This window comes from Mesoplodon densirostris, chromosome 5, assembly GCF_025265405.1.
Source record: "Mesoplodon densirostris isolate mMesDen1 chromosome 5, mMesDen1 primary haplotype, whole genome shotgun sequence".
Lineage (NCBI taxonomy): Eukaryota > Metazoa > Chordata > Mammalia > Artiodactyla > Ziphiidae > Mesoplodon > Mesoplodon densirostris.
This window is the reverse complement of record NC_082665.1, coordinates 56,322,646-56,439,874: the sequence shown is the minus strand read 5'-3', so window position 1 is coordinate 56,439,874 and position 117,229 is coordinate 56,322,646. Positions and strand designations below refer to the sequence as shown.

General features: G+C 38.0%; 1 protein-coding gene across 1 annotated transcript; it reads right to left on the bottom strand.

Moving 5' to 3' along the window:
• Positions 1 to 48,054: 48,054 nt before the first annotated feature.
• Positions 48,055 to 116,872, bottom strand: LOC132490450 (T-cell receptor-associated transmembrane adapter 1). Its single transcript, XM_060098805.1, has 9 exons — positions 116,704 to 116,872; positions 116,066 to 116,195; positions 86,548 to 86,650; positions 75,604 to 75,652; positions 70,924 to 71,034; positions 63,265 to 63,301; positions 56,553 to 56,614; positions 54,374 to 54,462; positions 48,055 to 48,309 (listed from the first exon to the last, which is right to left on the bottom strand). Exons 1-9 carry the CDS (start codon positions 116,870 to 116,872, stop codon positions 48,055 to 48,057), a joined length of 1,005 nt encoding a protein of 334 aa, XP_059954788.1.
• Between the last annotated feature and the right edge of the window lie 357 nt (positions 116,873 to 117,229).

Sequence of the window (117,229 nt, the reverse complement as noted above, 5' to 3'; positions counted from 1 at the left end):
CCATTAGTACCTCTGTCAATGCCTGCCTTCTTATGGAAGCACAGTGGAGATTGAAGAGAAGATGTAAGCTGTCTTTATGTTAAAAGCTTCCTAATTACACTTTCAACTTTGGGTTAAAAACACACAACTTAAACTACAAAGACAGGAGTGGACTGTCCTTTTCTCCCCCATCGTTACAGATTTGGATAAACTGTAGATAGAGTTATAGATGAGACATACATGGCAGCAGAAATGAAGTGTAAGTGGAGGCAGGAACGTTATAGGCAAATGTATCGATGAAGATACAGGTGAAGGTCATGTAGATGGAAGTGGAAATATTCTAGGAGCTTCCAGTAGGCTTTGAGGAGATTTACAAAGTACATAATGTAATGTAAAATGTATTGAAATAAAATGATCACAGATAAAGTAAGGCGAGAAAAATCATTGCAGCCCTAATGCCACAAAGTCCTGCTCATTTGGTGAAGGTGGGCTACCCACTGGACTCTGAGCTCCCTAGCAGTAGAGGTGAAAAGGAAAACATCATTACAGTCTTACCCCAGCATCAGCCCCATCCTGCAGTAGTGGTTGATTTCATTTTATTTTTCACCCACATTCCTCTGAGGCACCCAATATCCTTTCCACATAAACATGGGTCCCAGTTCCCACTTCCAGGCTTCTGTGTGCTAATAACCTCAACCCCTTCCTTTTGTTTTCCCAGTCTAGGGTGGAAGCTGCTCCCTGCCATTTCTGTGTTACTTTAGTGTCTTCCCTGTGCTTTTCCAGTCCTCCAATGTCTTTTGAACCATTTTTTTTTTGTATTAAATTCTCTCTGGTAAAATAACTGGTGTGTTTCCTGTTTCCCTGACGGGATCCTGACTGATCCTGGGCCCTGACCGATTGAAGGGTCAGTCCTCTTTAGGGTGGGAAACTCACCCCTTCCTTTCCCTCTATGTACTGAGTCCTTACTCTGGAATTGTGCTGAGTGGGCTTGTTTAATACTAATAGCCCAGTGACGTGGCTGTTATCCCCACTTTATGTCTGGTAGCTGAGACTCAAAGAAGTGATCATTTTCCCAGATTATTGCCTGATAGTATCACATATTATAGGTTGAGCATAACAGGGAAACTGCTGGCAACAGAGCAATGTAGTCAGCAGGACCCCAGCCCAGCACCACAGAGAGGAATATGGAAGGATGGGTTTGGAGCTGAGGGTTTATAGCTTAATTACCAGCACAGATGGAATAGGTGGGGCAAGCCCAGTAGACAACTTAAGGACACCTCCCCACCCATAGATACCATAGTAAGAGCATCCAAGCTCTGCTTTATCCCAGGTCCCATCTACCACTTTATGCTTTGAACCCTGTAGTTCTCAGGTGGCTTCCCCAGGCTCCAGTCACCCTGTTGCCTCCTTGGATTCTCCTCCTCCATTCATCACCCCGTTTGGAATCATGACTGGTTTGTCTAATTTACCAGGTTTGGTTTCAGTTTTTTCTTGGTTGCTGCCTCTTAGATTTCTAAGCTCTGTTCCATCACTATACCCAGCTCTCACTCCAGATATACCTCTTCTCAAGTTGACCCAAGGCTTATGGAGGAGAGGTGAGAACAGTACTCCCTTCCCTTTCCAAAGAATAGCTTTGCTCATCTGTGAGAAGGGTAGGTAAGCCCACAGGGCATACACTTGTCAGCTTCTTAGGAAAATGGGTTTGTGGGTATAGTTGAAGGCTGTGAAGATACTAGTTGTCTGTTATTAGAAAACAAATCATAAATTGATGTCTACTACGTAGTTTTGCTGAGGATGGTCCTAAGAAGGAGATAAGCTGAAATTCAGGTACAAAAGAATTTCGATTAAATCATGGATTGGTGAGGTAGAAAAAAAACTGGAAAAACAGAACCGTATTCTTTCCTTCCAGTCTCCATCTCTTAAGACCATATCTCCCCAAAGTCATGTTCTTCTCTATGGTTTCTTCTGTAACTTAGCATTGTGACGCTGAGTCCAAGGAAATAGTCCTAATTGAAATATGAGGTCATGTTACTTTAATGAACTGAATATTTTAAAGTAAATTTAAATTCATCCTTTAGATGATATGCTTTAATCAGAGCCTCTGCCCAGTGGTTTTTTTTTTTTGAATTTTGAATTTTTATTGTATTTATCAGAATTCCTTGTGTTTCCCCACTAATGGTTTTAAAGTAAAATTTCAGGCAAGGGATTCCATGACAAGTAGGGACTGGTGTGTGAAGAACCTCAACAACTTTAATTTCTGAGACAGTCGCTCCCATTTATCAAAGGGCAGTAGAATTATAGCATCTAACGAGATCCTAGATCTTCCAATGTATTTTCCTCTTTTTTAAAAATAATTCCTTGATGTTTTGAAGGAAAGTGAGTCTTTTAAGAAGGGAGAAAGATGAAAGGGAAGGTATTAAAGGAGCTAATAATCTTTACCTTTATAAAAATAACCCCCCCCCCCCTTTAAAAAGGAGGCTGAAATCCTATCACTCACAGCTCTCTACATAAAGATGCAGCAGAAGGAATATGGCCTGATTCTTTGGCCCAACTATCAACAAAGAAAGGAAATAAGGGAAAAGAGATGAGTGGCAGCTGGTCCAGGATGAGAATGAGCTCTCTATGCAATTTCTCTTCTTTCTCCTCAAGTCAGAGACTGGCGTGCAGTTGTTGCTTGCCTTGGTTCTTTCTGGCACAGAGAGAGGACACTCCCCCTAGAGAAGAGTCTACTGACATAGAATTGCGGTTTAAAGCAGAAGAGTATGCTTGTGGGGACAGCAGAATGGTTTAGGTGGGGCAAATATTTCCTTCATTTTTCTTTCCAAAATGTATTGGCATAAGTGTAATGGGAAAAGAAATGAGAAAATATGGTTTGTTTAAAATTAAATATATGTCTGAGAGGCAAATGAAGAGGCCTAAAGGAAGGGTTACTGCATTAAAGAAACAAGATGAGTGCTGGAGAGAGCCTGCCTGCTCCGCTCCCTCCCTCACCCACCAAATTTATATTAGAGTAACCTTTAAAATGAAAATGAAATACAGAAAATTCCTGACATTTAAAACCAAGCTAGGGTCTTATGCTTGCTGAAGAAACCTAATCGTTAAAACAGTGTGGACAGGGAGTAGCTTTTTCAGTATTCAGAGTCTGTGGGGACAGCTGTAGGTAGGCAAAATTGGACATCCAAACTAAACCCAGGGAATACCAAGTTTTATCAGTAGGATGACTGACAAGATTGAGAAAAATACCTGGGGAGGCAGAATTGCTTGGTGGAAAGAGCAGTGGACTAAGACCCAGGCCCGGATTCTTGTGACCTTTGACAAGCCATTTACCCCTCTGAGTCTTGGTCTGCTCAGCTCACAAAGCAGTGTGGGTGTGGGGAAAATCTCTGAGGTCCCTTCCACCTTTAGTTTTCTATGATTCCGTGACACATTCATAATGCAGGGAATGACACCTCAGTACCTCAAAAAGATTAGTAGCTTAGAAATAAAATTTAAGAGAAAACTTGTTTGATACAAATTGCATGAAGCCCAGATTTCTTTAGACTCATGGCCAGTGAGTTTCGGGTTGCTACCTGTGGGCTCTGTGTTTCCGTTTGTTACTTCTGGGCCTAACCCCTCATTCTGAGTTGCTCCCCGTCCTGAATGGAAGGGAAGATAATTGACAGGCTGCCTACAGAGAAGTCACCTGAAAATCTTTTTCAAAATAAATGTTTTTATATCCCCGATATCCCTGGTGATTCTAATGCATGACCAGGTGTTGAAACCACAACTGCTCACATCTCCTCTCTGAGATACCCACCCCCGCGGTCATCCATCCACTGTCTCCTAGCATTGATCTTTTTAAGTTCTTTGGAGCCATGGAGTCCTTCATACTTCATTTATAAGATACAACAAAAAGATCAGTCTTGCATGTAGGCAGGCAGACTAATTTAAATCCTACCTCCCTCACTCACTAACTGCATTACACTTTAAGTCACTTTCCCTCAATGTGTCTGAGTTTCCACACTCATGAAATGAGATGAAAAATACTCCAATGAATTGTTATGAAGATGGCAGGAGAGAACATATATAAACACCTACCACAGAGCTTGGCCTAGTATACGCTTAGTACATGCTGTTTCTCTAACTTTTAGAATATTTAAGGCCTTAGATACATGGAGCTAAGGCTACTTCTTAGGGAATAGATTCCATTCCGGCCTAGAGGGAGACTATATGCTTGTCCCAGACACTTTAATCCCTAGCTTCTCAAGCCATATTTAATTGGCTCTTCTAATGAAATCTGAGAAAAGAGTCATCGATAAACTATTATCTCTAGGTGGGCAAAACTTTTAACATGTCCACAGGGAATGGGTCATCTAACTGTCAGCTGCAGACTTTTACTATTTTGCCCATGTTCTTCAAATGACAATGAACCCTCATATGCATTTACAGACAAGAGTCTTACAATCAGACTGTACACTTGGTCCCTGCTCCAGCAGAGACGATCATTCCTTCTGATCACACACTTTACATTTCTATAACATTTTATACTTATTTTACATCTTTATTGGAGTATAATTTCTTTACAATGGTGTGTTAGTTTCTGCTTTATAACAAAATGAATCAGTTATACATATACATATATCCCCATATCTCTTCCCTCTGCATCTCCCTCCCTCCCACCCTCCCTATCCCACCCCTCTATGTGGTCACAAACCACCGAGCTGATCTCCCTGTGCTATGCGGCTGCTTCCCACTAGCTATCTATTTTACGTTTGGTAGTGTATATATGTCCATACCTCTCTCTCTCTTTGTCACAGATTACCCTTCCCCCTCCCCATATCCTCAAGTCCATTCTCTAGTAGGTCTGTTTCTTTATTCCTGTCTTACCCCTAGGCTCTTTGTGACATTTTTTTTCTTAAATTCCATTTATATGTGTTAGCATACAGTATTTATCTTTCTCTTTCTGACTTACTTCACTCTGTATGACAGACTCTTGGTCCATCCACCTCATTACAAATAGCTCAATTTCGTTTCTTTTTATGGCTGAGTAATATTCCATTGTATATATCCATTCATCCGATGATGGACACTTAGGTTGTTTCCATCTCCTGGCTATTGTAAATAGAGCTGCAATGAACATTTTGGTACATAACTCTTTCTGAATTATGGTTTTCTCAGGGTGTATGCCCAGTAGTGGGATTGCTGGGTCATATGGTAGTTCTATTTGTAGTTTTTTAAGGAACCTCCATACTGTTCTCCATAGCGGCTGTACCAATTCACATTCCCACCAGTAGTGCAAGAGTGTTCCCTTTTCTCCACACCCTCTCCAGCATTTATTAACATTTTATACTTTTTTTTTTTTTTTTTTTTGCTGTACGCAGGCCTCTCACTGTTGTGGCCTCTCCCGCTGCGGAGCACAGGCTCTGGATGCGCAGGCTCAGCGGCCACGGCTCACGGGCCCAGCCGCTCCACGGCACGCGGGATCCTCCCGGACCAGGGCACGAACCCGTGCCCCCTGCATCGGCAGGCGGACTCTCAACCACTGCGCCACCAGGGAAGCCCAACATTTTATACTTTTATGAGCATCTTAAGAAACATAATATCAAAACTATTCACAATTTATTAAGATAATTTAGATATTACGATTATCATATTATGAGCAATTCATATGAGAATATTGAATAAAAAATATATCCAGAGCTTGACCCCATTCTCTACCAAGCTACCACCTCCCACACAACCAGAAGCTCTAGGCTGCCATCGTCCCTCACCTGGATTATCATAGCAACCTCCTGACTAGAGTCCCTGCTCCCACCCTCTCCCTCCACAACCTGTTCTCAGCAGAGTGCCATAGTGCTCCAGCTAAAGCGAAAGGCAGATCACGTCAATCCAAACGTTGTGTGGCTCCTAGTTTCTCTCAAAATAAAAGCCAGAGTTCTTGGACTGATCTGCCCTCCCCTCTCCCCATATCTTTCTCAGCTCCTCTGCTGCAACTCTTCCCCTCATTCACCTCACCTCAGCCATAGTAGCCGCTTTTTCTTCCTAAAATATCCCCGGCACCAGTCCTCCTCAGGGAGTTTCTTCTCCTCTCTGCCTGGGATGCTTCTCCCCAGATAGCAACCTGGCTTTTTCTCTCACCTCCTTCAAGCTGTATGCTTAACTCCTCATCTTCTCAATGAGGTCTTCCCTGACCACCTACTTAAAATTGCAAATGTCCCTTCTCTCCATCCCCCTACTCCCTGTGGCCCTTCTCTACTTAACTAGTGCTATGGAATAAATTTGGAATAAATTTATCTTCTAACCTACTATTTCACTACTTGTTTTGTTTATTCTTTGCCACTCCCCATTAGAATACAAATTCTACAAGGCAAAGTTGTTGGCTGTTTGGTTTATTAACATATCTCCAGTGGTTAAGACAGAGCCCAGCATGCAGTAAGCACTCAACAAGTATTTGGTTTTTTTGTTTTGTTTTCTTTACTTTTTAAATTGGTAATTAATTTATTTATTTTATGTTTATTTTTATTTATTTATTTTTTCTTATTAGTCATCCATTTTATACACATCAGTGTATACATGTCAACACCAGTCTCCCAATTAATCCCACCACCACCCCACCCGCCGCCACTTTCCCCCCTTGGTGTCCAAACGTTTTTTCTCTACTTCTGTGCCTCAATTTCTGCTCTGCAAACCGGTTCATCTGTACCATTTTCTAGGTTCCTCATATATGCATTAATAAACAATATTTTTTTTTCTCTTTCTGACTTACTTCACTCTGTATGACAGTCCCTAGATGCATCCACGTCTCTACAACTGACCGAATTTCATTCCCTTTTATGGCTAAGTAATATTCCATTGTATATATGTACCACATCTTCTTTATCCATTCATCTGTTGATGTGCATTTAGGTTTCTTCCATGACCTGGCTAGTGTAAATAGTACTGCAATGAACATTGGGGTGCATGTGTCTTTTTGAATTATGGTTTTCTCTGCATATATGCCCAGTAGTGGGATTGCTGGATCATATGGTAATTCTATATTTAGTTCTTTAAGGAGCCTCCATACTGTTCTCCATAGTGGCTGATCAATTTATATTCCCACCAACAGTGCAAGAGGGTTCCCTTTTCTCCACACCCTCTCCAGCATTTGTTGTTTGTAGATTTTCTGATGATGCCCATTCTAACTGGTGTGAGGTGATACCTCATTGTAGTTTTGATTTGCATTCCTCTAATAATTAGTAATGTTGAGAGCATTTCATGTGCTTCGTGGCCATCTGTATGTCTTCTTTGGAGAAATGTCTATTTAGGTTTTCTGCCCATTTTTGGATTGGGTTGTTTGTTTTTTTAATATTGAGCTGCATGAGTCATGTATATATCTTGGAGATTAATCCTTTGTCCAATGATTTATTTGCAAATATTTTCTCCCATTCTAAGGGTTGTCTTTTCATCTTGTTTATGGTTTCCTTTGCTGTGCAAAAGCTTTTAAGTTTCATTAGGTCCCATTTGTTTATTTTTGTTTTTATTTCCATTACTCTAGGAGGTGGATCAAAAAAGATCTTGCTGTGATTTATGTCAGAGTGTTCTTCCTGTGTTTTCCTCTAAGAGTTTTATAGTGTCCAGTCTTACGTTTAGGTCTCTACTCCATTTTGAATTTATTTTTGTGTATGGTGTTAGGGAGTGTTCTCATTTCATTCTTTTACATGTAGCTGTCCAGTTTTCCCAGAACTACTTATTGAAGAGACTGTCTTTTCTCCATTGTATGTCCTTGCCTCCTTTGTCATAGATTAGTTGGCCGTAGGTGCATGGGTTTATCTCTGGGCTTCCATTCCTCTTCCATTGATCTATGTTTCTGTTTTTGTGCCAGTACCACACTGTCTTGATTACTGTAGCTTTGTAGTATAGTCGAAGTCAGGGAGTCTGAGTCCTCTGCTCCATTTTTCTCCCTCAGGACTGCTTTGACTATTCGGGGTCTTTTGTGTCTACATACAGATTTTAAGATTTTTTGTTCTAGTTCTGTGAAAAATGCCATTGGTAATTTGATAGGGATTGCATTGAATCTGTAGATTGCTTTGGGTAGTATGGTCATTTTCACAATGTTGATTCTTCCAGCCAGCTGAAGAACATAGTATATCTCTCCATCTGTTTGTATCATCTTTAATTTTGTTCATCAGTGTCTTATAGTTTTCTGCATACAGGTTTTTTGTCTCCCTAGGTAGGTTTATTCCTAGGTATTTTATTCTTTTTGTTGCAATGGTAAATAGGAGTGTTTCCTTAATTTCTCTTTCAGGTTTTTCATCATTAGTGTATAGGAATGAAAGAGATTTCTGTGCATAAATTTTGTATCCTGCAACTTTACCAAATTCATTGATTAGCTCTAGTAGTTTTCTGACATCTTTAGGATTCTTTATGTATAGTATCATGTCATCTGCAAACAGTGACAGTTTTACTTCTTTTCAAATTTGTATTCCTTTTATTTCTTTTTCTTCTCTGATTGACGTGGCTAGGACTTCCAAAACTATGTTGAATAATAGTGGTGAGAGTGGACATCCTCGTCTTGTTCCTGATCTTAGAGCAAATGCTTTCCGTTTTTTCACCATTGAGAATGATGTTTGCTGTGGGTTTGTCATATATGGCCTTTATTATGTTGAGGTAGGTTCCCTCTGTGCCCACTTTCTGGAGAGTTTTTATCATAAATAGGTGTTGAGTTTGGTCAAAAGCTTTTCTACATCTATTGAGATGATCCTATGGTTTTTATTCTTCAATCTGTTAATATGGTGTATCATATTTATTGATTTGCATATATTGAAGAATCATTGCAACCCTGGGATAAATCCCACTTGATCATGGTGTATGATCCTTTTAATGTGTTGTTGGGTTCTGTCTGCTAGTATTTTGTTGAGGATTTTTGCATCTATATTCATCAGTGATATTGGTCTGTAATTTTCCTTTTTTGTAGTATCTTTGTCTGGTTTTGGTATCAGGGTGATGGTGGCCTCATAGAATGAGTTTGGGAGTGTTCCTTCCTCTGCAATTTTTTATAATAGTTGGAGAAGGATGGGTGTTAGTTCTTCTCTAAATGTTTGATAGAATTCACGTGTGAAGCCATCTGGTCCTGGACTTCTGTTTGTTGGAAGATTTTTAATCACAGTTTCAATTTCATTACTTATGATTGGTCTGTTCATATTTTCTATTTCTTCCTGGTTCAGTATTGGAAGGTTATACCTTTCTAAGGATTTGTCCATTTCTTCCAGGTTGTCCGTTTTATTGACAGAGTTGCTTGTAGTAGTCTCTTAGGATGCTTTGTATTTCTGTGGTGTCTGTGGTTACTTCTCCTTTTTCATTTCTACTTTTATTGATTTGAGTCCTCTCCCTCTTTTTCTTGATCAGTCTGGCTCATGATTTATCAATTTTGTTTGTCTTCTCAAAGAACCAGCTTTTAGTTGTATTGATCTTTGCTATTGTTTTCTTTGTTTCTACTTCATTTATTTCTGCTCTGATCTTCATCATTTCTTTCCTTCTGTTAACTTTGGGGTTTGTTTGTTCTTCTCTCTCTAGTTCCTTTAGGTGTAACATTAGATTGTTTATTTGAGATCTTCCTTGTTTCTTGAGGTAGGCTTGTATAGCTATAAATTTCCCTCTTAGAACTGCTTTTGCTGCATCCCATAGGTTTTGGATTGTTGTGTTTTCACTGTCATTTGTCTCTAGGTATTTTTTGGTTTCCTCTTTGATTTCTTCAGTGATCTCTTGGTTATTTAGTAATGTATTGTTTAGCTGCCATGTGTTGTGTTTTTCACATTTTTTTCCTTGTAATTAATTCCTAATCTCATAGCGTTGTGGTCAGAAAAGATGGTTGATATGATTTCAATTTTCTTAAATTTACTGAGGCTTGATTTGGGACCCAAGATGTGATCTATCCTGCAGAGTGTTCTGTGAGCACTTGAGAAGAAAGTGTAATCTGCATTTTTTGGATTGAATGTCCTCTAAATATCAGTTATATCTATCTGGTCTATTGTGTCATTTAAAGCTTGTATTTCCTTATTAATTTTCTGTTTAGATGATCTGTCCATTGGTTAAAGTCCCACTATTATTGAGGTGTTAGAGTGAAGTGTTAAAGTCCCCCACTATTATTGTGTTACTGTTGATTTCCTCTTTTATAGCTGTTAGCAGTTGCCTTATGTATTGAGGTGCTCCTATGTTGGGTGCATATATATTTATAATTGTTATATCTTCTTCTTGGATTGATCCCTTGATCCTTATGTAGTGTCCTTCCTTATCTCTTGTAACATTCTTTATTTTAAAGTCTATTTTATCTGATATGAGTATTGCTACTCCAGCTTTCTTTTGATTTCCATTTGCATGGATTATCCTTTTCGATCCCCTCACTTTCAGTCTGTATGTGTCCCTAGGTCTGAAATGGGTCTCTTATAGACAGCATATATATGGGTCTTGTTTTGTATCCATTCAGCAAGCCTGTGTCTTTTGGTTGGCGCGTTTAATCCATTCACGTTTAAGGTAATTATTGATATGTTTGTTCCTATTACCGTTTTCTTAATTGATTTGGGTTTGTTTTTGTAGGTCCTTTTCTTCTCTTCTGTTTCCCACTTAGAGAAGTTCTTGTAGCATTTGTTTTAGAGCTGGTTTGGTGGTGCTGAATTCTCTTAGCTTTTGCTTGTCTGTAAAGCTTTTGATTTGTCCATCAAATCTGAATGAGATCCTTGCTGGCTAGAGTAATCTTGGTTGTACGTTCTTCCCTTTCATCACTTTAAGTATATCATGCCACTGCCTTCTGGCTTGTAGAGTTTCTGCTGAGAAATTAGCTGTCATTGCGAGTTCCCTTGTATGTTATTTGTCGTTTTTCTCTTGCTTTCAATAATTTTTCTTTGTGTTTAATTTTTGCCAGTTTGATTACTTTGTGTCTCAGTGTGTTTCTCCTTGGGTTTATCCTGTATGGGACTCTCTGCACTTCCTGGACTTGGGTGGGTATTTCCTTTCCCATGTTAAGGAAATTTTTGGCTATACTCTCTTCAGATATTTTCTTGGGTCCTTTCTGTCTCTCTTCTCCTTCCTGGACCCATATAATGCGAATGTTTTTGCATTTAATGTTGTCCCAGATGTCTCTTAAGCTGTCTCCATTTCTTTTCATTCTTTTTTCTTTATTTTGTTCTGTGGCAGTGAATTCCACCATTCTGTCTTCCAGGCCACTTATCCGTTCTTCTGCCTCAGTTATTCTGCTATTGATTCCTTCTAGTGTAGTTTTCATTTCAGTTATTGTATTGTTCATCTCTGTTTGTTTGTTCTTTAATTCTTCTAGATCTTCGTTAAACATTTCTTGCATCTTCTCGATCTTTGCCTCCATTCTTTTTCCGAGGTCCTGGATCATCTTCACTATCATTATTCTGAATTCTTTTTCTGGAAGGTTGCCTATGTCCATTTCATTTAGTTGTTTTTCTGGGGTTTTATGTTGTTCCTTCATCGGGTACATAGCCCTCTGCCTTATCTTGTCTATCTTTCTGTGAATGTGGTTTTTGTTCCACAGGTGACAGGATTGTAGTTCTCTTGCTTCTGCTCAACAAGTATTTGTTGAATGAATAGAGGAATTGTGACACTTGCCAATGATTATACATCTTAACAGTGACTGGAGTTAACAGAGCTCCTCTGAGTCTCTCTGCAGAGCCTTTCTTCCACTCCATGTGTCCCTTCATTATGTCACAAAAGTCAGAATGGCGAAATAATTTTTTCCATTATCCTTCACATTAACTTCCATAAGATCTCATATAATCCATCTGATGCTGCCATTTAAAAAATGCTTTAGAAATTTGCTTTTAAGCAGTTTCTTAATCACACAAGGAAATCATAATGTTATCATCATATTATCATCACAGCTGGCTGATGGTTTTGTTTTCCAGTTTGTTCATTTTTTTACCAAAATGATATTTGTGTATCTGTACTCTGGTTACCTGAACCAGCTATGAATGGTTCCTGGCTCTTTTCAGAATTCAAAATATTTCTCAAAGAGTAAAATGACATGTCACCATTGAGAGCAAAATAGCTCTCAAAATGTGAATAGATTTTTAAAAAGATGTTTAAGTATTAGATTTTTTACTAAACTATTGGATCAAAAAATTAAAAGATAAATAATATGTTGAATTTATTTGTACCAGTGTGACAACACATTTAAAATATAAAAATTCAGACAAATTTACAGGAAAAACACTAAGACTCCAAAGATTGGGAAGTCATCAGGAAGGAAAATTTGCACAGGAGAAAATACAACTGAAAACGTTTCTTTGTGTTTGTTAATCACAGATAATAGGAAGGTCACAGATAGTAGGAAAAACACCACAAATTTAAACAAAAGAAACAGTTTCACATGTCAAATATACACTACCATGTGTAAAATAAATAGCTAGTGGGAACCTGCTGTATAGCACCCGGAGCTCATCTTGATGACCTAGTTGGGTGGAATGGCTTGGGGTGGGGGAGGAAGGTCGAAGAGGGAGGGGATATATATATACATATACCTGATTCACTTTGTTGTACAGCAGAAACTAACACAACGTTGTAAAGCAATTATACTCCAATAAAAAATAGCTTATTTTAAAAGTCAGTCATAAGATGGTAATATTAGGGGTTGTGGGGTACTGGATATAAGATAATTATTTTGTACTATTTTTGCAACTTTTCTGTAAGTTTAAAATTTGTTCAAAAAGTTTAGGAAAATAATAGGTGCTCTGTTCTATCTCTATCTCTGCAGTGATTTATACTCAATCACTACGACATTATAAGTCTTGATATCTGATATCTGCTTTCTTCTTTGCAATTGTCTCAACAATTCTTGACCCTTGGCATTCCCATATAAAGTGTAAACTCAGCTTGTCAATTTCCACAAAAATCACTAGAATTACTTTGAATTTATAAGTCAGTTTAGGGAGAATGAACTGAAAGATATGGGATGTGTATGTCTTCCTCTGTTAGTGCTCCCTGAGCTCCTCTCTCAGGTCCTGTATATGGAATAAAACTGGACCTGATCAGAGCTTAGGTCTCTGCAGATTTACTGGCTGGTATAATGGGTATATTTTTCCACTTGGATTATTCCCTTCTGATAAAATTTTAATCTGGTGTAGAAAAGAAAGCTCATTCTTCCTGTCTTCTGAACTAAGTCCCATTTTAGCAGCTGTGTGTATCATGGTTTAGAGTAAATTGATGACCCTACTCAACACCAGTTTAGGAGTTGAGGATGCAGATTAATTCCAATGCAGTCGTCAACAGCAGAAACCTAGCTTAAAATAGCTTAGGTAGAAAAGGGAATCTACTCACATAACAAACATTCAGACAGCTGGATACGGGGCTCAAAGAATGTATCAGCTCTTTGGATCTCTCATGTCTGATTGTCTCTGTACCTGGCCTCATTCTTTTCAATGTCCTCCCTGAGGCTGAGATGGATGGCTGCAAATGAACCTAACCTAAATTATTTTTACAATGCTCCATTCCAAAGAAAGAGAGCCTCCCTGCCCCCATCTCTCTATCCCTCTCTATTTCTTTCTTTATCTCTATAGCTCCAACTCTATCAGTATCTGTCTTTTCCCCCTTTCCTCCCCAAAAGCACCCAGATATCAAATCTTAGGGAAGACTGACTCTCTCAGGTCATTGCCTGCATCAGTCACTGGCCAGGAGGATGGAGGGCTTCGCTAACCTTGCTCACATGCTCACCCTGTTTGAATTGGTGTATATTGAGGTGCTGGGAGTGGGAGCAAACATCAGCCTCCCCTGAATCTAAAGAATGGTTTTCCCACAGCAGAGAAGAGCTCTGTTTCCAGAGGGTGGGGGGAAAGCTGGATAAATGAGAAAAGCATATGTCACTGAAGTTCCAAAAGTACTCGGCCTCATTTCATACCACCTGTGGCAGTGTTCAACTACCTCTCCTTCAGAGAACTAAGTGCATGACAAAGTAAGGCAAAACACCTTTCATGAAATATTGTAGAAACACAAACTTTGCAGAGTCTATGCAAATTTTAATTGTGGTCTGAAACATTAAACATGGTCTAAAAATTCTGTATAAATCCTTTCCTGTTTAGGATTTTAATGTCAGTGCTCAAAACTATTTCCTTTTCTGATATGGATCCCCATAAGGCTTCAGCACTTTCCCGCTTCTGTCCGAATGTACTAACAACCACTACTCTAGGTGTTGGGCAAACTCTTCACTTCCCTTTATCACTTTGGTGACAACAACTGGGCTGCACATTAGAATCTCTTGGGAAATTTTACAAAATTCCCATGCTTGGGATGTAACCCAGGTCAGGTGAATTGGAATCTCTGGGATTGGGACCTAGGCATCAGCATTTTTGAAAGCTCTTCAGATGATTACAATGTGCAACCAAAGTTGCCACCACTGACCCGCTGATGTCAGTCTGCTTGCTCACTCCTCCCTAGACAGGTCTTGCTTCTAAAACACAAAGGACTGTGATGTAATCGGAACCTCAGAGGGAATAGACAAGGAAGTAGCTCTGCCTGTGTTGATTATAGTCCATGAATCCCAAGTAAGAAGTTCATGGGCCAGATCCAACCATTTTTTGCTGCCCACGGTATATTTTGAAAATTGGAAAATAAATTCCATAAAAATCTAGATTTTTATCTTCTCTTAAAGTTGGAAGATTGGGGAAATAGTGGGCAGCTGTTGAGTAGCAGCTGTGGCCTCTAGACAAAAAAGTTCTTCCCAGTTTCCACCACTTTGTATTAATATGACCAGTTAGGGTCACTAATTAAAATGATTTGCTTTGCCTTTCTGGGCATTTCAGTTTACAGACACTTCTAGGTGCTAAGCCTCCCTGTAACCTAGGCAAAAGCAATTCTTTATGTAATAGAATGTAACTCATTAGAATTGGGTTCCCCATTGGGATAAAGGCCTCACAGTAACAAGGTATGTTTATTACCTTGAACTTTTCCCCTGGACACAAATCTCTCTTGAGTAACTGTGTCAGAATAAGTCATAGAGATGCTAGGTTCCATATGGATACAGAGATATATTGACGCATATGTCCTTGTAGATATAGATATATCACACCTTTAACAAGACTTCCCATGACTAGCAACAGGCCGTAAAAGATGTGGAGACAGATCTCAATGCTTCTCTTCTCCACCAAGGCAAAATTAATACTATCTTCAAAGGGAATCAGCTGAATTCAATTTAATTTAGCAACAACAAATAATAGCATCTGTACAGAACTTTCCAATTTACAAAGAACTTTCACACTCATTCGTTATCTATTTGATCCTCATAGAAGCTATTTGAGGGAGTCTTTATTACGATTCCTAATTTATAGATAAAGAAATTAAAGCTCAGATCATCTTAAGAGATCTTAGGTCATTAAGTCCCCAAATCAGGACTTAAATATATGCTTTTTATCCTAAATCTTATACTCTAAGTCATAACACTGTACTCCCCCCCAGATAATAACAGTTGGAGAGGAATGTTGAGAAGCTGTGATGGGCAATGGAGCTAGAAAATTTCACTGTCTTATGAATGCTAAGTCTGTTTCAAACCATTCCAGGCACTAGCTGAGACCAACTACAGTTCCCTGGCCTCCACAGAGCAGAGGTTCAAAGTCAGGTTTAATTTGGTTAAGGGCCAAATGAGCAGCCTAGGTATGGTTAATGTTAATTTGGACTCTACTTATCCAGAATTTATGAAATATTTAATCCTTGCTAAACTGCTGTTCACTTTCAAACTTATATGATCCAGGGAATTCCCTGGCACTCCAGTGATTAGGACTCCCTGCTCTCACTGCTGAGGGCCTGGGTTCAATCCCTGGTCCGGAAGCTAAGATCCCACAAACCATGCAGTGCAAGTTTGTTATATGATCCCAAATTATTTACTAAGTGTATAGTAAAATGGAATTTTCTGGGGATTTAGAGAGGAAATTATCAAGGTATTTTAATTATTTGACTCAAATTTCATATTGAGGATTTTGTGATCACCTACCTCAAGGATATGTACCTATCTTTTATTTATTTATTTGTTTGTTTGTTTGTTTATTATTTTATTTTTGGCTGCTTTGGGTCTTCACTGCTGCACAGGGGCTTTCTCCAGCTGCAGCGAGTGGGAGCCACTCTTCGTTTGGGTGCGTGGGCCTCTCATTGTGGTGGCCTCTCCCATTGCAGAGCACGGGCTCTAGGCACATGGGCCTCAGTAGTTGCGGCACACGAGTCCAGCAGCCGTGGCTTGCGGGCTCTAGGCATGCGGGCCTCAGTAGCTGTGGGTCACGGGCCTAGCTGCTCTGCGGCATGTGGGATCCTCCCGGACCAGGGCTCGAACCCGTGTCCCCTGCGTTGGCAGGCGATTCTTAACCACTGCACCACCAGGGAAGCCCAACGTACCTATCTTTATCGACAATTTGTGATTTACAACTACTTATTTCTTCTTACTGAAACTAACTTAGCATTGTATTTAGATATATATTGTAAGTGCACAATAAAATTTAGGTCTTATAATTATTACAGCAATCCTTCTAATCTATTTGTTACTCACTTTTTATATTCTGTGCCCTTGCCATGGTCCCTTTTTCCCCAGCTTTACTGAGATATAATTGACATATAACATTGTGTTAAAGGTGTACACTGTGATGATTTGATATACACGTATATTACAAAATGATTACCATAATAAGTTAATTAATGCCTCCATTACCTCATATAATTACCGTGTGTGTATGTGTATATGATGATCTACACTCTTAAAAACTTTCAAGTATATAATACAGTATTGTTAACTAAAGTCACCATTCTGTATATTATCCCCAGAACTTATTCATCTTATAATTGGATGTTTTTACCCTTTGACCAATAACTCCCTCTTACCCCCAACCCCCAGCTCCTGGCAACCACCATTCTACTCTCTGTTCCTCTGAATTAGGCTTTTTCAGATTCCACATATAAGTGAGATCATGCAGTATTTGTCTTCTTCTGTCTGATTTATTTCACTTACACGTAATGCCCTCAAGGTCCACCCATGTTGTTACAAATCTTGCCATGGTCCCTTGCACTTAGTATATATTCAATAAATGTCTGTTACATTAAACTAAACTGAATAATTTTATAAATTTTCAGGTATAAATTTCCAAAAAATACCCCCTGGTGGTGGTTTTGAAAAATTCTGGAACACATAAAATACAAAATATTTCCAAAATGATATAGCAATAGCTATTAGAAGTTGAACAATTTGCATGTTAATTTCAAATATTTTTTTAATAGTGAAGGACTATACCAAACACTTCTTTGTTAATACAATTTAATAACCACTGGTTTATATTCATCTATAAATTGGGTTTTCCTTCCAATTCAATCTAGTTTGTCTTAATTGCTCCAAGGCAGTAAAGTTTTATGGAAAAATTACCTTTATAATTTTAATTATTATAGAAACCAAATTCTAAAGTATTATCAACTAACATTAAACTTAAATTGATAAAATTCCAGAATTTAATTTTTTATCATAGGTTTAAAATATGATATAAAGAGAAAGTTAAATGTCAAGTGAAAAATTCCTAAAAATCAGTAAGAAAAAGATAAGCAACCAAATGGAAAAATGTACATATTTTGGCAACACAGTTATTCACCAAACATATGAAAAGAAGTTTACCACTAATAATCCAGAAAATGCAAAATAAAACAATGTTGTAGTCATCAATTGGGGAAAAGTAGAGGTAATAATATCAAGGTTGAAATTGATGGTGGATAAAAACAGAGGAGTGGAGGAGAGGTTGAAACTGGGGGTAATTATTAGTCAAATCCACTTCCCCTGCCTTCACTAATCAAGGTTGTTTTAAGACTTGTAAGTCCTCCAAGCTGCACGTAGCCTAAACAATAAGATGTCTGCCCAAGCTGTTTTCCAGGAACTTGGAGTCAGCTGCATCTATTTTGAGCTGCAGGTTAGGACTACCTGGGACTTCCGACCCTCCAGATGGGCATGCGAGAGTGTGACCTTTTAACATCAGAGGGCTGAAAACTCCACCCTCAGAATGTGCAGAGCCCAGAAGCCAAATTACACTGTACAGAATGATTACCGCACCTTTATCCAGTCACCTTTCCCCATGTTCCCCATGCTCCCCACAGCTCAGACCGCCCTGTTTTTTTATTCTTTATTTCATAAATACCCTGAGCCCCTTGCCTTCGGGTAGGAGGACTTGAGATTTGTTCTTCCAGCTTCTTGCTTGGCTGCTTGCAAAGAAACTCTTTGCTGCTAACCTCGGGGTCTCAGTGTTTTGGCTTGCTGTGCCTCGGGCCAAATGAACCTGGTTCTGTAATGATATCATTGTCTTTAGAGTCACTCTGGTTAAAACTGAACATGCTCTTGCCCTATCAGCCTGGAATTCCTCTTTTCTGAATCTACTCTAGAGAAACATTCATACACACACACAAGGAGATTTATACAAGGATGTTTATTGCGGCTTTGTAAAGTTGAAAACAAACTATCTATCAACTTGGAATTGGTAAACTGTAGTATACTTGCATTAGTTAGGGATTGGTTCCTGGTGCACATAATAGATAGAGTGCCTTGGCCAAATAGATGATTTTTTTCTCACACTGAAGAATTTGGAGATAGTTGGTTCAGGGCTGGTGAAACAGATCCACAATACCATCAACAGACCAGGTCCCTTCTACCTTTCCTCCCTGCTGTCCTTAAGTCTTGCTCCCATCCAGCTGATCTCAGGTAGGTTCCTGACACTCTCCTCAGGCATCACAACTATGCTCTAAATAGAAGGGAGGAGGGAGAGTACATGACAGCTGAGTCAGCAACATTTGAAGAGCTTTCCTAGAAGCCTCACATAGTGACCTCCACTTCTACATCTTGGCCAGAACTACGTACAAAGGCGCCTGGAAAATGTACTGCCTTATCTGGGCACATTGTCACCCTAAATAAAATCAGAAGGAAAGAGGAAGGGTAGAATGGATGCTGGATTGGCAAATATCAGTTCTTAACAATATTCATATAAGTGGTATATTTTTAGGGACGTGCTAATCCAAAAGAATCAAGGTAGATCTCTAAGTCCTATTGGTGAATGAAAAAGTTATGGATCGAAACCTATGGTCTAATACCACTTACATGCTCACATACACACACACAGACACAGAGAAAACAGTACAGTGATACATAGGAAAAGGTCTGTTGGAACACATCAAAAATCCCAAAAATGATTAATTGTGAGGGTTGTGGGTGAGAGTCTCTAGTTTTATTTATAGTTCAGGATGTGGTGGACATGATGATGTTGCCCAGATCCTGCTTCAAGGGAGGACTTGTTGCCCCAGCTGCTGAATGTGTTATCAGCAGACAACCCCCAGATGCAGCTCCTTCTGGAATTGCTCCAACTGCAGAGAGCTGTCTCATTCAAGGTCACACCCTTGGTGGTAGAAGGGGGTGTCCCACATGGAATAACTGATCAAAGGGAGGGTAGAAAACCCCAGCTATTTTAGACCAATTATAAGCACTCTAAGGACCACTCTACCTCCACAGCTACCCAGTTGAGTCAGATGAGGCTGTTCAGCTTGCATCCCTGCTGACTTCCTTCCACAGGTGGTGTTCACGGGTCGTCCATAATAAACATTCTGCACAGTGAATACTCTGTCTCGGAGTCTGCTTTCCAGAGAACCCAACCTGCAACGGCGGTCTTTCTGTTATAAAGTGACATGTGTACTCTTGAAAAGCCACATGTTCTGCAAAATTGTACATGAAAAATAATTGGGCTTATGGAAAAAGTAGAGTTAGAGGGAAACTATTCAAAAACAATGCAGTTGTGTAAGTAGAACACGCACACAAAAACTAATAAAAATTGTATCAAAAATACTAAACAGTTAAATCTCCAACCATAGTCAGTAGATCCCCATGGCCTTAAACCCTGACTCAGGCCTTCTCCATCAGAATGTGCACCCCTGACAGCATTTGCTTCTGGTAGAGGCCAAGCTCATCAGAATTAAAATGAAAGGGTAGCCTTCTCCATCAATCACTTTTTTTTAACCAAGGGAAATTATATCCTTCATAGATTCTTTATCTCTACTCGCAGCCTCACCAGATAGCTTAAAGGTGTGGAAATTGAGGCAGTTCAGCCAGTACTTGGGATGAAGGAAGATACTCTTGCAAGATTTTCATTTGTTTCTTTTTTTCTCTAAGGTTTCATATGTTGTTAAAGTTTTCTCTTGAATTGTGAAAAAGCTTGTCCTGATCACTTCAAAATACTAATAAGATAGAAATTTTCATGTAGGAACCAAAGCATCTTCTGTGTTATACTGACATCAATCCCTGACTCTCATTTCCAATTCAAGACCAGAAAGAGATAAGACTGTGTCAGATTTTGAAAAAGGAGACTCTATTTACATATTATCTCTATTAAAAATCTTTAAGTGTATCTATATGAAGGAGGGATACTGGAGAAAGGGAAACTAAGTATGAGAATGATACTTCGGTACAAAATGAGAGTAATGGAGATACAGTATGATTTTTTTTCAAGTTCCCTGGCCTCTTTGGACATTAATCCCTGTAATCAGAATTGTTCTTCGCTGTCCATTTCTTATTATTTGTCTGCCATCAGCTGAGTTAGTCTTACCCACTGTTCTTTTATTTTCAGTTCATTTGGCAAAACACGGTACCAGGCAGAGTGAGGGTTCCATACTATTGGACTTCCCAAAATTGCTCCCGCATCCCACATTGCAGAATATGATTAAAAGCAGTTTGGTGCAATAGAAATAACCTTGATTTGAAGTTAAAAGGCTTGGATTCTATTCCTAACTCTGCCCCAACATTGTGGCTTCAAGGGTGAAATAAGTAATGAATTTAAAATTAGTAAGATTGATGAATGCAACTTTCTGTGCCCCCCTGACCACCAACCACCCTATACTCCTAAAATGCCAACCTCACCAAAGAGCTTCCTATTTTAACCCCTACAGCTTCTTCCCATACTTATTTCCCTAGCACTTAAAAACAATAAATATTAAAGACTGTGGAAGTATGCATCAGGGACCAGCCAGATGTGGACAGAAAGAGATGTGAGTACCTGCTTTGGTGATGTGCTTTAGTTGAAATGGTTCTGACAGCCAGGCTCAGAGGCAGGGAACAGCTTGCCAATGTTCCCTGACTTAAAGCGACTACAGCCAATTTTAAAAAGGATGGTGTTTAGGCTGTTCTCCTCTAGTGAGCAGTTCATTAGGTTTGAGATGCCTGTGAGAATTGGGCTATGGGTGGAAAGTTTGTATAAAACAAACAACATCCTTGATGAGTCTTGACACCTAGATGATATTTACTGGGAGAATTCTTAAGTTGACTGGGTTCAGTGTTTTTATTGTCACTTACTTTGATATGTTTATATTTCTATTTATTTCTTTATTTTGTTCTCAGGGAAGTAAATTTTCCTCTCCTAAAGAGGAAGAGGTTTTTGTTTTAGATGGTAAACAGAGTGCTGAATTAGCACTGCCTGTCTCATATTGATAGATGTCACAGAAAGTGAATCTACACAAAAAGCCACTAATGAAATAGCAACATGACATTGCTACAAACTCTGGGGACTCTGTGTGTGTGTGTGTGTAAAATGTTCATGTATTCATGAACTCTTAGTCCACAGAGTCAGATGTGTGGGGAGTGTAATGTATTTTCTTTAATTGAACTGAAAAACTATTTTAAGATTACATTTCTATTACCAAGAAGAACGCTAATCTCAGTTTAGAAACTCTTTTCCATTCTCTCTTTCGCCTGTAGTAAGGTGAACTTATTGAATACTAAACGTTACCAACCCTTTCAAGTCGTTCCCCAGTGAGGGTCCCTCTGCCCAATGTCGTTCAAACCAGTGGAACAAGGAGTTTGGTTCAGAAGCAAAGGAGAGCTTTATTCTTCGATCAAAGACTGGAGAGGTGCGAGCTCGAGCTCCAGAGTACACGCCCTCCCTGAGAAAGGCCCTTGGGGGCTGCTTTATAAAGCAGGGATCCCATCGGGTGGGAAGGAAAGAGTTCTCGTGAGGCTGGCACAGCTGTGCTGCTCACGCTCCAGATCTCAGTGTGGGAGCTGCATCCCTGCATGCAGCCTGCAGCCGCCATCTTGAATTCTGCCCTCGCCCGTGGAGCTGAGCTGTCAGGAGCAGCCATTTTGCATGAGGAACTCTGGTCTGAAGGGCGAGGTGCAGGGCCTCTGCTCGTGGAACCCTATGTGCAAGTGAAACTAGACTAGGCACAAAGGGAAGAAGGTTAGACTTCATTTTATCACCCAGATTCTAGGGAATTGTTAAGGGGCTTTGCTGGTGACACCAATGTATGAAAGGGTGGGATCTAGTGTGTGTTGCCATATATCCAGTTGACTTCCATAGTGATCAAGAATAATCATCCAAATATATTAGAAATATTCAAAAATCAAAACGGCACAGGCACAGACAATCAAAACGGATGCCTGTAGTAACTAATTAGTACAAATGAACAACACCTACTGATGACCTTGCCCTTCTGGTCTTCAGCTATTGGTTCACCCAAGCCACAGCTACACTTTTGTCCCCATAGAAGTTTCTATGCCATATCCAAGTGCTTCACAGGAATATTAAATGCATTATACTGCACCTATCCCACTTTGGGCCATAGGAATTGTGTCTTCTTTACTACTCCTTGGGACATAGGGGAAATTATGGGCCTCACATCTTCCTCTTCTGCGCAAGAATTGGAGGAAGGGGCTTGGTGTCAGAGGGCTACCCTGCTCTTGATTTCCCCTTCCTTAAGGTTTGAGTTGGGTTTGGGTTAGAGGCAGGGATCAGGTACCTGAAATAAGGCACAGATAATTTTCAGAAATCTCAGCTCCTAACTCTATTATTTCATATTAAACACTCTCCTTCTAAAGAGTCTTTATTTAAGAGGGGACACTGTAGCCTGGCTTTTCATATATATTTCCAAATATTCCCAAAATTTTGTTTAGGACAAAAATTTTATTGTCTGGGTCCTTCAAGGCTCTTTGCCTTGGCTTCTGACAAACAAGGGTCATTTTTCTACTGTTGTGTTTCCCACCCACTGAAGCAACAAATGTTGCCCATTAAACACTGTAATGTTCACAGCATAATAAAAAATATCAAGAATGGTAAACTGATTGGCTACTGCATATCGATCCACCATATCTGCTTCAGGCATCTGACCCATCTGTAGTCTCTACATGAACATCTCAAACATGGCAACAGTCTTCCTCCTTGAAAGTCTACCCAGTCTTTGGGTCACTCTATTAGGAAGTTATTTGTTGTCAGGGTCTGAAATCTGTCTCTGTATAAATTTCCAAAAAATATTAAAATAGAAAACAATGAGTCACTTTTGTATTACCACTTCTCTCCTGGTCTCCCTTCAGATACCCTGTTCTGTTCACCACTTTAATGACCCAAGGGCAGACCCTCACACCAGCAGGCAGATGGAAAATTGACTTTCTGGAACCACAGTGTTTTGTGTGGCTCTTCTGCCATCCAACTTTCTGCTCCAGATCCCTGCTGCCTGATTAGCAGTGTGGGCAACCAGCTCTTGATCAGTATGCCTATCTTCCAATGAAGGGATTTCAAGCCCAGGTGGCCTGTGTTTAAGGGAGTTAATTCATCGATCATTGGAATTCAAACCCTCCACAGGTCATTAATATGAGTCTCTATAAGGCTCTACCTTGTCTGGCTTTTTCTGTGAGCCTCAGCTCACACTGTGCTTCCATTGTGCTTACTCCATACTGGGTGCTTCAGTCATCTTTCAATTTCTCTTCATCATGCTTCCTCTTGACATAGGGCCTTTGTTTTACCGTAATGACTCTCAGAAAAGATTTTTCTTTCTCATTTATCCAGTACTACCTTCCTTCAGAGTTTAGCTCAAATGATATGCCCTTGGGTAAATGATCCCAAATTCCCTAACAAGATCCTTTTTTTTTTTCCCAGAGTCATTGATTTACACTTCTTTGTATAATTATTTATTTCCCTCATTCTATCCTTAGGGCTATCATCCAGCTGGCAAATGGCAGGGGCTGCAAAATAGTTTTTGAATGAATAAATGAAGCTAGACCTCAGCCTACTGACTCAGCATGGCTTCCTCCACTCTTTCCTACTTTTTTTTTTTTATCTCTACATGTTTCCTTTCCCTCTAATTGCAGTGCCTGTGTCCAGCAAGCAGTAGAATGAAATAGATGGGTAAATGTCTGTAGTTTTCTTTTTTTTTTCCTTAAGGAGAATTACAGGCTGTGGTGATGATTATCCTACGAAGTCACCCAGATCTCATTTAATGAGCAACATGAATCTATAGGGAAATACGCTTTCCCAGGGCTGGAGTCAAAGTTTGCAGAGAGAGATTGAAAAAAAAAAATGGTGAAAAAAAATTTTCCAAGTGTCATTTACATTGCTTTATATTATTTACAGTATATCTTAAGAATTCCACTAATTAAAGGGGGAAATGGCAGAATGCTCTCAAAAAGTTTATATAACAAACTCTGCTTTTGTTCATATTTTCTATCCAAAGTGTAACGTATCTTTAAGTTAGATGTCATTATAAATCCTTTGACATATAATTTCCCTTCAGATGTAGCCCACTAGGTTACATAAAATATTACTGAAATATATCTTTATTTTTCAGAAATCGGATATGTTCATTTGAACATTTGAAGCAGGCTTAAACAAGTTCTTGATTACATTTTTATAACTAGTGATGTTTTCTCAGTCTAATTTCTTTCCAACAACACTTTTAGAAACCTACCAGGCACTAATATTCAGCGAATATTTATTCTGACCATTTGCCTCTTTAGAAAGGTGGTATTAGACATTGTGTCGGCATAATTTTATTTTATTTTTTTAAAATTTATTTATTTATGGCTGTGTTGGGTCTTCGTTTCTGTGCGAGGGCTTTGTCTAGTTGCAGCAAGTGGGGGCCACTCCTCATTGCGGTGCGCGGGCCTCTCACTATCGCGGCCTCTATTGTTGCGGAGCACAGGCTCCAGACGCGCAGGCTCAGTAATTGTGGCTCACGGGTCCGCGGCATGTGGGATCTTCCCAGACCAGGGCTCGAACCCGTGTCCCCTGCATTGGCAGGCAGATTCTCAACCACTGCGCCACCAGGGAAGCCCTGTGTCGGCATAATTTTAAATGACAATCTTGTACATCGGTCACAAAAAAGAAATAAAACAGAACAAAAAACTTTGAGGCTGAAAAATGATGGCAATTTGAATATGAACAGTTTACTATCAAACCAATCCAAACTTCATTTTCCACAGCTATATTTAAAGCTGGTAAAGGAATAAGATGTCCATTTATAGGAAAATTACTTCAAGTAAGTTTTAAAAAAGCTTATTTGAAACTGAATAATAACAAAAAATGAGACAGATATTTTATGTATGATGCAGACATTTTGTTCATGATAACAGCTGCATTACCAAAAAGCCACATACAAGGTTAGATGTGGAAAACTGTTCTGCAAATAATTCATTTACACAGAAAAGGCTGAAAAGATGTAAAATGACCATCTGAAGCACTGGTCACTTTAATTTTTTTCCAATACTGTTCATTTGCGGGAGAGACTTTTTTGGTGGTTTACACTTAGCTTAGCAAAAAATATATGAAAAATTACATAAAGAAGATATGGCAATTTGTTCAGTGGTTTTGTTCAGTGATAATTTAAGAAGACACTGTTGAAAGCAAAACAGTTTGATTTCAAAATATTATTTGTTACTTGGATTTTTCCCAAAATAGTCTATAAAGGTAGTTTGTGATCCAACCATGAATTTTGAGGCCTTAAACGCACAGCATCCTTTTAAAATTTAACCTCCAATTTAATATGAGGTTGGCTAGGACAGGTGAGCAAAGTTAAGACCAGCAGTAGGAAAGTGTGTTTTTGGAAGTAGGGGAAAATGGGGAGTTGGAGGGGAGACTGATAATCAAGACAGTTGCATTAGAAACGTAATTCCTACACAAAAAAACTCTAAATTGCTGTTCTCTCCGGGCAAGAGTCCCTCCAGAGTCCCTGTTGTGAGAAAATGTGAAATTTGTGCAGTAGCACTGAATACCCAACGTAATTAACATATAACAGATAGTTCAATGATCTTGCAGTGTAAAATAATTGGTGTCTATACAAAAGAGAATAAGTAGCTTTCTGTGTTGCCCTCTGTTCTGATTAAAGTTAGGAAATGTATTATTTTTTTCTGTATAGGCTAAGATTGTCCATTAAAACACACACTCTCTGCTTGTTTTCAATTTTGAAAATTATTCAGTATTTTCAGCTACATTCTTTTAGGCAGAAATACATTGCAACAAAGCTCGTGTGGTCACAGCTAGTATACCTCATATACTGACTGAATAGCAATTTAAAACGCTAAGGTCATATCAGATGAGAAAAATAGAATGTGTGACCTGTTTGGGATCATGAAACATTAAAATGCAGGTACTATAGTTATTATAGTAGAAGATCAATTATTTTTCTCTGAAAAAAGTCATGAGAAAAACCAGACTAATGGCCTTGTAGCTCAAAGAAAAGAAAGTCCCTAACCAAATCTACATTACACAAACTAGGACACAAAGTGATTTTGCACAACTGCATTATTCTCAACTGAGTGGATACCAAGTGTTTTCTTTTTTATTGAATAAATGTTGCATTTTCTTCATATATTGAGATCTTTAATGTGGTAAAGCGCTATCTTTTGTCAAGCTGTATTTAATAAATTGCAGGGTTTGTTTTGCTAATTTTTTATTTAGAGTTTTTTGTATCTGTATTCTTAAGTGGGGTGGACTTATACCATTGTTATCTGTTTCTGCTATCAAGATTATCATAACCTCATAAAATAGATTAAGGACTATTTTTTCTTTTTCTGTTCTCTGGGTGAGAAGTCACACTCCCAACCTTCTCCATGTTCACTCCATTTCTTGATTTTTTTGTGTGTATATTGATTTTTCTTTATACAAATAAAAGTAAATGCAAATATATGTATATTCTTATTCCTCCACCCCGACTTTCTTATGCAAAAGACAGCTTACATTATACACTGTTACAGACTGTGCTTTTAAAAAATTTTTAATCCATATCCTGAGAGCTTTTCACATTAATGCACAGTATGTCTTCATTCTTCTTTATAGCTGCATAGTATTCCATTTAGTGACTTTATCAGAGTTCATTTAACAAGATTCCTATTGCTTTGCTGTTGCAAATAATGCTGCAGTAAATGCTGTGTAAAAATATCATTTCAAATATATCCTAATGTATCCATAGAATGAATTCTTTAAAATGGGAATGCTGTGTCAGAGAGCAAATGGATTTGTAATTTTTATAAGTATTGCCAAATTGCCCTCCATTGTGCACTGTATTGTATTCTTTACCAGCAGAGTAGGAGAGTACCTGTGTTCAGTAGGAAGAATGTAAACTATTGAGTCAACTTCTGTAACAGTTATAGAACATTTTAGTTTTTCTGTCTTTTCTTTAGTTCTGGTAATTTGTATTTTCCTAGGAATTTATGCATTTTGTCTAAATGTCTACCCATTTTTGCATACATACATTTGGTAATAATATAATTATCTTTCTTAATATTTTTCTGTACTTGTGGACATGAGCCCCTTTTCTTTCCTAAGACTGTGTACTAATGGCTTCTCCCTATTCTTAATCCATCTAATTAGGCAGGGTTTTTCAACTTTGACATTCTGGGATCAGATAATTCTGTTACTGGGGGCTGTCCTGTGCTTTGCAGGAGTTTTAGCATCTACCTACATGCCAGTAGCACTCCCCATCCCAGGTTGTATTTCCAATCACACTTTGTCGACAGACACTGCCAAGAGTGTCCTCTGGGAAAGGTTGTGAGAGGGGAGAGCAAAATTGCTCTCAGTCTCAGACCACTGATCTAGAAGTTTGAAAGTATTATGCCTTATCAAAGAATGAACTTTGGCTTTGTTAATTCTGTTTTTGTTTTCCTTTTTCTAATTAATTGTTGCTCTTACCTTTGTTTATTTCTCTATTTAGACTTATTGATGTTTATTTTTATTTCCAGCTTTTTACAGTTGATTTTTTTTTCTTTTTCTTTTCTTTTTTTTTTTTTTTTTTTTTTTTTTTTTTTTTGCGGTACGTGGGCCTCTCACTGCTGTGGCCTCTCCCATTGTGGAGCACAGGCTCCAGATGCGCAGGCTCAGCGGCCATGGCTCACGGGCCCAGCCGCTCCGCGACATGTGGGATCCTCCCAGACCGGGACACGAACCCATGCCCCCTGCATTGGCAGGCGGACTCTCAACCACTGCGCCACCAGGGAAGCCCTACAGTTGATATTTAATGCTTCAGTTTTCACATTTTTTTTCTAACATGAGCATTTAAGACTATGCATTTTCTTCTAAGTATCACTTAAAAACAATCCACAAGTAGGTGGAATTAGAGTTTAGTTTTAACTTTCAGTTTTAACTTTCATTATTCTTTTATCTATGGTCTATTTAAAAATGTTTTTATAATTTCCAAATTTATGATTTTTTTACTTATTTTAAAAAAAATCAATTTCTATCTTAATTGTCAAAGAATGTATCTGTATAATTCTGCTTCTTTGATGTATATTGAGGCTTAGTTTATGGCTTAGAATGTGGTCAATAATTTTCATAAATGTTCCATGTGTTCCTGAAAAGAATGTCTAGTTACTGAATACAGTTTTCTATACAAGTCCATTGTCTCAGTTCTCAAACATTTTCATATCACGTCTTACTAGGGTAAATGAATGAGGCTACTTGAGGTCAGACGAGACTGATCTGTGAGGCTCAAGACACCCACTGTCTGCACTCCCTAGGACAGAGGGAATCAAGTTCTAGGCCAACTTGTAACCCTTTCACAGTATAACAGTTTGCCAGAGCACAGCAGCTTATACGTTTTGCATTGGGTCAATATTAACTATATTTTCTGCATCTTCCAAATCCTTATTGATTTCTTTGTGTATTAATCCATAAATTACAGAGAAACTTGTGTTTAAGTTGTTGTGGCTCAGGGCAGGCCATAACAAAATACGCCAAAGTGGCATATTGATTATTTTAAAGTTATTTAAGAAACAGCCAGTGCCAGAAGGACGCTCTGACCCTCCTTTGTCCCCCTGAAAGCAGGAAATAAATCTCCCATATGAAAGGTAGCTTCCCTGCACCAGGAGGTAAAGAGACATCCTTATCACCAAAGATAGGGAATTAGGGCTGAGAAGGTTATGTAAACAAATTCTGCTTAGATTCTTCACTAATTAGTACTCAGACCTAAGCTTCTTTGTCTTGTCAGTTCTTCACAAATTTATTGGTTCTTTGTCTAAAAGGTATAAAAGCTTCCTGCTTTGGTCCCTTCTCTGAGTTTCAGGTTTTTGGGGACCCCCTACATACAAAACTAAGTTGGTTTTTCTTCTGTTAATCTGTCTTATTTTAATTTAATTATTATACCAGCCAGAAGAACCAGTAAGGGTAGAGGAAAATTTTCCTCCTCAACAAAGTCTCTTATTTTTATACTTTCTCCTTTTAGTTCTGTAAATTTTGGCTTTAGATATGATATTAGGTACATACAAATTAGAATCACTACATATTCTTAGTAAATGTTAACTTTATGAATTGCAATGATCCTCTTTATTATTGCTTTCTGTTTTCATGTCTATTTTGCCTGACATCATTATAGCTATGTCAGCTTTCTTTTGTTACTTGCTTATTATATCTTTTTTCATCTTTTAAATTTTTTGTATCCTTATGTTTTAGATATATTACTTGTAGGCTGCCTATAGGTGGATTATTCCTCCATTTTCAAATATTTGTGACATGTTATTCCTGATAAGTTAGTAGACAATCTCCTTGTTAAAATAAGAAAAATTGCAGTTATTGGCTTTAAGTTGTTCGATCATGATTGTCAGAGAACTGGAAAATGCCAGTGATTATTTCCTGTTATGACTTACGAGTACAACAAGTACTTATATTGGTTAAAAACACTGAGATGACAATTACAGTAACACTACCGGTTCAGGTAAGATAACTAATCAGAACTGCAAGTTTCTTTTGGTTGTTATTACAGGGCATGGCAACAATCTCTAAAGTCTTCAAAGTCTTACAAGAATCTTTTCTTCAGGTGCTGCTTCCAAGGACAAATTTATATTAATAGAACAGTACAATTTGGTAATGGTTATGAATATTCACAAAATCTTTTTTGCGCGAGAGATGAGATTGATATTCTTGTGAATGTTCTCAATTTAATATCTTATCAAATCAGAACTTTTGAATTTGTTTTATGATGCAGAAAGCTTTCTATCTCTGTAACTTAAGGAGAGAGGGGACATCATTTCTTTTAGACTCCTCTTGTTAATTGTGAAGACTGGTGCTTTTTTTTAAGACGAGACTTTGTAAACCTCATTACTTAACATAAAAAGTAAAAAGCAGGCTTGCAACTTCATTTTTATTTGCAGAAATGGACTAAGAGATGAATGGGATTTTACTGATTAGCAGTGAAAGAAGGTATATATAGCATTAATCTTCCACATTCTGATTCTGCAAATGAGGTATGTGTTATTCCTCATTGAATGCAAAGAATGCAAGAATGGCAAAATTGACAAAAAGATGTCAACAGTCCCAGGCAAAGGTTTTCTTTTTCTTTGCAGTACGTGGGCCTCTCACTGTTGTGGCCTCTTCCGTTGTGGAGCACACGCAGGCTCTGGCCGCGGCTCACGGGCCCAGCCGCTCAGCAGCATGTGGGATCTTCCTGGACTGGGTCACGAACCCGCATCCCCCGCATCGGCAGGCGGACTCTCAACCACTGCGCCACCAGGGAAGCCCCAAAGGTATTCCATTTTTAAGGTAATCAAAGGTTTAAAAACTTATAGAGCAGGGGACACTGCGGCACTCCTGGCTAGAGGAACAAGGAAACTTGCTTGCCTAAGTACTCTACAGCAAGAGGCTGCACACCTGCCTCCTGGTTAGAATCTGATCTTACTTCTCTATTGCTTTCTTCTGACCTATATCAGGGTTGAACTCTGCAGGCCACTTGATTTACATCTTTGCTGGAACCTTGTCTTCCAGGGCCAGATGGGCTGACTGAATTGGGTCAAACTGATAACAATTTGGTAATTAAAAGTACAGCAAGTGTTAATGTCCCTAACAATTTGATAGCAAGATTTAGAGTGGCAAACTAGTTGTTTAATATTTATTTAAAATATTTAAAATATCTTGCCAAATAGTTTCTTTTCAGTGATCTCTTAAGGCACAATTTTATTCTTTTGATTGTATTTCCTCTGAACTTGTAAATAATCAATAATGGTATGCAAATTTAGTTTTCAAAATCATATATAAAACAGTCTAAATTTTAAAAAAAGGTCCAAATTCTAATGTAGAGGAAACAAGTTTATGCATATGTGAGGAATTTCAGTATGTGTTTATCTTCCTGAAAACTGGCTTTTCTTTTATCGCTAAGATTATTCTGACTGGTATGAACAGGTACTGTGTATGGATATATACCAATGGATCTCATTCTGCCAACCCCCCGCACCCCAGACAACACTATTTTAGCACTCCTTATTTCCTGCTGGAGAAAAGTTAGCTAAAGAATGAAACCAAGATATTTGTGGATGCATTACTTAGATGAGGCCCTCCTGGAAGTAACAGAAACATCAAAATAACAATGGCTTAAATAAAACAGAAATTTCTCTCTCACATTAAAGAAGCTGGATATAGTTGGTCCAAGATCGGAATGATGTTGCTTGTGTTAGGGGCTTAGGCTCTTCCTGTTGTTTCTCTTCCATCTTTAGCCTGTGGCTTCCATCCTGTGATCTAACATGGCTGCTCAAATTCAGCCATCACATCTTGTTTTTTTTTTAATTGAAGTATAGTTGATTTATAATATTGTGTTAGTTTCTGGTATACAGTAAAGTGATTCAGATATATATATATATATATATATATATATATATATATATACTTTTTTATATTCTTTTCCATTATGGTTTATTACAGGATGTTGAATATAATTCACTGTACTATATGGTGGGACCTTGTTGTTTCTCTATTTTATATATAGTAGTTTGTATCTGCTAATCCCAAATGCCTAATTATCCCTCCCCACCTCATTTCCCCTTTGGTAATAAGTTTTTCTATGTCTGTGATTATGTTTCTGTTTTGTAAATAAGTTTATTTGTATCATATTTTAGATTCCACATATAAATGATATCATGCGGTGTATGTCTTTCTCTTTCTGATTTACTTCACTTAGTATGATAATCTCTAGGTCCATCTATGTTGCTGCAAAAGGCATCATTTCATTCTTTTTATGGCTGAGTAGTATTCCATTGTCTATGTATACCACATTTTCTTTATCCATTCATCTGTTGATGAACACTTAAGTTGCTTCCATATCTTGGCAATTATAAATAATGCTGCTATGAACGTTGGGGTGCATGTACTTTTTCAAATTAGAGTTTTCTCCAGATATGTGCCCAAGACTGGGATTGTTGAATCATATGTCAGCCATCTCATCTTTATTCCAGCTAGAGAAAAAGACTACCAAAGTAGGCCACACCCAGTTTCAGGGGGGAAAGTTGTTCCAGCAGCTATGCACCCAGCGTCAATTGCACAGGACAAAGTTAAACAGGCAAGGAAGACTGTATTCAAGACTTTTGCAATAGAAGGGGGAGACTGAACTCAACTCCACTGAAACAAAGGACTGGAAAAATTTTAGGAGCTGGGGTGCGGGTACACTTAGGCCACCTGTTTGCTAATTGGCCTTACCCAAAGGAAATGTAAATTTTCTCCTATCTCCATGACAGGAGGTAGTTTTACAACTTGGAGCAAGGTACCCACTAGAGTTAGGCCTCTACCCTCCCAAGGAGACTGAGAAATAAGGGCACTATCATCCTTGATATTTACATTTCAAAGAAATGGATCCCAGGACCTTGAGAAAGACATCCTCTGGGTCCTCAAACTGCCAAGAGGCTCCTAAGGAAATTTATATACATTTCAAAGGGGACAAAGATGTAATTTGTAATTACAAGTATTTTAAATTGAATACTCCAGGAGAAGGGAGGTCGGGGACTTATAGTCAGGAAGAGATCTGTCTAAATTTTTTCAAGCTGGGGAAATATTAAGGCCTGCTTGGTCACCAGTTAAAAAATCAAGTTTCTATACTGAGAAAGAATAAATGGGAGAATAAAAATTGGAGAACTACTGACAGTTTGCTCCTGCTGGCTCAATAGTTTTCTCTCTCTGTTCTTTGAAGAAAGACTACAAAAACACAATAATGCTTAATTCAAAAATTAATCTTTCTATTGGTAGAATTTCAGCTACTACTATTGCTTGTATGGTAAAGGCCAGTAGATAAGACTCTTATAGCCTGCTGAATTTCTTCCACCACCAGGGTTGTATACTTCCCCAGAGTCCGCGGTGTTATCTCTAAACTTGCTAGCTATACTTGTTATCGTAATTACATAAGATAATTATTATGTGTCCTAATGAAATATGGGTGTGGATAGAACTTCCTGTATGATAATTAAGTTCACTGTTTTGCCAAGAAAAAAATAAATGTGACTTGCTTAAAAATTGCTGCCAAATTAGATGTGGGTAAAGTTCCCATAAAAGTCTTGGAAGAAAAGGTCTAGAGGGATTCTGCACTTACATTTCATCACAAATGTTTTTAAGTTCTAATTTCACTTTAAAGAAACTAAAACTCGGACTATAGACAGTGTTTTATGGGCAGTGAGAATTATACAAGATGGCATGGAACTCCTATCATAGGCTGTCTTAAGAAATGGTCTTGCCCTACATCAAAAGTTTAATAAAAAATATTTATATATTGTAAGTTAAAATGCTAATGGTGCCTTTTTATTACTCAACACTTGGACCAATTTTAAAATTAATCTACCAACTACTGTCTCAATCAATTTAGATGAAAATAAAACCAAACCAAATATCTACTAACTCTCAAGGTTGGTGACGGATACTGATGTGTTAAGAGAGTTCTTTATTATATCAAAGGCAGCCAAAGACAGTACTCATTGAAACTCTTATTCCATTCTTTCCATTTTGATTAAAATAAAATTTTCTCTGATTCTAAATGAGATAACGTTCAACTCTGTGTTCAAAATTAGACAAAATTGAGCACAAAACAAGGTTTTAGCTTTAACATTGGAATTTTTTTTGCAAGTTTGTTTTGGATTTTGTCTTTTATGGGAGTTAACTTGACTTAGCATCCAAAGTCACTGAAGCAATGAAATCTATTTCTTTCCCCTAAAATTGGGATACAAGACTGATAAAGAAATGCCTAGGTATTTAAAGGCAAGTGGCATTAATAAAATACTAGCTTGTAAAAAACACTTTAATAGGAACATTTTGTGGTAGAAGTCTTGGTGCTTATTGAAAGCCACAGACTGTCAGTTAAGTGGACTTATATTTAGATTTGTCCTAAACTAGAGAGGTTCTTAGTATTGTGAAAACTACCATAAATTTCATTATTTTTCAACATTTTTAAGAAATACTTTTTTTCAATTTGTTTTAGTTAGCCTCTTTTGATTTTAAATACTAGAAATAGAGAGAGATCATTATGATTAAATAGGTAGGGTGTAAGGACAATCCAAAACTAGGGCCCAAGGTGCTTTTAACCAACTGAAGGTGTCAGCTTCTCAACAGATCCAGCTCTGGACTTGGACTGCTTGTTCAAACCCTGAATCTATATTTGTGCAATATTGGGCAAGTTAATCTTTATCAGTCTTGGTTTTCTCATCTGTAAGATTATGATTATAATAGCATCCATCTTTTAGGGTGCTACATAATTAAATTATGTATGCAGGTAAGTACTTAGACCAGTGTCTTACAGTTAGTAAGTTCTTAATAAATAATAGTTGTTATACTGATTTTCTAATTAATCTGACCACTTGTAGAGTCTTGAATTCCATTCTCTACCAACTATCTCCTTGTGTTTACTCTTAGTTGCTGTCCCCTTGCAGTTGTGCCTTGTTTCCCAAGGCCCCAATTCTGTTTAATAGCATCCTTTTGGCTCAGCCCCGACTGATAACTGTCCAATCTATAGATTGCTTTAGAGGATGCACTGTCTTGCCGTGACGTCTTAGGTGGTAGAAGCTATGAGTAGGTAAGGCAGCTTCTTCAGAAGAGGTTAAAGGAACAACAAGCATCATTACTAGAGCACCTGTCAAATTTGTATTCTTTCTTGTTATCTTCTCTAAATTTTGTTTAGTGTCTTAATATAAATTATCAATTCTGTTTATCAAGTGAAGGCAAAACCTCAGAGAGGTTTAAGCATATTTCAAAACTAATCATCCTGCCTTTACTCTGCTAGAAATAAGTCCTTTAATACCAAAGGAAAATGAGTAATTGTTCCTATTCTTGAGATTTAAGTTGAACTTTTTGGGACCTTAAGATATTTTCAGTGAAAATCTTAAGACTTTGGAATTCATCTGTTTTTCTAGTCAGAAATGTTCTCTATATTTCCTTCTGTACATTTTCTTTTTCAGTTGAAATGTGAAAGTTTATAATGATACTCCTCCTGGGACATAATCTCTGAGAACTGTCACAGGTGAAGTGTGTGTGTATGTATATATATATATATATATATATATATATATATATATATATATATATATATTTGTTTGTTTATTTATTTATTATTTTTTGCGGTACGCGGGCTTCTCACTGTTGTGGCCTCTCCCGTTGTGGAGCACAGGCTCCGGACGCGCAGGCTCAGCGGCCATGGCTCATAGGCCTAGCCGCTCCGCGGCATGTGGGATCTTCCCAGACTGGGGCGCAAACCTGTGTCCCCTGCATCGGCAGGCAGACTCTCAACCACTGTGCCACCAAGGAAGCCCTATATTTTTAATGATTGCATGATGATCAGTAATACATGGCTTATTAATTAACAATTCAAAGAGTCCTGATTACGTTATAGAATTACACAAAATTACACTAAAAATATATTGTAAAATTACACTAAAGTGAAATGAGGTGCTTGGGGTTCTGCTTCTCATCAAGATAGAATAACATCTTGGATTTATCCTCTCACTTGAATATATTCCCTCCCACTTTAAACAACTAAAATCCAGACAAAGTATGAGACAATGATACTCAAGACTTTGAACATCAGGCAATGAAGAAAAATGATCCCTGAAAGATGTGAAATAAATGAGGTGAACCCTACTATTGCCCTATCTTATTGCCTGGAGAAAGTTTTCAGGCCCTAGAGCAGGTAGAGGGAGTGAAAGTATTGACCACTGATCTCCTGAACTGAGGAGATGAAGCTGCAGGTCAAGAGAAACCAAGAAGGCAGAGTACTGAATAGGAAAAAGCTGCATATAGAGAGAACTCTGGAGATGTGTAAAGAGTCCGCACTGAGGATTCAGCTGAATACTGATCAGTGCATGCATGTAAGAAAACTAGCAAAGCTTGGGGAAAGACCTAGAAAAAAGAGTAGAGAAAACAGTGCCTATGGCTCATAAAAGGCTGGGAATAGTACTTGTTTTCAACAGCCTGGGGTGAAAAACCTCATAATTCATGAGGGTCAGAGTAGCTTTTTACCTAAGTTAAATTCAGCCTATTACTGAGGCAAGACCCTACTCTGGTCCTGCTTAACAGAGTTTAAAAAGCAAGACTCTAAGGAATCAATTTGTGTCCAAGTAACTTGACCATTTCCAGAACAAAACTCAAGAATATCATAGGATTACAAAAATATCTATCACCAAACAAAGTAAAATTCACAGTATTTTCTGCCTAATGAAAAATTACCAAGAATTTTTAAAAGTAGGAAAATACAACCCATAATGAGAAAAATCAATCAGTTGAATCTCTGAATGACAGATGATAGAATTAGATAAAAACATTAAAACAGTTGTTATAACTGTATTCAATATGTTTAAGAAGTTAGAAGATTAAACATGTTTGATAGAGACATGAAAGATGCAAGAAGAAAATACCCAAACTGAATTTATAGAGATAAAAACTGAATTGTCTGAGATTAAAAGTATCTCTCAGGGATTACTGACAGATAGACATTTTAGAATTAGTGACCTTGAAGACACAGCAAGAGAAATTATCCAAAATAAAACACAGAAAAAAAAGAAAAAGACTGAAATAAACATAAGTAAAATGTGGGATAATTTGCAAGTAGTTGAAGAACCTGGAAATGGGGAATGGGATAAAAAATATATTTAAAGAAATATTACATATTTTTAAAAACCAGTGATAAAAAAAATCTTAAAACAATCAGAGAAGAATAAGAACATAGAGGGACAAAGACAAGTATGACACCAGATTTTTCTTCAGAAACAATGCAACTAAGAAGTCCATAGAACAGTATCTTTAAATCACTGAAAGAAACACATAGTCAACTCAACCTTGAAATTTTTTACCCAATGAAAATATCTTTCAAAAATGAAGGCAGATAAAGACTTTCTCAGATACATAAATGCTGAGGGAATTCATCACCAGCTGGCTTGAAAAATAAATGTTAAAGGAAGTCCTTTAAGCTGAAGAATAGTGATACTAGATGGAAGCCTGGATCTATACAAAGCATTGAGGGGTTTTAGAAATGTTAACTACAGGGATAAACATGAAGACTTTTTTTTTTAATTATTTAAGCCGTTTAAAAAGATAATTGGCCTTTTAAAGTAAAAAATAATAACAATGCGTAAAATGTATAAAACCCAGAGCACAAAAGTCAGAGGAGGGAAGTAAAAGTTCACTGTTTTAAGATTTAAAGAGGTATTATATCATCTGAATGTAGACTGTAATGAGTTAGAGATGTTTATTAATAACTAAGAAATTACTAAAATAATACAACATAGATTTGTAACTAATTATCCAACAAGGAAGATAAAATGGAATCATTAAAAAATCATAAAAAAATACTGATGTAATCTAGAAGAAGTCATAAAAAGAAAAAATAAAGAACAGATGGGACGAATAAAAAACGGATATCAAGAGTGTTGCTTTTAACCCAACCATATCAATAATTGCATTCAATGAAAATAGGTTAAACAACCCAATTAAATGAGAGATTTTCAGACTGGATTTTTTTAAAAAGTAAAACAAACTATATGTCACCTACAAAAAATGCATTTTAAATATAATGATGTAACTAGGTTGAAAAAGATATTTCATGCTAACATTAATCAAAAGCTAGAATAACAATATTAATATTAGACAAAGTAGATTTCAGAGAAAACAATACTACCAAGGATAAAGAGGGTCATTTCATAGTGATAAAGATTAAATTCATCAAAAAAAGAGTGCATTTGAACATGTGTGCCCCTAATAATAGAGCTTAAAAAAACATGAAGCAACAACCGACAGAATAGTATGGAGAAATAGGCAAATGTACAATTATAGTCAGAGATTTTAACATTCCCCTCTCAATAATTGATAGAACAAGTAGGCAAAATCAGTGAGGTTATAGAAGACTTGAAAAGCTCTATCAACCAAATTGGCCTAATTGACATTTATAGAACACTCTACCAACAACAATAGAATATACATCTTTTTTTTTCAAGTGTACACCAACATCCGTCAACATAGACTATATTCTGACAATAAAGAAAGGCTCAATAAATATAAAAAGATTTAAGTCATATGTTCTATGACCACAGTAGAATTAAATAAGAAGTCAACAACAGAGATCTGGAAAATCCTCAAATATTTGGAAACTATACATTTATAAATAACCCATGGGTCAAAGAAGAAATCAAAAGGGAAATTGAAAGTGCTTGAAATGAATGAATATGAAAGCACATATCAAAATTTGTGGGATGCAGCTAAAGCAAAACAATATTTTTAAAAAGGGAAATTTATGAGACTAAATCCCTATTTTAGACAGGAAAAGTTTTATATTAGTGACCTCAGTTTCCACCTTAAAATGCTAAAAAAAAAAAAGAACAGAGACTTCCGGGTAAGATGGCGGAAGAGTAAGACGCGGAGATCACCTTCCTCCCCACGGATACACCAGAAATACAGCTACACGTGGAACAACTCCTACAGAACACCTACTGAACGCTGGCAGAAGACCCCAGACCTCCCAAAAGGCAAGAAACCCCCCACATACCTGGGTAGGGCAAAGCGGAGAGATCCCCACACAAAGGATCAGTGCCGAGCAGCACTCACCAGCCCGAGAGGCTTGTCTGCTCGCCCGCCGGGGCGCGCAGCGCTGGAAGCTGAGGCTCGGGCTTCGGTCAGAGCGCAGGGAGAGGACTGGGGCTGGCGGCGAGAACTCAGCCTGAAGGGGACTAATGTGCCACAGCTAGCCGGGAGGGAGTCCGGGAAAACTCTGGAGCTGCCAAAGAGGCAAGAGACTTTTTCTTCCCTCTTGGTTTCCTGGTGCGCAAGGAGAGGGGATTAAGAGCGCTGCTTAAAGGGGCTCCACAGACGGGCGCGAGTCGCGACTGAAAGCGCGGAGCCCAGTGACGGGCGTGGGACGCTGGGGCTGCTGCTGCCGCCGCCAAGAAGCCTGTGTGCGAGCGCAGGTCACTGTCCACACCGCCCTTCTGGGAGCCTGTGCAGCCCGCCACTGCCGGGGTCCCGGGATCCAGGGGCGGCTTCCCTGGGAGAACGCACGGCGCACCTCGGACTGGTGCAACGTCACGCCGACCTTTGCCGCTGCAGGCTCGCCCCGCACTCCGTGCCCCTCCCTCCCGCCCGGCCTGAGTGAGCCAGAGTCCCCGAAGAGGCTGCTCCTTTAACCCTGTCCTGTCTGAGCGAGGAACAGACGCCCTCCGGCGACCTACACGCAGAGGCGGGGCCAAATCCAAAGCTGAGACCCAGGAGCTGTGAGAACAAAGAAGAGAAAGGGACACCTCTCCCAGCAGCCTCAGAAGCAGCAGATTAAAGCTCCACAATCAACTTGATGTACCCTGCATCTGTGGAATACATGAATAGACAACAAATCATCCCAAATTGAGGAGCCAGGAGTCAGTGCTGTGCCTCTGAGGTGGGAGAGCCAACTTCAGGACACTGGTCCACAAGAGACCTCCAAGCTCCACGTAATATCAAACGGCGAAAACCTTCCAGAGATCTCCATCTCAACACCAGCACCCAGCTTCACTCAACGACCAGCAAGCTACAGTGCTGGACACCCTATTCCAAACAACTAGCAAGACAGGAACACAACGCCACCCATTAGCAGAGAGGTGGCCTAAAATCATAAAAAGTCCGCAGACACCCCAAAACACACCACCAGACGTGGACCTGCCCACCAGAAAGACAAGATCCAGCCTCATCCAAGAGAACACAGGCAGTAGTCCCCTCCACCAAGAAGCCTACACAACCCACTAAACCAACCTTAGCCACTGGGGACAGACACCAAAAACAATGGGAACTACGAACCTGCAGCCTGCAAAAAGGAGACCCCAAACACAGTAACATAAGCAAAATGAGAAGACAGAAAAACACACAGCAGGAGAAGGAGCAAGATAAAAACCCACCAGACCTAACAAATGAAGAGGTAATAGGCAGTCTACCTGAAAAAGAATTCAGAATAATGTTGGTAAAGATGATCCAAAATCTTGGAAATAGAATAGACAAAATGCAAGAAACAGTTAACAAGGACCTAGAAGAACTAAAGATGAATCAAGCATCGATTAAAAACACAATACATGAAATAAAAAATACTCTAGATGGGATCAATAGCAGAATAACTGAGGCAGAAGAACGGATAAGTGAGGTGGAAGATAAAATAGTGGAAATAACTGCTGCAGAGCAAAATAAAGAAAAAAGAATGAAAAGAACAGAGGACAGTCTCAGAGACCTCTGGGACAACATTAAACGCACCAACATTCGAATTATAGGGGTTCCAGAAGAAGAAGAGAAAAAGAAAGGGACTGAGAAAATATTTGAAGAGATTCTAGTTGAAAACTTCCCTAATATGGGAAAGGAAATAGTTAATCAAGTCCAGGAGGCACAGAGAGTCCCATACAGAATAAATCCAAGGAGAAATACGCCAAGACAAATATTAATCAAACTGTCAAAAATTAAACACAAAGAAATCCTATTAAAAGCAGCAAGGCAAAAACAACAAATAACACACAAGGGAATCCCCATCAGGATAACAGCTGATCTCTCAGCAGAAACTCTACAAGCCAGAAGGGAGTGGCAGGACATAATTAAAGTGATGAAGGAGAAAAACCTGCAACCAAGATTACTCTACCCAGCAAGGATCTCATTCAGATTTGATGGAGAAATTAAAACGTTTACAGACAAGCAAAAGCTGAGAGAGTTCAGCACCACCAAACCAGCTTTACAACAAATGCTAAAGGAACTTCTCTAGGCAAGAAACACAACAGAAGGAAAAGAACTACAATAACGAACCCAAAACAATTAAGAAAATGGGAATAGGAACATACATATCAATAATTACCTTAAATGTAAATGGACTAAATGCTCCCACCAAAAGACACAGACTGGCTGAATGGATACAAAAACAAGGCCCATATATATGCTGTCTACAAGAGACCCACTTCAGACCTAGAGACACATACAGACTGAAAGTAAGGGGATGGAAAAAGATATTCCATGCAAATGGAAACCAAAAGAAAGCTGGAGTAGCAATTCTCATATCAGACAAAATAGACTTTAAAATAAAGACTACTAGAAGAGACAAAGAAGGACACTACATAATGATCAAGGGATCAATCCAAGAAGAAGATATAACAATTGTAAATATTTACGCACCAAACATAGGAGCACCTCAATACATAAGGCAAATACTAACAGCCATAAAAGGAGAAATCGACAGTAACACACTCATAGTAGGGGACTTTAACACCCCACTTTCACCAATGGACAGGTCATCCAAAATGAAAATAAATAAGGAAACACAAGCTTTAAATGATACATTAAACAAGATGGACTTAATTGATATTTATAGGACATTCCATCCAAAAACAACAGAATACACATTTTTCTCAAGTGCTCATGGAACATTCTCCAGGATAGATCATATCTTGGGTCACAAATAAAGCCTTGGTAAATTTAAGAAAGTTGAAATCATATCAAGTATCTTTTCCGACAACAATGCTATGAGACTAGATATCAATTACAGGAAAAGAGCTGTAAAACATACAAACACATGGAGGCTAAACAATACACTACTTAATAACGAAGTGATCACTGAAGAAATCAAAGGGGAAATTAAAAAATACCTAGAAACAAATGACAATGGAGACACGACGACCCAAAACCTATGGGACGCAGCAAAAGCAGTTCTAAGAGGGAAGTTTATGGCAATACAATCCCACCTTAAGAAACAGGAAACATCTCGAATAAACAACCTAACCTTGCACCTAAAGCAATTAGAGAAAGAAGAACAAAAATATCCCAAAGTTAGCAGAAGGAAAGAAATCATAAAAATCAGATCAGAAATAAATGAAAAAGAAATGAAGGAAACGATAGCAAAGATCAATAAAACTAAAAGCTGGTTCTTTGAGAAGATAAACAAAATTGATAAACCATTAGCCAGACTCATCAAGAAAAAAAGGGGAGAAGACTCAAATCAATAGAATTAGAAATGAAAAAGGAGAAGTAACAACTGACACTGCAGAAATACAAAAGATCATGAGAGATTACTACAAGCTACTCTATGCCAATAAAATGGACAACCTGGAAGAAATGGACAAATTCTTAGAAGTGCACAACCTGCCAAGACTGAATCAGGAAGAAATAGAAAATATGAACAGACCAATCACAAGCACTGAAATTGAAACTGTGATAAAAAATCTTCCAACAAACAAAAGCCCAGGACCAGATGGCTTCACAGGCAAATTCTATCAAGCATTTAGAGAAGAGCTAACACCTATCCTTCTCAAACTCTTCCAAAATATAGCAGAGGGAGGAACACTCCCAAACTCATTCTATGAGGCCACCATCACCTTGATACCAAAACCAGACAAGGATGTCACAAAGAAAGAAAACTACAGGCCAATATCACTGATGAACATAGATGCAAAAATCCTCAACAAAATACTAGCAAACAGAATCCAACAGCACATTAAAAGGATCATACACCATGATCAAGTGGGGTTTATTCCAGGAATGCAAGGATTCTTCAATATACGCAAATCAATCAACGTGATACACCATATTAACAAACTGAAGGAAAAAAGACATATGATCATCTCAATAGATGCAGAGAAAGCTTTTGACAAAATTCAACACCCATTTATGATAAAAACCCTGCAGAAAGTAGGCATAGAGGGAACTTTCCTCAACATAATAAAGGCCATATATGACAAACCCACAGCCAGCATCGTCCTCAATGGTGAAAAACTGAAACCATTTCCACTAAGATCAGGAACAAGACAAGGTTGCCCACTCTCACCACTCTTATTCAACATAGTTTTGGAAGTTTTAGCCACAGCAATCAGAGAAGAAAAGGAAACAAAAGGAATCCAAATGGGAAAAGAAGAAGTAAAGCTGTCACTGTTTGCAGATGACATGATACTATACATAGAGAATCCTAAAGATGCTACCAGAAAACTACTAGAGCTAATCAATGAATTTGGTAAAGTAGCAGGATACAAAATTAATGCACAGAAATCTCTGGCATTCCTATATACTAATGATGAAAAATCTGAAAGTGAAATCAAGGAAACACTCCCATTTACCATTGCAACAAAAAGAATAAAATATCTAGGAATAAACCTACCTAAGGAGACAAAAGACCTGTATGCAGAAAGTTATAAGACACTGATGAAAGAAATTAAAGATGATACAAATAGATGGAGAGATGTACCATGTTCTTGGATTGGAAGAATCAACATTGTGAAAATGACTCTACTACCCAAAGCAATCTACAGATTCAATGCAATCCCTATCAAACTACCAATGGCATTTTTCACAGAACTAGAACAAAAAATTTCACAATTTGTATGGAAACACAAAAGACCCCGAATAGCCAAAACAATCTTGAGAACGAAAAATGGAGCTGGAGGAATCAGGCTCCCTGACTTCAGACTATACTACAAGGCTACAGTAATCAAGACAGTATGGTACTAGCACAAAAACCGAAAGATAGATCAATGGAACAGGATAGAAAGCCCAGAGATAAACCCACGGACATATGGTCACCTTATCTTTGATAAAGGAGGCAGGAATGTACAGTGGAGAAAGGACAGTCTCTTCAATAAGTGGTGCTGGGAAAACTGGATAGGGACATGTAAAAGTATGAGATTAGATCACTCCCTAACACCATACACAAAAATAAGCTCAAAATGGATTAAAGACCTAAATGTAAGGCCAGACACTATCAAACTCCTAGAGGAAAACATAGGCAAAACACTCTATGACATAAATCACAGCAAGATCCTTTTTGACCCACCTCCTAGAGACATGGAAATAAAGACAAAAATAAACACATGGGACCTAATGAAACTCCAAAGCTTTTGCACAGCAAAGGAAACCATAAACAAGACGAAAAGACAACCCTCAGAATGGGAGAAAATATTTGCAAATGAAGCAACTGACAAAGGATTAATCTCCAAAATTTATAAGCAGCTCATGCAGCTCAATAGCAAAAAAACAAACAACCCAATCCAAAAATGGGCAGAAGACCTAAATAGACATTTCTCCACAGAAGATATACAGACTGCCAACAAACACATGAAAGGATGCTCAACATCTTTACTCATTAGAGAAATGCAAATCAAAACTACAATGAGATATCATCTCACACCAGTCAGAATGGGCATCATCAAAAAATCTAGAAACAATAAATGCTGGAGAGGGTGTGGAAAAAAGGGAACACTCTTGCACTGCTGGTGGGAATGTGAATTAGTACAGCCGCTATGGAGAACGGTATGGAGGTTCCTTAAAAAACTACAAATAGAACTACCATATGACCCAGCAATCCCACTACTGGGCATATACCTTGAGAAAACCATAATTCAAAAAGAGACATGTATCAAAATGTTCATAGCAGCCCTATTTACAATAGCCCAGAGATGGAAACAACCTAAGTGTCCATCATCGGATGAATGGGTAAAGAAGATGTGGCACATATATACAATGGAATATTACTCAGCCATAAAAAGAAATGAAATTGAGCTATTTGTAATGAGGTGGATGGACCTAGAGTCTGTCATACAGAGTGAAGTTAGTCAGAAAGAGAAAGACAAATACTGTATGCTGACACATATATATGGAATTTAAGAAAAAAAAATGTCATGAAGAACATAGGGGTAAGACAGGAATAAAGACACAGACCTACTAGAGCATGGACTTGAGGATATGGGGAGGGGGAAGGGTAAGCTGTGACAAAGTGAAAGAGTGGCATGGACATATATACCCTACCAAACGTAAGAGATAGCTAGTGGGAAGCAGCCGCATAGCACAGGGAGATCAGCTCGGTGCTTTGTGACCGCCTGGAGGGGTGGGATAGGGAGGGTGGGAGGGAGACGCAAAAGGGAGGGGATATGGAAACATATGTATATGTATAACTGATTAAATTTGAAAAAAAAAAAAAGAACAAATGAAACACAAAACAGGTAGAAGAAAGGATATAATATAGATCAGAGGGTAAATCAATGAAACAGAAAATGTAAAAACAATAGAAAAATTATGTGAACAATAACTTGTTCTCCAGGAAATCAATAAAATTGATAAATCTCTAGATGGGGAAAAAAGAAGAAAATTATCAGTATCAAAGAGAAGTGAAATCACTAAAAATTCTACAGATATTAAAAGAATAATATGAGAATATTTTGAACAACTTTATGCCAATAAATTTAACAACTTAGATGAGAGGGACAAATTCCTCAAAAGACACAAATTTACAAAGTTCACTCAACAAGAAATAGGTAACTTGAAAAGCTTTATATCTATTAAATAATTTAAATTTGTAGCTAAAAACCTTCCTGACTGGGCCTCCCTGGTGGCGCAGTGTTTGAGAGTCCGCCTGCCGATGCAGGGGATACGGGTTCGTGCCCCGATCTGGGAGGATCCCATATGCCGCGGAGCGGCTGGGCCCGTGAGCCATGGCCGCTGGGCCTGCGCATCCGGAGCCTGTGCTCCGCAACGGGAGAGGCCACGACAGTGAGAGGCCTGCATACCGCAAAAAAAAAAAAAAAAAAAAAAAAAACCTTCCTGACTAATGGGTATCAGATATATCTGGTACAAAAAACTTTAAAATATTTTGGAATTCAAATGATATAAACCAGAGGCAAAAAATTCAAAGATTTCCAGGTGCCAGGTAAATAATGTAAGTGAATGATGTGGAATAATTACAGGAGAAAACAACTGCCAAAAATACAATCTAACTTTATTTTTACTGAACCATGGTATATACAGAAATGCAACAACATAAACATATGATAGCAAAGATTTTATTTTAAATTAAACATAAAAACTTAAAGTCAGTATGTAATTATTAACTTTATTTCTTGTGGATTTTTCTTGGCTCTTCTCTGGAATCAGAAACCTGATTCCTTTTCTTCTTCCCTTAAATATTAGCATTTTTTGTCTTTCCTATGGCATTGTGGACAACTTAAAATATTTTACTTTGTCATCAGCATTTAATTTTCTATAGATTCATAATGGAAAATAATTATTGACAGAAGTAGGCACTTCCAAATATGGATAGACTTCTTCCACAAAATGTGCTCTTCCTTCCTCTCTTTACTTGGGTGGCTTCTTCTCATTGTTCAGTTCTCAGAATTAAAATTTCTTCTTCAGAGATGCCCTCTTTCCATTATCTCTTCTGTTTTCTTAATAGTATTTTTCTTACTAGTAGCTACACTTTTCTTTGTTAACCTGATACTCATCTTTTCTCCTAGCCTGTAGTTCAACGGGTGCAGAGTCTCAGTTTCCCTCATCATTGTATAACTTAGTACATAAACTGCCTCAGGAGTTCCACAAACAACTGAAGAAAGAGTGACTAAGCTCTGGTCAGAGGGCAGGACTGATAGCTGTCATGGACAATTTTCTTGGTCAGTGATGATTTGAGACCAAGTTAAATGCCTACTCCAAATGGAGAGACATAGAAAGTTTTTAAAAAAAATTTTTTTGGAGGGCAATTTAAGAGCACTTATGAGATTAAATAGGACATGCACTTTGACCGAACTCTTGGTCTTTCAGAAATATATTCTGTAGAGACTTACAGAATGCACACCTTTTAAAGCAGCAATTCTTTTCCTAGACATTTAGCCTCAAGGAGAAGTCAGACAAGTACCAAATATGTGCTGAGATGCATTCTCATTACGATGTTATTTGTAAAAGCGAAAAAACAGAGATTGGAAATGAGCTAAATGTACTTCAAAATTATTTAAATAAGTTTTGGTATAATCATCAATGAAATGCTATGCAGGCATTAAAATTATAACTCTAGTTAGTTACAGTTAAAAATAACAGTAGAAATAAATCTATAATATATTATTGTTAAGTGAAAAAGTTTAAATCATATGTATAAAATAATCATTCCCCCCCTTTTTTTTTGGTTAAAAAAGCAACTAGTGGTCATACATTTGGGTATATATATGGTCATGCCCAGAAGAACATCTAGGAGAATATATAGAAAGTTGATCACAGTAATTATCTCTGGCTAGTAGAATATCTAAATTCTTTTTGATACTGTTTATTGTTACAAGGAATATGCATTAATTTTATAATAATTTTTAGAACTAATAAAGATATTTCCATTTGTGAAAAATATTTCTTAAGAAGATTATCCCTCTTCTCTTAGAAATAAGTTTTAATGTCTCCCATGCCTTTCAGTCAGAAATTTCTTCCAATTATGGGGTGTTTCACATTGATGAGAAATGAGAACTTTAAAAAAAAAAAACTTTGACTTTTATTTTTCTTTCAACATGATGCAGAACATATTTATGCTTAAAACTTTTTTTTTGGTTTATTTCGCTGAGTATTAATAATTGTTTTGAAGTTATGATTTTGTTATCAGGATCAGTTTGCAAACTTGATTTCATTTACATTTGACTACATCAGTATTTTTTAAGTGAATTCAAATAACTAATTTGTATGGTATTCCATTTGCTGTGTATAACATAAGCTCTGTATAAAAGGTAAGCCACCATCGCACCAACGGACGATCAGCTCATCACCCTGACAAATCATGTTGTGTCATTTGGGGTTTTCATTTCTTTAACAGCCACTTCCAGTAAGAGCTGGATCACTGAACTAGATCATAGTCCAGCTAGTTTACAGTTTCTTTCTGTGCACGGATCAATCCAAACAGCCTGATGGGATCATCATGAATGTTTTCCTCTATTGCCTGGCTTTCTGGTGGGAAACTGTCCACCAAAGTGGTCTTAGAAAGGTTGATATCCATTGCATGTACCTGCCCATCTTCATCCTTGTCTGACAAATAAGTTTTCTGTTTCTTGGGCTTTCTGCGCTTCCCCTCACAGCTGTGATCTAGTGAGGCATAGAACATCTTTGCTTCAGTTTCCTAGAAAGAAAGGTATGTTAATTCTTCATTGTTAGCCATTCTTTAAGTTTGATGACCTCTGGGTATTTCTAAGGCCTATAAAAAACACACAGCTTGTTTTCTGGGCTTCAGCTACCTTATTTGCCAAATTTGTCAATTAGGATGATAAGACTTTGGGGTGGGAAATGCTTAAGTGAACTTTTTGTGTGTATAGTTTTATTTCTTTTTATACTCAAAATATACATAATCTTTTAGATGGATTTTTACCTGCCTCTCCCCCTGCCTTCACCTCAGGGAGTGCCTGCCCTATGTTTCACCTATCAAGTAATAATACTGATTTGTTAAACTGGGAACAAAGCATGGCAGGAAGGAATTTAACCAATCAAAAATCTGCTTTACGTATGTTTAATACTTGCTCATTTGATGGTACCCGCAAAACTCCCAAATTTTTCTACATTTTTGAGACTCAGAAGTATAATGTTAGGGACTTCCCTGGTGGCACAGTGGTTAAGAATCCTCCTGCCAATTCAGGGGACACGGGTTCGATTCCTGGTCCAGAAAGATCTCACATGCCACAGAGCAACTAAGCCCGTGTGCCACAACTACTGAGCCTGTGCTCTAGAGTACGCACGCCACAGCTACTGAGCCCATGTGCCACAACTACTGAAGCCCACATGCCTAGAGCCTGTGCTCTGCAACAAGAGAAGCCACTGCAGTGAGAAGCCCGTGCACTGCAACAAAGAGTAGCTCCCACTCGCCGCAACTGGAGAAAGCCCACGTACAGCAACAAAGACCCAATGCAGCAATAAATAAATATTAAAATCATGTAAAAAGAAAAAGAACTATATGTATTTGCTACATTATAAAAAAAGTATAAGTTTAACTGTCCACTTATATGACTGGCATTTGGCAAGAATTGCCTTTCCCATTTTCCCATTTTTTCCTTTTTTTCCCTTTTTTTTTTTTTAACTTCCTTCTTGCCTACCTGTCCCCAGATCCTGTTTGAGCTCCTTTAGGTTGGTCTTGGAGATACTCATTTGCATCCAAGAAAGCCTGGTAGTCCTCTCTGGCCTAGGGCTGCATCAGTACTAGAATAAGAAGGGCAGGAGACTAGAGAAACTTGGGGAAAGCAATAGGCCTGAAGACAAGACCTTGAAAGTGGTGTTTGAAAGTTTAGGATTGAATTCCAGCTCTGTAATATACTGGTCATGGGACCTTGGGCAATTTTTTGTTGTTTGTTTGTTTTAACTATTTTGAGCCTCTTGCTATAAAATGAGAGTACCTATCTTACAACATTATTAGCAAATAGAGATAATATACAGTTGACCCTTGAACAACATGGGGGTTAGGGATGCCAACCCCTTGAGCAGGTAAAAATTCACATATAATTTTACAGTCAGCCCTCCATTTCTGCAGTTCCGCATCCACAAATTCAACTAACCCCTCACCGTGTAGCACTGTAATATGCATCTGGTGAAAACAATCAGTGTTTAAGCAGCCCTGTGCAGTTCAAACCTGGTTTTTCAAGGTTATCAGAGCTGTAGGCTAAATTATCAGAGTTGTAGGCTAAACCTTTAGGATAGCTATTGAATAAACCAAAATATTCTGTATTAAGGATTTACCATTCAGAGTAAGCCAAAGATATATCAATTTGTGGAGTCTAGGGTAAAAAAGCAACATTTGGATTAACAAAACCCCTATGCATGGATAAGCTTCTCCCTGTAGGCACTTGTTTTCATGCTAAAAGTTAAATGTCTTTTTTGGGGGGGAGGGGTACGCGGGCCTCTCACTGTTGTGGCCTCTCCCGCTGCGGAGCACAGGCTCCGGACGCGCAGGCTCAGCAGCCACGGCTCACGGGCCCAGCCGCTCCGCGGCATGTGGGGATCTTCCCGGACCGGGGCACAAACCCGTGTCCCCTGCATCAGCAGGCGGACTCTCAACCATTGCACCACCAGGGAAGCCCTAAAAGTTAAATGTCTTAAATCTTCTCTACCAGGCAGGGGGATGGCTCTATTTACAACCTCTCTTGTATGTTTGTCTGACTTTTTATTTGTAAAATAATCATTTCTGGAAAATTGTATAGAAGATAGGTAACTTGTTTCTTTGCTTGAGTCTCTACACTCTGCCAGTTAGCCCATATACTGTCTTCAAGTTATCTTCCTGAGGCATAACTTCAATATTTTACCATTCTGTCTCAAAAATTTTAGCCTAGAATCTGAATTTTATAGCATGGCAATCAAGGTTTTCTATGCTTATACTTCCACACTTTCTATTTTGATTCCCAGTACTCCCCTACATAAACTCTATTTCAAGCAAACTGGACATTTCACTGCTTCCTGAATACACCTCATGCTTTTCAGACCCGCTTTGCCTTTGACTAGATAGATAGAGAAGATGTCAGTGAAGTTAGAAAAATAACCAAAAGGCACTCGGTAATACAAAGGGGTGGATATCGTTTTTGACTGTCCAGCACTTTGTTCTATTCTCTTTCTTTGATAAATTCTCCATTTTCCTTTAGGAAATTTCCCTCTTCTATCTGGTCCTGGAGAGCCTATCAATCACCATGCTGTACTCCAAGCTTAGCACAGGGTTAAGCATGCAACCCAGGCTGGAACCAATTACACTACCTATGCTCCTGCCAACAGAAGTTGGCCCAAGGGTGGACATGTGACTTCAGTAGAGCCAATTACATGGCATCTTTGGGATTGAGGTACAGATGCAGAAAGAGAAAAGATATCTTTTTCTGGATTTGGGAGGAAGAAAATCTGAGTCTCCATTGGCTTTCCCAGCCTCAATGGAAGAGTCTGTTGGTAATAGAAGAGAATGAAGTCAGTAACAGAGAAGCAGGGAGAAGAAATGGAGAGAGCTCTCATATTCAATCATTTCAAAAACAAAAGACACCCTTTCATCTCCCAGTTACATGAGCCAGTGATTTACCTTTTATGCTGAAGTGGTTTGAATTGGGTTTTTGCACTTATAACTGAAAACAAGTAATGTATGTCTGGTCAACAACTGGTCCACTTTATCAAGTCCTGCAGAGTTCAAAGAACAAGAGTCCTGAGAAAGGACCACAATGTGTACATGTAATACTCATTTGTGACTTCCAGAGTGTTGTTTTACTTGAATAAATGGATGGAAAATATAGACAGGGAAAAAAGAATTTGTATCTATGAAAAAAAATGGAAACCATGGAGGAAAGTAAAAACCAGTTTAGGAATTAGAGAGAAAAACAGGTTGAAGTAGAGCTTTGTTGTTTTATTTGTTTTTAAATATTGCAGAGATTTGTGTATATTGGTAGGTCAATAGTAATTCATTTAAAGAAAGAAATGGAGACAAATTAAATAATTGAATGTGCAAGATCTTGAAGGAAATAGGAGAAATACTCAAGAGCACAAGTAGGAGTATTGGCTTTGGAAAGAGGAGAGGTTGCTTCTGACATAGGAGGGAAAGGAGGGATAGGTGAGAGGTTTTAACACGAGGATAAGAGAAGAGAAACAAGTTCACACTTGCATCCTTCAAATTTTTTTAAGACATGGGAACTCTCAAGAACTCATTTTATCGTTAGGTTTCCTGATCATCTCTTCCTAGTTAATAGTAGACTTAGATACTGAAATTACAACTTCTGAACTGTACACATCATTTTCAAAGGGCAAGAAGCTTATTCCCTTTTCCAAGGAACACTTTATCCATCAGGCTTTATTGCATTATATTATAGATTCTTTTTTTTTTTTTTGCGGTATGCGGGCCTCTCACTGTTGTGGCCTCTCGTTGCGGAGCACAGGCTCCGGACGCGCAGGCTCAGCGGCCATGGCTCACAGGCCCAGCCGCTCCGCAGCATGTGGGATCTTCCCGGACCGGGGCACGAGCCCGTGTCCCCTGCATCGGCAGGCGGACTCTCAACCACTCGCCACCAGGGAAGCCCTATTATAGATTCTTTATGCTTTTGTAATTGACCAAAGTAACTATGTATCATAGTAGCTAGCTGGGTAGTGTTTTTGATGATAATGGTCATTCTAATAAAATGGAATTGAGCAAATATGAAGAGATGACTTCTGGGTGGGATAAACTGGGAGATTGGGATTGACATATACACACTACTATATGTAAAATAGGTAACTAATAACCTACTGTATAGCACAGGGAACTCTACGCAATACTCTGTAATGACCTATCTGGGAATAGAATCTGAAAAAGAGTGGATATATGTATATGTATAACTGATTTACTTTGCTGAACACCTGAAACTAACACAACATTGTAAATCAACTATACTCCAATAAAAATTAATTTAAAAAACCAAAGAGATTACTTCTAATTTTTGAAATTGGGTTTCCCTGGTGGCACAGTGGTTGGGAGTCCGCCTGCCAATGCAGAGGACATGGGTTCGTGCCCTGGTCCGGGAAGATCCCACATGCCGCAGAGCGGCTGGGCCCGTGAGCCATGGCCGCTGAGCCTACGTGTCCGGAGCCTGTGCTCCCCAACGAGAGAGGCCACAACAGTGAGAGGCCCGCATACCGCAAAAAAAAAAAGAAAGAAAGAATTTTTGAAATTAAATTTGTCAGAAGGGTGAAATAGAATAAAGACTAATCTCCTTAGAAGTGTCTTTAAATATATAATTTATAAAATAGCAGACTTTGAGAGATATTTTAAGGCTTTGCACAATTTCCAGTTGAGTAAAAAACCAGACGCAGCACAAATAAAACTAGCCTGTTTAATTTATATGTTTTAAACAGCAACTTCTACTCAGAATTCTCAGTTCTTTCATAACTAAGGTGCTGTGAATCTCTGCATTTCAGGTGGTGTAGTTACATTTTAACCTCTTGAGAGGTTTTCTCTTTATTATCATGAATATTACCATGAATTTTGCAGATCATATTATAACATGCAGTTTTTCATATCTTTTATCTAAGAAATACATTTACAATTAATTGAACATCACATGACAGATTTGCCCATGAGAGGACGACCTTACATTTTACTTAAACCTCACCACATCTTGGTTTCTTAATTAAAATGTCAAGAATTTAATTTTTTAGGAGATTCATATAAAGAAAATAGAAATTCTATCTTAATGGGAAGTTTCCAAGTTCTGACCCATCTTTGGGAGGAGAGTGTTTTCTATTAGGCAGGACTAAGTTTGGATTCTGTCTCCCCACTTAGTTTCTGAGTCTCTAGGTTAAGTTTTTCATCTTTTGCAAGGCTCTGTCAAATGGGAATAATCATGCTGTCTCCCTTACAGGAATCTAAAAAGATATGCCTATAAAGCACATAATACAAGCCTGACATGTAAAAACTGCACAGGAAATGCTGACCCTATGACTGTTTCTAGGGAATAGCACAAGAGCACATAATAAAAGGGACAAGATTCGGGAGAAGAAAGAACCATTATAAATGAAATTTATAATATTTCAGCCTCACGTATGCTAAGAATCATGAATGGCAGTGCTATGTCTGAGGATGCTGAACTGATTGTGGTAGTAAAAAGATAAACTACCCATTTCTTCTTGGGTTTTTCTGTTTCTACTTAGGCTTTAGTCCTGCCTATCTCCACACAAGCCACGTGTAAATCTCTTGTCATAAGACCATAGCCATAGGACTTGTATTAAATTTACACTCATTTTTAAAATAAAACAGAAATATGGTCTTTTGTAGTTAGTTAATTTATCTTTTCACTAAAGGTCTCTTTCTCCCCATCCGCCATAAATTCCCAACATCTAGGTCTTCTGAGAATTCTGCATGTGTCAACTTTTATATTTATTTCTATGATACATGTAATTTTTTTCACTCTGAAAGGAAAAGCTTAACTAATTCTTTAGGAAGAGAATCCACTTTTCCCTTGAAATCTACTGCCTTTGTAGTTGTACGTAATTTTGACTCTTTAAGTGTAGCCCTGAGTACTATTTATTTGCCTTTGAGCTTTTCATTAGAGCTCAGGCTCCAGAATTTGACACCGATTCAGAATGCAAAATTTCTAAAAGGCTGCTTCTGATGTTTATCAGAACATGCTGCTTTTATGCTCTTGAAACATGCAGCTGTGCTATGACCTAGGCTGAACTTGGCCCTTGATATGGAAAACAAGACTTACCTGTGAAGGTGGGGCGTCTTCTTGCAGTTTGTTCACAGATCTCTCTGGCCGGGCTTTCATTTGTTCATAGTAGTTTTCATCCACTGGTTCTTGGGAGTGGAAAAGAGATTTATAATGGAAAAATAAAAAATGCTGGCATGAATAAAAATACATGACCCAAACAATATTTAGCTATAACTGTGAAACCTTCAGGGATCATTTGACTAGGCTTTTTTTGTGAAGAAACAAAGAAGTAAGGAAGCACAAACTGCTCTGCAGATCAGACTGTGAAGTCTGTTGCCCTACAGCATTAATTAACAGTTAGACCAAAGAAGGTCACTTGGGATAAGGACTAGATCATATTAATTTTTTATACCATTGTAGGACATGACAGTCTCAACTTAAACTACCATTTAGATGTTATTGAGATCCTTTCAGTTAAAGGATTGTCTGTGTTCTCTTTAAGCGTGATGGTGCAGATGGCATAAAGCACAGAGCACATATATTGATGATTACGATTTGGTAATTTTTTCCATAAGAAGACATTTTACTAAGAGGCCTTCTTAACCTTACATACCATTTTTGAAAAAGAGGGTTTAGATTATGTTTGTCGTCCCATAAATCAGTGACAGGACAGTTCAGCCAGGCTGTTTTGAGGGTCTGGGGTGTATAATGATGGTACTGAGTACTTGAGGGGTTTTGTACCATGTCCACCAGCCAGCAGACCTGCACTTATTTCATCCTGTGGGGATGCTTACTGAATCATCCGTACCTTTCTTTCCCCAGATACTCCTATTTAAAAGGGAGAAGAAGGAGAGTTAATGACTTGTAGGACAGCTAGTAACCTGGCAGAGATGTGGATTGCACCAGTTTGACCCCATAGATAAAAATATATGTTTACTATAATACAAGGTACTTCAAAATCATTCAACCCTTTCTGAAAAGCAATGCAGAGAACTGGCCCATAGGGTGATGTTTCTCAAAGCATGGATCATGGAAAACATGCATTAGAATCACCTGGAAGGCTTGTTAAATAGCAGGTTCCTGAGCTCTATCATGGAACTACTAAATCAGAAGTTGTAGGAGTGACATCTATGCTCATTAGACATGGAGACTGCAGATATAGTGGGCTTTGAGCCACCAGAATACATAAGAAATTAAGTCCTCAGATATTACAGGTAGGCACCAAAATTCTGCAAGGGGAAATGGGAAGGAAAATTATTTTTAATAGTCTATTCCTGAAAAATAGTTTCTGATTCCTCAGAGTGCAGAGCTTAGAGGACACTTTACAATGGGGGGAAAGACAAAAATTAAATAAATTCTTGACTCCTATAAAATTCTCATGTGTGTAACTTTAGGAGATTCCATACTGTTTTGATATATAGAGATTCAGATGAATTTAGCCCATTACTGGAAATCTCTGTGTTCAAGACTCAGAGATCAACAGGAATTAACCCCCAAGTCTCCTATCATGAATTAAGTGAACTTCTTACAGGGCAAGGATAGCGTTAAATGCTAGTGTTACTCTCAACAGCTCTCATCAGAGCGCTGGAATTAGATCACAGCTGTTTGTTTTGAGGCATTTAGGGGCATTTTATTTTTGGGGTGATTGGGATATTTCAAGTAATAAGGGATGCTGGGAATTGAAGAGTACTTGTTACAAAAGAACAAAAAAAAATGTATAACCCACTCAGTGATGGTTTGGCGCTTCTCTTTCCCTGCTTGTCATCAGTGTAAACCTAGGTTCTCTACTTTAAAAGAACCAGTTAAAACAAGGGAAACCAGAGAACGTGTTCTTTGTTCCAAATTATTCATTGTAGATTTGCTTTTATATACAGAGCATAAAGCACTGTTTTCCTGGGTCATTTACTGTTCTAGAAATAGCTTTATTTCATAGAATTCTGTGTGTGTCAAAATTCATGGTAATAGAGTCTTCCGGTATTCTCATTACTACTAGAGTAAAATAAAGAGAATATAGAAAAACAGGATGTTGATTTACACTGAATGTTGCAATATGATTTATGATATGCAGCTTTGGAAATATATGCTAAATGATATGCTAAAAATACTGAATTTATGGTTACCATTGGAACATTTAAATGAGACTGTGACAAAAAATAAGCTACCTCAAATTCTTTGTGGAATTAAGTGGGGTAATTGATTTATAAATAAATTTAATTTCTGGAAAAATAAAACTTACCTGGGACCACATTATCTAAGTTACCATAAATTGGTGTGTCTTCAAGGTCATACTCATTTTCCCTATAATAAGGAAATAATTTGCCTTGTTAGAATCTACTTTACACATAGTTCAAAACTAATCTCTCAGCTAAAATCAATGTTGGGTAAATTATTGCATGCTTTTATTCAGCCTTGACCAGCCAAGGTAGATAGGCAAGTAAGTGAGTAAATGCAAGTGTGTATGCGTATGTGTGTATGAATTTGAAAAGATGTGTTTTGGACCCTCTTTTGGGGAACAAAAATAGCAAATACTTATTTATCACTTGTTGTGTGTCAGATACTACTTGAAGTGCATTATATATATTCATTCATTTAATTCTCACAACAATTCGACCAGATAGGCACTACAGCATTCCCACTTTATGGATAAGGAATCTGAGGCACAGACTGGTTATATAATTTGCTGAAGGTCACAAGACTAGTAAATGGCAGAGCTGGGATTAGAACCTAGATTATCTGTGCTCTAATCTATACATTGTACTTCCTGTTTATTTGCCAAGAATATCACTCTGAACATACCCCTAACACTCTGTTTACTAAATAAATATTAATTGACAGTGATGATTAAAAAATAAGAGGCCAGAGAATATCGTAGACTCAGCTTGGCAGATGCAATACAATGATTGATCACCTATTACATCCAAATACTGTGCTGTTTTACATGCATTATATCAAAAACCAAGGGAAATTCTGCAGAAATATTATTATTTTCCACTTTACAGATAAGTCTGAAATTCAGATAGATGAAAGTATTTTCCCTAACCTTATGTGTAATATCAGCAATAAATAACAATTGTGAAAGCTTTTCTTTATGCCAATACTCATTCAACCCTCAGGACAACCCTATGAGATGCATTTTTTTTTTTTTTTTTTTTTTTTTTTGTGGTACGTGGGCCTCTCACTGTTGTGGCCTCTCCTGTTGCGGAGTGCAGGCTCCGGACGCGCAGGCTCAGCGGCCATGGCTCACGGGCCCAGCCGCTCTGCGGCATGCGGGATCCTACAGGACCGGGGCACGAACCCGTGTCCCCTGCATCGGCAGACGGACTCTTAACCATTGCGCCACCAGGGAAGCCCTGAGATGCATTTTTTAAAAGCCCCATTGTGCACATAAGGAATTTGCAAGCTAGAGAGGTAAACTGTCAAAAGACACATAGACAGTAACTGTCAGTGCTAGGATTGTAATGCAAGTCTGGTCCTAAAGCTCTGAATACTATTTGCTCTTGATGTTTGATTAGCTTTCCTTATAGCCTCATCTGAATAATCCTATTAGGATTACAGTAGACAACCTACCATTGTCACCAAACAGTGACAATGGCCCTGGTGACCAGCTTTCACAACAGCAGGTTGGGGACAGAAGAACATTTCAGGCAGTGAGAGTGGCATTTCATTAAACAGCAGCAAATGTTTTAACTTTGAGATTACATATCACTGAGAGCTGGAGGGAATTGCATCAAAGAGAAAAGAACTCTTATCTCAAGGCAAGCACCTATATTACTCCCATGCTTCTGAAAGAAGACAGTGTATGTAAATAGTAAGTAGGTATCATTAAAAAAAAACCAGATCAAATGATACCTGTATGAAATGATTTGAAAATCCAGATGCTGGCATGTATTTAGCTTATCTGATAACAAAGAAACTCATCCATAACCTTTCTATCCATTGGTAATTCACTACAGCTTAATATTGGGATATGGAATAGTCCCTGCTCATGGTTTTTCTCTGGCTGTACAGAGAATATAATAGCAAAAGGTGAAGAATTTTTAATAAGACAATCCATCCATTTTTCCTAGCCCACACAGATAGCAGATACAACCTGCAAATGATAAATCATGTCCCAAAAATGAACATCATTTCATTCTCTATGAATGAAAATAAGACGTGATTTATAATGCAGTGCCTTGTGTCTACAGGCAGGTCTCAAATGATTAATCATCGCAAATAAACTATTATAAAGAAGCAGTTGCCTAACCAACAAATTAAAATGTATGTCTTTACTTGGCAATGCCAAATAGCTCCAGCCTATTGCAAATATCTAATAAACTTCAAGCACAAACGTTTGGCAGTGTTTTATGTTGAAGATTATGTTGAAGATTGATTACTATTTAAAATATATTAATAAATATGCCCAGAGGCTAGTGCACCTCTGAGTTTTGAGCCAGATCATATTCTCCATTGTTCTCAACATGTCTGAAATGATCTTCTAACTAATCAGCACATCTACTGACATTCCAAGATTTAAAATAATATTAATTGCATCTTTTACTAGGGTTCAAATTTTCTACTTTCATATAAATTTTCTCTAGTCTCTATTTTTAAAGTTTGTATTTATATTTTATTATTATTTTATTGTAAAGTCCTTTAAAGAAAATGCCTCAAATACTTTATTATCTAAGTAGATTAAATAAGTAAATTCAATTTTTAAAAAATCATTACTTCTGCGTGGGTGATTTTGGACATACATTCTCTGAATTTCAATTTCCTTATTTATGAACAAGGATATTAAATTGTTTAATCCCCATTGTTCTTTTCAGCTCCCAAAATCTATGACATAAATGTAGGGTTCCAATATCCAAATAAAAATGAAAGATTTCTGTAAAACTAAATAAAACTATTTTAAAGGGCTGGGAAGTTGTAAGATTGATAAAAAAGAGTAAGCTTAGGGTCTATCAGAAGTTGTTTTTGCTAAGTGTTAACCTGACTTGCTTAGTAGACATTTCTTTGAATAGGCAGATATATGTTTGGGCTTCACCTGTGTTTAAAGGTTACTGAAAGCCATGAGAGAGGATGAAATTACTAATGGAATGAGTGTAGATAGAGAAGAGGCTCACTAGACTGAGCCCTGGGCACTCTGTTGTCGAAGGTTCAGGAACCAGCAAAGGAGAAGAAGCTGCTACTAATTGAGAAAAATCAAAAAGGGGGTGGCCCAGAGTCTGGAGAAACAAGTGTCTCAAGAAGTAGAGTGTCAATGTGTCAAATGCTACAGATGGACCACATATAATGAGACTAAGATTTGCCATGTAGATTTCATTGGTGATCTTGACAAAAGCCGAGTCAGTGGATTATTGAGGACAGAAGATCGAATAGAGTAGGTTCAAGAAAGAAGAGAAGAGGAAGAGAAGTCAGCACATATGGACAGAATGTAGATGGCACTTCCAAGTTTTGCTATAAAGGGTTCAGAGCAATGGAGAGGTAACTATAGGTAATAGGCAATCTAATATCAAGGGAACTTTTTTTTTTTAAAAAAAGATGTCAGACAGTACTGTCTGTTTATATACTGATGGGAATGAGACAATAAGGAAAGAAAAAGCAATAATGAAGGAGGAGAGAAAAGGGAAAGTTGTTGCAACAATGTGTTCCTGAGTATATGCTCATTAAATTTTTACTCTCTCTGGCAGGGATTGTGCCATGGGTGTAGGTTTCTTGAATTTGGGGTGAGTGGATATCAAAGATAGACCCTTGGTCCAGGAGAAAAGTGTAAACCCCAGCAATTTTTGTATAACTAGGGTTAGTCTGGCTAGGGTTAGCTAAGAACCAGTAGTATTTCCTATGAGGGGGGAAGTTAATGGACTCTCAGGCAATGATATCTAACATTAAATTTTTATCATCTTGATCAGTGTTCATATGTCCTTCTAATGATGTCTACTTTTTTGTAAAGTCAGTTAAACACAGGAGCTTATATTGCCAGTGCTTTGGAGCCCTTGAAAAGAAGAGTCTTTTCTCAAAGTTTGGGGGAAAGGAGACTGGAAAGATCTGCCAGCATGAAGAATTCTAAACAAGATGGGGAAAGAAAACTAGAGCAGTGACACAGAGCTAGGGGTGCCCAAGAGGCAACCAAGAATAAGGTTTTTGGAACCTATAAGCACATTCTGGGGGATTCCCCAAAATACTTAGGTTAGGGACTGGACTTCTTGCATTCGCACAGGGTTGGAGCTTGGATTATGGTTACTTGTACATTAAAACAAACAGAAGGCTTGAAAACATGGAGATACTTTGGTTCCAAGTGTGGCAGTGGTCACGGTGAGGCCCTCATCTGAATATCTACCTGGAAGTCTGAGGCACCAGGGAAGGCTACCCAGGAGTTCTATTGTCATCAGGATACTCACCCCTGAGAACAGGTGGAGAGGACAGCTGAGACTAAAGGTCTATTCCAGGGCACCAGCTCAGTATATTTAGCAAAGAGGGGAAGTGAAGTGGGGTGGTTCTCAGCCTGCCAAACTAGAAATCCAAGAAATCATCTTAAGGTAGAAGAATAGCTGTGATGAGATATGTTTCGTGATAAAGCACCTTTCAGTGCCACCCAGGAGAAGACCATGCAAAAGTTGCTGGGGATTTGTTCTAAGTCCTTGAGAGAGACTCTGAACGCTGAGGAGGTACAATAAGCTTAGTGTAAATCTGAACTGCTTTCCTAAATTAAGGGGTAAATATAATTCAAATGGGTGGAAATTTTCTTAGACCTTAATTTTCACCTAATAAAGCATTCAGCCTTTTTTTTTTTGTTTTTAAATCAGTCAGCTACCCTTGTAAGTACAGTATTATATTATAATCCATACTTTTCAGATGATAAAATTCCACTTCAGCAATGCTCATTTTCCCAAAATTACAAACCTGGTAATTGCAAGAGTGATTAACATCCAGAACTGTTTGTATCTCAAACCGATGATATTCTTACTGCATTATCCTCTTAACACAGATCAAAAGACAAGAATTGTGTAGAATTACGTTTAAAGGACAAATAAAGTAACCCAGGGGTAAATACCAGGAAGTGTATATTTAACTTTCTATTAGATATAGATGCTTTGCTGTCCTTAAAGTGGTCATGTTCCTGACTTACTAATGTAGGAAGGCAGGGATTTGGGGAAGCAGGAAGATAAGACCAGAGAAGCAAATTTCTTTCCCCTCCAGCATAGCTTCCCACCTAAACCAATGCTGAGTAGGAGCAGGGGGACAGTGCAGCAGGGAACCCATTATGAGGGAAGCTTGCCTCCCTTCTACCCATCCTTGAACCATCTAAGGACTGAGGAAGCATCCACAATTCTAGCCCTACCTAAGAAAGATAGTCCTGTTTCCACCTGCTGTTTTTAATGTTTATTTCTTAATGGCTGGAGATAGTTCATTTGTTTTTTTCTGAAGCCTCCATGCTCTCCTATAAAGGTGACTTTGGCTCCCAAACTACATAATCAGAGAAATAGACAAACTGTGAAGTACATACATAAACTTGTGAATTAATATGCCAGCCTCTTTTTAATAGATACAATCTGCATTGTATATTCAAATTTTGCCTAGATGGAGATTTATTACAATAGATAACAGATTATTAAATCCTCGAGGGAAGGATCTCATCTTTTCATCTTTGTATCTCTGTTGTTTAAACAAATGCTTATTTGTTGAATGAATATTTATTGAAGAAACAGATGTTATAAAAGAACAAGCCTCCTTTCTGAATTTTCCCTGCAGCTAAGAGCCTGCTTGCTTTGAGATGGGTGTTTTACCAATTTTTCTTTCTGATTCTTCCCATCCTAATCCAAAAACCACCAACCCAGTCTTTGGAAGAACGATAGTATCACAAACTACACACTGCATCTTAACTGCCTTTCAAATGACAAATATCAAATCAATCATCAGATTAACTTCTACATGGTTATGTAGGATTCTTTTTGTCATATTTTTTGTTGTAACCAAATCAGCAAATCACTCTTGAAATGAACTAATGACTTAAATTATCTCATGTTATAGAATCCAATGTTAAAAACAGTCATAAAATATAGATTGTCTTTTTTGTATGGGTCTGCCTGTAGCCCAGATCTGAATCTTCCAGAGACATTTCCACACGGAGAAGAATTCTTTTTTAAAAAAGGACATTTTAGAGACCAATAGAAAGCTTGCAGTCTTACCCTGTACAGTGAGAAAGCTCTGTGTTTTTGAAAGACCTTTTCAGCCTTTCAGTTTACCATTTCAAAAAGGTCTTGAAGAATCCTCTAGGAAATTTTCTATATTTAGATTTTTTTAATCCTAAAAGAGAAATTTCCAATCTAATGACACATTTGGGTCAGAACGTATTGTCCAAGAAAATGAAACTTCTTTACTATGCTTTATATTATAAACCCTTCTTTAAAAAAAGTACTATACCACACAAATTTATCTGCAACATGCTTAATAAGTATAAGCGATTAAGTTATATCTATAACTGCATATTATTTTAGAGTTATTTATTGGCAATACCCTTAAAAATGGCACAGCACAAATCATCCTTGTTTATGTATGTGTGCATACATATCTTAAATTGTATTACTATTGCCAGATTTCTTTCTACCTTGAATTCTTAAGAGCCACACAATTCTATATTTAATTAGATGACATTTTTACAACCTGAACTGAATCCTAATCTAGGATATCTTCTTCCAGAATTAATGAGGATTCTGTAGATACCAGGTTAGAGTTTCATTTTGTCCTTTATCCAGCTCTCTCACTGACTCAGGATGAGTAAGTAACTAGGGCAGATAATAATATTATAAGTATTATTCTTCAGGTGGAAGCAACAGTAATTAAAACTCACTTTACATTTTATTTTAACCCAAGTGAAACATTCCTGAGCCAAACCTATAAGCAATATAACATTAGTTACTTCTCCTTATTCCTTGGGAATCATAATCTATGACTCATTTTCTACATACCTGGGAAAGTAGTCATCGGAGTACATGTATATTTTATCTGAAAGATATTCAAAATAGACACATTAAAAGAAATTTTGACGTACATTTCTTAAACCTTCTAGAGCATGCTCTGAGGGGAGCTTAGCCTCAATGTCAGTTAACATCTTTAATCAAGCCACTTGACCACCACCGTTTGAACTAGGGATAAGGATATTCTCTGATTTGGGCCAATCAGGTTCCCGCTTGGTAATCTGGAATGAAAACATGGTGCAGCTTGGCAGTAATGCAGAGCCCAGCTGTGTGACCATTTCATGCAGGGAAACACCAAGCGGAGTACACTGGAAACCTGTCCCTGCCTTTTCTGTGGTTCCAGTCTGTTGTGGGGCCTGGCTGTACTCTCTGCCTTCAGGTTCCACGAAACACCTCTGCTTCCTTCTGACAGATTTCCCTCTTTGCCCTTGCTGGTTTGGATAGGCTTTTCTTCCTTATCAAGAAAAAAAAAAAAAAAGTCCCTAGAAGACACTTCTATTTATTTACTTATTTATCTAATCTTGGAGTGTCCATTATCATTTCTTGGTATGTGACAACAACATCATAAAAATGATGCTCAGGAAGTTCCTCTGGTCATGATTACATTTCACCCACATGGTAAAAATAGAGAGGTAAGGAGAGATAAGGGTTCTAGAGAGAAGAAATTCAGAAAAGGTTGGCAACACAGTCTCTAAAAGTAATCAAAACAGTAGAATGGCTTTTAAGGGAAACAGTATGCTGGTCTGCAAAAACCAGACTGACCAGAGATTTGATGTAAGATTGTAAAATCATGAAAAAATAGGGGTCAAATCTCAAAGTATCCACTGTTGAACCTTGGAGGTGGTGGTTCAAAGGCAACTGAGAGGAAGTATTTGTACTTCAAATTAAATATGTGTATTCAAAATTGGAAAAAAATAGTTCCAAGAAATTTTTAGAGAGGCAATAGTTAGAGAAAATTAAGAGAAATTCAGAGTTCAGTTTTAATAATTAAGATCAAAATTATGAAGCAATGTGTATTACTGGTTTATCAATAAATTTTCTTTGAACTGAATAGTTGTATATAATATGATATTTATTATATTTTGATTGCATATCATTAAGCCTGGCATTAAATAAAACCCAAAATCTTGCAAAAACTATCATATGAAAGTAAAGCCCAGTATTATCTAAGTCTCTGACAGTGACTCAGAGACAATAGCAATCAAATGGTGATCTTTATGTTTTAACATTTGGAAAACACTGTGTGTTGGTAAGAAACTAACAAAAATGTTTCCCAATAATTGAGCAAGTCACCAAACAACTACAAAGACTATTTTTAGTTAGATTTATGTGCCACAAAGTTGTTATTCTCCAGAGAGGTCATTAACTCTTAGAGAAACATTATTAAATAATGTTTCAAACAAATTATTAAAATCACCACATTGGAGGGTGAAATGGATATGTCATGTGTCAATGTTTTTGGAAGAATTCTGTAAAGGACCAAATGCAGGAAGTTTTTGCAAAGCACAAACATCAAGCAGCTATGGGACCGAAAGTGATGAATCCCATTTGGGATCTGTCAGAAATATGTTTCTTCTAGCCCACAGTAAATGTCTTACCATGGACTGCATCTAAAAGATGCAGCTGTTTTCAACTACCTTCAGACTAGTTTTGTGAATATGAATGCAACATGCATGTTGGGAGAAGCCTAGAGAAGTCTACTGTTGCACAGTAGCCACAAGTTAATGGAAACCCAGCAAAATCAGAAAGCTTGAGAAATATAAAAAATATCAATAAGCATAGGAATAAAAATTAGTTAATATAGATTAGAAAATTGTTAACTGGAAATTATAAAGTATGTATTGATTTCTTTTTATATGAGGTACATGTTTATACTCAGGTCATTAATTATTATTCAAATCTGTCTGGAATTAAAGTGCATACACAAAAATTTAGTCCACCTGTAGCCTGAGGTATCATGGAACAAATTCAGGGTTAGGAATCAGAAGACACTGGATTTAGGTACCAGCTCTTCAATGCATTTCATTGCAAATGAACATGAAAATCATTGCAAAACTCTGATTCTTAGTTTATCAATAAAGTAGTGTTAATAATGCCTATATCATGGAGTAGATGTGGAAGATAAATGAAATAATTTATGTAAAAACACTTTAGAAAATGACAAAGTTGGTTATCAATATTATATATTCTAAATCCATATCCTGCAGCAAGCCATGTTTAATTGTGCTGATTTGAATTGCAAAGTTTCTTCATTAAATGTATTAGCTGAAAAGTAGTTCATATAATTTAAATGCTATTTGAAAGATAAAAGAATTATAAGTAAAGCTTGATTTGAAATGAAATAATCAAATCTCACCTTTCGCAAGAAGATTTTCACCAATTGAGTAGTAAATTCAAAGAAAAGATAAAAACAAACAAAAAATAGTGACAGTACTTAAATAGAATAAAAAAAAAACTAGGTATGGAGTAAAAACGTTTCTCCAAACAGACCAATAGTCCTTAAAGATAATGTGGATTTTCCAGTTGGAGGTGCTTAGAGTATGAATGATGGTGCCTGGAAAATACACTGCTGTAGTATGTAAAAGGATAGTTCTACAGAAGGAAAAGGAAAATGTAGTTCGATGTATAAAAGATTTAGACCCAAAAGCTTTGTGTGAAAAAGGAAACAACTATATAAAGGCTACAATATAATAATGCGATGCTTAGGTGGAAGGAGAGGGAACTAAAACAATGTGAAGAAGGAGAAAATAAGTAATGGGTAAAGGATATTATACGTCAAAACCAACTGTATTGAAGAAGCACCCTGAAAGGGAACCTTAAAAGTTCGAGGTCACCACATCACACTACTCTTAAAATTTAAATGTATAATCTGGAGTGGGACAATCAGTACTTGCGTGGTTTTAGTTTTACAATACTTACCATAAGAACTGTGATAGAATATGATCTCTTTCAATAGAGGTATAGCAGTCAAAGGTTTAGAGGTTATGGCAAAGGAGAAAGGTCAGCAAGCTCAGGCTCCCGAAAAGAGCTTGCTCTGTCATCAGGCCTTATAGGTTTATTTAAAAGTAAATGGCATGGTTTAAAACCTACTTAAACATTTCAGTTATATTTAATAAAATCAAACACAGTTTTTATTATAAAGCAGTTATGTTTGCAAGACTCTGTGTGAGAAAAGCTGGGTGAGTTTTCATAATCCTCTCTGTGATTCAGATATAAACACTGTGGTCAGGTTCATGGTTGAAAGGGTGTGAGCTAACATTTTCTTTTATGTTTTCCCCTTTATAGTGTTCACTCTTCCATGTGCGATACATAACAACAAGAAACAAGAACACATGGTTTAAACCCCATAATACAAATTTTATGATACATTTTTAATGTGAAATATGTGCCATAATTTTCTAGCAAATAGGAGTTACCCTGATAGGACTTTGATGTATGAGCAAACCATGCAGTTCTTTATCCTTCTCAAAACAGAGAAGAAAGATTAGATAAAAAATAGTTTTGGGGCTTAAAGGAAGAAAAAGTGAATGCATTCCTATCAGAAAAAGAAATAAATATAATCCTACTAAAGAACAGATTTGTACAAAGAATCACATAAAAATGAAAGATTTATTTTGGAAGAAGGAGGACTCCATTTCAAAGCTTCTACCTAGCCCTGCTGCAGAAAACATCAAGGAGAGGCTTATCTTGTCTATCTGATTGAATGTGTAGATAGTGCATTGTTGCTGGGATAGAGATTTTCTTTTATAAGCTATTTAATACACCTGCAAAACTTACTCACTGACTGTTTGCCAAGGTGGAGTCATATCTTGCAAGTTTCTTAGCCACAAAGAATAGCACAAAGATGTAGAAATAAAAAGCTACATAAGGCCAGATGCAGGGGCATTGTGTACACAGACCAAGGGGCAGAAAAACTGGCTAATATGATGCAATCTCTTCTAGTCTGTCTGTCCAGGAGAAACAAAGCAGTGAGGAGTCTTCAGGAGGACTGAAAAGGAGTCAAACAGTTTGCAGAGCTAATCCCAAATCCACTTGGAATCTCTGGGTGAGAAAGAAAGACAGTGCTGTTTGTTCATATGAGGTAGAAAGGATGGGTCATTAGTAATACTTGAGTGGTTGAGAATGGACTGCAGAGAGAAAAAGGGGAGATGGGATAAGAACAAAGGGCCTTATTTGGCAACAGCAAACACTGTTCCAAGGCTAATCTTAAATTTGCACATCTATAAAGTGCAAGACCCAGGGTAATGTGCTCTGCCTAAGGAGTAAAGATTGAGTGAAGTCTGTCTTTTTTTGTTTTTTTCTGGATCCATGAGCTCGGGGGTGAGCCTACCCATGACCCAACCCAAGTCCCGGTGGTGGAAGTGGGTGGTACCATAATTCCTAGCAGATTGCAGGTCTAGGGGATTGGGGGTGGGGTGGGGTGTAGGGGAAAGAGGCTGTCCTAAAAGGATGGGAAGGTGCACATGAGGGTATGAGATAGCACTCCATCCCTATACTTGACCCAGTGCTGAAACTTGTGACTCCCCTGCTGGACACTGCATCCTGCCTGTAGTAGTCAGACAGAGTGTGTGGGACCTGGCTCAGACCTGGGTAAGGGTGTAGTGTCTTTGGCTGGTGGGAGTGATGGTGCAGTGAGCATCAGGGGGCTGTGGTGGAGACTGGAGCACTCTGGCATGTCTCCACTCCCCTCTCTCTAGGTGTCTTTTTCTCCCCCTCCCACTGGCGTCTCTGTCTTTTTCATCCTTAGAAAGAGAGAGGCAGGACTCTGCAGCAGGCAATCCACTGGGCTCATATGCATCTGTAGGGCATAAGATCACCATGAAGGAGTCGGTGAGGGTACACAAGAGGGATGTGTTCTAGAGTCTTTAGCTCTTTACTGCTCAGATAAATTAATTTGAGACAGACTAATATTTAGAACCAACTCCATGGAAGCCTACAGAAAACTCTCTAAAATGAGCCTGTATGTGACTTGAACACAACCGTTATCACTGAAACTCAGGTTATCGTACAGACATGTTAAACAATAAAGAGACGGGGGGCAGGAAATGGGACGAGAGCTGGAGAGGGCTTAGAGAGTTTAAGGACGGTGGGAGGGGTGAAAAAGCGAGAGAAACTAATGTTCGCTGAAATAACAGACATTAAAATTCAATGAAGCCATAGTAAACCTCTAACATTTGTGGAAGGAGCAAAAGAAGGAAGCACCAGGGCCACCAGGAACAGTGACGTGGGCTGTACCCTGTCCAGGACCCGCCTACTAAATCCTCAGCACTGTGCTGAGGTATCTACATACTTCTCACAAGAACTCCATGGTCTAGATAGTATTTTCCACATTTTGTAGATAAGGAATCTGAAAGTCAGAGACGTTATGTTCCTCAGACAAGTTCTCCCAGGTAGATATTGAAAACAGAGTTCTAATACAGGTCAGCTTGACTTCAAAGGCCATGATTTTAAAAACAATTGAGGGAACTGAAATTGATTTTGAAAAGTACATCAATAAATGTAATTCACAATTTCCTGTTTTTTTAAGCGTTCTTTCCCACTCTGTTGATTTCAGGCAATAGAGTCACGTATAGCATGCCTGGGTTTGTACAATTAGAAAGAAGAAAAAAAAATCTGTCTTTGTAGAAAAAAGAAAAGCCTGCTTTTTTTTAGTTAGGCAACTGTCTTTTAACAGTAGTCAACTAATCATCGGAAGCAAATAACTCCCCCCAAAAGTTCGTATGGTAGCAAAATGGTATGAATATGGGTAAATAAATCCCAATACACAAACAACCAAAAATGAGAATTGGAAAACCTATTCACCTTGTGTTGTAATAGACTGGTACAGCCAAATAGTTCTGGGCAGAAGTAATAGGTCAGTAAAATTAGACCAGCCCTGATCTTGATCACATTGATAAAAAGTGATTCTAAACATACATATTCACCACAATTCAATGCAATCATAGGGCTGAAAAAAAGGACTATTTAGGTTGAAAGTAAATAGGTCAAATTTACTAAATAAAATTTAAGTTAAACAGTTGGGTTTACCTTAAACACATAAAACCACTTGTTCCCTGGCCTCATACAAATCTCCAGAGGATTTTGGCGGGAATCAAGGAAGAGTGAAGTACTCGCTCAGATAATTATTCTTGTCCTGGTTCCCACCTTAAATTATTTCATCTCTTACAGCTCTCAATTCACCTTTTACTAATTCAGGTGACAATATTATCTGCATTCATAAAATATTTTAATGAAGTTGAAATGTAGTCATCTTAAGCTATTATACAAAGAAAAGTGCTACTCTTAGCTCTCTTCTTTCTATAAAGGAAACTTTTTAGAAGATGTCTGATGGGTCATCTTGCACTGACATATAAAGGTTGTTAGTCTGAAAAATATTTGAAAATAAAAAATAACTACTGAAATCATTGCTAATGAAAATGTGTTGCTTACCTGGAATTTCATCTTTGGTATAGGGATGATATAATAGCCTAAAAGAGTGTTGGGTTTCTGGCTGAGGACATTTGGTCAACAGTGTAAAAGTAGCATGTGCTGGTGGAAACTGTTTTAAACAGATGATTTGAAAAACTGAGCATTTATTCGTAATTTTGGTATTGAATAGATGTGAGACCTCAGCCATGTCACTTCATTTGCTAGTGCCTCTCATCTTTTTTTTCAAATCTGTATGACAATAATGCCTTCTTCATACCTTACATTAGCGTTATCAACACTTAAGACACTCTTAAGTGGATCAAGGACTCTCTTTGGAATCTGACCATTGTTCTAATTTAGCTTCATGTATTTTTTCTTGGACACATGTACCTAACTTAGTTTTGTTAACTTTGCTTTATTTATTTTCATCTGTTTAAAGAAAATGTATTTACCTTTTCTTTTCTATTTGTTTACCACTTAAATGTCCTGCCCCCAAGAGTTTTTTGGTTCTAGAATATTAAGAGCACTCCAAGAAATAGCTGAACTTTCATTCCTCGATTCACCCATCATTGTATTCAGCATACATGCCTATGTTGAGTGCCTACAGTGTGCAAATATTGTGCCACTTGATGGGCACCACACTAATTCAATCATGGCACAAGAGGGTGAAAGCCACGTGGTTAAAACTTCTGCCCAGCTTAATGGAAAGAAAAGCTGTCGGTGGCAGATCCTAGACCCTGGGAGTGTTTGACAAAAAGCTCGTGGTTAAGTCTATTGCTTTTCCAGTTCCCTTCTGATCCCAACCAAGCCTGCTGCACTCTAGAGGCCCTGACTGATGCTGAGAAGTTTGAATAGACTTGAGTGGAACCTTAAAGACCTAGTCTTCACTCTTCTCATCACACACCAGAAGGAACCTTTACAGATGCTCCAGAATAGGCTACAATTTCGTGAGTTGTTCAACTGGAGGAGGAAGATGGAAAAATACATTTTCCCAGGATAATCCCTTCCTATGCTCTACCCTCTAGTAGAGATAAAGCTAAAATTGGGAGTTACATTTCTAACATGATTACATGTTTAAATTAAGAGAACCTTCAGCGTGAAAAAAATGTACCAAATAGATTTTCTACAGATAAAAATATCTTATTGAATAACATTTCATAAAATCATCTTATTCTGTAGGTTTTCCAGGGACTCAATCTCCACTCAAGCGGTTTCATATGGCTATTTCTGAAAATGTCTTACCTTGTCGCTGCTTTTCCACATAGTGGGAAATGTTGAAGATAAGCGATATAGTCAGAGCTAAACCCAAGAAGGCTAGAATTGCCCAGACATAAAACTGGCATTCAGAGTTTTCTGTGAACAGAAGCAAACACACGCTTAATATAGTAGCTGCTTACTCATTTGTTTTGAACTAGGTATTCCCACAATTAAAACTACTGTGTTTATTCACAACAAAGGACAAATCTCTGTCAAGAAGTCAGTTAGCATTGACAGCCAAAGGCTTTTTACAGATTTCAAAATGGGTATTCAAATTCCCGCCTGGGTAAAAGAAAACAAGTGTCCCACATTCTTAGTAAAGATGAAATGGAAGACATTTTTAGTCTAGCTACTAAGATTTGACAAATAGTGACAGGTTATAAAAACTTTGGTTCAAAATTAAGAACTTCCAAATTATGCAGAGTCATAATAGGCTATACTTTTCCCCTTTCTTTAATCCTTTGTCTGTAGTCATATTGAATACATGCTTTCATTATTATGGAGAACCACTTATCACGTTCTACTAATCCCAGTACTGTAGGACACTGTGTGTTGGGATAAAACAATAATACTGGAATAATAGTAACCCAGTTTTGTCAAGACTGGCCATAAGGAGTTTTCTCATACTATTTAGAGCTCCATGAGCAGATAATAGAGGGTTGATTCTGCTCTTCCCCTCTGCGAAGGCCTCTTTTTTCATTCCTGAGCTGTAAAGGGGGTTTTGTGGGATATTGCCTGTCAGTTGCCCTTGATTAGTGAAATGAGTGGTTTTATTTTCTTTAAGGGAATTTTTATATTTCATAAAGTATAAGAAAACTGAGAAGACTTGAGCAGTCTTTTATCTTCTGCAATAGAGCTACCAATTAATTTGGTTAAAACACTAACATTTGGAGGCGCTTAATTTATTCATCATGAACATAATCCCATAAATACTTATAGAATTCTGTAATATAATAAACTATTTTAAATATATTAAAAATTCTAGTTATATGATACTGCATATATTTTTAGATTTGATTTTTATGTCTAATTGTTTATTTAAAAAACAAGTGCCTGCTGAGTATAAATTTTAAAAATTCCAAATATAGAGTAACATTTAAGGTCCTCTATGAAAACATAAATGGGACACTAATATTACACTTACTAGCCTTTTTTTTTTTTTTTTTTTTTTTTTTTGCGGTAGGCGGGCCTCTCACTGTTGTGGCCTCTCCCCTTGTGGAGCACAGGCTCCGGACACGCAGGCTCAGCGGCCATGGCTCATGGGCCTAGCCGCTCCGCGGCATGTGGGATCTTCCCAGACCGGGGCACGAACCCATGTCCCCTGCATCGGCAGGCGGACCCTCAACCACTGCGCCACCAGGGAAGCCCTTTACTAGACTTTTTTTAAAAACTTACCACTGTGTTTGGGGGATTTTTACCATGTTAGTATGTTATTTTTAGTGGTTGCATAGAATTTCATAGTGTTACTGTAATATAATTTATATACCCAATTCTCTAAGATGGACAGTCTGATTTTTAAAACATTTTTCTTACAAACAATAACGCAAGAAACTCCATTGGATAGACATTTTCCATGTATGTGAACTTATCTGGAGAAAGGTTCCTGGGAGTAAAATTGCTGGGTTAAAGCAAATTTTTAAGGCAAACTTTCAGAGCTCGATTGTTCCCCACCTCCTGTTGATAATAACCCCTTTCAGGTGGTTGATTTAACTATCATGGTGAACAATCGGGCCAGCAAGCTGTCTCACTTGCCAGATGGGTCTCAGTTTCCCTCTTTGCTGTCACAGTATAGGGTTATTAATTTCTGATTTCTGTTATTAAAGTAATGATTAAATTAATGATTCTATTATTAAAGAGTTTTCTTCTTTTCTTTTCCTTGTGTATGTCCCTTAAGGACCCACAGTCTAGATACAGTTCTAAGTTCATTCACGTTTTAAAGCAGTTTGAGTGCACACACTATATTTTCTATTGTGATATGTTACAACTATCATTTTAGGTTATTCACTCAGCCAAATGTAGACTCTCATCACTCACCCTCTACAGTCAGAGTTTGGTGACACTGAAATAAATGAACTTTAATTGCTACAAAGAGGCCAGACTTATTATACACATCATGTATGTTCAAAGTTAAAAACAATTAGTAAACTCAGATAAGCAAAACAAAAAGATAAGAATCAACTCTAATCCTACTATCAAGAGACAATCACTGTGAACACCTTGGTTAATACAATTCCAAACGTATTATTATTTTCTGTGTAGAAGTTGTTATGGTCGGAGGCATAGAATTTAGTTATACTGACTATACTGTTATTTACATTTCCCCTGATAATTTTATAGCATGGGTCTTTTCCTATTAGCAAAATATTCTTCCATTTCTTTTAGCTGCTGTCTATTCCACTGTATGGATTTTCCATAATTTATTTATTTATTTATTTATTTTCGCGGTACACTGGCCTCTCACTGTTGTGGCCTCTCCCGTTGCGGAGCACAGGCTCCAGACGTGCAGGCTCAGCGGCCATGGCTCACGGGCCCAGCCGCTCCGCGGCATGTGGGATCTTCCCGGACTGGGGCACGAACCCGTGTCCCCTACATCGGCAGACGGACTCTCAACCACTGCGCCACCAGGGAAGCCCCCATAATTTATTTAATCAATCCCTTATCCTTAGACATTTAAGTTGCTTCTAATTTTTAGTTATATAAGAAATCTTGTGATGACTAGCTTTAGCTAAAACTATACACCGAACCTGAATTTTTTTTAAGGTAAAAATCCCTGAAGGTGAATTGCTGGATCAAAGGACATGCACATCTCAAAGAATTTTGGTGTCTTGAAGGCCAATATTTTAAAACACAATACTAAGCAGACCCTGCTCAGGTCAATTTGGCCTCTGTTCCTATTAGTTCAATTGGCCCTGACTGTATGTTTATGGCTCTTTCCATTAATCCTTGCTCCATCAAACACCACTCTTAACCCAGCTACTGTCTTTACACACACGATCCCCATACACTCTTCTCCTCCATGGTTTCTGGAGAAAGTTGTCCCTTTGTTTTTTCTTTGGAGCCTGTGACATAGGTCCTTCAGGAGAAGGTACCTGCTCCTATCTCTGCCCTAAACATAGAGGATGTAACACTTTTCTTTCGTTACCATGAGTAATTTCCACAAAATGTTACTTTAAGTTTCCTGCCTGTCTTTTAGGACTTACCTACTATATCCACCCAATAATGTACCATGCTCCAATCATTCTGAAGCACTTGCAATTTTCAGTAGATACCATACTTACCATTTCATGCCTTTATGTCTGTATATTTGCCCCTTTTCCTGAAATACTTTCCCCCTTGGCCATCTGACCAACTATTCGAAAGTACCTTCTTTCTGAAGCACTCACTCACTAGACTGTGAGCTACCCAAAGGACAGAAAGAATGATTTATTGATCTTTGTCTTCATTCTTTAATTTCCTCGTTGTACCTATTGTTATGGGTATTCATTAAGACATATAATGAAATTTGTAGAATAGCATTTCTCACTAATAGATGCTCAATAAATGGTAGCTATTGTTATTATTATTATCTTACTACTAGTAAGACTCCCACTATTATTTCGGCAACCTATTCAGCACAAAGTAGGTGCTCACTAAACACGTGCCAACTAAGTAAATGAAGAGTGGCTGAAGAAGGATAACTGTAATAACCAGGGCCAACAGAAAGGTTCTGATCAAGTATGACATCTAGACACATCCACAACCCAGGAAAAGACCAAGTGAAGATTCTGCTACATTTGTCTCTAGTACTATTGAGAAAGGACCTATCTATCTCCCAGTGGCTGGGAAACAGATCACTGTGAGAAGAGTGCTCACTGTAGCTTTGGTGAAACTACTCATCAACCACAACCTAATTCTCTCTGCACCGAATCTATATTGCCAAAAACATCTGATGATTATTATTTATTTCCTAGGAAACTTGATACAAGGTAGTTGGAGCTAACAGATAGCTATCTGATTAGATTTATAGGGGTGGTAACAACTATAAAGGTAAAATTTTATTTTCTTGTTTAGAAAATCAGTCTTTGAGAAGTTTGATTAGTGTCATTAAAATCTCCAGAAAAAGAGATTTAGAAAATACCACTAGCTGAGTTAAGCTGTGAACTCTATTGCAACTCTAGGACATATATGCTTGCATAAAACTTGGATGCTTGCATAAACCGTAAGAGTCAGGGTGAGTAGAAAGTCTCTTCACAGACCACATAATAATTTTGAGAAGCATGAAATGGGGATATGCTTCCATTCTCTTTTCTTCAACCTTTACCTTAAAGACCTAATATGTTTGTGTTTATGTATTAAATGCACACTCTCCTACTATGAGAACAGAAAAATTGATGTTTTCATATATGCTGACAACGTGGTTCTACCTGCATAAACCAAGAGTAACCTCATGAAATTGTTTTGTCTAGCCATTGTCAGAGAGAGAATGACTGAAGATTAACTACTGCACTTAAAACTCAAATTATTGTTTTTGGCAGGTGTTCTTTATTATTTCTTTTTATTTTCAGCCTAGAAATTATATACCATAATATAAAGTAGTATAGTATAACTTATCTAAGAACACAACACATTGACCAAAAAGCTGCACTGCTTAAAATTAAGAATTTGATGGATGTTTTTATAACTTACCTTTAGCCAAATTGGGTGACTTGTAACCTTGCTTTAGGAATAGTCCAGTCTAGAATTATTGCATCAAATCCCCATGACATATTTTAGGAATTTGTTCATTCATTTATACACATGCTTAAAGGGTGCAAAACTGATTTTGGAAGATTTTTGACCCTCCCTGTAGGTTTTCCCTGGATCAATCTCTAAATGGTGGCTTCGATGATTTCTATACTGACACATGTGCCAGTTATGTTCCCAAGATTTCTTAAGAGAGTATCAAACTTGCTTCCATCTCAGCTGATGACCTGCCTAAAATAGCAACAGAGAACTAAACTTCAGGTTGTAGTCAGAAAATAAAAATTAACTCTCTGTTGCTCTTTTTGTTCTCTTCCATTTCTACATTTTCTGTCTTTGTTATCAGAGCAAAATAAAACTCATTTTAAGAAAAAGAACCAACAGTACGAAACTTGCTGTTGAATTTATTAATTATAGAGATGCTATGGACTAGAAGATATTGCTTAATACATCACTTGGTATCAGGTATAAGAAGCTGAGGATCTCCTCAAGAACAGATACATTTTTACTCTTATAATCCATATGAATATTGTCACTGGTCATCTGTCTGGCCTTGTGTATCATCTGACACACACTCTATCTTAACTAAATCTCTAGGAATTATATGCTATTCATATTTGTGAACTAATCATACACCTTGCTCCTTATTTTCTCTTTGTGTTGATTTATTTGGTTGTCCTTTATACTGTTCTGTGTACTTCTAATACCACTCTTTCTGGGGGAAGGGTAAGAGAGCAAATAAATACATAGAAAATTATAACAAATCTCTAGAATTTATTACCTTTGGGAGAACTAATAAAATCAATTTCCTTCGTACTTAGTTTTTTTCCATTTCTCACAGCATCTAGTATTTAGTATATACCATGGTTTGGGTAAATAAAATATAGCACAGTATAAAAAGGTGTTCTTCAGGGCTTCCCTGGTGGTCCAGTGGTTAAGAATCCACCTTCCAATGCAGGGGACTCCGGTTCAATCCCTGGTCAAGGAACTAAGATCCCACATGCCGTGGGACAACTAAGCCTGTGCACTCTAGAGCCCTTGCACCACAACTAGAGAGAAGCCCGCATGCTACAATGAAAGATCTCTCGTGCCGCAGTGATGATCCCGCATGCCACAACTAAGACCTGACACGGCCAAATAAATAAATAATCATCAAAAAATAAAAAGGTGTACTTCAAGGCAGTAAGCAGAAAGCCCTAATTTCATTTTAAAAATTACACTAATTCTAGCTAGAAATTATCCTATCATTCACAAAAATTATATTTCAATTAGAAATTTTCCTTTCTCCTTTTTAATTAAAGGATGCACTGAAAAGTTGTATTAGTCCATTAATTGCTACAAGAAGATAATTTTTCTCTCAGCTACAAAGAAATAACCAAACCAATATCACAAGACTACACTTATACTAAAGGCTTTAGGAAAGTCCTAATAATTTTCATGAAATATGTCAGCAACTCCAAGGTAAGAACATGGACCACACTGCACATTCCTTTAGGGCTGGGTTTTGTCTTTGCTGTAACAGTAAATTTGTTTTACATAATCAATTGGAGGCCTTTTAAAACACAGGCTAAATTCTAATGTGGGGGGTTGGTTTAGCATAGTCTCCAGTTTTCCTCTCTTTTTAGGAGTCTATGATTCCTTTCTAACCCTTCTGCTTTCCAAGATATTTTTCTTTTGTAATGTGATCTGAGTTACAAATAGGAAGATTTTCATTTAGAAGCTTTGTATTTCATCACATTCTTGGTATCTTTCATAATTTGTTGATTGACAACAATAAATGCCCCCATTTTGATAAATGAAACAAAACAGAGATAAGAAGATATTGAATAGCTAAATGATGGAGACTTTCAACTTGAATGGTAGATTTGTGTAAATGTTCACATACACACACTCACGTACATACTTTGTACCACCCCTTACCCAGTTTCTTTCCACATGTTGTATGGAAAGTACTCTAGCCCCATGTGGGTATCTATTCAATATAGACAGTCCCTCTTATAATAGTGCGTATGCAAAGTACCTAAAAATTCTTGCCAGACAAATGCAATCTTTAGTATCATTATTCATTAATTGCAATTACTTTCATTTACATAGCTTTTATCAATTTAAAAAGAACTCCTACACAATTTTAATTTAACTATTTATACTGTTAAAAAGCCAAAAGCATCGGGAAGTTGTTAGTGAAGCAATGACAGCTAGGAAAACCATGATTTAAGTTTCTAAACAGCTTTCAACTACCAGGGGCTAATAGTAGTAGGTTTAATTATAAGACCTCTAACTCATTTAAAGCCAAAAGTTCTTGGCAGGCACTGTCTTTGGAATTCACAATTACATGTACTCTGGAAGGAAACCCAGCTAAGCAAATGGAATGTCTTTCTGCTGGCAGGTTTGATTCATACAGGAGCCTTTCCTTAAACAATTAACAATGGAAGAGCAATACATATAATGCCTTAATTGTTTCTCCTTCAGAGGATCTGTAACTGAGACAAGTGTGTGAGTTTATAGTATATAGGATATGGCTTCCCTTGATGGTTTCTCTTTCTTGGCTTGTAAACTCTCTCGGAGCAGTGACCATCTCTTCTTTGCATTCCATGAATGTGTATATTTATTTTAGGCACCCTAGAAAGTTCAACATGAAAGTTCTGATATTACAATCCCCATGGATTCTAATCGTAAAATGAATGTTTCCTACTGTGGTGATCGTTTGGTGTCAAACTAGGCACATTCTTGATGACTCTTTGATGTGGCATGTTGTCACTGACCACACAGCCTCTGCCACCACTATCCATCCCCATCATCCCATCAGTAAAAGGCATTAGAGTCGTGGACTAATCACTGGAAGAGATTCTCAAATCTAGTCCCAGGCTTTAAAGTAAATAAGATACTGTTTTTAATGCAAAATTTGAAAACTGCCCAATTTAAATGAGTGTCTATTATGAATAGAAGGTTATTTGAGAAGTGAATGATATATATCAGGGAGGGGCCATGATGGGGAGAGGGACAATGACAATATGAAGCTTTGGAACATCTGTTTTCAAACAGTATCGGGAAAGAGGAGTGAAGTCACTTACTAGCTGTTGACTTTTTGCAAAACACTGACCCTCACACTAAGCCAGCTGTAAAACTGAAGTTCAGATCCCCACCTGTGTGACATGAAGGTCCCCTCTTTCTAGTACATCACGATTCCTCTTAACCAATACTTGCTGAATTTAATGGAGGAAAGTGGACATACAGGAGTGAGATGGAGGGTCGATTTTAAGACAGTATGTTATGATTCCTCCAGTACTAGACTCTGTCTCTTTCATAATTAAACTTGGAATTGGTAAACTTGGGAAATCCTACTGGGATTGAAGTGCTGCCAAAATCCCTGCTGTAGACCTCTCTTTATCTGTATGTAGCTGCTCCATTTTGTATATGTACTTATTATTTCCTATTGGAGAAGCACCTTGGTTAGAGCCTCTGAAGATGGCGTGGGTGTGTGGCAACTTTCATCCAACAAAGTACTGTAACTACTATGTTTCTTTAATGTTTTAAGAAGGCCTGTTAATTTTTTCTCTCTTCTTTTTAATTCAGGAATGATGAATAATTAAATGAAAAGAAAATGCCTGGAAAAGAGTCCAACATTTATTTATGTATTATTAACTAGCAATTTATGGATATTTCTTACAGCTGTGATCTTTAAGTGGCAATCATTCCTGGATCAAGTTTTCTTGAAATCGCCTGTCAAATGTTACCTAAATTAAATGATGAAACACTGTCTTTGACCTATTTTTAATTTAAAGAACATCTGAATTTAAAAGATGATTCATAAATCAGTCCTATCTAGTCTCTAAAAGACAGGCTTTCATTGTTCTCAAAAGGTGATTGAGGCTCACGGGAAGAGAAAAGTGAGAAAAGACAATGAAAATCCTTTTTTATGAAAAACAGCGATATGTAACTAAATTGTGAATCATTGTTTAAACTAAATTAATGGTAGCCCAAAGGAGTTGTTTTTGCCTTTGATTTAGCTAATATTGATTTTATGTGAATTCAGAAACACAGTAGAAAGTATGATGCTGGCACATTTACTGATGCAGTGACTACAAGGCATATAGGTAGGAGAAAAGTAAAGACTTGGGTTTTTCTTTTCATACATTGTTTTACTCAACTAGGAATAATCTCACTTTTCCATTGTGTTCACACTTATTTTCTTTTTTACTTCACCTATCTAGTGTAAAAAATACTATAATCTGAGTCTCTCCTTTCCCATTAAGGATTTTTGGTTTTTGGTTTTGTTTCTTGGCTTTTAAGGTCTATGGGGCTTTAATGGCAAATACTGTATACATTTTATCTCTTCTGTGGAACTGTAGGTCTTAACTGACAATGGAGGAGCTCCTGTATAACACCTGAAGGGATCTAAACATAAACTGTGAAATACTGTGAAGGAAATTTTATCATCCCTTCCAAATTTAAAATTAATTAATGAGAAATAGTTGAACATCATATTTACTGCCTTCAGCCTTCCCACCCTTGCCAAGTTCCCCATGACTGTCAGCTCATAGCAATTGTTCATAGTATTGCTAAGTCCATTTCTTGCAGGGCACTAGCAAAACTGGAACAATTGTTTTATTTCTTTGCTAATATATGTACCTGGAAAAGATAAAGAGAATTGTGAAAACCATACATCAGTTTATGTTCCCTGTGTGATTAATCCAATCAATCAGTTTTAAAATCCATGGAACAAAACACTGGGAAACAAATTCACAGGAATTAAAATATCTATTATCTTTATAAATGGCTTATACATATTGATATTAAAAATACTATTAGCACAATTATAAGCAAAAATGTAATTAGACAATTCACAAATGACAGAATTATAAACAGTTTAAAAACCCATGCAAAAATTTCATCCTCATTATAATCAAAGTAAAACATATTAAACAATGGGTTAGCATGTTGTGCTTATCAAATTAGTAAAGATTTTTTAAAATGAGACCAGCTTGTTAAGGAGAAACACTCTAGGATGAGAGTGAATTGGCATCAGCCTTGGAAAAGCAATTTGGCAATAATGAGACTTAAAAATGTTCATAACTTCGTATTCAGTAATCCATGTCTAGAAATCTTTCCTAAGAAAATAGCCCTTAATATAGAAAATGCTATAGAGCTGTTCATCTTTCTGTCATTTAAAATATAAAAAGACTGTATACAACATTAATGTCTAACAATAAACAACTAAGTAAACATAACACAAAAGATGTCACTTTGTGCATTCATGTAAAACAACTAAGCAGAAGTTATCATAAAGATGGAGATGGTTATGTTAGTGAAAAAAGCTGAACATATGATTTTATTTACATTATTATTTCAGTTATGAAAAGCAAACCATGAAGATATATAGAAGCAAAAGTTGGAAGGAAATACAACATAATATCTTATTTTTCTAAGGTGATGAAAACTATGTAAATTTTTTTTCATATGTATTTCACAGTTCTCCCACTTTATATAATAAGCATGTCTTCTCTTATTACAAAAAAGATGCTTATTAAGTTAAAAGTACATAAAAGAATAAAGGAGGAATGATAGATGATAGTCAATGTGGAGCAGACATTCGGCTAATCAATGTGGATTCAACTCTCACAGTCCATTCCACAGGTGATGGGATTTTCACTGGTCTTTGCAAATTGTCATCTCTCTGAAAGTTGATGATTGAATTGATTTCTGAGAAGATAATATAGCGCCTAAAATCCAAGGAATTAGAATGTTGTTACTCCTAACCAGCTTTATTTTTTTTAACTTTATATTTTATATTGGAGTATAGTTGATTAACAATGTTGTGTTAGTTTCAGGTGTACAACAAGGTGATTCAGGTATATATGTCTCTATTCTTTTTCAAAATCTTTTCCTGATTAGGTTGTTACATAATATTGAGTAGAGTCCCCTGTGCTATACAATAGGTCCTTGTTGGTTATCCATTTTAAATATAGCAGTGTGTACATGTTAATCCCAGAATGTTGTTACTCCTAACCTGCTTTAGAACTAAACTAAAGAGGAATATGTATGGTCAACGAAAGTTCCTTTAAAAACAAGTACTTGAAATGACGTGATTATCAAGGAACACTTACTGAATAGCTACAACTAGCTTTATATTATAAAATGTGTCCAACTTTTTAAGAGAAAGTAGTCAATTTATGCTTATTAATATATTTCAAAATATGTTCTAATTGTGGTAAAAGTTATCCCACATTTAAAAAATAATTCTGTAAACTACTTTCCAAACCTTAAGTGTCTTTTTGCTAGAGGATTGGAAATTATTATGTAAATTCTTAGGTATAGGAATTGAACACAAGAATTTAAAATGCCACTTACCTGGCATGCTTCTTTTCTCAGAAAAATCCTTATGTAGCCATAGGCAAATGTATGGATTAAAAATGCTCCCACAAACTTTTTTTCTAAGTAATGTTGCTCTGTTATGTTAGAAGCAGTGTGGCAGTAAACCTTGTCTTATCTGTACCTCAGTTTTTTCTCTCTTCTGTTTCTTAAAATCTTTTGTGTGTACTTTGTTCAGTTACAAACAGGAAATGTGGTGATGGAGGCTTCTAGAGTTTTGATCTGAAACCAGTAAGCTGTTAAATTTTTTGTGAAACGTGAGAAGAAAAATCCCACAGGCCTCTGTACTCTGCTATTTGAATTTTTATCAGTACCTAAATCTAATTTTAAAACATATAATAAAGTCAAGGTATAAATTAGACTAGGAGGGATTTCCCGTCTCTCTGGAGAGAATCTGGGGATCTCCTCCCAAGTGAGGTCACATGAAAACAAAATAAAATGTACTAAACCGAGGAGGAAATAGTAAGAAGCCCCCAGGCATGCTCAGCTGTTGATTGTGTTTTCTTTGAGGCATGTCAGAGGAAGAGAATTAACACTTTTTGAACACTTACTGTCTATCAGGTACCTTCTGTACATTATCCCACGAGGAGATTGGGTGCCTGCCTTTTTCCCCGCCAATCCTTGCTCCAGCCAATGTGAGTCCCTCTGTCCAATCTAGGGTCACATGGTGACAAGCTCCAGCTCTCTCCCACCCCCGAGTCTCAATATCAGAAGTTCTTAAATGTTAGTGTGCATAAGTATGTTATTTGGCATTAGTTTAACATGCATATTCCTGAGCCCTACTGAATTAGAATACCTGGAGTGGAAATCTGCATTTTCACAATTACCCTTGCTTATTTTAATATAGGTGTTCTGAACAATTTTCTGAGAAACTCATATGTGTGTGTGTGTGTGTGTGTGTGTGTGTGAATAGTAGCATTTTATTTCTAGCCTCAGTCAGATAAAAAATTGTCCTGGTCATATCTATGTATACAGTTTGTATGTATTTCTGTGTATGTATACCTGTTACATACTATGTGCTTATGAATATTTGCTTATGTAACTTCACCAATTTTCTTTAATTATAGAAGAATGACAAGTCTGAATCCAGTTTATTACAAAAAGAGATGTACTCAAAACTTTAAGAACTCAAACTCTAAAGGAAACTTAAAAATGAGACTTTCGATGCACAAACTCAGAGCAAAGATACTAGGTGGCTTGCTCTGGCTGATTTCTCTAAGTTTCCTGAGGGCAGGGAGAACACTGATCTTATCCATCATTAACAGTCCAGTGTCTAGAATAATGCCTGGCACATTGTGAGTCTCAATAAATATTCTCACAATGATTGAATAAATAAAAGAATGTTAGTTTTATTCTTTCTCCCTGCTCCATCATAGAAAACAACTCCCTAGGAAATAAAATACAGTGCTGCTCTATTCTTTGGACAGAGTTAAACTAAACACTAACAGATTTTTCCACTTTGATCACTTTCCCCCAAAATAGTTCTTGTGAGTCATTGAATCAGAATCTATAAAACTGAAAGAGACCATGGGATTCCCTAGTCTAATCTTCTAAAAAAGCAATTTCAAAATATGGTTCCTAGAACACATTTTGTTCTAGGTCTTTAAGAAACTCTTGGAAAAAAATACTCCTTCAGCAAATATATTTGGAAAAGTTGTATATTATTTTCACCTCTATGGATGCATATTAGTATATTAAAGGCTTAGATAAGTCCTACAAAAGAGGAAACCCGAGAAGCTTTCTTACCAGAGCTTTTTCTAAACCTGTTTGTTCAGAGAACTTTTTGTTCAGCTTCCATCCGTTAGCAGGGTGGCAGGTTGTATGAAGCAGGCCTGGATGCCCACAGACCAAGAGCTCAAGGGAACAGAAATCTCAGGTTCATTTAGAGACCAGAGCACAACAGAGAATCAAAAGGATCCGTCCAAGAATTAGATAGAACTCAAGAATGGAGACTGTCAAAGAGCTGACTCCCAAACTTCCAGGGAGGTTTGGACACTTGACACATCAGTTCAAGAGGAGAGGGACCAGCTGTGTGGTAGCCATGAGGGGTTACCCTTTGGCCCTAAAACAGGATGATTGGCAAGAAGGGTAGAAGCCCCAGGCTCAAAACGGAACTGCATAGATTACCCAAGCAGGACCTTAGCACAGGGGCAAAGTAGATTCCCATGTTTATCAACTGGGGCATGCGGAGGACATGGGAGAGAGAAAGAGTCTCAAGACCGGAAACTGAGGTGCAGGCATCCCCTTGTTAGAATGAGAACAGTGCAGAGGATGGGAAAGAAAGGTATGAGGATGCCCTCATCTTGGCTGATTCATAAAGCACAATTCTAGAAACAATAAGGGTGTTCAGTAGTTGGCTTTGGATGCAGAGAAGGTCAGACTCAGCAATAATGACTCAGGTAAAAATGTAGGAATTCTGTGTTTTAGCTCAAGAAGTGTAACTCTCAGGACAGCCCAACAGGGAGAGAGACAAACAAAACCCACTAGTGGGACAATGCCTGAGGATGGCTAAGGTTTGCCTGTCTCAAGTCTGCAGCCTCACACACACAAGTCTGCAGAGATCTGGGGAACACAAGAGCAGAGGAGACAGGCAGGGACCGAGGAAGGGTATAACCCCCCACTTTGGGTCAATAAGGCAGTCCGTGGTACATGTTGAGTAATTACCTAATGGCTTAGAAGGGTTAATGTACATGATTACACATAATGTGCATGATTGGTATTTCTAAAACAGTCAAACTTAGGTTGATAAATCCGAACCTCTTCACAATTTCTAATTATTATAATGTTCTTGAAAAGTGATCTGCATCACAAAGTTCCCCATGCCATAGATCTATACCCTCAGGAGATAGAACAAGATTGTCCAAGGTCACAGAGAAAGTTCATGTCTGTGCATTAGATAGCTCCACAGATGTTTGAAATTTGCCAGGGGGGGAAAGTGATAGCTTTTCATTAAATATAGATGGCTGAACACATGAAGATGTTATCAGAATATAAAAACACCTACGGATATATGTTCGTTATGGAATATATTAGTGAGTGCATTCAGAGATTTGAATGATGCCTTCATGAGTCATGTTCAAATAATAAGTAAACATGAGGCTTCTGTAGTGCTTTTTCATGAGAGGGGTCATAGTAATGAAGTTTAGAAGATAGTTAGACTAAACAGAAACGTCCTGAGAAGACTGAAGAAATTAGAAATGTTGTAGGAAATTTGAGGGAAAGTTATGTGGTTTTGATGGGCACCTGTCAAGAAATGAGGATTTTAAGGCCAACAAAATTGACGTTTTGTTGCCAAAAGAACCTAGAAAGCATATCAAAATGGCAGCTACCATTCAGAGCTTCCACACTCAAAAAAATGGGTCACAGAATATAAAAAGAGGCCCAGTTTCCAACCTCTTTTTTATGGTTACCTATTAGCTTTATAATTAATCTTTATCACCATAGTGTATTTATTTATATCTGTATATACACACAGATATATTATACAGACACACACACATATTTTTTAAGTCCAAGGAATTCCAAAGTAGTAAGAGTAGGTATTAGCAGGGGATTATCTGGGACTTTGACATTACATTTTATATATTTATCTATTGTTTAAACTTATTTACGGTAACTTGTACTACTTTTATAGTTGGAATAAAAAATGCTTCCTTATTTTAAAGACTCTTGAAAATACCTTTATTTTATAGAAACAGAATTTATCGCTCTGGGTGATTTTTTTCTTTATTCTGGTAAATCATTCTTTGTTAAGACTGAAGCTAGTACAAAGTAAGCAAACAACTTTATGAAAGACAAGAGGGAAGGGGCCCCTGTGCTTCTAATTATGCTGTTTTAGAATGTGAAATTATTCAGAATTAATTATAGTGTTACAGTTGCATCTAATCAGACTATATTGATGATTCGTATTTTCATCGAGTTTACACTATAAGATCCTCCAGAAAACGTAATTATTCAGACAGAAAAGAAAAAAGTTAAAAGCAATAGAACACTGCATGGATTTGGCATGACATTCTCAGATCTTTTTATTACTTTTATTATAGCCATATAGAACCAGAATTATTAGAAAATCAAACACTGAAATAAAAGAGTGGATAACAAAAATTCAGAAATAAGAGAGAAATAGCTAATAGCAGATATAGTCTATTTTCGTATGTGTAAAATGCTTAAGCATCCAAATTTTATGGAAGAAAACAATTTGCTCTATTACACAGATTTCTATGTGATGCCCTAGAGGCAGTGTTATTAGCAAAGTTAAAGCATTCTGAGAAATTTTGTTCTTATTTGAAACACAACTGGCTCAAACAAAGTAAAACCAGTTTATTTATCATAAGACTTCTCATAGTTTTAGTGAGCTAATATGCAATTTCTCTTCTCAAGAGGAAGATTTATTATGCAGCATTTCCAAAAGTTATCACATAAAAGAATAATTCCCTTATTTTTTTTCAAAGCATTTTGTAGAACTACTGTTCTGAGGTATGTATTTTAGCAACTTTTTCTTCTTGTTGAACAGGCTCTTACCTTCTGGCCTCCTTCCACACTTGGGGCCTGGCTTACTTGAGGGGCACCACAGAGAATATCAACTTTACCACCTTTATAAGAATTTCCATCTTGAGATGTTTTGCTTGAGATTATAAAGGAATTAGCCCTTAAAATTCAAATGCCCCAGGACAGGTAACAAAATTAGCATCCTTAGAATATCTTATACAGTGATACTCGTTCTAGTGGATCCTCCTTCAGGTGAGACATGTGTTAGATTAAATTTTGAACAAAATAAGATATTTGGGGCTAGAACCTTTCTAGGAGAAGGTAAGCTCTAGTTGGAGACCCTAGGATGAGGGACATAGAGCAGAAGTAGAAACAGGAACACCAAGAAGTGATGCACAGTCAGGATCCTGGCTAGAAACAGGTGCACCTGTCAAAAGGAGGAGTTGAATGAGGTGCAGGCAGGGCTAATGGAAAGAACAGGAGATGGTGAAGCACTTGCCACTTAACAACAGAGGGAGCCCATGACAACTCCTAGGCTTAAAGGTATTAGAGAAGTATCAGTTACTGGAACCCAGTGAACTATATATAGCTGTAAGAAAGGACTGCCTGGCAGGAACTATGGCTTTCAGTTAAAACCCCCCCACCCCCCCAAAAACCCAGCCATTTCCAGTTATTACCAGGCAAAGAGAGATCAGTGGGAAAACATCCCAATTTTGTTCTCTGCCCTCCAATCTCAATCTCCCACTCATTTTCCTCATTGGTCAAACCCAGTCAAGTAAAAGGGAAAGGCAGCCCTCAGGATATGGTCTGTAGAAGTCAGCCTCACATGATCTAAGCAAGATGAAGAACAGAGAATGGGCCTGGAGAGAGAAATATGTGAGTAAGGGGTGCTGAGAATGAACTTAATTTTAAGTAGATACTATCTGTCCTGCCAGACATGGACTTTATAATTTTGTAAGTAGACTTATTCTCCAGAGCACAGAAGAGTAAATAAGAGCAATCAATTTTGAAATTTTTAACTAGATTCATCAAGACAATTTCATTGACCCTATAACAATATCTGAGATGTCCTAAGTGATAAGTTGGTTCTGCCACAGGAAAACTAAGGATAAACTTTATCCAGAGATTGTATTAAAATGATGGAAGGAGTATATAATAAAGGAAACTATGTGTGAAAAGTTCCCAGAGTTTAAGAAAAATAAAAAATTTTAAAGTGAAAAGACTCAAAGGTGGCCAGAGGGGAGAAAGAACAGTAAAGCCAATGTGGCAAGGGGTTCATATTTGAGAAGTTTAAATGAAAAGTATATGAGACTAGCCTGTATTATTCTTGCAGTTGTTTTGTGACGTCTGAAATAATGCCAAATGTAAAAAGGAATAAATATATGTAAATTACTTAGAACAGTGTCTGCTATATGTGAAATAGTAAGTATAGATGTTGATGCTGTCAGTATAACCTGATAACAAAATAAGATAAAGACACTACATGAAAAGAAAATGACAGAAAAGTCATTCCTCATAAACATACACGGGAAAACTCTTAACAAAATTTTAGCAAGACTAATCCAGCAACATATTAAAAGGATAATATATCATGACTGAGTGGGATTTACACCAGGAACAAAAGATGGTTTAACCTTAGAAAATCAATCAATATAAATCATCAGGTTAATGACTAAAAAACCTCAAAAAACAAAAACAACCATGTGATCATTTCAGTAGAGGCAGAAAAGCTATTTGACAAAATCTCAACATGCATTCCTGTCTAAAAATATAAAACTCTCAGGAAACTAAAAATAGAAGGGAACTTCCTCAACATAATTAAGAGTACTTGAAAAAAGCCTACAACTTACATCATCCTTAATCATTAAGGATGTTATCCTTGTCAATTACTGAAGGTTTTCCCTCTAATATAGACATAAGGCAAGGATATATACTCTCACCACTTTAATTCAACATTGTACTAGAAGTTCTAGCCCAAGCAATAAGCAAAAGAAATCAAATGCATCTGGACTGGAAAGCAAGAAGTAAAGGAAGAGGTCTCACAGATGACATGATTCTATGGAAGCTACAAAAAACAATCCGCTAGGATTAATTAGCAAGTGTAGCAGGGTTTCATAATATAAGATTAATATATAAAATTTTATATTAGCAACAAAAAATCAGAAATTAATATTAAAATAGGAACAGAAATGAGATCAGTAGGTTTGGGGGGCTAGAGGTTGGAAGAGAGATTGGCTGAAAAAGGACAAAAGGGAACTCTCTTGGGAAAAATTAAAAACAGTCTATTTTTACTCTGTGTAAAATTATACTTTGGTAAGACTAACTTTAAAAATTTGGAGGGCTTCCCTGGTGGCGCAGTGGTTGGGAGTCCGCCTGCCGATGCAGGGGACATGGGTTCGTGCCCCGGTCCGGGAGGATCCCACGTGCCGCGGAGCGGCTGGGCCCGTGAGCCATGGCCGCTGAGCCTGCGCGTCCGGAGCCTGTGCTCTGCAGCGGGAGAGGCCACAACAGTGAGAGGCCCGCATACCGCAAAAAAAAAAAAAAAAAAACCCAAACCAAAAATTTGGAGATAGGAAAGAGAAAAAAAAGAATCTATGTGTCCATGTTGATAAGTAAATAAAGAAATGGATGAATAAATAAAAAGGGAAAATTGTTTCTTGGAATAGAGTGGAAGGAATAATGGAGTTAGAACATCCACCATCTATCAACTTAATAACTGATTCAGAAAAAATAGTCAGTAGGTGCTAAGCTAGTAAGTAAATGGTCAATGAGCAAAGTGATATTTACCTATTTTATTTTATTTTTTTTTATTTTTTATTTTTTGACAGTTTTGCTTTATTTATTTATGGCTGTGCTGGGTCTTCGTTTCTGTGCGAGGGCTTTCTCTAGTTGTGGCAAGCGGGGGCCACTCTTCATCGCGGTGCGCGGGCCTCTCTCACTGTCGTGGCCTGTCTTGTTGCGGAGCACAGGCTCCAGACCAGCAGGCTCAGTAGCCGTGGCTCACGGGCCCAGTTGCTCTGCGGCATGTGGGATCTTCCCAGACCAGGGCTCAAACCCGTGTCCCCTGCATTGGCAGGCAGACTCTCAACCACTGCGCCACCAGGGAAGCCCCTATTTACCTATTTTAAAATTACAAACTTTGACCAAAAAGTCTACAAATTATTTATTAATTTAAAAGGAAAATATTAATCTCTTGGTAGAGAAACTTAGCAGATATAATCTTAACTAAGTATCAGTGTTAATGTTATCAGTAATGAAACAACTAAAGTCATGTATCTCCTGATATGGTACACCAAGATAGACTTGAGAACTGGCTGCAACTTTGAAGGTGTTCTCCACACACATACCTCAATTGGCAACATCTGAGGAAGCCTTAGATAACTAAGGTGTCTGCCCAAATCACTGGCTGACCATTAAACCATGCAGACAGAGGGGTCCCCAAAAAAGAAATACTTAAAAAAAAGACCAGATACATTGTCAGCTTCAGAAGAAGATATCCTGTGGTTTAAGTCCAGGCAAGTTACTAAAACAAAGAAACAAACAATAGAAAACCACAAAACACTGAGACTTAGAAAAATAAAACAGAATGCACAGGTGCTACAATTTTATCTAAAATTCACACAATCATTACAAGACATGCTAAGAAACAGAAGAGTGTGACCCATATTCAGGGAAAACAAAGTAGTCAGTAAAAATTGACTCTTGAAAACCCAGATGAAATAACCAAATGGAAATTCTAAATTGGAAAAGTATAGTAAATGAAATAAAAAATTCACTAGGGAGACTCAACAGCAGATTTGAAATAGCAAAAGTCAGTGAATTAGAAGATAGATCAATAGTAATTGTCTAATCCAAAGAACAAAAATAAAAGAGATTAAAAGAAATAGTCTCAAAGATCTGTAGAACAATTTCAAGAATATATCTATTGGGAGTCATGAAAGGAGGGGCGATATGGAAGTAGAAAATTATTTTAAAATATAACGGCTATAAACGTCCCATTTTAGTGAAAAACATTTATTTCCAGACCCAATGAACACCAAGAAGCTCAATGAACACCAGGCTGATACACAAACAAAAGAAAACACAACTAGACACATTATATTCAAATTCTTGAAATCCAAAGAAAAGAGAAAATCTTGAATGCAGCAAGAGGAACACAACTCGTATAAAAGGGGGACTACAATGTGATTAATAGTTAACTTCTAAGAAACAATAGAGCCCACAAGAAGGAAAAATGACATAAAGTGCTGAAAGAAAGAAAAAAAAAGCAGAATAAAGATATTTCTAGATAAACAAAAATTGATAGAATTCACTGCTAGGAGACCTGACAAAAAAAGGGAAGTCATTCAGGCTGAAGGAAATGACACCAGACAATAATTCAGATCCACAGGAAAAAATGGAGGTCGCCAGAAATATGTGAGTAAATAAGAACTATACGCATGTATGTATAATTTTTTTCTTTTCCTTCCTTAATTTCTTTAAAATTAGAAGATTGTTTAAAGTCATAATTCTAACAGTATTATTAGATTTACAATATATATGAAGGTTTTATACATATGTCAATAACACAGAAGAATAAGGAGAAATGACATAGGGCTTTACTAGTATGCTATATTTTAATGAAATTATGTCAGTACTAACTTGAATTGTGAAAGTTAAAAATGAACATTTTAAACACTAGAGCAACTAAAAACAACACAGAATCTCAAAGAATACAGCTAAAATGATCAATGAGGGAATTAAAATGGTATCAGAAAAGTTTTTGTTTAACACAAAAGACAGTAATGGAGCAATAGAAGAACAAAAAAATGAGATATGAAGAAAACAAGCAAAATAGTGGATATAAATCCAACTATATCAATAATTACATTAAATATGAGTGAGCTGAACACTCCACTCAAAGGCAGAGGTAAAGGGATTTAAAAAACACCCCCAAACACCAAGATCTTACTCTGTGTTTACAAAAGAAATATGTAAAATTCAAAGATACAAATAGGTGAGTGTAAAATGATGGGGAAAAAATGCATGTATACAGTAATGATAACAGAGTTAGAGTGGCTACATTAATATGAGGTGAAATAGACCTCAAGACAAAAAATATTACTAGAGATGATTTTGTTGGTAACATTTCATAATGATAAAAGGGTCAATACATCAGAAAGATATAATTTCAAATGTATATGCTCATAACAACAGAGCCCCAAAAATAAATGAAGCAAAAACTGACAGAATTTAAGAAGAAATAGAAAATACAATAGCCAGAGTTGGGGACTTAGCAACTCCTGTCTCCGTAATTGATAGAAATGGAAAGAAAATTAGTGAGGACATAGAAGCCTTGAACATTGTAAAAAGGATCCAACTGACATTTTATTTTATATCTTTAAGTTTTATTTATTTACTTAAATTTTTATTGGAGTATAGTTGCTTTACAATGTCATGTTAGCTTCTACTACACAGCAAAATGAATCAGCCATACATATACGTATAGCCCCTCCCTTTTGGATTTCCCTCCATTTAGGATACCACAGTGCATTAAGTAAAGTTCCCTGTGCTATACAGTATGTTCCCCTCAGTTGTCTATTTTATACATAGTATCAATGATTGACATTTAAGGAGTATTTGCCACATAGCAATGGCAAAATACACATTATATATAAGCACAGATGGAACAATCTTCAGGATAAACTCTATGCTAGTCCATAAAGCAAGTCTCAAAAAAATTAAAAGGATTGAAATAATACAAAATACTTTTCATTATTACAGAATTAAATCAGAAATCAATAATAGAAGGATATTTGGGAAATCCCCAAATTTTTGAAAAATAATGACGGACTTCTAAATAACTGATGGTCAAAGAAGAAGTCATAAGAGAAATGACAAAATACTTTAAACTAAATGAAAATAAAGGCCCAACATATCAAAATTTATAGGCTGTAGCTAAAGCAAAGTTTAGGAGGAAATATTGATCATAAAATGCTTACATAATTAAAGAAGAAATGTCTAAATCAATAATCTTGTCTTCTACTTTGACAAGCAAGAGGGAAGAAATCAAACTTAAAGTAGAAAGAAGAAAATAAAGATCAGAGCAGAAATCAATGGGCTAGCAACAGAAAAATAATAAAGAATATCAATGGAATCAAAAGCTTGTTCCTTGTAAAGATTAATAAAATTGATAAGCATAACTATAGATCCTATAGGAACTAAAAGAATTATAAGGAAACATGAAGGACTTTAAGCCTATAAATTTAACACTTAGATGAAATGGATAAATTTCTAGAAAGACACAAAGTACCAAAAACTGACTTGAGAAATAATAGAAAATCTGGATAGACCTATGCAAAATAAGTAAATTAAATTAATAATTAAAAATGATGGAAGAGGGAGAATGCAGGGAAGGAGAGTTTACTTTATGAAATTCTATAGTATTTGAATCTTCTACAATGAGAATGGAGTTCTGAATTATCTGTGTGATAATAGAAATGTCTGTTTCAGGACTTCCCTGGAAGTCCAGTGGTTGAGACTTCATCTTCCAATGCAGGGGGTGCAGGTTCAATCCCTTGTCAGGGAGCTAAAAGCCCACATGCCTCGGGGCCAAAACACCAAAACATAAAAACAGAAGCAATATTGTAACAAATTCAATAAAGACTTTAAAAATGGTCCACATCAAAAAACAAAAAAATTTTTTAAAAATGTCTGTTTCTGCCAGTTGTAGTTATTTAGAGTTCAGCTTAACAATTAAACTCATAGGACACATTAGAATTCACCCAGCACCAGTTGTTATTTAGTTTTAAGAACGCAAACAGGAAATAGCACACACAACAATAAAGCTGTGGTCTTGGACCTCACAGGCATAGCTTGCAATGTGCCTGCCATGCTGTTTATAGAACACACATGGTCATAGAAATGAAAACATGCAGCTCTCATAGCTCAGGGAATCATCAGCTCTGGGGACCCTTAAGCTTTTAGTCCTTGTCACGTTGTTCTCTCAGGTGTATATGATTAGCCCCAAGTCTCTGCAGCTGCATCTCATACATACCAGTTAATCATCACTCAGTCTCAATGATGAGGTATGTTTTGGTCCTTTAGTCCTTGGCCAGATCCTCTTTTAGTATAGAACTGCTCTACTTCTGTTCCTAAAAATTCTTTCAGTTAATATTACAAGGGAGAATGAACATGGATCAAATCCTCAGACTTTCCTAAGACTAAAAAAAAGGTCAGAGAAACAGCTGTTAACTCCCTTTAAAAGTCTGGACAGACATCACTCAAAGATTAATAACAGATATGTGTTAAGATTACAGGTAATTTTGTCTTTCTTAGTTAAACTTTCACCTGTTTCTGTAATTTTACAATGAGTACTAATTAATTAATTCAGAAAAATAAAGGTGTTTTCCAAAATTTATAAACAAAATCAAGTGTTTGCTCAATTGGGAAAATGAATAGTTGGTACAGATGGCAAAAATTCTCACACTTGCCAATGTTGGAGCGACAAAGAATTTCAGTGCCATGTGGCAGCCTTAAAAATTACATTTTAACTTTAATAGCTCTAATTAAAAAAAAAATTACTTCGAGCTTCCAAACAAACTTCAAAACTGAAATAGAGAAAGGAACATGTTTTGAGTATATCTGATTTCTATTTTTGTAGCAGGTTGGGTTCTCGGGAAGGAGACTCCGAGATAGACATTAGCTTGTAGGTTTACTAGGAGTGCAATTGGAATCAGGTGAACCTGTGGAAGACAAGCGTGTAAAGCAGGACTGGGCAGAGGGAAGAGTCAAGCTGCAATACAGTCTCAACAGAAGCTTCAGCAAAGCCCCCAGCTCTGAAAATAGGATGACCTTTCAGAGCTGTTCTGAGTGTGGCACGGCCGGGAGAGGTAAATGAAGGGAAAGAGGAGGGGTGGGGCCCTTGCAGGCCCATGTTGATAAAGACCGCCTTGGGGCTTCCCTGGTGGCGCAGTGGTTTTAGAGTCTGCCTGCCAATGCAGGGCACACGGGTTCGTGACCCAGTCCGGGAAGATCCCACATGCCGTGGAGTGGCTGGGCCCGTGAGCCATGGCCGCTGGGCCTGCGCGTCCGGAGCCTGTGCTCCGCAAGGGGAGAGGCCACAATAGTGAGAGGCCCGCGTACCGCAGGAAAAAAAAAAAAAAAGACCGCCTTGAAGGGGGTAAGTCCTTGGTAAGGTGACTCTTCACTTGCAGGGATACCTAAAGGGAGCTGATAGCTTGAGGCCTGTTTTCCTTCTGACAACCCTACCAGCAGGTAATCAGTCCTTTATTCCTGAAGGGGAATCTGGGCAGTACATTACAATGTTCACCACAATTAACAAATGACAAATGAATTATGCTAAGTTTGTCTGGTAATACAGTCTGTGTAGCAGACACTATTAGTTGCCTAGGCAAGATCCAGCTTCCCCTTGTGTCTAATTTGTTTGAAGCATGACATGCCCAAGCCAGGTGAAATAACATGAACGTCTAAACCAATTATGAGAATCCTGTTCTGGGCTTCCCAGAACCTCCACCTACCCTCCCACCCTCTGCAGCAGTTATATGTGGTCAAGGAGCCCGATGGTAATAAGATAATGAGACTCAAGGAAATATCTGCTATAGGAATTCTGAAAAATATTTTGTTTTCTTTGTTAAAGAGGAACAGATGAAGCTGATCCTACCTCTTCCTAATTCCCTCTTCCTTTACTTGTACACAGCTGTGGTACTTGCAGCTGCAGAAGTTATTTTGCAACTGAGAGGAAAAGAAAGGTCGAGAGAATTTTTAAGAGTTTGTTTTGACTTCGTGAGCCACTGAACAGAGCCACAAACCTACCTCTTGGTTTCTTGCTCTTTAAGGAAAATAACCCCTAATTATTTAAGCAGCTAAAATTGGATATTCTGCCACTGACAGAAAGCGTATTGCAAACTGACCCTAGTTATAAGATAGGATGATGATTCTATTGAAAATATATACTCGATAGATGTAATGTGTGTATGCGTGTGTGTTTATCAAGTTGTGATACGTTTTCAATAAGATATGTTTTCAATAAGTTTGAAAAGACCAAATACTGTATCACCCTTCCAGGATTTCATACTGCATATTAGCATGAATGATATTATTTACATTAAGATGTTCTACCAAAGATAAACCTACCTCAGTAAAGTTATGCTTCTTAAACATATTTGACCAAAAAGTACCTTTTGAAACTTCACCTACTAACATGGAATGGATTGGGAAACATTATTTTTTTGTGTTCTGATCTATGGTTCATTAACTTGTTCCCTATTTCTGTGATTATTTTCTGCAGCAGTATTACTAGGAGCATCCAGTTGAAGTTGAATTAAGTAAAAGCAATAAAATGTGGTTACATTTTTTCTTATGCTTATGACTTGATTACTCAAGCAAGCAAACTTAGCTCTGAAAAATTGACATGCTGAACTGTGTTTTAGGATGTGGTTAAAGTCCCAAAGAGAAACATGTGTAGCAGCACATTTACAGGTCACAACTAATCTGCAAACTTTGTTTGCTGGTCACAATTAGCATCCTGTGTCTCTACAATTATTTTTATCTGCCTGCAATCAGCCCCCTTTCACTGCTGTGCCGGCTTGCTCATTGATGGTGCAGAAACAGAGACACGAAGTGGAGGCATGCAGCTTCCTATGCTGGAGAAGGAGTTCGCCCTGTATTTTGAGACAGGAAGTAATGATTGTCGCCACTTTAACAAAAGTCCTGAGTTGAGTGTATATATATACATATATATATATATACACACACATATATATATGTATATATATATGTATATATATGTATATTACACACATACATATGTGTATGTATATCTCATGATTTACAGAAGAAGGGCTTTAGTACACTCCCTCCAAAGCCATTCTAGTGTGAATGACTGGATACTGGCCTTGCTTCTCTCTTTGACCTGATTCAGAAATGGTCCATTTTCCCTTGTAGTTTTTCAGGCATTCTTCTGAAGAATGACTCAGTGTCTCACAGACAGGTCAAACTAAAACTTTCTGAAACTGAACTTTTGATTCCTTCTCCATCTTCCACATTTTGATAACAGCACTATCATCACCCAGAAACGTAATTCAACTCAGAAACCTAGAACTCATCCTTGCTGCCTTGATATGTCTCTCACTCTCACATCCAATCCATTTTCATGTCCTGATTTGACTATTAATTCATGCACACCATCTCTTTGCTGCCCCCTGGAGGCCAGGCATCTCCATCTCTTGCCCAGACTACCGCAAAGCGCCTCCCTACTTCTACACCGATGGCTTTTATGATCTATTCCCTACACAGCATCTAGAATAATATTTTAAAAACTAAATTAGACCAAGTCACTCCCTTGCTTAGTGGGAGCTTTCAATGGCTTTACAATGCACTACGAATAAAATTCCAACTTCTTACTATGCCCTCAGCCCAATGGTTTGGATCCTGCAGTTTTCCAGTTTCAACATGTAACACTATTTTGCTCTATAGTCTAGAGCATGGCAAACTATAGCCCATGGGCCAAATCCACCCATAACTTGTTTTTGCAAATAACGTTTTACTGGAACGCAGCTACTCTCACATCCACAGCTACTTTTTTTTGTGTGTGTGTGTGGTACGCGGGCTTCTCACTGCTGTGGCCTCTCCCGTTGCAGAGCACAGGCTCCGGATGCGCAGGCTCAGCGGCCATGGCGCACGGACCCAGCCGCTCCGCGGCACGTGGGATCTTCCCAAACCGGGGCACGAACCCGTGTCCCCTGCATCGGCAGGCGGACCCTCAACCACTGCGCCACCAGGGAAGCCCCACAGCTACTTTTGAGCTGTAAAGCAGAGTTGACTTTTAACAGAGAGCATATGGCCTGAAAAGTCTAAAATATTTACTGTCAGACCCTTTAGAGAAAAAGTGTGCCAGCTCTTCCTCTAGAGCCTCACTAGCTTCCTTTCCCCCCTTGATCAAGATAAACTTTTCATTACCTCCAGTCTTTGTACTCATCCCCCCTTCTGCTTGGAGAGGGTAAAATGTTTCTTTACAAAGCTTCTGTCTTCTCCTCAGTGACTTACCTCAAACTTAAATATTCAGAACAGCCTTCCTTTATAACTCTCACTAAAGTAGGGCACCCATCTCCCCAGGTGCACTCTACGCTATCATATCCTGTTTCCTGCATTACACATTAAAAGAGAAATTATTTTTCTTGTTTTTGTTTATCGTCTACTTTGTTCCCCAAGGCTCTAAGCTCCAGGAAGTCAGGTCCTGTGTCTGTCTTCCTCAGCATTGCTTCTCCACTACCTAGAAAGTGACTGCACAAGATAAATGCTCAGCAAATATTTGTTGATTTTTAAAAAGTAACTACTATAGCTAACTTTCCTAAATGGCATTCAGTCATTTAATTTCACATCTAATATGAATTTCCCACAAAGAATACAGTGCTTTTCCTCTCCCTTCAAATGCATGAGAGGATAACAACAAACCCTGTGACTGCAGCTCCTAGAGGTCATCTAGTTGCTCTTTGTATTTATTCATGCATTTATTCATTCAACAAATATAGATTGATACCATCTCTGGGACGTGTGGGGCAAGACACGATTCGATAGACTTGTCCATTGAGCAGAAGCATGACTTTCGTTATCTTAATATGACTAAGAAATTTTGAAAATCAAAGGGACACCTTCTGAGATTTCCCCAATGCACTACCTTACTCATCCAGAACCAGTGCTTCAGAGACTCAGCAAGAATTTTTCTGTTAACCCCAGGACAAGAACAGTCAGCACTGATCTTAAAAGCCCCAGTAGAAACTGCTCTGTAGAACTCAGCATGGTTAGATGTGGCTAAAGCATTCTGTAAGTGGGTGTAAAGTTACTGGTGTTTCTTCCAGTGGTTGTGAGTCTGGTGAGCTAGGGAGAGGGAGGAGCACGTTGGGATGGAGGACTCTTTTGGAGCTCAGTGATATTGGGCTCAGATCTGGCTCTGTATAGGAGGGCTTTGGACAATGCCATCACTGGGTATTTGTGGACTTATCCTAGCTGACAGCTAAGAGTAGGGTGGAGAAAAGTATAATTTTCCTACCTTGCACCTATGACAATTGTTCCATCTACTACTGCAAATCATTTAATCGCTTCTCTTCGGCCATGGCCACATCTTGCAGGGTCTTACCTTATTTATCTTTGCAACTCTCAAAGTGTCCAACTCAGAGACTTTCACATAGAATTCTCTTAAATATTTGCTAAATTAAATAGCAAGCACACTTTGAGAGAAGGGATTTTCCCTATGATTTCATCTGCAATGAATGCACCAAAAGCACTTGCAAGGTTTGTTTGTTTTTTTTTTTACTACAGTAAGGTTGGTGTTCTATGCTACTAAACCCACAGCTGGCTACCATAATCAGTTTCTGAATCTTTCTGTCAACTGTACATACAGATAAATGTGCAATGGCAGTGTTAAAAGATACTAAGGCTTTCTGGTGTTACAAGATAAAGCTGCCTGGCAATTGTCATCTTGTTTGGAAATGGCAAACGATGCCTTTCAGAATGATTAGCAAGCTGTGATCTCATTAACCTTCCCTTGAAGTCAGTTTTACTATGAGCTGCAAGATGGATTGATTTCCTGTGGGAAACCACCACTCTGCTCCTAACCCTCCCCTTCCCACCACTAAGTCTTAACTGGCATCATTTTATCATTTTCAAGGAATCTCTGCAGAGTTACTAAATAATAATAATAAAGTGATTATTTTTAAGCATCTACATTTCTAGACAAAAAGGGGAGAAGAAAGAGCATATAAGTGTTATATATACAGTTGCTATTTGTTTAGTCTTATTGAAGTATTTTGCATACATTGGTACAAACCCTTTCAATTTTAGCCTCTTCTCACTATGGAGAGAATTAAGTTTTTAAAAAAGGCTCTTTTGCCTGTTTTCATTTTCATACCTGAGAGCCTCCCCTTGCTCAATTATTCCAGTAAATATTCATATATATTTTTCCTATGTGCCACTATCCTTCTTATATCAGTGAGACTTTGTATTAGAAATATCAAAATAAATTACTAGCAATCCATGTTTATACCAAAAGCTCAATATTGCCCTGTTGTTAATAAAAGCAAAACTGTTTGGGTGGAAGAGATCACAGCACAGGGATATCACTTTGCTCAGAAATCCAGGTCCTCATGTGATACCAAAAAGCTGCCAGATTAAAGTCCTTAAAACCATCCAGACAAAATAAAAGGCTAATCAATCATTTTGAGAATTGTGGCCAAGGATAAATATTGGAATTTCACAGCTCTTTCAGGAACTTCCATGTATTTAAACAACACTGAATTAATTATGACCGAAAGAAAAATGAAAAAATAATTTTAGTCAGGTAAGGAAATACATTTAATGTTTTATAATAAAAGAATAATACTATTAGCTCAATGTAAAACGGACTATCCTGTGGTTGAGAAGAAATCAACACTGTTTCCCCCTACAGGTGAAACACACAAACTCATTGTCCAGCAAAACCTGATGAGGCAAAGATCCAATTTATTTACTGAGTCTACTGGTATTTTAAAAATCTGGATTTGTAGGAAAGGATAAATATAGAAGTTGTTTTTAAAGGACTACAAGCTATATTATGCAACTTCTTAAGGCAGAGACTATTTCTTATGCATTTTTGTGATTCTCCATGATGCCTAAACCAGTTACACAAACGTAGGAGGTGCTCAGTGTTCATTTACCAACAGAATGGAATTAGTGCTAAGTCAAACTGGTAAACCTAGACAGTCCTAAACTATAGAATGACTTATCCACACTGTACTTAAATATTGTGAAAAACTTCATTTTGTCATGTATTTAAATATTTTTTCTCTCTTCTGAAATTCAAATGCATATAAATGGATAAATTAGTAGCAGTTCTTAATGAACAATAAGCAGATTTTATAGAAGACTAGTTTTTATTTTTATAAATTTATTTATTTATTTATTTATTTTTGGCTGTGTTGCATCTTCATTGCTGTGTGCGGGCTTTCTCTAGTTGCGGCGAGCTGGGGCTACTCTTTATTATGGTGCACGGGCTTCTCATTGCTGTGGCTTCTCTTTGTCGCGGAGCACAGGCTCTAGGTGCTTGGGCTTCAGTAGTTGTGGCATGTGGGCTCTGGAGCACAGGCTCAGTAGTTGTGGCACACGGGCTTAGTTGCTCCGTGGCATGTGGGATCTTCCTGGACCAGGGCTCGAACCTGTGTCCCCTGCATTGGCAGGCGGATTCTTAACCACTGCACCACCAGGGAAGTCCTGAAGACTAGTTTTTGAATTATTTATTCTATTAGCCTAACGCATGGTTACCGTTTATCGTTTAGAGTAAGCTAAAGAGATGCTGTGATCTTTAAGCTGCACTTTTCAGAGCAGCTTCTTTTTTTAATTCAAAGATATTTTATATTTAACTGTTTTGCTTTGTTTTTCATTCAAATAATTTATTATCCACCTTTTTAATAAATTTTTAATTTTAGAACACTTTTAGATTTACAGATTTATAATGAAGATAGCACAGAGAGTTCCCATATGCCCCATACTCAGTTTCCCCTATTAACAGCATACATTACACTGGGTACATTTATCACAATTAATGATGGTGTATCTTTCTCTATCCTTTGACTTTTAACCTATCAGTGTCTTTATATTTAAAATGATTTCTTGTAAACCACAAATAGTTGGGTATTTTTAATCTACCCTGACAGTCTCTGTCTTTTAATTAATGAATTTAAACCATTCAAATTTAGAACGATTATTGATATATTTGGATTAATAACCAGTTTTGGAACTGTTTTCTATTAATTGCCAGAGGCTTCTATTTCTGTCTTTTCTGCTTTGATCTTTTATAAGATTCTAGTTTCTCTCCTCTCCTGGCATGTCAATTATACTTTATAAAAACAAATTTACTGTTTGTCCTAGAGTTTGCGATATTTATTTTTAACTAAGTCTACCTTCAATAAGACTATTCCACTTCATGTGTAGTGCAGGAAATTTCTAACAGAATATTCCTTCTCATCCCTTGTGACATTGCTGTCATTCATTCATTTATCTATAATGTTATAATCACCCAATACATCATTACTATTATTGCTCTAAATAGTTATTTTTTAGATCAATTAAATTTTTTAAAAATTTTATTTTACTTACATTTATTCCTTCTCTAAAATATGTTCTTTCTTTATGTAGATCCAAGTTTCTGACCTATATTATTTTCCTTTCGACTGAAAAAAGTCTTAGCATTCCTTGCACAGTAGGTCTGCTGGTGATGGATTCGCCCCATTTTAATTTGTCTGAGAAAGTTTTCATTCCTCCTTCACTTTTGAAGGATAATTTCACTACATATAGAATTCCAGGTTGATGATTTTTTTGCTTTCAACACTTTAAATATTTCATTACACTTTCTTCTGGCTTTCCTCTTTTCTGACAACAAGTCTGCTGTAATTCTCAGCCTTGTTCTTCTATAGGTAGGGTTTTTTTGTTTGTTTTTTTCTTCTTGGATTCTTTCAAGATTTTCCCATTGTCTATGGTTCTATGCAGTTTGACAATGATCTATCTAGGTGTACTTTTTTGATATATATTATGCTTTGTATTCTCTGGGTTTCTTGGATTTGTGGCTTGTATTGTCATACTTTTTGAAAGTTCTCAGTGACATTTTTTCAAATATTTCTATTATTCTTTTCTCTCTTTCTTCTCCTTCAGGTATTTCAATTACATATATGTTACACTGTAAAAAAATTGTCTTAGAGTTCTTCAACATTCTGTTCCATTTTCTTTATTCTCTATTCTCTTTGCATTTTAGTTTGGGGATTTTCTATTGCACTATATTCAGGCACACTGATTTTTCAGCTATGTCTAATCTTTTTAGCATTTCTTGATTCTTTCTTAGAATTTCTGTCTCTCTGCTTATATTGTCCATCTGTTCTTGCATGTTGTCTACTCTTTCCATTAGAAACTTTAATGCATGCATCATAGTTATTTTATAATTTTCTGCCTGATAATTCCAATGTCTGTGTCCTGTCTGAGTCAGGTTCTGATGATTTGTCTCTTCAGACTCTTTTTCCTTGCCTTTGCCATGCCTTGTTGAAAGCCGTATATGTTGTATTTGGAAATAGGAACTCAGCTGAATAGGTGTCTGGTGTGAGGATTTACATTAACAGGGCTAGGAGTTGGGCTTTGTTTCATGTTTGTTGTAGCTATAGGGACAGAGGCTGCAAATTTCTCTAGTGTCCTCATTTTTTGCCTCCCATCTTGACTTTGGTCTTCCCTAAGTATTCCTCTTCAGAGAGAATCAGTGTCTTGTAGTCTTTAAGCTGTAATATATTGTGATTATACTAGAACCCTGTTGCTGTGATGGTAAGGGGTGTATGTGTGTTTGGGGAGGGCGGGTTGAGGCAATCTATAATCTTCCCATTAAATCTCAGCCTTTTAGTGGACCTGTGTCTCTGGCTGATGACTTCCACAAGTGTTTCTTCTTTCATAGCTCTCCCCACCTCCTTTAGGTGAAGCAGGATGGCTAGATGGGACCAGAGTGAGAGGAATGCCTTTCTGCTATAACTCTGGAGCAAGACTCTGATAAAGTCTTTCCCCGTGAGAGGTAGGCCTTTCTTCATTCTCAATTTTCATCCTTTCTCAAGGATTCCAAAGATGTTTTGCCTTTCAAGTCACCTCCTGGGCGCTCCTTGGTTCTAAAGAAATGAGTAATGCGGAGGGAACAGTGAGAAAGACAGGGAATTCACCATTGGTGTGTCTAATATGGAACTAAAATGACACTAGGGTTGTGTGCATTTGCTCCAAGAGTTGGGGGCGGGGTGAGAAGTTTGGGGGAGTTGAGCATGGGAAAAATAGAATTGAAGGGAACAGACACTTTTTGGGTGGAGGATACAGAGTGGAGGATGATGGTAAAAGAAGATTTTTGAAGATGTTTGCCTTTGCTTTAAAATACTTTCCCCTTACATGGACCATTGAGAGACTGATTAGACTATCAAATCTTTTAAATTACCTTTTGGCTGTCAAAGCTGGACAATGTGGGCTCCAGGATTGGACTGATTTATACTGGACATCACTTCAGGGCTTTTTAACACAAGAATCACAACAAAGAAGAATGACAAAGAACAAACTCCTCCCAAGGATATGATTTGGCTATGGCCTGATACTTCACCAGCAGGCTCACCTGTAAATGTACCAAACCACCAAACACATTTCTGTTCCAATAAGCAGTTCCACTGGGCTTTTTCTGAAAAGCCTCCCCAGAGAAACTTAGGAAGAGTTCATCTCAAGTAGGCCCTCCATAATTACCTCTGAAACGAATCAATTAATTTCAATTTATAGTCTGGTTTTGCTATTATGCTCTCCTGTTTATTTTTCTCTTGTTTTGGATCAGTTTCTTCATGAAAATTCCCATCAGTCACTACCATGATTGAGTAGGGAGCTCAGCAGGCAAGTGGGGTGCTCACACCTGGGAGCTGAATAAGACCTGGCACAGCACAAGCAGAGGCGTGTCTTCCCTTCTGCTCAGAGTGACAAGTTGCTTCTCAGAAGCTTTTCCAAACCCAGGGTGCTAGTTGTGACGAGTAAGAGTTCAGGAGACATCTCCCCAGCGCCACTCCAGCGCCCCAGTGCTCTGATGGAGAGCAGGATCTAAGCCCAGCAAATGCACAGACAGGCCAGTCTCTGCCCTATTTCCTCGGGGAGGAGGAGTGCTGTTGGACCAATTCATTCTCAGCTGCACAGAATGCCTCCTGGGATGGGATGTGGATGGCACACCTCAAACCACACTGGCACACAAAGCAGCACTGTCTGTGCCTACAGGCTGGAGTGGCTTTTCTAGATGCTGTGCTTTAGTCAGGAGGGGGATGACAGTTTGCTTTGTGGTTGGGCCTATATATATCCTCTCCTTGTCAACCCCAATCTTGAAATATCTTCAACCTACTACATTCTCCACTCCGTTGCTTTTAACTTTGCTCTCTGATGCCATTTACCTCACAGGTGGGAAATGATAGAGCACTTCAGGTAAGTGTACTCTTTTGAGAAGGAATTAAACCATCTCAGTGTAATGGGCTGCTGTGGCCTCAAAGGGATAACCACTGAGCTGACCGTGGTTCCCCCCAGCTCTGCTTCACCTCCATTAATGGGCTTTCACAGATGGGAAAGAATGTTCTCATTGCTGCCCCCACTTTATACTGATAAAGTGGGCTGTACCTGCATTGCATTACTACCTTTTCTTTCAACACAGCCACCAGGTATTGTGCTAAGTACTGGGGATACAGAGATGAGATTACTGCTGCCTTTGTAATCTGGCAGAACCCAGACTTGAAAATAACCAGTTATACTAGAAAGCACAGTGAAATAACTGTAGGACAAAGGAATTTATAAGATGCTATGCTTAATCCTGGTGACAAGAAGACATCACTGAGAAACTGGCATTTGAGAAAGGACTTAAAATGAATAGATGGGGCTTCCCTGGTGGCGCAGTGGTTGAGAGTCCGCCTGCCAATGCAGGGGACGTGGGTTTGTGCCCCGGTCCGGGAGGATCCCACATACCGCGGAGCACCTGGGCCCGTGAGCCATGGCTGCTGAGCCTGCGTGTCCGGAGCCTGTGCTCCGCAACGGGAGAGGCCACAACAGTGAGAAGCCCGCGCACCGCAAAAAAAAAAAAAAAAAAAAAAAAAAAAGAATAGGTGGAGAAGGCAGGAAGAGGCTTTGCAAACAAATGGAACAGTATGACTTAAAGCCAAGAGGCATCAGAGAGCATGGCATCTAAATTCTATACACATGGCTGTTAAATCACTTGGGTTAACTACTTTTCAAATCCTTTATATCCTTGTTATTATTATTATTATTATTTATCATTTGAAATGTCAACCTCTGATAGAGAAGTGTCTTCTACTCTCTTTTTCCCAATTTTACTTTTATTTCTAATTTTTAAATTTCATGTATTTTATGCTCTGTTAATCAGTATCTAAATTTTTGTCACTATTTTATCTTCCTTCTTGATTACATTTTTATAGATAGAAATTAAATTGTCATCTGTGTCTAGTTTAGTGTTTGGGGCTTAAAATTCTACTTTTTTCTAATTTATTAAATTAGTTTCATTAAATAAAGTAGTTAAGTCTGTAATGATGGGACCCCAGTCTTCTGTGTGGACCTTGAGAAGGAATAAAGCAATGAGAGATGATCCTAATCTTTGATATTGCAGCCTTGAGGGCAGTGATCAGGAAGACATGATTTTGGAGTGTAAGAACTTGGGAAATAGCAGAAGAAGGAAAATTTGTAAAAGTTCTGAGTCCTGGTCACACGCCAGAGCCAATACAGTTAATGTGACATTTATTTCTTTTTGGAAACCCAAACTTACTCCTCCAACTCTTCAAAAGTTAGGAGATATGAGGCCCTGTAGAGTTGAGCTGTTGTCTGGGATAAATCATTAACCCTTCCTGGATGCCCAGTAAGCTACATGTTCTCTCAAGGGAAAGAATGTTCCTTCAGTGAAACCATTCTACCATGGGACTAGAGTCGGACAAATGGGAGGGAAGATAATTGGTTACACTTTATCTTCGTTCATAAATAAATAAGCCAATTTATCATTTTGGTTGAATTATCTGAGCTGAGGAGAAGTGATTTTCAATTCAACTAGGCCAGAAGGTACTCCTCATTTTAACTTCTGCTCAAGAGACCTGGCTAGGAGGCCAATGAGGTACCAGCAATTTGAGTCTGTGAGGAGTGGACAGCCCAGACACAAGAGCTGAAGTTCAAGGAGCCCAGTACGGGAGACTGAAGACCCCCACCAAGTACACACAGAGAAGGAGGCAGCATTAAACATCTGCCAGTGGGCTTCCCTGGTGGTGCAGTGGTTAAGAATCCACCTGCCAATGTAGGGGACACGGGTTCAAGCCCTGGTCCGGGAAGATCCCACATGCCGTGGAGCAACTAAGCCCGTGTGCCACAACTACTGAGCCCACGTGCCACAACTACTGAAGTCCATGTGCCTAGAGCCCGTGCTCCACAACAAGAGAAGCCATTGCAATGAGAAGGCCATTCACTGCAACTAAGAGTAGCCCCTGCTTGCCACAACTAGAGAAAGCCTGTGCAGCAATGAGGACCCAATGCAGCCAAAAATAAATTAATTAAAAAACAAACAAACAAACAAAAAACATCCGCCAGGCCCGGAGAAGACAAAATGTTCTTAGGACAGTAGTAGATGTAAACAGTCTTCCCCCCTTTGCCTTTCTTCCCTACCTACACTGCCACTCCACAGGGCTTAGGTAAGCTGTGGGTGGAGGGTAGAGTTGGGTGGAGGATAAGATACAGAAATTAGAAAAGAAGAACTGTTCCCAAGGAGTTGTACTTAAAGAACGGGGCTCAGAGCTAAGGAGACATCCTCCCCTGCACTTGATATCAATGGCAAGATCTGGATTTGGGACTGATGAGACTTTGGGAGTAATTATATGTTGCATGTAAGAGGATGTGAATTGTCATGTCTGGATAGAAGACTGCGACAAATTGTCTTTTCCAAAAATGGATGTAATAAGATCTGCCTTCTTACTAGGCACCTCTTGTTTGCTCTGTCCAGTTGCATGCTCTTCTGTAATGTGACCTTGTCACTCCCCATCAGTTTCCCTCTGCTCGAATCTGGTTTGACCTTAGTGACTTATTTGACTAATAGAACATGATAGAAGTGATGTTATATGTTTTCAAGGCCATGTCATAAGAAGCCTTGCAGTTTCCTCCTGGGTCTCTTAGAATACTTGCTCTTGTGAAACCCTTTTTGTAAATCCAGCCACCGCACTGAAGGAAGCGCAAGCTCATGAAGAAGAGCATGTAGTGCTGCAATTAACAGCCCTATTTAAACTCCCAGCAAATGGCCAGCAATGTGAGCAAGCCCTCCTGACCAGCCAGCCCAGCTGAGCCTTTGGATGCCAACATCTGGCCACAACTGCTTGAGCAACCCCAAGTGAGAACCATCCAGCTGAATATGAAAGATAATAAGTGTGGCTAGTATTCTTAGATTGTCATAATACTGAGTTTGTGACCCCACAGATGATGAAACAGACAATCTGCCTTTCCTCTTCCTTTTCTGAATATTACAGGTGCTCAAAATAGAAATGTTTATTCTTGTTCCATCTCTTTTCCTCCCACCTTCCTTTCTTAGAAACTTGAGTTCTGCCATTCAAAGATTGTTTTCAGTATCTGTGGTTTCTATTTACCTTTAGATTCTTGCTTAATTTCCCTCTGTTTCTAGGAACTCATTGAAGAAAGATATCTGTTTTTTTGTGGTACGTGGGCCTCTCACTGTTGTGGCCTCTCCGGTTGTGGAGCACAGGCTCCGGACGCGCAGGCTGAGCGGACATAGCTCATGGGCCCAGCCGCTCTGCGGCATGTGGGATCTTCCCAGAGCGGGGCACGAACCCGTGTCCCCTGCATCGGCAGGCAGACTCTCAACCACTGCGCCACCAGGGAAGCCCAAGATATCTGTTTTAATAATTTTTTTCATCATAAAGCTTTGCAAAGCTCAAGAATCGAGCCCTGCAAACTCACTTACTTGTCAGTAGTACAATTAGGAAGGAACAGAAGATAGGTGGAATTACTTAAGTTGAAGTACTGTTTGCTAACCAAGTTTATAATGTCCACTAATTTTTGATAGGATAACAACAAACAAAATTTAACCAACTATAAATAATATGTCTAAGCATATACCATTAACTAACTGATCATTCGTGTGTTTAATTTAACACAGAATACTGCAGTAGTTGCCTCACTCTTCTTACCTCATTTGAAAATCCCTTTTTTAAATTTTTATAGCAACAGGCAGAAGTTGGGTGATTTGGAAAATCTTCTTTGAAGAAATGTTGATTGACATTTTTAGAAAGCATATGAATTTTGCATCGAAATCTATTTGGCTGAGTAGATTTCACATGGGCTTGGGTAAATGACAGAGCCCTTTGAGACTGTTTCCTCATTCTAAAAATGGGGATGAGGTCATGTCTACCGTGAATAATTCATCGAAATACAAAGCGTGCTCCAAGTTGTGAATCCCAACCCCCTCACCTAGCTGGGTTAGGTGTCTCTCTGTGTCCTTCCTCAGCCCCCTCCATAACCAACTATAGTCTGTTATTCCAATTGTCTTATGAGTTATTAGCTCACATGTCCCTTAGAGGTAGGAGCTGTATCTTGTTCATCATTGTACACCCAGTGCCCAGCCACATTACCCAGGCCAAACTAGACTCTCAGCCAATGTTTGATAAATGAATGAATGAATGAGACATTCAGGGCTTGCTCACTTCTCTGAATTTGTGTATTAGACAGTAAGGATATTATAGGACATTACCATCATCACAGAAAGGTCTGTTGGGCAGTGCTGCAACAGATGCAATATTAAACAGTAACCAGACATAGTTTTGGATGAAGAAGAGATTTTTACAGAAACAGTGCAAGAATTACATGTTCTATTTATTTAAATATTTGACAATTATCTTCTGGGAATGCTGCAAACCCATCTTAATGTGACTTACTTAAATTCAATTGCATAATATGCAAATCATACCTATTTAACATAAGTAACAATAGACCACCTTTATCATGAGTGTTAAAGAGGATTTTTAGGTTTATACAGGGCAATGTGATCAGACCAGGATATTCCAGAACAAGTTGAATTGTAGTACAAACACAATGGTAAATGTGACTAGGTGCTGAGAGAGTTCCATCTGATCTTTTAAAAACTCTACTTGTGAATAATTTAAATCCAGGAGAGGATTGGCCTAAATCTTCAATATCCTTCCTTTTTTAAAAAAGATTCTGTGATTTTATGAATTAAATGTTTTAATAACAATCCTCAAGAGGACTGTATGATACTCGGTCAAATGAGAGATGCAAAGTTGATGATATCCCAGTCAGGGAAAGAGATACCAAAATGTTTTTCTAGGCAAGGAGGCAAACATTGAACTTAACATTCTGAGGTCTTGCTAATGTTTATTCCTTTTAGGCAGTCAGAAAAGTCTTTCCCACAGATGAAAGGATGTGAGATCATTTGAAACTGATTTGGAATCTTTTTCAGTTTTTGAGGATACCACTTGCAGCAGAGGGCTCCCTAACACCCTATTTCTTTGTCAGTATCCCTGTATCCCTTTCAAGTGCTACCTGGGTTGAAATTTAAAGGACACTACTTATTCAGCATAAATAGTTCATTATTTTATCCTCTAAGACTTGAAATGGCAGTGAAAGAATGTTTATGTCAGCAAAAAGTTTTCTAATTCTTCCATCCCAAGCAACGTTGTACCCCCTTTGGAAAGCCAGCTTTTCTGCTATTTTTGCTGTCCTCCTTCTGCATTCAAAACGAACCTTTATATATTTTTATTAAAGCATCTCATTAAACTTTTATCACAGTGCAGTATGAAAAAAAGATGCTTCATTCATCTGTCGATGGAGTATATTACATACTCCATCGACAGATGAATGGATAAAGAAGATGTGGCACATATATACCATGGAATATTACTCAGCCATAAAAAGAAATGAAATTGAACTATTTGTAGTGAGGTGGACGGACCTAGAGTCCTTCATACAGAGTGAAATAAGTCAGAAAGAGGAAAACAAATACCGGATGCTAACACATATATATGGAATCTTAAAAAAAAAAAAAAAAGGTTCTGATGAACCTAGGGTCAGGACAGGAATAAAGATGCAGACGTAGAGAACGGACTTGAGGACATGGGCAGGGGGAAGGGTAAGCTGGGACAAAGTGAGAGAGTAGCATTGACATATATACACTACCCAATGTCAAATAGATAGCTGGTGGGAAGCAGCTGCATAGCACAGGGAGATCAGCCTGGTGCTTTGTGACCACCTAGAGGGGTGGGATAGGGAGGGTGGGAGGGAGACGCAAGAGGGAGGAGATATGGGGATATATGTATGCATATAGCTGATTCACTTTGTTATACAGCAGAAACTAACACACCATTGTAGAGCAATTATACTCCAATAAGGATGTTAAAAAAATAGAAACTATGAATTTTTAATAAAAACACATTTCCTCCTGCTTTCCTCCAATAGGTATCATGGGCTGAATTCATATGTTGAAGTCCTAACCCCCAGGACCTCAGAATGTGACTATTTTGGAGATAGCGCCTTGAAAGAGGAAATTAAGGTAAAATTAGTTTATATGGATGGGCCCTAAGCCAGTATGGCTGGTGTCCTTATAAGAAGAGGAGATCAGGACACAGACATATCCAGAGGGAAAAGCATGTGAAGACAGAAGGAGAAGACGGCCATCTACAAGCCAAGGAGAGAAACCTCAGAAGAAACAACCTTTCCGACTCCTTCATCGCAGACATCTGGCCTTCAAAACTGTGAGAAATCATTTTTGTCGTTTAAGTACTTTGTTATAGCAGCCTGAGCAAACTAATAAAGGCATCAATCAACAAAAACACGTTATTGCTGAAGGCAGAGCTGAGACCTAGAATGGAACTAAACAGGTGAGCTCGAATTTAAAACTCAAATTCAAACCCAGGAATTAGACTGAGAAGGGGAGTGAATGACCTTATCAATATTTTCCCTTTCCCTGTATGTGTTTGCTGCTCTTTCCTCATGACAATGTGAAAGCTATAAATAGAAGACAAATGTGTCTCAGAGAAGCACGGAAGAATAAGACCAAATGAGGAGAGTCTGGTTTTAATTAGGGAGTCTCATCCATAAGACAAAAAGCTAATTTTTAAGGTAACTAGAGCAACAGCTGAAAAACTGAAGTAGGAATCAGCTTAATGGTTGTCATTTCCAACACTGAATAATGAAGTTTGTTTTTTAAAAACCCAAAGTAAACAATATGTGAGCATAGAGGAAAGCTGAAAGTTAAATATGCGACTAGACTCTCCTCCTGTTTACACCACATGAATGTAAAGACCAGAAACATTTCACTTTAGCCATAATTTCTGGAAAGAGAGACTGTCTTTGGGTATGAGGTTATTATTTCGTTATGTGTTTGGGTGTGATTTATTAATGATATCAGTCTTAGAGACATACTAGAATGAGAAAACATTGTGAAGCTTCACCTTCCAAACCAAACTAACCACGTTGACAATGCAAAGAGTTTGTTTCTCCATCTTCAAAATAAATCCACTCAGGCCCAACAGCCTATTAACCAGTACTTAGCTTACTGCAATGTGATTCAGAAGAGGAACATAATGCAATCATGTAATTTATTAATAGATGTAGTAATAACTAACAAACTGCCATAATTTTGCACAAATAGCCCAATTGATCCTCATCACAGCCCTTGAACCATTATTTCCCCATTATGGTGATGAGGAAACTAAGATCCTGAGAAGTTAAGTACCCCTTGTCTCACAGCAAGGAGAGTAGGAAGTGATGTCAGCTCCTGAGGTAGAATCGAAGGTTATTTGGGGATTTGAGGAGACTTCAGGGAATTTAGGGCAGTCTTGAGGGACATGCCATAACGTATCAAGAAGAAACGACTAAAGAGCTCCAGGAAGGTCAATAGAAGTCATTCACCTTCACTGTTTAGTAGATGGAGGTTTTTTTTGTTTGTCTGTTTAATGTTATCCAACAATTTCAGCAGCCAGGGAGAGAGACTGAGAGATACGAGACTACACACTGGCAAGGCAGAGAGGAAGGGTCGGGGTGGGAGGAGAGTGATGAGAAAGTATGCTGGAGAATGGAAAATTAGGAAAAACTTTTTCGTACAAAGGGGAAGTTTTTGTGAATTTGATATACTAGAAGTGAGAGGGATTTATAGGACAAGAGGAGAATGTTTAGAGATGTTAAGTGAAGAGAAACCTGGGAAAGACAAATGTGAGAAACCATGAGATGTACCTACTCTGCTTCCGTATCTCCCACCTGTGAGTCTCTGAGTTACTGCATTAGGAGAGACGTCAGAGCTACTGTAGAGATAGATCCTGGTTTCCTAAGAACCTCAGGGTCTATCTGTAGCCTGAATGAATAAAATGCACCTATTTAAGGGTGTGGCAGCCGCGAGAATGCCCTCGTAGACCTACTCCACCAAGGAGTGGAATGGAGGGAGAATTCCATTCGCTAATGGAAATTCATCGGTGCCTGGGGCTCAGGCTGAGCCTCCCACGGGCTCCTCCCAGCAGACTGAGCGCAGTGGGGAGATGAAGGCAGACCCAGTCCTGGGAGACCCGGCTCCTTGCTGGGCCAGCTTCGGTTCAAAGACCCCTTGATACCTACCCTGCCTGTGAGGATGCTGCCTGTCTCTCTCTCTCTCTCTCTCTCTCTCTCCGCCCCCCCGTCTCTCTCTCTCTGTCTCTGTCTCTCTCTGTCTCTGTCTCTCTGTCTCTCTCTCTCTCCTTCCTTCACCCCGGGTCAGAGATACACTGCAAGTCACAGCCCCCGCCCCCCAACCCCGTTCCTGGCCGCCTCCCTACTTTCTTTCCCGGGGCCTTTCCCCTACTAAAATCCTGGTGAGTTTAATCCCATGTTGGCAGCAGCAGCTCAGAGGACTCAAAATACCACAAAGTGTTTTACTGTTTTCCAAATATGTAAGGATAACGATAGAATAAACACAAACTCTTAAAGGTATCACTAAATTCCTAAGCAGTTTTTGTTACTATGTATTACTGTTTACATCTCACATGTCTGCACTTCTTTCAACCCTCCTGTTGTCACCCTCCTCCAGACTTCAACAACTTTCCCCAAGGTTACTCATACTCCTAAGGGTCTCCCTGAAAGTACCCTTGTTCCCCTGTAAGCCGTTCTTCACGTGGTACCCAGGGAATGCTTCCTAAATGCAGATATTTAATAAACAGAATCTTGCCTAATTCTTTTAGTGAATGAGCAGGACCTGACAGGCTAAAATCATCATGCAATTCTATTCTTTCTCCCATGGACTTTCAGACCTGCATTTCTGTGCCTACTTTCTCCATGTCAGGATGAAATCTCAAGCAGATCCTGTACCTTTTCTGAGTACTCTAGAAAGAACCAAATAGGCCCTTTGCTGTGGCATGTAAAATCCAGTTCCATCAAATGGTTTTCTAACCAGTTGAGTTACATCTGAGTGAGTTTTCCCTCCTACCCCAGTTTGGCCTGTACCAGTTTGGAAACCTGTCTGTGGCAGGGGCTGCTGCTTTGCATTTAGCTTTCCACCCCAGGCTAAGTTCTGCTCATCTTCAAGTCACATAAATGTCATTTCCACAGGGGAGATTCCTCTCTTCTTCTTCATCCTAACCCTTAACAAGTGGTGAAAATACAGTTATTTCTGTGAATCACTGTTTAATAGTTAATGTTTTTTGGGGTTTTTTGTTGTTGTTGTTGTTTTGCAGTACGTGGGCCTCTCACTGTTGTGGCCTCTCCCGTTGCGGAGCACAGGCTCCGGACGCGCAGGCTCAGCGGCCATGGCTCACGGGCCCAGCCGCTCCACGGCATGTGGGATCCTCCTGGACTGGGGCATGAACCTGTGTCCCCTGCATCGGCAGGCGGACTCTCAACCACTGCGCCACCAGGGAAGCCCCAAAATAAAAATCTTTGTACCTATCTCTGATTTTTTTTTAAGTTAAGCCCATAAAGTGAAATTTCTTGGTCAAAAAATAGTACATACTTTGAAATATTTTAGCAAATGAACTCCCATAAAAATGTATAAATAATTTTACGTTCTCAGCAGAAGAATACTATGAGGAATTCCTGTTTTCGCCTTTTTCTTAACCCTGGAGAATCTGAGAGGTACATATTGATGTTTACAGCAATTCCATTTGCATATCATTGTGAATTAATAATGTTAAACATTTTCTTCATTTTCATTAGCCATTTGCATTCCCTCACCAACTCAGTCTACTGCTTGTCCCTCCCTCTAGAAATATCAAGGAGAGAAAATGGAGAAGAAATCGTAATGGAAGGCCCTGTCCTTAATGGAAAGCCCTGTCTTTTTCCTATAGACAAGTAGTTAGCTATAAATATGACCGTTTAAAAGTGATAACAAGAACTATGGCTCACTAATCAAAGATATCAGGTCTTGTCAGGCAGAGAAGAAGGAAGAAGGAAAGAAAAAAAAAGGAAGGAAGAAATGAAGGATAGAAGGAAGGAAAGAAAATGAAAGTGGAGGGAGGGAGGGAAAGAGAAAGAAAAAGTTATTTGCTCAAGAGAAAAGGCAGAGAGAGGCAGGAAAAAAAGCTAGAATTTATGAACAGAGATGTATCAGGGAGCTTTAAAAAGTTACTGTTGGCTGGATGTCTGTGTAGTGCTAGATGAGAAGAACACGCTGTATGAGAACCAGGGAGACTGAACCACCCATTTCTGCATCTGGGGAATGGCAGGTTTGATACTTTTCAACCCAAACTCAGTGATTGTCCTTAAAAATATGACAGAAGGTATGTTTCATACATCTTGGCAGGGAAGAGGCACCTGCTGGTGTCTAATTATTTAGACTATGGATCTACTATGTGTCTACAGTGAGATCCTTATACGTTAACTGGTTTGTGACATTAAGCTTGACTCACTACTAAGAATAAACAAATCAAAATCATGACTTTGTTTTGAAGCATATCTTCAACCTCAGCACCCCCAAGCAAGAATCTCCCAAGTTGTTTGTTATCATATCACAACCAATAAATACCAAAGAGGATTCCAGGCTCAGCCACAAGATTTTCCAGAACCAATTTCTATTGTGAGCCTCTAATCTCTGGTTTGGAGCCCAGGTCACCTGGTCCAGACTCCTTCCTCCTTCCTAATGGGCTCTCATTTGGGATCTTGGTGTCTTTTTGTGTTAGCAGAATTCAATCACAACCATCTCAATCCTCAAACTTTGAGTCAAAAGAATCATCTCAGTCCTAAAAGGATGATTCTAGACATAACATTCTAAAGAGGTTGAACTTCAAAGTGAATTGTAGGAGACACTGTACCTTTCCTCCCAGTAACCTTTTTGGCCCCTTTATAAATTTGGTTCCCCTCTACCAGTGAGCCAGCTCAGCATTCCAGGAATCTCAAGAGTAGAGTGAGTCAAAAACTCTTCAGATGTTTCTCCATCCCATGTTCTATTCCTGGGTACATGAAGATGATTTACCAGTTAGATTTAATCCAATGATTATGATAGGAATCAGACAGAACCTGGTATTAGAAAATGCAGTCAACATGGTTGTTTATTATAGGTGGCCAAATATGTAGAAAGCAAAACCAGAAACCTGTTTAGGCTCTGAAAAGCCATATTTATTAATCAACTATGTCAGCTGCTTATCATATATGACCGGTTACCATGCAGCACAATAATAATTATGTCATTAAAATGCATGTGAATCAATTTTGTGGTAGATTTTGTCTATCTCTATGTACATATCACTAGAAATAGAGAGATAGAGATACATGGACATGCTCAGGCCTCTCAGTTTGTCCCTGATCAGTACTGATCTCCTTTTACAACTTTAAAGAATTAAAGGGCACATGGCTCCTAAACTGCCTGAGTTATGGTGAATCTCCCCTCACCCTAACCCCCATTTTACTGGCAGACAATTAGAGGCTCTATCAGAAAAGCATCAGTTGGAGAGTCAAATGGGTAGGCATCCAATCCTAGGAAGATGGCAGCAGTCATCCTATGAAATACCTTTTGACAGCCCACTACCTTCTACTGGCTCCTCTCTGGCAGGTGGCAGTTTCCACAGGTCTCTCGTCTTTTATGAGAGCTCTTGTCCATCTCCCCCGGGACACATCCCCTTCCTGAATCAGAGCCCTGGAGTCCTCCATTGCTTCTCCTTTGGCAGCACACAGAGACAGAAAGACAGAAAAACAAGTAAGGAAGAGAGCACTGAGCTAGGATGGCTGCCACAGCACATGGTCCCAGAGTGAATCTGACCTTGCAGACTTGACCTACATCACCTTTAAATGACTCCAAGAAATGCTGTCTACTTCCAGGAAACCCACATGCCTGTACTTCCTCTAGCTTCCACCATGCTCACCCTCTTTCTTTTGATATCCTCTTCTCTATTCTCTTCTCTAGACCCTCTTCTTTCATTATTCCCACCCCAGTGACCCTCTCTGTAATTCTCCACTCAGTATCTCTATCTCTGGCCACAGCTGAATCTGTTAGCCAAGGATTACTGCAACTAACTTGACAATAGATAATGCCAAGAACATACTGTTGTCTTTATTAGACGTTTCCGGAATCCAAAGGGACAACAGCTTTGGACAAATCAATTCATCCAACCATTTTAGGATACTGTTTTTGGCCACCAGAATGCAAATTCTCTTCTTAGAGCCAACTTGCACCTGACTGGAACCTTGATGAGTACAGAGGCTTTATGGTTTCACAGCTAATTGAGAGCATCAACTCATCAAATTTCACAGAACCAATTTTTCTCCGTTTAATGATGCAGAATTCTGCAGTCTTAATCAGGTACTTCTGCAACCGTTGAGCAGATTCCAGGACCATTTTTGAGGGACATTTTGCCCTATCTCCAAGCAATTCCATGACTAATCTCTATTCACTGTGGGTCAGCCTCTCAGTTTTTATCTTCATCTAAGTTTTTACCTCTAATATAGACTTGACTGATTTCTCATGTAGTATCTAAAGTATATGAATTCACAAGATAAAATAGCAGCACTTAAAGCCTCATCAGAGAGCTCTCCAACTGTAGCCAAAAACAGAGCTGAAACTTGGGCTAGAGAGACCTGCAAACTTCCTGTGGCTCTTGGTTTTCTTGGTCTCCTATTATTTTTTCAGATACATGAGTTTTTTTGTTTTTGTTTTTTCTTTTTGCGGTACGCGGGCCTCTCACTGCTGTGGCCT

What these genes read in the sequence shown, in the direction of transcription:
- LOC132490450 (XM_060098805.1), bottom strand. Translation starts at nt 116,872, where the DNA reads ATGGTCCTGGAATCTGCTCAACGGTTGCAGAAGTACCTGATTAAGACT. An exon ending in CAGAGAGGAGCCAGTAGAAG is followed by an intron (nt 86,651 to 116,065) that starts GTAGTGGGCTGT and finishes TATAATCTCAAG; the next exon opens with CAAAACATCTCAAGATGGAA. An exon ending in GTCACCCAATTTGGCTAAAG is followed by an intron (nt 71,035 to 75,603) that starts GTAAGTTATAAA and finishes TTCTGTTCACAG; the next exon opens with AAAACTCTGAATGCCAGTTT.